Source organism: Mesoplodon densirostris, chromosome 16 (assembly GCF_025265405.1).
Source record: "Mesoplodon densirostris isolate mMesDen1 chromosome 16, mMesDen1 primary haplotype, whole genome shotgun sequence".
In the NCBI taxonomy this organism is placed as follows: domain Eukaryota; kingdom Metazoa; phylum Chordata; class Mammalia; order Artiodactyla; family Ziphiidae; genus Mesoplodon; species Mesoplodon densirostris.
Window position 1 is genome coordinate 4,553,688 of NC_082676.1, and position 136,339 is coordinate 4,690,026.

General features: G+C 45.1%; 5 protein-coding genes across 9 annotated transcripts; 3 read left to right on the plus strand and 2 right to left on the minus strand.

Moving 5' to 3' along the window:
- Positions 1-25,573: 25,573 nt before the first annotated feature.
- On the plus strand, positions 25,574-35,386 carry PRELID3B (PRELI domain containing 3B). 3 transcript variants are annotated; one of them, XM_060079011.1, is made up of 6 exons: positions 25,574-25,720; positions 29,598-29,766; positions 30,927-31,016; positions 31,462-31,532; positions 31,654-31,756; positions 33,306-35,386. In XM_060079011.1, the coding sequence occupies exons 1-6, from the start codon at positions 25,668-25,670 to the stop codon at positions 33,423-33,425; spliced, it is 606 nt and encodes a 201-aa protein (XP_059934994.1). In that variant the 5' UTR covers positions 25,574-25,667; the 3' UTR covers positions 33,426-35,386. The 3 variants fall into 3 exon arrangements, with proteins under 3 accessions (XP_059934994.1, XP_059934995.1, XP_059934996.1); XM_060079012.1 differs by having other exon boundaries at positions 25,574-25,699; XM_060079013.1 differs by lacking the exon at positions 25,574-25,720 and adding an exon at positions 26,261-26,414.
- A 609-nt stretch (positions 35,387-35,995) lies between these two features.
- On the plus strand, positions 35,996-40,182 carry ATP5F1E (ATP synthase F1 subunit epsilon). Its single transcript, XM_060078046.1, has 3 exons — positions 35,996-36,133; positions 38,226-38,352; positions 40,025-40,182. Exons 1-2 carry the CDS (start codon positions 36,102-36,104, stop codon positions 38,347-38,349), a joined length of 156 nt encoding a protein of 51 aa, XP_059934029.1. The 5' UTR covers positions 35,996-36,101; the 3' UTR covers positions 38,350-38,352; positions 40,025-40,182.
- A 3,852-nt stretch (positions 40,183-44,034) lies between these two features.
- On the minus strand, positions 44,035-45,311 carry TUBB1 (tubulin beta 1 class VI). The gene is made up of 2 exons (XM_060119967.1): positions 45,224-45,311; positions 44,035-45,113 (listed from the first exon to the last, which is right to left on the minus strand). Exons 1-2 carry the CDS (start codon positions 45,282-45,284, stop codon positions 44,035-44,037), a joined length of 1,140 nt encoding a protein of 379 aa, XP_059975950.1. The 5' UTR covers positions 45,285-45,311.
- Positions 45,312-58,780: 13,469 nt separating this feature from the next.
- On the plus strand, positions 58,781-67,756 carry CTSZ (cathepsin Z). Its single transcript, XM_060079319.1, has 6 exons — positions 58,781-59,066; positions 59,517-59,680; positions 63,148-63,327; positions 65,558-65,708; positions 66,105-66,267; positions 67,140-67,756. The coding sequence occupies exons 1-6, from the start codon at positions 58,924-58,926 to the stop codon at positions 67,248-67,250; spliced, it is 912 nt and encodes a 303-aa protein (XP_059935302.1). The 5' UTR covers positions 58,781-58,923; the 3' UTR covers positions 67,251-67,756.
- Position 67,757: 1 nt separating this feature from the next.
- On the minus strand, positions 67,758-79,333 carry NELFCD (negative elongation factor complex member C/D). 3 transcript variants are annotated; one of them, XM_060079316.1, is made up of 15 exons: positions 79,239-79,333; positions 75,115-75,227; positions 74,777-74,886; positions 73,826-73,935; positions 73,083-73,190; positions 72,416-72,595; positions 72,088-72,218; positions 71,272-71,437; positions 70,844-70,978; positions 70,296-70,435; positions 69,457-69,571; positions 69,029-69,124; positions 68,810-68,950; positions 68,378-68,507; positions 67,758-68,284 (listed from the first exon to the last, which is right to left on the minus strand). In XM_060079316.1, exons 1-15 carry the CDS (start codon positions 79,323-79,325, stop codon positions 68,250-68,252), a joined length of 1,797 nt encoding a protein of 598 aa, XP_059935299.1. In that variant the 5' UTR covers positions 79,326-79,333; the 3' UTR covers positions 67,758-68,249. The 3 variants fall into 3 exon arrangements, with proteins under 3 accessions (XP_059935299.1, XP_059935300.1, XP_059935298.1); XM_060079317.1 differs by having other exon boundaries at positions 72,443-72,595; positions 75,115-75,230; XM_060079315.1 differs by having other exon boundaries at positions 75,115-75,230.
- Between the last annotated feature and the right edge of the window lie 57,006 nt (positions 79,334-136,339).

Genomic DNA, 136,339 nt, shown 5'->3' on the forward strand with positions numbered 1-136,339 from the left:
GTCCCTGCCACAGCCTAGTACCTGCCCTCTGGTTTATTCGGAAACCACCCTGCCCCCAGGCAGTTCTTCTTGGGCGGTGGCACCGTGGCTGCCAGTCCATGGAAGTGGTTTCTCTTTCTTACGTGGTGGAGAGGGGGATTGTCTAGAAGCCCTGACAACACCTTCATCTTGGACTTCTAGACTCCACGACTGTGAGACAATACATTTCTGCAGTTGAAGCCACTCAGCATGTAGTACTTTTTCATGGCAGCCCTAGCAAATGGAAACGCTCACTCCCAATCTAAAAACAAAAATGTCATCCATAAAAGGTGCTCATGCCCTTTTCTGATCACTGGAAAAGTCCTTAAGAGTGTCTGATTTCCACAATGCCACAGATATGTCTTGCCTTCCCTCCCACTGGGAGTGACCTGGGCTCTGTCTTGGTCCTGAGGCTCCTTGGTAATGTCTGGCTCCCCTCTGTGCACCTGCAAACTCCCCACGTGTGACACGCACCTATTTTTCCCAATAACAAATGAATCAAGAACTGACAGTTAAACTCCCACCTGAACAAACTTCTCATAGCCTCCTATTCAAAAATTAAAATTTTTACAAAGAGGCTTTCTTTTAAAAGATAAAACAAGGATGACTGCATGTAATGTTCTTTCTACCAATATTTTTGAGAACATTCACCAGTGGAACTGCCCAGTAGAATTCCAGGACACAGGGAGACTTTCAGCTTTTCATTTTAATATCCCAAATAACAAAACGAGGAAATAAATGTTTTGGGCTTCTTTTAAAAACATTTTAAGGAACTAAACCTGCTTTCAAAATGGGTTTCAGTTGAAATATTTGATGAGAACAAAATTACCATTGAGAATAAACAATAAATTCTCCCCACCTGTGTTCTACAGTTAGTTACAGTTTTTTAAAATGTTTAAATCATTCGTGGAAGGCATTCCAATACAAATATAAGCTGTTAATGAACATCAAGATGTGAATGAAAGATAAGCTAAGGAGTGATTTATTCACTTTAACAACAGGGCTGGACTTCCCTGGTGGCGCAGTGGTTAAAAATCCGCCTGCCACTGCAGGGACACAGGTTCGAGCCCTGGTCCGGGAAGATCCCACATGCCGTGGAGCAACTAAACCCCTGCGCCACAACTACTGAGCCTGCGCTCTAGAGCCCACGAGGCACAACTACTGAAGCCTGTGCGCCTGGAGCCCGTGCTCCACAATAAGAGAAGCCACCGCAATGAGAAGCCCGCGCACTGCAAGAAGAGTAGTCCCCACTCGCCGCAACTAGAGAAAGCCCATGCACAGCAACAAAGACCCAACGCAGCCATAAATAACTAAATAACTGGGCTTTGGGATTCTTTTGTAAATGATTTCATTCATAAATTTCTTTTTACATTAGTTTAGAGCACATCTATTGAAAACAAACAAATCTCCAGTTCTTAATCAAACAAAAGATTTACTGAGAAGGTTCTAGATGCCCAGTTCTAAATTTGGTGCAATGGGGAAAAAAAATACTGAGACATAAAATCTGACCTCTGTAAATTTATGGAATTCATTTTTAGCCTGCTTGCAAAGATTACAGACTGAGGATTAGGACTTCAACATCTTTGGGGGTTGGTGGGCATAATTTAATCTGTAACAGTGGGCAATCTTTTCCTGTAAAGGGCCAAATAGTAAATATTTGAGGCTTTGCCAGCCTTAGGGTCTCTACAGCAATGACTCCAGTCTGTGGCTACACCATGAAATATCCGGTAGATGATATGCAAATGAATGGGTGGCTCCATTCCAATGAAACTTTATTATGGACAATAAAATTTGCATCTCATATCATTGTTATGTGTCACAACGTATTATTCTTTTAATTTTTTTCCCAACCATTTAAAAATATAACAACCGTCCTCAGCTCATGGACTGTACAGAAACGGGGCTAGCTGGATTTGCCCACTTGTGCTTGAGAGAATCAGTATACATTCTTCCCACAGGGTTTCCGTGCACAGAGGTATATTGACTGCAAAATGTGCCTGCAGCAAATCAGGAGGCAAGTATCTAATGCCTGTCTACTGTGTGAAAGTAAAACAATTTGCAGAGTCAGTGTCCTAGGCCTGCAGCAGCCCAGACAATCTTTTAAGAAGGGAGAATCAGTCAGTAGAAGCCTCTGAATGCTCAGAAAATCGAAACGCTGGAGACAGCATTGAAAACCGAGGAAATAAACACCCTGCTCGAATTAAAAGAATAGGCCATCATGTTTCCTGTCAGGTAGCTGAAGATGTTTGGGGGGAAATGTATATCTTCCATTTAAATGCTGCTCCACAGCAGTGTCTGGAAGGAACAGGAAATTGAAAAAAGTGATGTTGAAACAAGTGATGAAATGGCCATCTGAAATCTTTTCTGTGAAAAAATTTTTTGCAAGTTTGATATCCTGTGTTTGAGTCTCTAATGAAAAAGATAAATGAAGAATTTTGTTGCTTCTTGGGTTAGAGGGTTGAAAGATGAAGACGCCCCCCTGTCTGGATTTGAGGGTGTTTTGCTTCCTCTGGGTTCTGCTCTGAGCTGAGAAAGAGTGGCGATCAAGTCAGATCATCGCTGAATGACACCCCAAGCCCAGTTTCAATCACAGCAATTACTAAACTGTTTGCTGACATTTGTAGCAGCATGGACATGTAGCAGAGGTTTTAACATGTCTGTGTTAATTGAGCCCCACCCCTGCCCCCATAGCACCCTGAATATTTAACTTTTACCAGTCCTTGGCATCATGGTGAGACCGAGAAACCAACTGCCAAATTTTGAAACAATAACATTTCAGTTAAAATATTTTGATCAGAATAATTTTATATCAGTTTTGAGGTTTCCAAGCAACTGTTTCCTGTTTTATTTACAGCTGATGTCACTAATAACTTAGGAAGGCCATCAGTATCCTAAAACTGTAGTTCTCAGTAACTGAAAAGAGATTAGATTGAGCACTTTAGCGTTTTTAAAATAAAAGATAGAGATTAGACCCCTTTGGAACAGTTTAACACCCAAGTAAAAGTACCTCCTAGGATATTTATTTTCTTTTTCTTCTTTATTATGGTATAACCTACAGATAGTACATTGCCCAGATCTTAAGGGCACCGCTACTAAAAACCCTTTAGCCCTCATCATTCCTATGGTTGGGAGCAAGATATAGATGATTATTATGACCACAGCTAGTCAACATTGTGTTGGAGATCGTAGCCGGGACTATAAGCTTTTGGATATAATCTAATTCATTTTTAAATACTTCATCTTTTCATCCATCCACATTTGTCTCTATTTTTTAAATAAATTTATTCATTTATTTAATTTTTGGCTGCATTGGGTCTTTGCTGCTGCACGCAAGTTTTCTCTCGTTACTGAGAGCGGGGGCTACTCTTCGTTGTGGTGTGCGGGCTTCTCATTGCGGTGGCTTCTCTTGTTGCAGAGCACGGGCTCTAGGCGCGTGGGCTTCAGTAGTTGTGGCCTGAGGGCTCTAGAGAGCAGGCTCAGTAGTTGTGGCACATGGACTTAGTTGCTCCATGGCATGTGGGATCTTCCTGGACCAGGGCTCGTAACCATGTCCCTTGCATTGGCAGGTGGATTCTTAACCACTGTGCTATTTTTTTTAGCATACTAATCATAGTTATTTTGAAGTACTTTTTACTCACTCCGGTATATGGATAACCTCTGGGTCTGCTTCTACTGATTCTTTGAGCTTCTGGTTGAACAATCATATCTCTTGTCTATTCTCAAATCAGGTAATTTCTTACTATATGCCAGACATGTGGATAATACATTGCAGTTTCTGGATTACCTTCTTCTAAAACACGTCTTTTAAAATATTTCTGATTCATATTTTATAATCATGAAAGTAAAAGCATTACTCTGTCATAGGGAGAATATTTAACTTGTTATTTATTCTGAGCCAATATCCTTGTTATTTATCCTTTAACAATATTAAAGGCTGACAGTTTTCATCCAATCTATAGAATCAATTGTTCAGAATAGCTTGGAAAGGAATGCAAGAGTGTTATTAAACATATTTCATTTCTAAACCATTCTAAATCATTGCAGACTCCAAACTGTTTCAATATAATAGCTGCTTACTTATCATAAATGTGTTCTATGCCTCTGAATCCTTTCAGAAAAAAAAGGCAATGACTGTGTCTTCTGTAGTGTGACACAGAATGTACCTTCCCTCTGAGAAGTCATGAGACCTCTTCTGAAGAAACAATTATCTTTTTCATCCCATTGGACCATTATACATGATCTTGGTGGTAACTGGAGAATTAGAGTCATAATGTCCAGTTCTATAGTCAGAATCTTTACCTTTCTTGATATCCACATAATTTTCTTTGAAAAATATAATGCAGTGAAAGTTTTTTGTTTCATACTCTTTTCATTTTGTAATTCCTAACTCAGGTTTCCATGATGTATTTGTGCCTCTATAGATGTACCTAGATTTCCCTGCAACCATTTGTATTGGCCTCCACTGATATAAATTAGCAGAACTGTAATCAACAGCACAAATTGATACTGGTAGCTGTCCCTTATTTGTAACTCATTGATAGTACTAAGTGCAAGGGGGGGGTGGGGAATAAAAGGTGAAATAAAACATATTTATTTTCTGTATTTTTTTTGCTAGTATAATATTTAATTCTACATTGATGTTCTATCATGTGGATAAAATGTATGAGTACCTGAATGGAACCAGGAAAAATCAAGGGTGATTCATTAAAACCACCATTTTCCCCTCATCTCACAATTTATGGCCCCACCTTGATGGTATAGAAAGACTAACAACAGACACTAAAATTAACTTGTTTGTTTTGTCCCTAAGTTGCTTCATGTTATTCAAGGAAAAAGAAAGAAAGAAAGAAAGAAAGAAAAGGCCCTCTAGCCTCCTGTACTATTTATCACTTAAAATATTAGAGCTAATTTTATAAAAAGACTAAATTTTTTTTTTTTTTTTTTTTTCGGTACGCGGGCCTCTCACTGTTGTGGCCTCTCCCGTTGCGGAGCACAGGCTACGGACGCGCAGGCTCAGCGGCCATGGCTCACAGGCCCAGCCGCTCCGCGGCATGTGGGATCCTCCCAGACCAGGGCACGAACCCACGTTCCCTGCATCGGCAGGCGGACTCTCAACCACTGCGCCACCAGGGAAGCCCAAGACTAAAATTTTAAACTTTAAAGAACTACAGGGTTTAATTACTGGCCTTGCTTGGTTTTTATAAATAGAACATTTTTTATTCAGTAGGTAAATCCTATTTTTGTACTTATTGCCACAGGCTTGTGAATCACTAAAAGAAAACAAAAAACCTAATTCCCACAGGTGATTGTTTTTATTATTAATGTCACAGAATTGATTTTCAAATTTAGAACTACTGATGTGTTCTGACTAGTTATTTGGTATTTATTAAATGCCAGCTGTGTGTCAAAAATATTATTTTTGTGATTATATGCTTGTACAGAATCACTCACCGTAGAATTTAACCAACTCATCATACAGAATTCACAAAGACTTTCCAGGAGGGGGATAATTTGGAGCAGTTCCTAATGTATTTCTATTTTCCATCAAAAGGTGAAATTGATTAAACTAATTAAAGCTGGCCCTGATTCAGTCAGGTTGAATCTGGCATACTAGGCATATACAGGTAAACAACCTGGGCTATTCAAGTCTGGGCATGTTATGTAACCCTAAAACCTACCCAGGGCCTTTCCTTTTTGGGGTTAACTGCAGCAATGCAGGCTCTGTAATCCATACCCGTTGATACCCCATCCTGAATTCTTTCTCTTAAGGACCCACGAGAGACATATTATTCGTCCTAAAGCAGAAGCCAGGAATCCCACGCGCCCAGGTGACTGCAAGGGGGGAGGGAGCCAGGTATCTTAGTCTCCTCGATTCTCGAATCATCTTCAGTTATTGTACAGAACACAGTAAGTTCACTCCAACTCTTTTGGATAAGTTTCTGAATACTTCACTTCTGAGTCTGTTCTGATTTGTCACTTTTGCTTGTCTGGAGGTCGAGTATAAATTACTTTTTACGAAGCCATGTAACCTTCCGTCGTCCATTTAGTTTTTCCCCCATAGAATCATTTTGATTCACAGTGGAGTGTCACTATTTTTAAAGCCCAGCTCCGGGCCTGACGTCAGGATTCCTGACCTGCGTCCGTCTCCCGCGGTGCCAGAGCCCTTTTCATCGGCGCCCTCCTCCACACTCTCGCCCTAAATCTCGGTGACTCACTCTGTCATCATGTAGCATCATTTGGCACCCACGCGGACGCGGGGCCTTGCTCCGTCCGGCACAGAGCTGCGTGCCTGTCTCCCGTCTCCAGAGAGGTTAGGATCTGCTGAAGCAATTTCAGAGGCCGTGCAGGGAGAGGAAGATAAGGCAGCCAAGCAACACTTCAGATAAATTACCCACCGAAAAGAAAACGCTGTGAAGCTATAGGAGGCGTCAGTGTTTGCGGTTAGGGTGTTAGGATGGCTGTGAGAGGGACGGATAAATGTGTATTTGCATTCTGGAGGGACGCAGGGGGAGGGATGAAGGCAGAAGAAAAGGCCAGGCGTAGGCTTCCGGTTTCCAAATTGCTTCTTTGACGTCCCTGTCTTCTCCCAGTCCCAGACTAGGGGGATTGCATTTGAGGGTCGTATTTCCAGTTGGATTTTTCTGTGTTGCTTTTGTTTATCCTGCGGGAAGGAAAACCAAGGTTCTGCATCTTATTTTGGTGGTGTCAGATTTGTACTTATGCATACTATATGTAATCATTCTAATATGTACTCATCGAAAGGGAGGGATTTTCCTCCATTTGGGCCTTTTAATGTGAAAGGAAAGTCAGCTCACAATGTTTGCCTTGGAAAAACTGTCAACTTCTGAGCTCCCTCTGAAAATGGGCTCTAGATTTTCTGCTGATTTGACTCATTCTAACATTTCATCTTCTCATTAGGAACAGGGGTCCCTTTGCAGAAAAATACCATCCGTTAGTTTTCTGTCCACCTTCACAGTACACACAAAAAACGTCTTTTCCCTTTTAAAATCACCCATTTTTAATGTTCTGTAAGTGACCTGGGTGAAGGTTAAGCGGGTGTATACACATGTAAAAAAAATACACGTGTAAAAACACTTAAAAGCACTTTACTCTTTGTAAGTTATACCTCAACCAAAAATTAAGTAAAATCACCTATTTTTTCTCTCTGCACAGCAGCCATTTTCTTTCTCATTGTTATTATTATTCTATTGCTAAAATAATATTTTCAAATAATTAAAGGAATTTAAAAAATTCAACCAGTATCTCCCTACTGTAATCAAAATGTTTGTTTTTCAGTATCTGATCTCTCTTTGGACGTATAGTTGTGATTGGGAAATATATGCTGTTTTGTATTCTGCTTTTGTTCCACCTGTAATATTATATCAAATATTTTCCTGTCTTTCATGACCCTCATAATTTTCCATTTTAATGGCTGCAAACTCTTCTGCTAAGTGATTACAGCATCATTTGCTTATCCACTCCTCTTGTATTGGACATCTAGGTGACTTCAGATTATTCATTAAAACAAATCACCCTCCTATAAACATATGCATGCATGCATTCATCCATCCAATGGATGGAATATTAATTTAAGCCTTTGTTCTATGTGGAGGGCACAAAAATGGAATGCAAATATGAAAGCTCCTCTGAGGAGCACTGAGTGTGGTCTGTACTGTGCAGTAAGAAATGCTAATTAATTACAGTATGGTACTGTTTGTTGAGACCTGCAGTGTGATCGCCATGCGACAAACCCATCTCTGGACTCAGCTCCAGTTGGACACGGAATGGCTGATTGGGCTTGTCTGGTCCACCCCAGTGTGGCCAGCACTGGTCAGCACCCTATAACTACTCAAGCCTGGCCGCTGAATGAATGAATGCATTATCTGATCTCACTATACCAACAAGTTTGTGAGATAGACATTATTATCCCCGTGTTACAGATAAGGAAACTGAGGCTCGTGGACAAAGGTACAAAGTGTCACGGAAACACGGGGCTTATCAGCTGACGTGCACGATTGCATCTAACCCTCATTCAAACCCTCTGAGGTACAAATGAGAATCCCAACTTTGCTGATGAGGAAACTGAGGATCACTCAGCTTTCAAATATTAGAATCAGGATCCAAACCTAGAAGTTCCAACTCAAATTGCACATTCTCTTCAGGTACTACGCTTTTTCTCAGATGTGGGATTATGGAGTTAAAAGGCAGAAACATTTTTATTATTCTACTTTTAATATTGCCAATATTCCTTTCATTTCTGATCAAAAGAAAAGTACTACCTGTAACATACATAGTTAACTGTGTGTGACTACAGCTGTACTAGCAACAAGTATTATCTTTTTAAATATTTTTGCTAATGTGAACTGTTTTAATAGCACCTATTGTACATTATTTAACATTTCTTTAATCCACATGGAAGCCCAACACTTTTCACATGTCTGTTCTTCTGTACATTGTCTCCTTATGCACTTTGTCTCTTTGTTTATTGGACTCATAATTTTACTGATGTATATTGAAGTGGCTTCTTTAGATATTAACCCTTTGTCATATTGATTCCTACATCTTTTCCCCAAATAGTTGTTTCCTTTTTTATTTGGTTAATTTTCATTTTATAAAAGTGGTCTAGGGGGGCTTCCCTGGTGGTCCAGTGGTTGGGACTCCACGCTCCCACTGCAGGGGGCATGGGGTCGATCCCTGGTTGGGGAACTAAGATCCTACATGCCGCATGGCGCGGCAAAAAAAAAAGAGAGGTCTGCAGTCTAATAGTTAAAGGCTTGGTTTCTTCTATTGCTCTAGAAAGTTGTATCACTCTTCCGAATATCTGTTTAGCATCAAATATCTTATATTTAATATACTAATTCATCTGGAGTTCAATATAGTAGAGAATACGGATCTAAAGTGTATTTCCCAATTTCCTAATTTAAGCCAGGGCTACATTAAATTCACACCCACCTGTACTGTGGCACCTGGTAGACATACCCATTCCATAATGTTGTTAATATTTTGAACATCACCTGGTTTGTTACCCAGTGCCATATATTCAATTATTCATTCTTTCATCACATTTTTTGTGACGCTTTCTCGTATATTTACATTTTATATATCAATGGAATATTTCTAGCTTTTTTGCTATTCAAATGACTTAATTTTCTACACCACTTGAGTAACCAGTTAATTATTGTATATTTATAACATTATTTTATATCTGGCATGGTAGAGTCAAATATTGTGGCATCTGGAGCTTATACAATTTTGGGGACGGGGTCATGAAGAAAATATATTTAGTTTTTGTGAAATTAATAAAAACATATGACCATGAGAACACATTGCTAGAACACCTCCTGGGACATTGGGAAAGTCCGCACAGAAAGGGCACAGAAGCTTAAGCTTCATTAGCTTCATGGTAAATCCACCTCCGCCATTTGGGCTACACTCCACTTATTTAAATTATTTATATGTTCCTATGGCCATTCTTTCCTAATGATTTTATAATTATTTACTTCAGTTGTTTTCATCTGTTTGTTCTGTTTACCATCTTCTAGGGATTTTAGTTGGACTTGGGGAGAACTATCACTCTTAGAAAACTTATTCTCTTCCAGAACACACTGCTCTACATTCCATCATCTCCCTTTATACTTTCCAGTAAATTTTTCATTGTTTTCATACATCTATTCCTTGTTAAGTTTATTCCTAAGTAATAAACATAATTAATTTTCTTTATAATTTATTTCTTGTTATAATTAAAGAGATGTTAATACTGTCACACAAGAATATTATTGATTTTACACATTTCTTCTGTATCTGGCAACTTTTTGCAGGTTTGTTTACATTTTTAATCACCTGAAGTTGAATATGTTGTCTCTATGGGCCCAATATGTATTATTCTTATGTCATAATTTTGGCTCTTAACTTATTGAAGAGAATAAAACAATATTAAACTAAGGCAGCACCTTAATTTCATTCTGCTTTTAAAGAAATGTCTCTAAGATTGTTGATTGATTTAACATGGTCCCTTGATTTAAAAAAAAAAAAAGTTCATAATATGTTAAGTCCTTTTTATTTTATTTTTTTAACATCTTTATTGGAGTATAATTGCTTTACAATGGTGTGTTAGTTTCTGCTTTATAACAAAGTGAATCAGCTATACATATACATACATCCCCATATCTCTTCCCTCTTGCATCTCCCTCCCTCCCACCCTCCCTATCCCACCCCTGTTAACTCCTTTTTTTAAAAAAACGTAGTTGGAATGTGTGTTTCAAATTATTTTTTAGCATCTATGGAAATGACCATATGTAAATTTTCACTTAACTCATCTGTGTCTTATAAGGTTTTGCAATTGAACCATCCTTGAATTCCAGGGGGTACATTTTACTTTCGAATGCAATGCCCTTTTGAAGGGTTTTGTTTAAGATTTCCCCATCTATATTTATGACATTGACTATTTGTTTGGAGTGTTTATCCTTATCAGTAATGTATTAAGTGTTTCTAGTCAAAAACACACTTTGCAACATAGTGTTATCTATCTTTTAAATATTTTAAAAATTCACTCATATTCAGAGCCTTTTTAATGAAATTGTAATAGTTCTTTGATGACTTTTCTGATTTTCTCTTCTCTTATCAATCTGTAAAGATTGTCTTTGTCTTGCATCAACTTTAGAAATTTTTATTTTGTATGAAATTCCTTTGAGAATTACAAATACAGTAGCATACTTTAGATATTTATTTCTCATAGTTTTTATTTCCATAGAGTTTCTATTTCCTTTCTAATTTCTATTTTTAAGTGTTCTTTCATTTTTCTTAATTAGAATTATCAGAAGTTTTTTTCTATATTATTAAAGTTTCAAGAAATCAGCTCTTGTTTTCGTTGACTCTGTTTTTTGCTTTCCAACTTATGACTTTATCTTTTATTTCTTTCATTTTGTTTTTCTTCTCTGAGATATTAAGTTGAATAATTTATTTACTTTCTCTTTTTAATTTTAGCAAAAAAAAATTTAAAACTTTTATTGATGTTTTTCTAAGCACTGATCTTGGTATGCAGGATATTATCATTATTATTTTCTGAATTGTCTTTTAATTGAGTTCTTGATTTTCCCATTGTACCAGTTGTTCTTTAGGATATTATTTTAAAATATCAGAGTAAAATAAATAAATAAATAAATAAATATATCAGAGTAATTTGCAATTCTGTTTCTTTATTCTGGGGACTTCTAATTTTAAGTTTTAGTTGTATTTTGGTTAGAATGTAGCCTGTAAAACCATTGGTGAAGTTTATTCATTTAATTTTCTATAAACTAGCAAGAGATAAGATTGATAAATGTTCTTTGAGTAATTCTAAAATAAATTATATCTCATTTATAGAGTACAGAATTTTGCCTAATTTACTTGTTATAGCTTTGGTTATAAGGAATTTAATTCTCCCCTATAACTGAATTTTTGTTTGTTTCTACATGAAATTCTTACATTCTTTGCTTTTTGTGTTTTGTTGCTATGTTAGTTGGTGCATAGGAATTCACAATGATTATATCTTAAGTATGTACTATGTTTATCTTTGTATAACCACCCATTTATTTCACTTAATATGTTTTATCTTGAATTATTTGAAATTATTATTCCAACCTTTGCTTTCCTGTATTTATTATCATTGCTATATCATTATAGAAACTTTTAATTTTAGGTTGTCTGTGTGACTTTTTATATGTATGTTATTTGTGAGCAGCACAATGCTGAACTAGAATCCCCTTTGAGCATCTTTGCCTTTTAGTGGGAGTTCCACTTGGTGTTTTTCCTTTTCTTTTAGTTCCATTCTTTTTCCTTCTACAAAGGTTTTTAAACTTTTGTTTGAATTTGACTCACCTGAGTGATCATTTTCATAACTGTCATTTTCCTTTGTTTTAAGCCACTTTATAAACATTTTAAAGGAATTGAAGGAGAGAAGATCCCTGGTGTTCCCTATGTCATCATTCCAAAAGGGCACAGCATTGTTTAATGAAATGCAGCCATCTCCAAGTTTCCAAACTCCCCACCACCACAAATAGCTCTCTTTTCCTATTCAGGTTGTGCTTTCTTGAATTCTATAATTGTTCATTTGTCTTCCATCAAATGCTGATTCCTATTTCTTATGTTTTGATTTTGAGACTTATTATTCTGGTACAATATTTTTAGCTATTGACTTCAAATTTTAACTATGCCATTCAAGTCCTTTTTGTACCAAAAATACCGTATACAAACCTCATTTTACTTTTCTCTCAATTCTTCTACACAACTCCACAGTTTCCTTTTTTTGAAATTTCAATAAACCATAAAATTTTATTAATTCTGTTTCAAGAAGAACTTTGAGAAAATAATGTTTCAAAAGCCAATTCCTTCTTTTTTAATGAATGTTTTGCGAAATATTTTCTCTAAAGGTCACTATTATTCTTGTTCCAATTATAGTATTAGTGTTCACATGCACCATTAAAATATCACCTCCATTTTTTCTAGTACTTTCCCACCTATTCTGATGGAAAGTTTGTCCTGAGTAAATGATAAGCACAATTTAAACTCTTTTCCTTATAGCACTAATATTTTTAAATGCCACACTTACCTGTAACAACTATAATAAATAGCAATATTGAATTAACTCTTTTTAAAACCCAGTTTTGTAACTGGTGGTTCTGAGGCAATATTTATCTACTAGTAATATATGTATGTCATAGAAAAATTGTTGGGGTGGGGAGAGTGGGGAGAGGGGCACAGAGGAGATAAAGCGTAACCAGTATAAAGAACCATAAGATTAATAAGTGTTATTCTGTATTAATATTGGAATTTCCAGCATCAGTGCACCCCCTACTGACTGAAGTCCAAATAAATTTATTTTTAAATGTCATTTAATGCATGTCATAACACTGAATCAATAGAGTTACTTAGGAAGAGTCTTTATCAATTTTCTTCCTAAGAAACTTTGCTGGATCTTCACTGGTGAAAGAGTAACACCACAACTCAAAAATATGGAAATCAAAGCCACTCACCACCTGAAAGAAATCTATTCATTAACTAACTGACATTTATTAAGCACCTAATAGGAACTTGGGAGGATATAAAGATGACCAACACAGAATCCTCACATCTTAAACTTTCATGAGGGCGACAGATGACTGCATAAGTGCTTCTGAGCCTCACCCCTTCCTACTCCCCCACATGCCCCAAGTCAGCGATGACAGAGCACACGACAGTCTCCAAATTAGCCACGCACTGAACTCCCACGCACCCCTGACACCAGCCATGCTCTTCTTTCTCTCTAGAATTCCGTCCTTCCTCTTCCCTCCCCTTGAAGGACTTCTTTTCTTTCCCAATCCAACCAGGGAATAATTTTTTGAACTTTTAAGGTTTTTTTTCGAAATTTACATTATTACAAATAATTCTGTGATCTAGATCTTTGTCCAATCTCAGAATATTTTGTTACAGTAGTTTCCTGCATTAGGAATCACAAAAAACAAAGAGGAATGTTTAAGGCTCTGAAGAGATGTTGCCAAATTGCTCTCCACAAAGATTGTACCAATTATACATTCAACATAAGTGTATAAAAGTGCCTATTTCACTTCACACTCATCAATTCTGAATAAGAGCTATATTTTAATCATTGTTAATTTCATAGGCAAAAAAAAAATTGTATACTGTCTTAGTTTCTATTTCTTGGGTCACCAGTATGGTTGAGCATTTTTTCACATCTATTCACCATTTTCACTTTTTCTACCAATTGTCTGTTTGTGGTATTTTTATTTTCTAAAAGATTTTAGTGGGGTTTTCATAGTTTATATGAGTTTTTTTTATGTATTAAGAAAATTAACACTTAACCTGCCATATTAGTGGTAAATATTTTCCTTTCAATTTTGTTTTTGATTATTTCTATTTTTGTGTCAGTGCTATTGTGCAGTGGAATCCTTATGAATAATTAGATTTTTAACATTTATCTCTTTAGTTAATCTAGAACTTATTTAGGCATATAGCCTGAGATAATATAACTTAACTAATTTTTCTGAATACTTAACCCTCTGTCCCAGCACCATTTATTTACTAAGCTATCCTTTCCCCTTGGATTTGAAATGCTGAGTTAAATCAAATGCTAGGAATTCCCTGGTAGTCCAGTGGTTAGGAATCCATGCTTCCACTGCAGGGGGCACGGGTTCAATCCCTGGTAGGGGAATTAAGATCCCACATGCCACAGTGCGGCCGAGAAAAAAAAGAAAAAAGAAATCAATTGTTAAAATATCATATATACTGGGCTGCCCTGGTGGCGCAGTGGTTGAGAGTCTGCCTGCCGATGCAGGGAACGCGGGTTCGTGCCCTGGTCCGGAAGAATCCCACACGCCGTGGAGCGGCTGGGCCCGTGAGCCATGGTCGCTGAGCCTGTGCGTCCGGAGCCTGTGCTCCACAATGGGAGAGGCCACAACAGTGAGAGGCCCGTGTACCACAAAAAATATATATATCATATATACTAAGGTTAATTTTAAAGCTATCTATTCCTTTCCACCCATTTTTGCCCAGTATCACACTATTTTGACTACTATAACTAGATAGTATGTTGTAATACCTGGTACATCAAATTCTCCTGTTTGCATTTTCAAAATTTTCTTGGCAATTCTCAACTCTTTATTCTTCCAAATGAACATTGGAATCACTCTGTCAGGTTCCAAATGCATCCTGTGGGGCTTTTGATTGGAATTTCATTAAACTAATTTGGGGAGAATTGACAACATCAAAACATTCAATCTTCCTGTGCAGAAGCATGGTAGCTCTTCCTTTATTCAAGTTTCCTGTTATATCCTTCTGAAAAACTTTATGATTCTGTTTATATAGATCCTATACATCTCTTGTTAGGATTTCTTCCTAGGTATGTTGTATTTGGGGTTATTTTGAATGGAAAATTTTCATTATTGCTTATAAGGGATCATTGCTGGTATGAAAAAAAAGCTATTGATTTTTTGTATTTTTAAATTAATTTTAAATTAAATGTAAACAATGTTATATTAGCTTTTCAAATAAATGACAATCACCTAATTTTAGGAGATCTACAACCAATTCTATGTGCTGATTGATTCTGTTAAAAATGTAAATATCTGGGGCTTCCCTGGTGGAGCATTGGTTAAGGATCTGCCTGCCAATGCAGGGGACATGGGTTCAAGCCCTGGTCCGGGAAGATCCCACATGCCGCGGAGCAACTAAGCCCATGCACCACAACTACTGAGCCTGTGCTCTAGGGCCCATGTGCCACAACTACTGAGCCCACGTGCCACAGCTACTGAAGCCTGTGTGCCTAGAGCCTGTGCTCTGCAACAAGAGAAGCCACCGCAATGAGAAACCCGCACAACGCAACAAAGAGTAGCCCCCGTTTGCCGCAACTAGAGAAAGCCCACATGCAGCAACAAAGACCCAACACAGCCAAAATAAATAAATAGATAAATAAATAAAATAAATTTTAAAAAAATGTAAATATCTGAATGTATTTGTGCTAAGCACAAGTTGGCTGATGGAAATAACTAAAGCTATATGAGGATTTTGTCTTATTCAGAGCTATAGTCAATGGCATTTGAAGAAATAAGAAACCACTGAAATTACTTCTTACAGCAGGCTTTTTCTACATTATTATTTAGTGAACAGACAAGTCAGAAAAGGAAAAAGCCTGGACATGCCAATATGGTCTTTCTCCAGTGCATTCCAAAGATTCTCAACACATGGGTTCTGGTGCCTCTGTTTCCCCATCTGCTGGGTTTCTGAAGTGTTTGGAAGGAAGGTCTATGTAACTTTAAGATTCCATCGTGATATATCGGCCTGCAAGTACTCATAAGCACTTTCGTCTTGTTTCATGTAACACACAGTCCATAAAAGGCCGTGTTTTCTGTTGGGGCTGATGCTTCCCTTCTCCATCCGAGCCCTGGAGAAAAGTTCTTACTTTCCTCTCTTCCCCGGTGGTTACAGTACATGCATTTGTCAGATATTTCTTTGATGAAAAATGGAGGTAGACGGAGCTGGGTAGATTTTGGTACATTTTGACATGAAACTAAGTTGCAGCACACAAGTAAAACAATATGCAGGGACTGGCTGATGCTTCTCTAATCAATCATTGGGGCACTTCTTCTAATAGGGCTGCTCACTGATTTACTAAGGACAGCACTTTTTTTTCCCAACCTTAGGCCCAAGCAAACAGCTGTTCTCTTAAGTGAAGGCAGTTTGGGCCACAGGCACATCCTTCCCTCCAGGCCTGCTCTGAGCTACCAGCCAGAATGCTGCCCCTGCTTCTCTCTGCCTCCAAGACCAGTCTCCCTAGACTGACCCGTAGAGTGGCTGGGGGCACTGCTCAGACTCATGCACCTGCTGGTTCTCTCCCAGTTCCCTTGTGTTCTTTCTGGCTTTAGACCGTCATGCTGTGCCTTGCAATTTCCAAATTCTGGTAATTATCCAGCTTCATAAATTTGTCAACACTGTTATTGACCCGCATCAATCCATGAGGCATAATGTCGCCTCATGCTCGGGCTTGCTTTCCTTTCATTCTTTTATTCACTCAACAGTTGCTTTTTGAACAGCTACTATGTGCCTGGCACTGTGCTAGGTCATGGGTAGGCACTGGAGACACGGCTGTGAATGAGACAGACCATCTCTCTGGAGTATTCCCTCTGTCTGCATGGGTCCCCCAGAACTAAGAAGATCAAAACCCTGGTTTCCTACAGGCCTCCAAGCCCCTCCGAGCCTAAGTGCTGGGGCCTGGTTTGCCTCATAGTCCAGAATGGTACGAGTTTACTTTATCCTTCATGGAAAAATCTCTTGGCAAATTTCCCACATGATGTTGGAGCATCCAAATGTGAAGAGACCCCTTTTCTCAGTGGAGAAGCTCACATGAAGATAGAAAGGATACACTGTTTTGTTTGTTTGGGACGAGACACAAAGACACATGGTGGGAATGGAAGCTGACATCTCTGTGTTGTCTCTTCCTAAAGGTTTTCCACCCCGACGTCCAGGGTGAGCAAGCCTGAGCCCACGCGTTACCAATGAGGTTGGCCACCCAATGTTCTGGTTTTCATCTTGGCTGCCAATAATCTAGTTCAGTTTTTATTTCATGAGCTGACTGAGCCACCTAGTTTAGGCATCGTGGCAACATGAACAGCAACCACCTCCCTGGGAGGAGGTACCTGCAGACCCACAGGTACCTGTGGTCAGTATTACTGACTCCAGTGCCTTGGAAAAGAACCACTGAATACTCCTCCTGGATCCATATTCCAGAACCTTCTACCCACATGCTGTGAAGCTCCTCAGTGTGGTCCACAGTATCATGCGGTCCTTCTGTGATGGGCGCTGAGTCTCAGCGATGAAATCATGTATTTTTAAAAATGGTCCAGGTCAGTCATGATAAGATGTTTCATGGCAAACCACTGACTTTCCTTCCATTCTTCCATTTTTTGTGCTTGCTTTTCATACAATTTCTTGAATGTACATAAAATGTCACCCTTCTGCAGAATGGACCTCTCAGGAAGACCGTAAGAAAGCAAAGAGCTGACTCTACGCCCACTTCTGTGCATAGAATCCAGCAAATATTTAGTGGACTTCCCCTTATGTTCAGAACATTTTAACACACCCACCTTCTTACAGAATGAATAGGGGTAGCCAGGCGGGTCAGACTGCGATCTCACACATCCCAGCTCTGCTGTGGCTGACCTTTGCCACCTCCAACCCGGGGAACGAGGCAAATACATTACACGCGTTTTGTGTTGTTGTGTCTGTCACCCCTGTCCCCACGCCACAACCTAGTGATGAGAAAACAGTGCTGGCCAGTGGAAGGCACATGCAACCGAAGAGGCACAGCCATCTCTTTGCCTCCTTTTTCTGGCTGTAAAGCAGGAATAAAGTCCCTACTTCCTTTCTTTACAAGATGTCACACTGGCCGATGAGAGGATGTATGGGATGGGCCCTGAACTGCCTTGGAGAAAGACAAGATATTTTTTCATCCCAGATTTCTGCCCCGACACTTGTTACTGAATGGGTTGGAACCCTGGGGGTTGAAAGAGGTGCTGATTTGATCCTTTGAAACTGGAGTCAGCTGGACTGCTTTCAGGAAGTGGATCGTGGCTGTAATTGTTCTCTCCCTCGGTGTTCATGCTGTTGGCCACTGAAATGTTAGCTCCGAAAGGTCATCCAGATAAAGTCGAGTAAGAATAAGCCACACGAAAAGGAGCTGTCTGAATCTGTCCCAGGCCAGTAGGCGGCTGCATTTGTAATTCCCTGTTTCCAAGGTTCCCTGTGGATGAGGGTACTTGGAAGGGGAGCCCCAAACAAGGCCTAGTCTGCTTCTGGCTTGGTCCATTTGTCTCCAGCAAAATGGAGGAGACTGCCAAGCTCCACAGCTAGCCAGGAACCAGGCTCCAACGGTCCCCCCCCCCACAACACTTTTCTTAAATTGAACTATAGTTGATTCCTCTTTTGTAAACCTAGAGGGTGGGTCTCAGTGCAGCCTGTCACCCCTCCCTCTCGATGGCACAGAGCTGAGCTATGTTGGCCGTGGTCACCAAACAGCAGGTCACAGTCTGGGTGACTTCAAATAAGAAATGTCCTTTATAAGAGAAAAAAAAAGGGAAACACGGCTCCCACCTATGTGCAGGTGGATGCTGCTAAGAGCCTTCTCTGGTCTTCAGATGCTTGGAGCTTGGTTAGGGCACCTCCTTCCATCTTTTTGTCTCCTGATGTGGTCAGAGGAACCAAACAAAATACCTTACATGACCATGAAAGAAGGACTGCTAGAACTGTTCATCTCAGAGATGCATAGGATGATGACATTTTTATTATCCCAGGAAGGGTTTCTGGCCAGGTTTTATACCTCTGTGTGTGAGAGTGTTTGCAAAGCAGTCTTTTCAGGGTAAAAGCTTTCCGCATAGAAAGAGAGTGAAGCTAATTTCCACATGGACCACCTGGTTATGAGAAGATAGCTCATAAGACAAATTGGTTTAGCTCGAAGAAATTATCCTTAATTTCTCAGGATAAGGAATTACTGGAATAGTCAAAGTCCTCCCAGGAGAAGGGATTCATTTCTTATTATAGGAACTTAGGGATAACTTGGTTAGATGCTTAAGTAAACATAGAGGGGGGGTGGGGGTGGAAATCATATAGATAGGAAGCTCTGGACAGTCATCCAAATTCTGGGATCAGTAATGGGAACAAAATTGCATTTGCTTCAAGATACTTGTTGAATTAGAAGTAATGAAAGATTCCTGAGATAAGGAGGTGCCCTTTGTAGAGACAAGCAAGTGGGCTCCAGGGCCCGAGGTCCCTGCAGGCCTCTGAGTCCCTCCTGCTTTCTGGTCTCTTTCCAGGCCAGTGAAATCCCCAGGGAACAGAGGCCACGGGATGTTGAATTCCTGGGCTTGTTGTGCAGGTTGCTTCTTTCCCGCTCATCCCGAGGCCACGCAGATTCTGTCTCTCCATTTGTAAAGTCTGCTTAAGTCAAAGCAGAAAGGTGAGTGTGTGTGCAAGGTCCCTACCAGGAGGGCTTCCTAAAAATGCCTCAAGCCCCACCTCCCCTCCTTCCACCTCTGCCCTTGTTGTTTCTCACGCTGAGTGCCTGTGCATCTTCCTCCTAAACAACCACCCTGAGGAGTCCCAGCTCTTGAGGTTTAAGAAAGCCCTCATTCTTAATGTACAGTTGGTGCCCAGTCAACCCACCGAATCCACTTACAACCAACAGCAAAATTTCATAGTAAATACTGAAAACCAAAAATTGTAGCTAGCACTTTACTCTGGAAAATGAAATATCAAAAGACAGTAGTAAGTTTATGGACACACACAGGCACATATATACATACGCATAAATGTAGTGATACCTATATATTATAACATGTATTAATATATATTATGAGACACATACACACACAGTTTAGGTTAAAATTGTACCTCCATGCAAATTCTTATACATAGGATGAATCAAGTGCTGGGTTTTGCCATTATTTTCCCTACCAAACTGGAAAAAGCACTGCACAATATGTTTGAATTTCACAGCCCAATCACAGTGATGGAGATCTTTGCAGAAATATTCAAGGACTTGATTAGTTTTCCCATGGGTCCCTCCTACTCCTTAGCTATTCAAAGCATTGTCTTATGACATGCTTTGACTTTGGGAACCATCTCTTGTCAACTTTTTCTTCTCAGTTGTTAGCTGCCTTGATTCCACAAGAAGTCATCCACTGGTGGTTTCACATGTGATGTAAGAGGTCTTGGGGGTCACCTGCTCAACCTGATAAAATCCTGCATCCTCTCCCAGCATTGCCACTTCACTTTCCAACAGTTGGTGGTACATTTTCTGCCATGGACAAGCACTGAGAGACTAACCAGAAGACACCTGGGCTCAACAAGGTCTAGGCTAGTGTTTTCAGCAGGTGCTAAGTTTCCAAGTGTTTGGCTCAGGAATAAATATGTTCATGTTTTGATGATTCTTGCTTCCCAGTATGACCACAGGCCCTCTCATCCCTCTAACACAGAAGTTGCTGTTGTCTGAATGTTTGTGCCTCTCCCCCCGCCCCAAATTCATATTGAAATCCTAACGTCCAATGCAATGACATTAGAAGGTGGGGGCTTGGGACTTCCCTGGTGGCCCAGTGGTTAAGAATCCATCTTGCAATGCAGGGGACACAGGTTCGATCCCTGGTTGGGGAACTACGATCCCACATGCCTCCAGGCAACTTGAGTCCATGCCACCACTAGTGAGAAGCCTGTACGCTGCAACAGAGAGCCCACGTGCCGCAACTAAGACCCAACGCAGGCAATAAATAAATAAATAAATATTTTAATAAACAAAAATTTTTTTAAAAGAGGGTGGGGCCTTTGGGAGGTCCCCAAATGGATGAGATCGATGCTCTCACAAAAGAGGCCCGAGACAGCCCCCTTGCCCCTTCCACCAAGTGAGGCTGCAATGAGAAGTCAGCAACCCGACCCTGCTGGCATCCTGACCTTGGGCTTCCAGTTTCCAGGACTGAAAGAAATACATTTCCGTTGTTTATAAGCCACCCAGCCTGTGGTATTTTGTTACATAAGCCTGAACTGACTAAGACAGGAGTCACAACTTTGTGCTTTACATTGCAGTTGTGGACACACACACACAATACAATCACAAGATCTATACAAAGTGCCACCAGCACAGAAGCAGAAACAAAGCGTTGGGCTGAGCTGGGGAGAGGCACACCTGTGAGGTACTCGGGGTCAGGGGAGTATTTGCAGCCTCAAGACATGAGCAAGACTCTTTAGGGCAAATGAGGGGAAAGTGCCCTCTGGGCAGAGAACACCACGTGCAAAGTTGAAGGGTGTGGAACTTGTGGCCTGCTGAGGAACAGCTAGTAATCGCTGTAGCCGTAAAGGTCAGGTGAGTTGGCGACTGGAATGGAGTCCAGGCAGGTAGACCTGTCTGATCCTAAGTCCAGATTCTAAGAGCCTGTTAGTCAGAGCCCAGCGTTTCTACGATGCTTTTAGAAATGTCAGTAGCATTTCTACTGACGCTTAGGGCCGGCACTTTTGTTGTTGTTGTTGTTCAGTACGTGGGCCTCTCACTGCAGTGGCCTCTCCCGTTGCGGAGCACAGGCTCCGGACACGCAGGCTCAGTGGCCATGGCTCACGGGCCCAGCCGCTCCGCGGTGTGTGGGATCTTCCCAGACCAGGGCACGAACCTGTGTCCCCTGCATCGGCAGGCGGACTCTCAACCACTGAGCCACCAGGGAAGCCCGGGCCAGCACTTTTTTGATGTGAGGGACTGTCTCTGTCCTGTGTCCTGTAGAGTGTTTAGCAGCATCCCAGCCTCTGCCCACTGGATGCCAGGTGCACCCCCCTCCCTAGCTGTGACAACCATAAAGGTCTCCAGACATTGTCATGTGTTTCTCAGAGGAAGTCGCCCCTGATTGTGAGCTGCTGGTGTAGTGTCAGCTCCATGAGCGTAGGGAGGGCCTAGAATGGGTGATCTGTGGCTATTTGTTGAATAAATAAATGAAGGGAGCACAGGCAAAAAGGTTGGGAAGAATATGTTCTCTGAGTGCAGAGAAATACAGAGAGGATTAACGATGAAGAAGCTCACAGTAAGTTCAGAGACAAGGGTCATGGCTGAGAGGTTCAGAGGAAGAGGTGGGCTTGGAGCTTGAAGAGCACAGATGAGGGTTAAGAAGCTTTTAAGAAGCTTGGAAACTGACCCCAATATGAGACACACCCACTCCTGGAGTCTGTGAAAGATGATGGGGAGGCCACAGGCTTACTGTTTTGCTTTAATAGTTATGTGTTGAGTGAAAATCAGGAGAGGAAAAAAAACACCATTTTCAATTGATGGTAGTTACATAAAGTGTATTTGTTAAAAAGCTGATATAAGAAACTTAAGTAATAATGGAACAGATGGTGTGAAGACAGGGCAAACTGTGAAGATGGCATGAGAATGACTGACTTTGGGAATAAACGGCGCCGGCGCCCAGCTGAAGTTGAGGCACGTGACTTCCTCTGCTTCTGCTGCCAGGCCTGTCCCTGTGCCCCACGAACGTGGCCCTGCTGCTTCTTCCCTTCCCAGCCCCTAATCGAGGCCCTTCAGCCAAGCCCTGCTCTGCAGCCCGGGAAGAGGCTCCCCCACCATCTCCTGAGAAGGAGCTGCCCTCACAGCCACGGGCCTCTGCTCTGAACACCTAACCCCATCCCACCCCCGCTTTAAAAATCTTTTAGTTTTTTGTGTTTTTTTTAAATTGAAGTATAGTTGATTTACAATGTGGTGTTAGTTTCTGGCATACAGCAGCGATTCAGCTATCTATAGATTCTTTTTCAGAGTCTCGTCCATTATAGTCTATTACAAGGTATGGAACACAGTTCCCTGTGCTGCACGGAAGGACCTTGTTGTTCATCTTCTAATTATTGTTCGCCTTGTGTTTTGGCTCCTCAGCCAGTTTTGAAGTTTCTCAGTGGTAGGAATCCCATCTGCATTCTCCCCAACGCGCACCCCAGGCACAGGGAAGGGCGTGAGGCTCTGGGGATTGCGTGTCATCCTGGTAAGTAAGTGCCATAACAGCCAGTCACCAGCGCTTCCTTGATGGCGCAGTGGTTAAGAATCCACCTGCCGATGCAGGGGACACGGGTTCGAGCCCTGGTCTGGGAAGATACCACATGCCGCGGAGCAGCTAAGCCCGTGCGCCCACACACCACAACTACTGAAGCCTACGTGCCTAGAGCCCGGGCTCCGCAGCAAGAGAAGTCACGACAATGAGAAGCCCGCGCACCGCAACGAAGAGTAGCCCTCGCTCTCTGCAAATAGAGAAAGCCCATGCGCAGCAACCAAGACCCAACACAGCCAAAAATAAGAACAAATAAATAAATAATAAAAAAAAAGACCCAGTCACCTACTTAATTTCAAGTCAGTTTAATGACCTGCTAATGACTTGCCTATTTCTGTGAGAGGCACAGTCAGAGACACAAGGCTTAGGTATCTAAAAACCATTCATTTGTTTCCTCTGTGTGTTCCTGAGTGAGTCTCCAGGAGATAATCTATGTAAAGTCCTGCTCTCCAAACCCAAGTACAAGGTCGGTGGTTTGACTTCCACACAGAAGAGATAGTTGGGCCTAGATCTCCAGGCTTCCACGCCCCCATCCCCACCACTCAAGGTGTAGTGAGCAAAATCGACAGATTGATATAGGATGGGGGTGGGGGGAGTTGTCATTTTCACAACTTTAAAAAACAGAAATATTGAACTAGGGGGCAGAATAACATTCTCTAAAATAAACAGAATAGGAATCCTGGATGGTGAACAGCTTCACGGAGCTCCAGGAATAGCGGAGACAGGCTCTTCTGTGCTGACGGGTCCTGAACCAGTTTTTTTAACACCCAGCGACATTAACTTCTCAATTGAAGTTAATGACATTAACTTCTCAGTAATTGAGGCTGAGGCTCTCTCAGCAGCCCGTAAAGCATTACCTCCCTAAGAATCCCCTCTAAGTACTGTAGGTTTTGTTTTTAAAGTCCTAGGTACCACAAACTGCACTTAGCAACTACCCAACCATATTATTTCCTTCCTGTCCAATGTAATTTTTCTGTTTCTTTATATAAAGAACCTCAGCTATTTAAAAAAAATTATCCTCCCTCCTAAATTAACCTGGCTTTTATTTGTTTTTAACAATCAAATGAGCTAAGAACAAGAATGAGGCAGTGCTTCGAACTAGCTTCTAGGTAACTAGATGTAAAAATTTTCCTCCACAGCCATCATTTAAAACGGCAAATTGTTCTGTTAGGGGGTACAGGTTGTGGAGTGTGGCGGGTACCAGAGAGAGAGGGCTTGTCCTGAAAGCGAGGCCAGTTTGTCCACTGGACGAGGTTCATCTCGTGATGTGGATGAAACCGCATACCGCGCCATCCTGCCCCCCCACGTCCTTCGCATTCATTCATTTACGCAACAACCGGGGATTTTGTAGGTGCAGGGGGATTACTGGACAAGTCTGGCAAGACCCTCCCTGTCAGGCGCTTACAGTCTAGTGGCTGTATGATTCCAGTAATTCATTCATTCCACGAAGAATTATTATTTCATTTTTCAATAAACCATTTCAATAACCATTGAGCCCTTACTGAGAATCATTACTGAGCAAGGCAGGCAAGATCCTTGCCCTCAAGGGCTTACATTTGAGTGGAAGTTAAATGGACAGGATGATCTCAAAGAGTGAAAAGTGCTAAGAAAAATGCGACAGGATGTGTGTCGGAGGAACTAAGGTTTAGAGGAGCTGCTAAGGAAGGGTGATAAAGGAAGGGCGGGGGGCGCTGACAGCTGAGAGCCATCCTGTAAACCCTGGGCCAGCTGGCTTTCCACCTGTTCCATTGAGCACTAGTGCTTCCTAACTACACCCTCCACTGGGCACTAAGCACACTGTCTGATGTTAGCTTCTCCGGTGTACTCTGTGTCTCTTCTCCCCGCCGAGGGGCAAAAACCTCTGGGAGGGCAGGTGGCACGAGCACAGGGCTGACTGCCTGCTTGGCTGGTTGCCTGCTTGGTTGATCGCTTAGCTGGTTGACTATGGACCCTCCACAGCCTGGGTTCAGACAGCAGGTAGGAGGAAGTTTCTAATGGGGCACCATGAACATTTGCGCAAGGGAACCCCGAACACACAGGAGATGTCGGTGTAAGAGGGCCGACTGGATCCCTCAACAGTCGTCGTAACGCCAGGCGAGCTCGGGCCCGGCGGGAGCTGGGAGGCGAGGAGGCGAGGAGGCAAGGAGGCGAAGCGGGCGGGCGGGCGGCGCGCCCAGGAACCAGCTGGGCCCGGCCCAACTCTGCCCAGAGGTCGGCGTTCCCGCCGACGCCCGCGAGGGGGCGGACCGCAGGTCGCGTGCCGCGCCTGCGCAGCACAGCGCCCGCGCCGGCGGCCTCGAGCGCCGCCCTCGGAACTGCGCCGGCGCGGTGCGCCTGGCGCTAAGGGGCGGGGCTCCGTTGCGCCGCGCGCAAGGCTGGGGCAAAACCCAGGCCGGGATAGGGCGTGGGGCAGCGCGTCGGGACGTCCCTGGCGTCGGGCCCGATGGCGCGTGCGCATTGGGCAGCCGCCGGGGAGGCTGAGGGGCGGGGCGGGGGCAAGAGTGGCTTCTTTGCCTCGCTGTGCCCTAGCGCCGCCCGGACACCGCGCGGGCCGCCGGCATCATGAAGATCTGGACTTCGGAGCACGTCTTTGAGTACGTTTGGGGCGGAGGCAGGTCGGCAGTGGGCATGGGGTAACCGCGGGGTGGGAGGGCAGGCCGGGCCCGGAGTCGCGGCGAGGCCGGGGCGGCCCTCAGGAAGCTTCCAGGCGTCGGGCCTGGTGGGGGGAGCTGGGCCCGAGCTCCTCGGAGCCCTGGGGGCGGGGACGAAGGTCACGACCCCGGGGACGCCCCAGGAGTGGGTTCCCAGGAGAGACGACCCGTCCGGGACGGGGCTGGGGAAGGGGCCCTGGCGGCCTGCCTCCCGGGGACGCCCCCTTGGGGGGCGGGGGCGTCGCCGAGCACGAGGTCCCTGACGGCACTGGGGGTGGGAGAGGCGCCCCGTTGCCACATGGGGCCTTGCAGAGCCCTGTGGGTCGTGGCCCCGAGGATCGTGGGCTGTCGAGAGGCTGGTCGCTCCAATATCTTCGGGTGGAGTTCCTTGCTTCGGAATGTGGACTTAGGGCGAGCTCAGGCGACCACGCAGCGAACCTTTTCCGGCAGCCCGTTGACCTGAGGAGTTAGAATTTACGGCCTTGAAATTGGAGTCCAAGGTCCAGCTCTGGCTCCAACAAGCTGTGTGACCTTGGGGTTACGCATTTTCGTCTGAGACATGGAAGACGACGACGGACGGTGTCGTCAGGGCCTGACAGCGCTGAGATGTCTTTGAGGACACGTTCATTAACATCTGTTGGTTAGGGAGAAATGTTTGGTAAGGAAAATAGGCCTTACACCAGTTGGATGTTGGGAATTAAATTCCCTTCTGGTTCCATGATTCATTGTACAAAAGAACCACGCGTTTATTCGCCTGTATCATTTTTGCCTGAACAAATTGTTGATCGTTTGACTCATCACTCTTTATTGACTAATCTTTTTTCCTCTCACCCATTTGAAATGCCACCTTCCTCCTAAGACACTTGTGACTTATATTTTAATCCATTTCTGTGCTATCTGTTCTATCCCAGTGGTCTGGCTGTTGTTGCCACACTGTTTTAATTTTTTTAGCTTGGCAGTATGTTTTAGTTTATTTCCAGGGCAATGTTTAAAACAGGTTGTAGACTTTTCACACACTCAGTGGATCAGACACATGCAGGAGTCCACTGGATCCTGGAAGGTAGAGAATGTTAGAATCAGGGGGCAGATTTCTTTTCTCCCTAATGTTTACAATCTTTCTGGGGGAAAGAGCCTAAGTTTGTAGTCTTTCCAGTGTTCTTTAACCAGGTCACATTCTTCACTACTCTTTCAGCCGTTGGGATCATGGATGGTTTCTTTGCAGTTCTCTTCTGGGTTTAAATGCTTGAGAAGTTCTTGGCACTCCTTAGAATTTTCTTCCTTAACACTCTTCTCCCTAGCTTATTTCCTACCCCTCCTCCCCACTCATTCGGCCCTTTTCTTTAATGTTTTCCTCTCTTCTTACCCTTCAGTGTAAATGTTCAGTGAAATTCTGTTGTTGGCCTTCTTGCATCTCATCGGGGACTATTAGTCTTTCTCTTTTTGTTGCACGCTTCTCTGAAATTTGATGAAAGCTCTGGGACTCTCCTCGCAGAAAGTAGACATATTCACCTAAATGCTCTGCGTGTCCTGGGAGAAGAAGCCCTGATCCTGATTCTCCCCAGATAATGTGGACTTTTTGATCAAGGTCCCAGCTGATACACACATTTCTGGCCCCCAAATCTGTACCTTGGGCTCCAGTCTTTCTTGAACTTAAAATCCTTATTTTCAGGTCTTAGCAGGGTATCTCTACTCACATGTCCTGCAGGCTCTTCAGACTCAGCATCCCTGAAAATGAAGTCATTTATCTCCCCTCTCAAATGTTATGCTTTCCCTGTGTTTTCCATCTTAAGGATGTTACTAACTAACAACATCTAAGTCATCATTCTGAGTCTTTCCCATCTGTGATTTTCCAGTGCTTCCTTCTGAGGCCTAGTATGTAGTTGGCATCAGTTGAAGTCATTCATTGATTCCTTCAACAAATAGGAAGGCCCACTAAGTGCCAGGCACTGTTCTTTGGATTGGTTCCACTTTGGTAAATAAATCAAGACACCGTTGCTGCCTCGGTGGAGTTAACAGTGTTCCCCACCTCGTTTTATAGGTGAAAAAATCGGACAGCTCACCAGGCACCACCAGGTTCTACGGACTGACTGTCCTTTGGGGCCATCTTTGAATGTCTTACAGTGTGAAGTCTTTTCACAGGATTTCATTAATTCAGTTGAAGTGAATGACTGGAAGATTGTTAATTGTAGTATGCATCCTTTGTGATTTTTGAGCTAGTCGTGTTTTATAAAGCAGTCTTCATCCAAGCTAAGTCAACGTCAGTGTTTTCAAGTTGGCTCAGAGAGGAGAGAATGACTGACTTAGAAATAATGCATAACCACCCCGAAGCCTTGCAATTATTAATTTTTTCAAGGAGGTGGGGGAAGAGATAAGTGTGTGGAAGCCACCTCCCCATGGTATATGACCAGATGGAGGCAGGGAAGGGTTCATCCGATTCTCATTTTAGATAGTTTCCTTGGTAACAATCAGAGTGCTTGGCCCCTGTCACTTCTATTTGTGGGGACTGTTTAGCTTTATGAAGTAGCTCCGCTTATATACCTGCACTGTTTGCTGAATAAGGCTGGAGATTAAAAACAGAATGGGGTTCATTTCTGTATAATATTAGAGCAAAAGTGAAGGCATTAAGAGTAATGTTACTGGTTGTCCAGGGTTTTGCAAAATGAGTGAGGCTGAGATTTTCCCTTTGTCCACGAAAAGTTGTCAGGCTTAGTCCTCTGAAAAGTTGAAATAGATTACTGCCTACTTGTTTTGCTTTTATTTTTTTTTAACATCTTTATGGGAGTATAATTGCTTTACAATGGTGGTGTTTTGCTTTTCGAAAAATAAAAAGTCATGCTGTGTGGTTTATTGGTAAGTGTAGTTTGAAACACCATCTCCAGATCTTGTCTTTCCTTTCAGTGAAGACGCGTGAAATCAGTCACTTTTAAGGCTCATTGTAGTTAATAAGAAGCTCATTTGAAATGGATATCTTTGGTACAAGCATGTTGTTCAGATAAGTTGTGAAGAGAACAAATGTACATCACATTTTGAATCACCCAAGTACATGTGCTTTTTGAAGGATATAAAGATGCTGCAAGTTCCATGATATTATTACCATCTCGATCCTAGGTGACAAGCAAATGCTTATTAAGAGAGAATATTAGAAAGTGGCACATTAGGAGCACCTTAAAAAAACATTTTATTGTATTGAGTGACCTTTTCAAAACAGAAATCAGAATCACTCTAGAGGAAAGTAATGGATAAAGATTGACTGGAGGGGCCACTATTATTTATTACCTTATTAGAGAAGAATACATGTTTAATATTATGATCTTTAAATCAGTAATGCTTTGGATCTTTCTGTTATCCCTATGAGAATTTGTAGTGCCTATAAGTTCTTTTGCTCTTGTTACTTCTTTATGGCTTCACAGAAGTGGGGTCAGAAAAAAGAATAAATGGTATAATAATAATATTTTTGCTGTTTGTTTCTGTAGAACATAATTGTAAAACACATTTTTATGGATCAGTAATTCTTAGAAACAAAATTTAAATGTGATAGTGGACACTGATAAGTAGAAAAGATGACTTAAGAAACGGTACTGTAGTGCTCCATAGGTTATTTTAACCTTTTAGGCATCAGCTATGCCACATAACCTGTGTGCTGAAAAAATACTGAAATCTGCACATGTTCAAAATGTAGACTGAGCCTCCCAAAATCATCTTTCAGTCAACGTTTCAGAAAATAACCTTCCCTAGGTAAATTAAGTAAAGTTTAATTGTAAAGACTAATTTGATGGGTTATAAAAATGGTTTAATTTATATGCGTATTTTTTAATGTTTGATTTTTTATTCCTGTCGGCAGCCACCCATGGGAAACTGTTACAACAGCTGCAATGCAGAAATACCCAAACCCTATGAACCCAAGTGTGGTTGGAGTTGATGTATTGGACAGACACGTAGATCTCTCTGGAAAGTTGCACAGCCATAGACTTCTCAGCACAGAGTGGGGACTGCCTTCCATTGTGAAATCTGTAAGTGTGTCTTTATTCCTGAAGCAATGTGACTGCTGTAGAGAAGTTTTCTAAACCACATTATAATTTCAAATAGGTTGTGGGAGCCGATTCTGAATGTCACTTTTGCATCAGTTCAAATTGTATTATAATAAACTTGAGTTACGAGTGTATAATGAATTGGAAATATTATTACAGTCTTCATGAAGGCACCCGATAAAACCCCCTGAAGGAAACCAGCTAATGCTCTGTAATCTAAAAGTTTTATTCTGCTTTTCCTACTTTGCCAGCAACTTAAGATGTGGAAGCAGTAGTCTGGTGCTGGTTGTTAGCTGACAGTTGCTGTGGTCAGTGGTGGCCGCGCCTGTTAAGTGAGGAGCATGGTCTCACTTTGCTGCTGCCGCGTTTGTTTCAAGATCTGGTGCTTCTACCTGTACATTTAAAAGCAATTCTATGCCCTTTCAAGGGAGCAGGCTTTAGTGAGCCAGTTTAACCAGCAAGAAAGTGGGGTGCCAGTTTATTGTGATGGGAGAGAACCCTGGTATAAGTGGACCCAGTTGTCTGTAGAGATTCTTTTTCTAGAAAGTGGGCCCCCTCAGAAAAGTAAAGTACACATTTTCCAACAATTTGCTTCCATTGCACACACCACTGCACTAGATGGTGCGGACGCAGAAATGAGCAGGGCTGGGATTGGCTTGGGGTCGGAGCACAGGGAGTGACCCTGGATGTGCTGTGTTATCTTCGTCGTGAGCTGGCTGGTTTTCTGTCTGGAGACCGGAGCCACTGCGTCCTCTCCCTTGGGGTGCACTAGGAGGAAAACACTGACCGACACTCCAAACCTCTCCTTTCTCTAGATGCCCTGTTTCCCGAATATTCAGGCTCACTGCTCCACCCTCAACCTTGGCAGTTCCCGAGTCCTGCCTTGTACTCCGTACGCTCTCAGCGGACTAGTTGCTAATCACCTCTGCTTGTGTCTTGGGCGTCTCATCTCCTTCGTGGTGTATGAAGTCCTTTTCCCCTAAACGGGCCTCCTTTCTGACCTTTGTTGCTTTCTCATGTTTTTTATGAAAACAGATTTTTGGTTCAAAATATTAACACATTTTTACCTTCAAATAAAATGTTGATACACTTGTTAAGAAATCCTTCTTCCTCTGATTACGAATTCTGAATGTTTTACTTAGCTTATTGGTGCAGCAAGAACCAAAACATATGTGCAAGAACATTCTGTAGTGGATCCCGTAGAGAAAACAATGGAACTTAAATCTACTAATGTAAGTCTGGACTCCCTTCTGTTTTAATTTTAAACTATTTGGCTTAGTTTTTTTCTCTCTTTTGTAGTTGGTACACAAATGAATGTATGCTCTTCAGCCTGGTTTAGGAAATCAGTACTGAGATGCTGCATTGTCTGCCTGTTTGCAGCTTAGCCTCAGTGCTCTAATGAGCCTGCCTGTTATTTCTAGGAGAGAGCACTCAATAAAGTGAATTTGGCATCATGTGCATGTTATTACTATTATGATGCTTTTGTCAAATTTATTATTTTTTAAATAAAAAGGAAGCAATGAATAGTGAAAACTTCTTTTTACACAGTAATATCAGAGTGGTTTATTTGCTGCTGTTTTGTATATTTAGCTAGCAAGGTTTTGGTTTGTGAATTAATTTTGGAAATATTTTTAATCTTGGTTTCCAAAATGATTTGACTTTTTTTTAATTCTATAGATTTCATTTACAAATATGGTTTCAGTAGATGAGAGACTTATATACAAACCACATCCTCAAGACCCAGAAAAGTAAGTGAAAAATATTTTAACAAACCTATTTTACAGTGTGTTTAAATTTTTTAAATCAAATATTCCTTTGAAAAATGAAAATTAGGTCATCCAGAAGCTGTGTAAATGTGTTTTGTTCCAGAACTGTTTTGACTCAAGAAGCCATAATTACCGTGAAAGGGGTCAGTCTCGGCAGTTACCTCGAAGGACTCATGGCAAGCACGATATCGTCAAACGCCAATAAGGCAAGTGAGGCTGCTCCCCGCCTGCTTGTGGTTTTGTGTTTTGTTTCTCCTTTGGGGGGTGCAGTGCAGGCTTGCAGGATCTTAGTTCCCCACGCCCCCTGCGGTGGAAGCGTGGAGTCTTAATCACTGGACCACCAGGGAAGTCCCTCCCTGCTTGCTCTTATTCCTGGGTCTTGTTTCTTGGAAGCACTGTCCTTGTGAGCTGACTCTGAGCCACTGCAGTGCGAGGTGATGTGGGCAGTTGCTGGCACGGGCTCTGGGGTCCAGCCTACCTGCATTCACGTGCCAGCTGTGACTCTGACCAGCCTTTCACCTTGGGCAGTTAATTAAGTGAACCTCTCTCTGCTTCAGTTTCCTGTCTGCGAAGTGGAGATTAATCACCCACCTTACAGGGTTGGGTGCAAAGAGTGAATGAGATAATATGGGAAGCCTGTAGCCCTGGGCCCAGCATGGGGGGGCGGGGAGCCGTGTAGCAGTGCGTCACTGTTGAAAGCATAGGTTCCCAACCTTTTTTTATTATCGTCTCCATTCACGCCCAGGTCCACTGTAGATATTTTTCCCCTAATTACCCACACCTCATGAAATTGTTTAATACTACAGATTATATCTATAGATATAGATAAATGGATATATGCCTGTGCTTTATACGTGAAAAAAGTGAGATTTTTCTCCACTTCCCCCCAACTAATTTTTGCCTGATTGAGAATGAATGATTTAAAATAAAGTAAGTTCAGAGAAAGAGATGCCTAATGTACTGTTTTATAACACATGTTTAATACAATCATTCAGCAGTCAGAAGATATTCATAGATGCCTTCTCTGTGTCAGGCAGAGTGCTAGGCTAGACTGGTGGTACAGCGGGGAGCAAAACAAACGTGGTCCCTGCCCTCGTGGAACTAAGAGGAAGGCAACATTAATCATACAAAACGTCATTAGGAAAGGAAAAGTACAGAAAGGTATGACAGTGTTTAATGAGTGTTCAGTAAGTGATGTTTCTGCTGAGTTCTGAATGAGGGGTGGGTAGGCTGTGAGGGGCCTGCTAGGAAGCATTCCAGGTAGAGGAGCTGCGTGTGCAAGGGAGGCCCTGAGACCGGAAGCAGGAAGTGCTCCTGTTATGTCCCTCAAGGAACTGCGTAGGGTCCAGGAGAGTGGTTGAAGTGGAAGTCAGGGACCAGAGCCTTCAGAGCCTCATGCAGGATTTTGGTTTAAAATATGGACATAAAAAGAAAAAAAAAGGAGTTTGACCTCACCCCGAAAGGGGAACCATTCTAATCATAAATAAGTAAAACATCACTGTCGTTTAATTGTAGATTCTTTTGAGAACATCTTTTGCAAAAATTAAAATCAGTATATAGATCAAGCCAGTTTCTCAAGGCATTTGATATTTGGTAAATAACATGAGGGAAAACAAAGCAAAGGTAAAAACAACCCATCCTGGTGAGGTTTAGTTATGCTTGTACCGCTTCTTGTTACTTCCTGATGTGCCGTTTATTTGACAGGTGCCTTTGCTCTCACTTGGTAAGAATAAACATGTTGGATTTTCTTTTAAGGGCCGAGAAGCAATGGAGTGGGTAATACATAAATTAAATGCTGAAATCGAGGAATTGACGGCTTCGGCAAGAGGGAGCCTAAGGACACCAATGGCGGCAGCAGCATTTGTGGAGAAATGATCGTGGAAGTTGATAACACCCAGTGCCCCAGGTCTCTACAAGCTGGCAGTATATTTATTTGTTATTTAAAAAATACAACTATATTTTCGGTAGAATTGTTTTTTTAATAAGCTGAAGGACTATGTGACTTGATCAAAACAAAGAGGTGCAGGGTTTCCAAATAAAAGGGATTGGCTCAAATTAGTGTTGTCTGAAATGACTGTCTGATTTTGAGGATTCCAGTATTTATGTAAAAATTTAACAATTTTTGAAAAGTACTTGAAAATTGGTATTGGCTGATTAAACCTCCTTAAGGTAGAGTTTTAAAGCTTTTCACGCATTGGAACTCTACCTGTCTTTGGACCAACCCCAGAACCAAGCAGAGCCACCTCTTACATACCCACCACTGCCCTGCAATAAACTTGGAGAACTTGCATGAGGGAACTCACTTTTAAAGGAGAAACTGTATAGTTTTAAAAAGACATTAATTGTATAAAATAAATTGCTCTGCTATAAACCACCATTAAAAATCACAATGTTTTAATTTGGTACTCAACATTTTTGGAGTAAAAATTATCACGAAAGTAATAAATGACTCCAACAAAAATATATTTTATTGTGTTAAAGAGTACTGTATTGATTTGCCAAAGTTTTGTAACTTAGTAAATGTATTACCTTCCTTGGATCTGTACTTTATGACTTAGTATGCTGTGTCGTGGGCTGGTTATGTTAACTGAAAAAATAAAGTCACTACCAGAATTTTGCAGCACTCTAAACTTAAACAGAAGAACAGCTGTTCACATCTTTTAGCATTTCACATTTGCCTAACTTATAAATTGCCATGTGTCAAAATTGTGGTTCTGTAATTGCTAAAGCATGATATGTCGGGTTATTTGAATATAATTCCTTTTTGAAGTAATTGTGACCACAAAACATCTTTTTTACGTGAAGAGCTGTACATCATGTGAAATTACTCGAATGATGTCTTGATCTGAAGCATAAATCCCAGGGACTTAATGTTTTTAATAATACTGTGTCACTGCGGGGGATGGGAGCGGTGGAAAAGAAAAAAGAATAATAGGGCGGAAAAAAAAAAGCATTGACCTAAACTAACCAGTATGTGAATCGCTTTGCAGCCTTTATTTATGGGAAATCCTTGCTTTGGATGCCAGTGGGCAGCTGCAATCTGAAAAACAATCCAGTAAATGTTGTTTTGTTTTGTATTTTGTAGCAGGCAATTAACTATCAACCACTAAATAAGAATATCTTTGATACTGGGAATTGTTGCATACAGAACATTTTTGTTAAAAGGTGATGAGCTCTTGCCTTTATTTCACAGTACTTAAAGTGATAAACTTCTAGTCAGGTTTCCTATAAAAGAAACCAATTAATATATGTACCTAAACCACAAAAATAGTATACCAAACTATTTGAAAATTATTGTTTTTCTATTTAAAATATCGTTTAGCTTGCGACTTCTTAGGACATTTGTAAAAGCAAGTTAAAGCCAATAAGGCTTTTGATTATTTTTTGTAACCGGAGATGGTTTTTACAATTAAAATAACATTTCAACTAAACAAACCATTGCTAAACAATGATATTTAATAATAAGTTGCCTTGTATAATTTCTGAAAATTATACTTGTTCTGAAAAGTATAAGAATACCCTAATGATAAAAAGATTTCTAAACAAAATTTTATCCTGTTTGATTTTTTTTACTCTTATCTAATGACAAAATTCTATAGATTTTCATCTTCCAGTGTAGTTACTTTTCGTTAAGTAGCTCGTAGGTAATGGCTTTTACCTGTTATTTATATTTTAATAACATAGCAGGCATTCGAGAGGACTAAACTGGAGTAGAGTGTTCATGGGTTAGAATTAGACTCTCGGACTATGGAGCATATTATCCTGTTTAATGTTAAAGATGGATCTTATATGAGCTAAGAAAAACCTTCCTGTTAATAAAAATTTCCTTTTAACTACGATGTTTTTCCTGATTATAATTTCTTTTTAATAACTAAGGAGCAAAAGAAATGTTTTTCCTTGTAAGAATTCACCTAATTGCCGCGCGCTCGAGCCGGCTCTGCGCCGCGAGGTTGAGTCTCTTAAGTTGAACGCGCTGCGCCTCCTCCCCTCCTCCCTCCGATGTCCAGTCCATTCTTCCCGGCCAGGTTCTGGTGCCCCGGGCCGGCCTGAAACCCTAGGGATTGTCGGGGGGCGGCTCGTTTTAACTGTTAACTCTGGGCGGACATGCTTGAGTGTTGTCAACATCAAGGTCTGGACGCGGCCGTCGGGTCCGGGGTCGGGGGGGTGCGCCCCGACACCGACCTCGACGCGGCCCCGAGTCGTGCGTTCCCTCCCCAACTCCCCTCTCGCCCCGCCGCCCCGCCCCCGCCAGGACCACTACGGAAGCCCGCGGAGCCAATAGGAACGCGCGGCCGGCCGGCCCGCCCGAGGATTGGCACCTGCGGCCCGGGCCGCGCGCCCCCATTGGCTCGCGGCGCCTAGGTGATTCTACGGCGAGACGGCAGAGGCCGTTCGGGAGGGCGGGGCGGGGCAAGAGGTGGTGGGATTGGCAGGTGCGGAGCTCCGCCCCTTCCGCTTCTCAGGCCTGACCTTCCGGCAGCCGGCCCGCGCGCAGAGCCGACCTTGACGGGTCCTCGCGATTCAGCCCGACGCGCCCCCTCTCGCGACATCATGGTGGCGTACTGGCGACAAGCTGGACTCAGGTAGGGCCGGGCATCGGGAGGGGCGGACAGCTGGGGCGCGGGGAGGTCCGGGGCGAACCGGGGTCGGAGGTCACGCCGGGCGCGTGAGTGCGGCCCCAAGATGGCGGCCTGCGGACGGGGAGGCCGGGCTCACGGCCGTGGGATGCGGGCTCACGGCCGTGGGATACCTGCGCGCCGGGGCCGAGCACCTGCCCGCACCTGCCGGGGGCGCCGCCGAGCACCTGTGCGCCGCCGTGAAGGCGTCGACAAGTGCCGTGTCTTCCCGAGGACGGCGCTTCTCACCCGCGGGGCCTTTGTCCTTTGAATTACACTCGGTTGACGTTCTAGAAGTAACAGAGCCACATAAAACTTGAGAACTCGAAGGAGCGGAGAGAGGTCTCTGGAGGTAACCACGGTCACCATACCTGGCCGTTCTAGCATTAAGGTGGGGCCTTTTAAAATGGCATATCCCTCTTTTATTTAAATTAGCTCCTGTTGCTCTCAGGTTTCCTTATTGGTAAAACGGCTGAAAGCCCTCGGTAAGGTGTACAAAGCTCTGCCACAAGGTGAGTGGTGGCTCTTGGGAAGCCAAACTATGGAACCCACTGGAGGACATGGCTTCTGGTGAAATGGAGACACCATGGATCTAGGTGTCACACCTGGTTTCTTTGCCTGTGCACCCAGTTGAGCCGCTCACCTGGCTCAGGTTAGCACACCTTGTTACTTGACTAGATTAAGTAGCACCTCCTAGTAGTGACCTTCTGTGGGTATGTGACTGTGGGCAACCCAAGTGTGTCCTGACTTTCAAGGTCAAGCAGAGTTTTGTACAGTTGGAAAGATGATGGTCCCAGTCAGAGGGACCATGTATTAAGCACCTACTACGAGACAGGGGGGGCATTCTTGCTCTCCACACTTTGTCTTTCCTCCTCCCTACCACCAGTGGGGCAAATACTGTTATCCTTCTGCTTTGCTCTGTTGTTTTTACAGAATAAATTAGCCCAAAAGATGGAACAGCTTAAAATTCACCAATTAGTAGGAGTGGAAGCAAGAATTGGAACTCCTACCTCTGGCCCAAAAAAACAAACCTGAAACATGAGAAAATAGTCAGCAGCTCCCTCCCCTCTGTCCTTCCTGTTTTCAAAAAGTGTAAAAAGTGAGCTGACATCTTTTGGAAAATAAGATGTTAATGGGAGTCCATCTACCAAACAGGAAGCAGGCTGTTGGATATTTTGCTAGAATTGATGGTGTTCTCGAAGGACATCTCAGTTTAATTTAGAAACCTTGGTTGGGAAGTATTTTCAATGGCAGACCTGACAAGCAGAATCCAGTATTCTCAGGAAAACCTTTAATCAGAAGTAGAGCTGTTTTAATTCAAAATAGTTTTTTTTTCTCTTTTAATTATGTATACTTTACCTTGTAAGAATAATAAAAGAAAAAATTTTAAATAGAGAAATGGAAAAAAACCACTCATATTATACCCTCTGTTAACATTTAGGACTGTTTACTGTGATGTGGGATTTTTTTCTCTAATATATGCATCTTTTATTTCAAATTAATATGTATTAAAGAGAAAACACTGCAAAGAAGAAAAACCAAAAATCACCTAACCCCATTTAAGACTTTGATACATTTCTTTCTGCTCTTCTTTTTCTTTGTATAGATTCCTTTTGCATTAGTCATTTTTTTTTAAATTAGTTAACTTGTTTTTTTTTTTTTGGCTGTGTTGGGTCTTTGTTTCTGCGCACAGGCTTTTCATTGCGGTGGCTTCTCGTTGTGGAGCGCGGGCTCTAGGGCGCGCGGGCCTCAGTAGTTGTGGCTCATGGGCTCTAGAGCGCAGGCTCAGTAGTTGGAGCACACGGGCTTAATTGCTCCGCGGAATGTGGGATCTTCCCGGACCAGGGTTCAAACCCAAGTCCCCTGCATTGGCAGGCGGATTCTTAACCACTGCACCACCAGGGAAGCCCTGCATTAGTCATTTTTAAGTTCAGTTCTACAATGATGTAGAATCCAACCAAAATGAAAAGTATAGGAAGAAAAACAAAAGCACAGTCACACAGCAAGTCTGGCTGGATCATTGATAATTAGCTTTATATTGTCTCTCGTGTTCCTCCAGCTACATCCGATACTCCCAGATCTGTGCAAAAGCAGTGAGGGATGCACTGAAGACGGAATTCAAAGCAAACATCGAGAAGACTTCTGGCAGCAGCATAAAAATTGTGAAAGTGAAAAAGGAATAATCTGTAAGTTGCTGGTGGATTTAGAGAAAGAGTTGCATCTTAAGTTTTTAGAGAGCTTTTTTTTTTTTTTTTTTGCACTACGCGGGCCTCTCACTGTTGTGGCCTCTCCCGTTGCGGAGCACAGGCTCCGGACGCGCAGGCTCAGCGGCCATGGCTCACGGGCCCAGCCGCTCCACGGCATGTGGGATCTTCCCGGACCGGGGCACGAACCCGTGTCCCCTGCATCGGCAGACGGACTCTCAACCACTGCGCCACCAGGGAAGCCCTTTAGAGAGCTTTTAAAAATCAAAATAATTTTAGTTCTGCTTTCTGTCCACAATTTGGTCCATCAGCACATCTAGAAGTTAGTTAGTGGGATGATCATGTCAGGCATACAGGTTGTGGAAGCCCCGTAGCATCATCAAAGAATGTCATTTCGAGGCCCTGAGAAGCAGAAGTAACGGCCACGTTGATTTTCAGTTCATTGAGCAATGCTAGGTAGAAAGCCATCTTATGTTAATTAAACGTGTTTCGTGTGTCTGCACAAAATCAAATACTTCGGACGATAAACTCCCCACTTTTATAATTGTTATTGGAGTTATGTAACAGTTCAAGAGCATGAGAAATTACAGTTCTTTGAGTTTTTATTTCCCCCGCATCTGCTAATGTTCTCACAAATCACTACTTCCCAAACATAGGGCTACAAGTACAGGCAAGGGTCCTGCTATTTTATCAAGCAATAAAATCAGCAAGACCGTGCAGTGAATACTGTTTTGCTAAATTTATGTTTTCAGAGTTTGGTTCATTTTACTTCTCATGTTGGCAATGCAGAGTAAGACAGTTTCGTACAGTTGATAAGTTCAGACTTTTGTGTTCCAAACTATTAAAGTGATTTGATCTCTAAACTGCTTTCTTGACATTATTATTTCAAAGATCAAGCAAGGCAAATTACCAGAAGGATGTTTTTCAGATTTAATTTTCTTGTTAAGCTTTAAAAAAGCTTCAGACCCGCAGTTGCAGGGAAATGTGATAAATAGTAATCCTTTGGCAGCTTGTGGTTATGAGCGATTTTACTTATTGGAACTGTCTCCCCTAAGCACTTTTCATTTTCATTCTGAATTAGTAAATATTTTATTACAAGTCTGGAGATGCGGTGTTGAGCCATTTTTCTGGGGCTCTCTGTCTGATCTCATGATTCTGAGGAATGAAACCTGGTTTTAGGTTGGGTTGTTTTGTTTTAACAACGAGCTAACTGAGAAAAATCACCCAGCCTGTGCCTGCAGCGTGGCCGAGCCAGACTCTGCATCGAACTCCCTCCACCTTGTAATGTCCTTTGCGCCAGGAAGTAGTGTCCAGCTCCGGTAAGCAGAACAGTGACTGTTCTCTATCCATCGTGCTGGGGACGCAGCCCCACCGCCTCAGCATAGGGGATTTAGTGTCTTTTAAAGGCAGAGTGTTTCTTTATTGCAGGGAGAGTGTTTGGTTTTACTTAGCAGGGAAGTGCCTCTTCGGCTAAGGCAGTGCACGTGAACCTGCACTTTTTACAGCTGAGAGCCAGGCTTTATCACCAACTGAGAGAACTGGATCTGCAGTCATATTATACTGCTCATTATAAGGAAGTTACTTTCCCTATTCGTGCTGGATTTTTAAGAAAACATGAAGGGCTGGCAACTTGCTGTTTCTCTTTTCCTCGTAGACCCTGACTACAGCTTGAAATGCTGCATGTTCATGGTGAAGATGTGTGGGCACGTGGTATGGCAGATTGAGAACGATCCCCCTTTGTGGAAAAAAAAAAAAAAACCTGTCTTGTTCATAGATTGACAATGCCAATAAATTAAAGTACAGTTCACTCTTGCTGTTGGTTTTTGGTTTCTCTCGGACTTTTTCTGTTTGGGAACTACCACACAACTGCAGGATTATGATCATACGAACCAGGGCTTTTTAAAGGAGAACAGTGAATTCCCTGGTGGTCCAGTGGTTAGGACTCTGAGCTTCCACTGCACGGGGCACGGGTTCGATCCCTGGTTGGCGAACTAAGATCCTGTAAGACGCGCAGCTGAAAAAAAAGTTAAAGGGAGAACAGATATCATGTCTAGTGACCAGAGGGATCCCGGAGACATTTTGAAAATGTCTCAAAAGAGAAGGTTCTCTTTTTCGTGACATAATTGACAGAATTGGGCTCCGTCATCGAGGCTGTCCTGCCCCTTATCTTTGAATTGCAGACGTCATGTCAGAGCACTGGGTTGGGGTCGGGGGTGGGCCGGGTTGTCTGCTGGCCTCATCCTAATGCACCGGCAGCCGTATCCAGGTGGTGCCACTAAGCAGGCTGAGTGCGAATAATTATGGAAAGTGTAGATGAGGAGAAGAAATGCTAAATTGTATTCATTTTCTATCGTGCACTTCAAAGCTATAGAGAAGTACTATTGTTGAAATTCACTTAAGCACAAGATACTTTTCACATTGTCTTATAAGTGAATCTTTATATTCTGGGAGCATTTCTCATAGGAAATGAGGCAAAGCTGCTTAGCAACATGCTTACTGAGCTGATGGCCGAGCTGACGTGAAAATCTAAGCTTCTGGACTGCAGGTCTAGGGCATGATCATGACAGCGGGCCCATGATGCTTTCACGGTGATTCATTTACCTATTAAATATTTAGGGTTGAAGGCACTCAGCCAAGTAAAACCCCAAAGTTTACAAAATTGCAAAGTTAACTGCTTGATTTTTACCCACTTCTGGAGATGGAGAGATGCACTTGGACAGGAAATGTTGAAACACCGTTTAGCTTCTGCCCCAGGACAGGTTCTCAGCTTGGTACTTAAGCTAACAATAATTTATCACGGCCACTCCACCATGCCAAGGATGAGGGCAAGAACACGCCTTTGTTGTTGGCTTCTGGAGAGGACTTCCTGCCCTGGACACTTGACCTGCAGGCTTTATCTCATTCTTGGCATGGGGCACACGAGGAGGAGCTGCAGGGCTGGACAGAAGCAGTCTACGAGCCCCTTGTGCCCTGTGCCTCAGGCTGTTGTCCTGCTCTTTTGAAGTCAAGGCCCCTCAGTTGGCATGCTTCCGGTCCCCACAGTTAAGGTACCAGGAGGCATCTTTCATTACAGGGACAGGAATAAATGGATCACAAGGCCGTGGGGCCTTTTTGGTACCAGGCAAATAAAGTAACTGATAGGCAAAGGGCTAAATTCTTTCCAGCCAATTCAATTAGAGATAAGTCATTTATTCAGGAGGCAAATGGGATAATTAGAGACGAGACTTAGGGACAGGGCTTGTGGTATGGAAAGGATTAAAAGTCAACTGAGTAAAGGACAGATTCACTGCTCAGTAAAGATTCTTTGAGGCTCCTCTGTGATTAAAAAATCCTGAACCGATACCGTGATGCCCTGCCGGGAGCTGGCAGGACCACTGTGTCCAGATTACCAGGGGGCCCTGATCAGATCTTGTTGTGGGTATTTCACTAACCACCTGAGTGATTTGTGAGGGATTCAGTCTCCACTCACGCAGTGTTCTTGTGTGTGAAGTGAAGGAATCGGACAAGCTCTAAAATTCTGATTCTACCGTCTTGGTCTCTGAGAGACCAATGTCGCTGTAGCAACCATACAGCTAAAGGAATAGGCTCTTCAGAATCAAAGGGGACGGCTTTCTTTTGGTTTCTAGTGGGGTTTTTTGGTGGTTGTTTTTTTTAATCTATTTCTACCATACGAAAGAGTAGGGTGGTGAGATGCATTCTGAAAATAGTTTTAACGTTTACTCACGTTAATCAGGCTGGACGGTTAGAATTCCAAGAAAAGGAATTTATTTAGTCTGAAATAAAGCAATTTAGCCATTTAAAATTGTATTTCTTTTATTTTAATGATTACTGTTGAGCAAACAAAAGTCTTTATAGTAATATAAATCAGCAGGGTTTTTTTTAATTTAGATCTTTGTCCTTTCTTGCATCTATTTAATTGCCTTTTTAGATTTGAGAAAGTGAAAAAAAGTGCTAGAGGAATTGTGTGTGTAAATTTTTATGTAATCGCAGGTTATAAGTCTTTAGCATCTAAGGAAGTTATGAACTTCAAACTAGGAGTAGTTTAGGTGCAGTTCCTTAAATCTACTTTTAAATCTACTTTTGTTTTTAGTGCATTTTGAGCCACAAGTAGAAAGTATTTAAATTTTTTTTTTTTTTTTTTTTTTTTTTTTTGTAATTCTGGAAATAGAAGACTTGTCATGATACCAGCAGGGAGACTTCATTTTCTCTTGGTACATGTTTTAGCTATTTCCTCAGGAGACTACATGAACAGAGTGACGTTTCTCAAAGTGAGCTGCTGTCACCCGCTCCCCGGCTACCTCAGGACTGCAGGTGACAGAGCCAATCCAGCTGCCTGCAAGTAAACATTCCCTCCTGTCACCAGCTACTCATGGATCAAATAGGACAGCTCCGTGGTAATTCTAGAAGGCCGTTAAAACCCGTACAGCGCTGCAAGGGATGGCAGTGCTGCATGTCAGGAATAGGTAAACCGTAATTAAGAAGTTATGGATGATCTGATGACGCTTTTGTGTATCTGGTCCTCTTGTAACGTGAGCAGATTAAAATCATGTAATGCTTAAAGCTGCATCATCATGCACACATCTATGGCAACTTCTACTAATTAATTGGAACTGTAAAAGTTCCCTAATGAGACGATGTCCTAAGTAACCGCGAAGGACACTGCAGCCACCGCTGCTTAATTCCTCCGTTTGAATGGTTGCCGAGCGCTCCTGTGCCCTTTTAAAGAACAGAGCGGCTACAGAGAGCTTTCAGGAGGTGATCGCCGCATGAAAGTGAAAAGGGCATTTCGAAATAGCCTTTACAAGGAAAACCAAAGATGATGATGAATGAATTCCCAGAATCAAACACTAATAAACTTAAAAGTATGTAAATACACGTATGTTAAAAGCTAGCTCTTCAGACATAAAGATCAGAGGATTGGAGTTCTCGAGTTTTGCTTGTCGTTTTTTGGTTTTTATTTTTTTGCCCGGGTATTTGTGGGAAGGAATGCCACTCTCCTATCTTCCCTTTTGCCCTTTGCCGTTGGTACGTTGAAACGTACACACGGTCTCCACAGTTTACTAGTGGACGCTGAAGCCCATTTACCTCTGCGAACCTCCCGCACACCAAGCAGTCACCTGGCTTTTCTGGAGGCCGGCAGGTGTGAGCAGGTGGGCTGCGGGCAGAGAGTTAAGAGAGAACCCGCAGGAAGAGCCTTAGCAGCCCGGGATGCCAAGTACAGATTCCGGGACACTTACCAGCGTAGCTAAAGCGTTTACAATGTAACCTCAACTGCAGTGGCTCCCCACGCGTCCACGTGTGGACCCCTGATGCCTGGCGCGGTGCTAGGCATACAGCAAATAGCCAATCCAGATCTTTGAACAGAGGGAGCGCTTTACCATAAATTCCACCTGGCTATTAGAAAGAAGCGGCTAGAGTGGGCAGGGAATATGAAGCTCTATCAAGGCTAGTCGGTGCCAGCAGAAGACCCTACTGCCCATCAGTACTCCCCCCACCCCACCCCCGCGCAGTCCTGTGTTGAAGCTAATACTGGGTGGCTGCGTGTGGGTTGTGGTGCTGTGGTGCGGAACCGGCCGGGAACGGCCGTGGGGACTCCCTCATCCTAGGTGAGAACACTGGACGTGACTCCACGCCGCGGCCAGCCGCGCACAGCTTCTCGCGTGGTTAATGTCTCTTATCTCCTGGTTCCGTTTCTGCCTCCCCCCCGACCTCCTCCTTCTCCTCCGGAACTGCTTCGGCATCTTGAAGCTGTTGGTACTCGGACACCAAATCCTGGATATTACTCTCGGCTTCGGCAAACTCATTGATGTCCATGCCCTCGCCTGTGTACCAGTGCACGAAGGCCTTCCTCTTGAACATGGCTGAGAAGTGCTCAGAAATCCTGCTGAAGAGCTCCTGGATGGCCGTGCTGTTGCCGATGAAGGTGGCCGCCATGCTCAGCCCCCGGGGCGGGATGTCGCACACGGCCACCTTGACGTTGTTGGGGATCCACTCCACGAAGCAGCCGCTGCTCCTGGTCTGCACGGCGAGCAGCTGCGCGTCCACCTCCTTGGTGGACATCCTCCCCCGGAAGATGCAGGCCACGGTCAGGTAGCGGCCGCGGCGGGGGTCACAGGCGGCCATGGTGTTGCGGGCGTCGAACATCTGCTGGGTGAGCTCGGCCACTGAGAGCGCGCGGTACTGCTGGCTGCCCTGGGCCGTGAGCGGCGCGAAGCCGGGCATGAAGAAGTGCAGGCGCGGGAAGGGCACCATGTTCACGGCCAGCTTGCGCAGGTCGGCGTTGAGCTGGCCCGGGAAGCGCAGCGACGTGGTGACGCCGCTCATGGTCAGGGACACCAGGTGGTTGAGGTCGCCGTAGGTGGGCGTGGCCAGCCGGAGGGTGCGGAAGCAGATGTCGTAGAGGGCCTCGTTGTCGATGCAGAAGCAGGCGTCCGAGTTCTGCAGGAGCTGGTGCACGGACAGCACGGCGTTGTAGGGCTCCACCACCGTGTCCGACACCTTGGGCGAGGGCATCACGCTGAAGGAGTTGAGGATGCGGTCGGGGTACTCCTCGCGGATCTTGCCCAGGAGCAGCGTGCCCATCCCCGAGCCCGTGCCCCCGCCCAGCGAGTGCACGAGCTGGAAGCCCTGCAGGCAGTCGCAGCCCTCGGCCTCGGCGCGCACCGCGTCCAGCACGCTCTCCACCAGCTCGGCCCCCTCCGTGTAGTGGCCCTTGGCCCAGTTGTTGCCGGCCCCAGAGTTACCTGCGGCACAAGGGACTCGGTTAGCCCGCTGGGGTCGGGGGAAGGGTGTCGGCAGCAACACACCAGGAGGCGCTCCTCTCTTCCCGCTGGAACCTTCCAGGAAAACCTACCGTGGACAAAGCTGTCCGGCTGGAAGAGGGCCCCCAGTCGGCTGGATCGGATGCTGTCCATGGTCCCAGGTTCCAGGTCCACCAAGACTGCTCGGGGCACGTATTTCTTACCTGCGTGGAAAAATAGGAAGAAGTCAGCCAACTGCTGTTTTTCTAAAGGTTAATGTTTCATCAGAGTAGAACCTTGTGACATGGGTCCAGAAGAAAAAAACCCTCCTAGAAGGTGTCTTTGATAGAAGGACTGGAAATCATATCTTGGACTGCAACAGCAATCACACAGATCTGTAGGATGCTGCAGAAATAACTTCTTCCATCGTTGTCCGTTTTGTTTGTTGTCTTGCCAGTGACAGGGATTTTGTTCCTATTGGAAATGCTTCTACTTTTTATTTAAAAACCAAAAAGGGAGAATTCCCCAGTGACCCAGTGGTTAGGACTACCGTGCTCTCCCTGCCGAGGGCACGCATTCAATCCCTGGTCGGGGGACTAAGATCCCACAAGCTGTGCAACACAGCTGAAATAAAATTTTTTAAAAATTAAAAAATAAATTAATTCATTAAATAAAATAAAACCCAGAAAGGCAGGTCGGGGCCTAAACTGCTTGTGTTGAGAGTGTGCCCCCCTCCAGTGACCAGAGACCAGTGACCCTCCAGTGGCCAGTCCTGCCCTCAGTCACTCGGGACATCCCCCATCTGGCGTTCTGGTCTCATGGGACCTCCTCTCTCTGCCGTGTCCCTGGGGCTGGTGAGGGGGGCCGACAGTGAGGTCCTACCGTGGGCCTCGTTGTAGTACACGCTGACCCTCTCCAGCTGCAGAGCGCTGTCCCCGTGGTAGCTTCCGGCCCAGTCGATCCCATGCTCCTCGCCAATCACCTCCCAGAACTGAAAGCAGAAGGAGGGGAGGTCAGTGTCCAGAGGGACCCGAACAAGCACCAGGTCGGCGACAGCACATTGAGCAGAAAGACAGGAAGTGAGGGCTCCTGGGCCTGCTTCCCTCCCCAACATGATCTTGGGGGCCCTTTTCCTAACTGCCCACCCCATGGCGTAATGTACTCTTTACCTCTGCGCACCATGAAGTGAAGATTGAGTTTTATGTCAACCTGAACTGCTTCAATAAAATGTCAACACATAAAATATTACATTGGATTTCGTTCCTATTAAATTCAGGCCCTTGTGTACATTAATACTGTTCTTTTAGAATTTCACATCAGAAGTGTATCTCTAGTTTGGCCTTACAGTGCTTCCAGCTAGTAAAGTGTAGATCCCAGCACGTGAAAATAAACTGAATTCTTATCTGATTTCACAATAATATCTCATTTCACTTTGCGGATTTATTTTCATGCAGTTTTTCCCAAAAGCCCATCACTAAGACACCTGTGCACACTTTTAAACTGTGTGCATTTGGGTGATCAGGTATGCACTCGATTCAAAATTATGCATAGCTCTTCTCTTGTAACTATCTGAAACATACTACACTTTCAGTCACATCACAGTATTTATTAATATAGTAGGTGCCAAGCTCTTTATATGGAATGGAAACAGTTACTGAGATAACCCCTCTTCATGACGCTGAAGGAGTACATAGTAAAGTGCAATGAAAATACATTCATTTATGTTAAAATCCCCAAGGGTGTTTTCCCAGCCACATCTTGTAAAGGATGGCTCTGATGTGGCCTTGGTCTTATGAACAAGATTACTTTATAGTAAATTATCAGCACTCTTCAGGGTGTGGGAAAAGAAAGAAATTTAAGTTCTGTCACACCACAAATTAAATGTGTCTTAAAGTTCTTATGGCCCCAAATAAGTAGTTGCTGGGACTCTAACCACTAGACAACACAGTTCTGGATTCAGAGCTGAGACCCTGTCTAGACCCTCCACTCCCTCCTGGGGTCCTTTCTCCATCTTATCTTCCAACTTCAGGCAGTTGGGGCCCATGCCTCCCACTTCTCTGTGTGTCTTCGTTTTAAACGTCTTATCACTCGGCAAGGAAGGATGACTCCTTTGCAAGCGGTCATTTTCTTTGCCCCAGGTTTTAAACACCTGTATTAAAAGACTTTCATTTTTTCATAGCTGCACTAGTTCCAATAGCCAAAAGTTGGAAACAATCCACGTATCCATTGACAGATGACTGGATAAACAGAATGCAGTCTCTCTATAGGATGGACTATTATTCAGCCTTAAAAAGGAAGGAAATTCTGACACAGGCTACAACAGGGATGGACACTGAGGACACTATGCTGAGTGAAATAAGCCACTCACAAAAGGACAACTACTGTTATATGAGCCACCAAGAGCTGTCAAATTCATAGAGACAGAAAGTAGAATAGCGGTTGCCAGGGGCAGGGGAAGGGGAAATGGGGAGTTAGTGTTTCATGGTACCAACTTTCAGTTTTGCAAGAAGAAAAGCATTTTGGAGATTGGAGGCACGACAGTGTGAATATACTTAACATTACTGAGCTGTACACTTAAACGTGGTTACGATGGTAACTTTTATACCATTTTATCACATTTAAATTTTTTTAAGTTTTAATGCAATTAAATTTGTAATGTGATTCGTACTAGTAAAAGTAATTTCAAAATAGCAAAGAGACAGTTGTTATATAGTAGAACTGATCATCTTAAAATGAGGGTTGGAGACCTTGGGCTCTGGCATCTGTTTTTTAGCATTGGCCAACAGTACCAGGTATTTTTTAGAAAAATTTAAGGGGAAGGAGAAAAACTTTTATATTCCAGAGGATATATTTTAATTATTTCTGCTGCTGGACCCAAAAAACTTTTAGGTCTACCTCTTTCATTTTCTGTTGCATTCGAAATAAAATAGTAGTTGATCTTTTTTAACTTTATAACATAAACATGGGAGGGAGGGAAAGATATCTTAGTATAATACGGTGTAAAAATTTTCCCAAGAAACTTTGGAAAACTGTTTTGAGACAAATTCCTGGTTTTAGATACGAAAAGTTCATTGCTAAGGTGATCAAAGTAAAAATGGTTGACAGGTGTATTATACACATGTAACTGTCAACAAAATTAACATGAATTAAATTAACCCTTTAAGCCTTTACTATTTCCTGGGTCTCTTGAACTACAGGTGTCGTTTAATAAGTCAGATACCCGGCAAGCGCCTCCATCTGCTGGGCTCCCGGTCCGCCCTGCTAACTTAGGGGATTTTCTGAGTTGGCTGCACTGTGGACCGTGGAAAGGCCAGCACTAGTCATCGAACTTTCCTTACCTTGGCTCCGATCTGGTTGCCGCACTGGCCGATCTGAATGTGTACGATCTCACGCATCCTTGCTTTGTGCCCAGGGGCAAGATCTTCACAGGGTCCCCAGTCTCTGGGAGAGCCGCCCGTCACCGCTGTGAGCCCCACACAGCTCTGGTCATCGCAGCGATGGGACCAGCTGACCAGGCTACCTCCCAGTGTGACCCGAGGGTGTGTCCAGCCCAGAGGCCCAGCCCCCGCCCAACCCCTATCATCCTTGTGGAGGGGGAGGTTTTTCCTCTCCCAACACGGAATATCGCCTGGTCACTTCCTAGAGTTCAAGACCACAGGCTGCCGTTGTTCAAGGTGCGTGGAAGTCTGGCACCAGGCCTAGGCCTTCCATGGTGGACTCTGAGCACCAGCGCTGGCTCCGGGCCCCAAGTTGGTGAGGCTCCTAGATTACTGGGTGACCAGGACCACCTCCAGAGAACTTTCCCATCCAAGCCAGTTGTATTATTAGAAATCCTGTTGTCTAAACGCATCGCTTGACAGATGAGGCCACGAATCCCAGAGCATGAAGTGGCTTCACTACGGGCATACATACAACCACTAAGACGTCTCCCCACCCTCCCTCAAGAACCTGCCATGGCTCCCTTGCCTGCAGCCGTGCTTCGTCTGAAAGCCACTGGTGGCGCTGAGGTGACCGTCAGGGGAACACGGGTGGACGGTTTTTATGTTGTATACTTGGATGTTAGTAGAAAAAAATAACTAGTATGTGTAGTAGTAAAATGATAATAAGAGAAAGTTTGCTTCTTGAAGTTTGGCCAAATTTGTCTGGGTGACATGGGATTCTTGGGAGTTTGGGAAACCCCAGTCAAGACGTAGAATCTAAACTCCCTAGCTTGGGACTTCCCTGGCAGTCCGGTGGTTAAGACTCCACACTTCCAAAGCAGAGGATGTGGGTCTGATCATGGTGGGGGAACCAAGATCCCACATGCCACGAGGGGTGGCCAAAAAAGTAAAAAAAAAAAAACAAAAAAAAAACAAAAAAAACCTTCTAAAAAGTAAATAAAATAGACTCCCCTGCTTGCCATGAAAGCCTTTGCTAACCTGGCCCCAAGCTTCCTTCCCAGCACAGCCTCCAAACTCTGGTCCTGAGAAAGCCTGTATGGTGAGGGCTCTGGAAGACGCCTTCCTGGACGCTGGGCCGTCGGGTTCTCAGCCCACGACTGCTCTCGCCCAGCCCAGTGTTCACACTGGCGTTCACTAGCCTCTCCCTGACATGCCAAGGCCACTCTTCATGCAGAGGCTGCAGCTGCTCTGTCGAGCCTTCTGCCCAGACCCGGGCCTGGCTGCCCCCTCGCCCCCCCAGCTCTATGCTTTGTTGCCCCTTTGCTCTTGTCACGGGGTGGGGGGGGCTCACTGTTTGCTGTTGGGTCCTTTACCAGACGACGAGGTCCCCTAGACCCAAACGGACTCCCAGCCACACAGGAGGTGCTCAGCCCAGCGCTCCCAGCAAACCATGCCCACCAGCAGCCCCCGGCCCATCACCTCTCACCCCGCACGCCCCAGCCGGATTGTCAACTCCTAAACCCCGTGCCTTTCTAGAGGCCTCTGGGGGCCCACGACGTGAGGTCAGTGACATGGGCAGGGAAGTTACTGCCAAAGGACTTTCTGGGGAAGATAGCCTCTAGTACTCCCAGGGGTTCAACCGCAGAGCAAAGACCTGAGCTGAACACTGGGAAGGAAACCCACAGGCGGGGAAGAAGGACTTTGTCCCGCGGAGTCAGCAGCAGGACCTCTCCTGTCTGTTGTCTGGTGACCTCACCGGCCACGTGCTGACCAAGAGCCCCGTGTGACTCTGGGTCAGGTCCTGGACCAGAGGAGGAGTTGCTGTAAGGGACACGACTGGGACAATTGTGGACATTTGAATACAGACTGTGTAGATTGGATAATAACAGTGTAGCCACGTTAGAATCTCTGAATTCCATCTTAGCCCAGGGGCTATGCAAATGCAAATCCTTGTTTTCAGGAGATATTGCCAGGTATTCAAGGTCACCGTGCAACTTTCTGTGAAACAGCTGGGCAACAATAACAACGTGATACATGGAGAGAGAGGTTAAGCAAACGTGGGGAGATGTTAACACCGGGTGAATCTTTCCAAACTTAGAACAAGGTGAGGACTCTGGCAACATTTCTTAGTTTGGAAATTTCTTTCTACGCAAAGCTGAATGACCGCATGATCCACACCTGCTTCTGATCCAACTTGGCCGCTCCCCAAGGTAAAGAGACGAGGAGACTGTGTAAATCCAAGAGGAAGAAATCTACATGTGCTTAGCAGTATTTTTCACAAATTAAAAAATATGCAGGGCTTCCCTGGTGGCGCAGTGGTTGATAGTCCGCCTGCCGATGCAGGGGATGCGGGTTCGTGCCCTGGTCCGGGAGGATCCCACATGCCGCAGAGCGGCTGGGCCCGTGAGCCATGGCCGCTGAGCCTGCGCGTCCGGAGCCTGTGCTCCGCAACGGGAGAGGCCACAACAGTGAGAGGCCCGCGTACCGCAAAAAAAAAAAGGGAAGGGGAGGAATAAATTCGGAGGTTAGGGTTAACAGATACACACTACTATATATAAAATAGATAACCAACAAGGACCTCCTGTAGAGCACAGGGAACCATACTCAATATTTCATAATAACCTATGAGGGAAAAGAATCTGAAAAAGAAAAGTATATATATATACACTATATACTATATATATATATATATAGTATATATGTGTAGTGCTGTACACCTGAAACTAACACAATATTGTAAATCAACTATACTTTAATTAAAATATATACATATACATACACAGAATGAACCTTTCGGTTTCCAAGGAAGTCACCCCACTCTCCCTACCCCGGTGCCTTCGCCCCTTCCTCTTCCCTCTGTGTCCCCACCTGACCAGCCCGCCCTCCCCTGCCCAGCAGACTCCGAGGCTGGAGCAGGAGCTCAGACCCTGGGGGGTCAGGGACACCCCCCTTTTGGTGGCCCCAGAGCTTTAGTGGCAGTTTCCACATTCGGTCGTGTTTGCTCATTACTTATACCCCTGCCTTATCTCCTCACCAGCGTGGGAGCTGCTGTGTCATTTCACCTTTTGAGTCCCCGAAGTGCCTGATACATAACAGGGCCTCAGTCAATGTTTGCTGAGGGCAGACCAACAGCTGGGCGAGTTTGAGCGGCCCTGCTCAGAAGGGCAAGTTTTCTTAGCGCCAAGAACGTATTTACTCTCGAGTGTGCCCTAATGGGTGGGGCTCGGTGCCGAGGGCTCTTTCCTCCGTCCCCTAAGAGGTGGTCCAGGCTGAAAGCGTAAACTGTTCCAAAGAACAAGGATGTCAGGATCGAACATGGAGTCAGCACACGAGCTATTTTGGGACACTGCAGGACACGGTGGGGGGCAGAGCTGCTGGGAGGGCCCAGGGGCCAGCCTGAGGGACACCCTTGATCTGCGTGTGTTCCCTGCATGCCAGAGGAGCAGGGTGCAGCGGGCTGGGCACGCCAGCCTCCACCCTGGAGCACACCTCTCTTGGTCCCCTCAGTTTGCCAGGTTTCCAGATGAGCGCTTAAAAGGTTTTTCTGTTAATGGGGCAGCTGGCAAAAAGGCGGAAGAAGAGAAACCCTGTTTGCTTTGATTCCAGCGCGGCCAGCATTGTTTACTCAGCCTGGGCGGCATGTGCTGAGCTTGGGATGCTGCCAGGGGCGGGGGTTGGGGGTAGGGGGCGGATGCCAGGCATGGAGGCTGCGGCTCAGCAGGGCCCACCTCTCCCCAGACCTGAGCCGTCTCAGCTGGAAAGCGGGGTGACAGTCCCGAGGCCCAGGTCTGCGTTGAGGACTGAGCAGCCCTCAACACCCCGGGCAGGCAGTGTTTTCCAAGTCAGCGTCCCAGGATGGAAGGTGGTGATGCAGCTGACTGCGTAGACGCACCAGCGCCCTGGGTACCGAGCACCTACCATGTATCTGGCCTAAGCTAGCTGTGGGCACACAGAGCTCTCCATCTGGACTTAACACGTCCGGGTAGCACAGAGTGGCCGGACACGCAGCACGTCTGACCCCAGCCTGTCTCTGCTCGTCTGTCCTTATTCATGAAGATACCTGCTCCCTGGGGAACGTGCGCCCCTCTGGCTGCCAGGTTAGCGAGAGCCAGTGAGGAGGTGAAGACACAGTGCCTTTTTCAGTCCCCGAGAAGTGGCCCCTTCCCGCCACACAGGTGAACGTGTGACAGTTCACACGGGGGGAGACCCAAGGTCTGCTCTCCTGTCAGGCTGAAGGTGACCCCTTGCCCTGAAGCACGGCACGTGATTAAAAGTGGCCATCTGTGATGAATGACAAAATCATCTTCTCCCCTGAGAAGGGCTGTGACAGAGGCAGGTGATGGTGACAGACCCTGAGCGGAGCTTCAGCGGGGCAGAGGGCAGGAGCGAAACTGCCCTGTGCACCGGGGGTGACCCTGCTCGCCCAAGGACACTGAAATGATTAAGTACCAGCGGCCAGCCCTTCGTCCCGAGGAGCAGTCCTCAAGAAGATGGGTGGCAGCAAGCCCCTTCCTGGATGACACTCAGGTCTATTATGGGAACAGGACCAAGACGATAAGGAAAACCTAGTGTCATCCAGAAACGCCACATCGGCTGCTGCCAGACTTCCCCCGGAGATGACCCCAGTGGTCAGATGGGGCTCCCCCAGCCCTGCATTCGGCAAATGAATGATTAGGAGGAAAACAAAGTTCCCAGAGAATTCATTGATTTCATCCGCCCCTGATCTTCCACTTCTTAGGGCATCATACTTCCTTGCATAACTTAGAGAAGACTGGTGAATTATAGTGTTTGCTTGTGATTCAGAGGTAGAAATTTTTCCAAATGTCTTAGCAAGAAAATGACATCTGAGGAGCCATTAGGAGTGACTCAGCCGGGTGTGGGCAGCTCATCAGATGAACTGAGTTCCACTTGCTTGTACTCTGCGTCGTCGTGCGTTCTCTTACTGTAAAAGCAAGTTCGGGGAGGATGAATAAGTGACTGCAAGAAGAAAGGCACTAACTAAAAACTAGTCGCTGTTTCTCACTGAGCCAGGCTGCCCAGGTCCACTGAGGAGTCTGAGACCTTCTCCCCGTCGGGTGGTCCATGCCAACGGCTCCCCATCCCTCCCCAGCTTCCAAGCCCAGGGTGGGAACAAGGTGCCATCTCTCTGGGTACATTGAGAATCAGCGTCCTGGGCTGTGGCATCTCTGACTTGCAGGAGGAAACACACACACAGAAACACACACACACACACACACACTTCCCGTGAGTTGCCGTGATTCTGAGGGTGTATGGAGACGTTAACCTTCTCGGTTGTATCTCTCCCGTCTCCCATGGTGTGCAGCTCCGGATTCACAATGCTCAGTGGCAGAAAGACAGAGAAGCATAACATGTGAAATCAAACACGAATATATACTTCTTTCAGCCCCGTGTTTGTCCAAGAAATCTCCATTTTGTCTGTCTCAGAAATCCACTCATTTATCCAACAAATATCGGCTGAGTCCTCTTTGGGGGCTCGAGGGACCTCGGCGAAGTAGGAAATCCCCTCCAGGAATGAGACACACCTTCCGAGTTCCCTCTCTCTGGCCGCTACCAAGTTCTCTGCCACCCATCTCTCTTGATACCTCTTTTAGCCCACCTCTGGGCAAGGGGATGGTTCCTCTCCATCTGGGAGAAGAGACTAAGGCTTGGAGACGGACCCGACGGCTCAAGTCCCAGGATGGCGCGGCAGAACCAGAGGTGGGTCGCAGGTCTGTGGATCTCTACATCTAGGGATGATTCCAGGTGTCAAGAGGCGGACCGGCCAGACAGCCTCCAGCTGGGCCTTCCTCCTCACCTCTGGCCCATAACTGGGTCCTGCCAGCCCTGCTGCCCAGACAGACGTGCCCGTGCTCGCCATCTCTCAGCAGAATCCCCAACCTATCACCGCCAGCTCTCCTGTCCACGACCGCAACGGCCTCTACCTGACCTTCCATCCGTCCTCCCAGAGCGAGCTCACAGAACACAAAAGGTCGCGCCCACTGCTCTCCAGGGAAACCAGCGGCCACCAGGGTAACACCGCCGCTCTTACCACAGCTGATATGTTGTTCAGATTGATGGGAAAAGCCCACGGTCGGAAGCGGGGTGGGGAACCAAAGGAGGCCGAGAGGGAGGGAGGGTCGGGGAGGGCTGGGTGAGAACCAGTGCATGACGAGGAGCCCTGCACCTCGAGGGCAGCGGCCTTCGGGCAGCGGGCAGCACGGTCTTCGATCCCAGAGCGCGCCAGCAGCTGAGAGGCGCGTTTACAGCCCGGGGACCTCACCCTGCCGCCCTCTTCTCCAGCCACCTCTGTTGCCACTTGGTCGCACCCACCACGGGTGCTGTCCTTCCAAGGCCTTTGCACACACCCTCCTTTCTGCTTGAAAGGTCCAGCACTTTCCATGGCTACGTCCTCAGCAGTCAATCCCAACTCACTGGGTGGCTAAGAGGACGGCCCAGAGCAGACTCCCGAGGCCCTGTCTCTGCCAGGCCCGTTCGCTCTGTATCCAGCATGTTCTTCTTCGAGCCTCTTTCTGTTTCCACGTGTCCCCTTACCAGAATATTCGCCCTGGGCAGGTGGGGACTGACCTTCCTGTGCCCCCAGGGCTGGGTCAGTGGCGTGGCGCATCCTAGGTGCTCAGCAATGTTTGCCGACTGTCCTTTAGAGCGCCAGCAGACTGGACCGGGTGAAAGGCCCAGGCCGCTCTGCAAGGGCTCCTGGGCCAGCACCTGGGTGGGCTGGATATGACCTGCCCGGTGGGCGGTGGCTGGCGCGTTCTGAGGTGATACTCAGGGATGGACCCCCAGGAGCCGAGTTCCCTCCCAAGTGAGCCTGTGCGGCCAGCAGAGGGTGTGGTGGTGATGGCATTTGGGGACCACGAACTTGACCCACATTCGCTGCAGAGGGTCAGTGTGAGCGTCTGACCCAGTGGCCGCGTGGATGGAGACGAGCCTGCAGCTGGCGAGGGGACCACGGTGCCCCGCGAGCCAGACTTGCCTTCTGTCACCGCCAGCGTCTTTCATGACAGATGCGGTATCCAGGATGTGGCTCAACTCAGGAATGTGGAACCATAGGAAATGTCTGCAGCCTGCCGGGTGCGGGCAGGCAACACGGCACGAAGGAAGGAGAGGAGAGGACTTTGAGGCAATTCCACGGTAAACAAAAACTCACCTTTGTTCTTCTGCTGCAGGTTGGGAGACTGGGCCGGCCCTGGCCTACCTGTAAAGTGTCTGATTTCTTTACTGGGACGAGGGGACAAGTCAAAAATAAAAATAAGTTTTAGAAGCAAATAGGCTTTTGCGTCGTGGCCTTGGATCACATGTTCGCCAGGAGACCTTACGGGGCGTTAAAAAAGAAAAAAGGGACTAGACTCAAACCCACCCACCGTGAGCCTTGGGCTGAGTACCGGTCTCTCAACCTCTCTGGAGCCTGTCTTCCCACCTATAAAATAGGTGACAGCACCTGATTCCCACCTCACAGGGTTGTGCCGAGGGTCAAATGAGAAAAGACTTTCCCAGGTGGGAGAGTCTTCTAGACTGTCATCTGTATCTGCCTGTAGACACAGCCCAGGGGGCGGGAGTGCAGGGATGACTCAGTTCCATGCGGGCTCCCGGCGGGGCTCCCAGGGAGAGGCCTTTGTCCTGGTTTCAGGGAAGGGTCTGAGTCTCAAGTATGCGTTAGATGTGCTCCACATGGGGACACACAGGGGAGGATGGCCTGAGGGGAGCCGACCTTGGGGTCCTGCCCGAGCCTCCTCTGTTCCAGGCAGATAAAACAGTCATGATCCGCAAAATGCCCTCACAAGCATGCAGAGCGGTGCAGGGACCACGCAACCTGCGCTCAGGTGCACCTGCTTCGGGGAGAGACAGGCGGCCAGTCCAGCAGGTTCTCCTCTCCCTCCATCCCAGCGGCCTTTGAATTTCACCTGTGCGCCTTCAGAGACCTCCTAGGGCCAAATGCCCTTGGCTAACAGAGGCGGTCAGGGCCGTGGTCCCCTCCCTCAACAGAACACAGCTCTAAGGGACCCACTGCGGTTTCAGTGACCCCTAAGGTGATGTGGCTAGCTCACCCCTCAGAGCCGTGGGCCAGGTGGACGTGCATCGGCGGACCACAGCCAAGTTCAGAGGGGAAGGAAGGGTCCAGGGGCTTGGCTCCGCGTGTCGGACCCGTCACAGGTGCTGAAGAAGCAGAGTGGGTCACAGAAGAACTCAGTTACTTCTTCTTGCCTTGAAAGTTGTGGTTTCAAATGGCTGGCCTCCCTCCCCCTCCTCCTGCCCGATTTTCCTGTCACTCTCTGAGTTTGAGTTGCTTCTAGGGTAGGAAAACCCTGGTGTATCACCACCTGTCAACGCTGGATGTCCTATTCGTTTCCAGCCTGAAAATGTCACCGTCCCTCCCTTTAACCTGCATTCTCCAGGGCTGAATGCTCCCTGACCCCCAAGCCCCACTCTGACCCTTACTGCAGGCCCTGGCCTACGGAAGCTGAGTCATCTGGCAGGCCCAGCTCTGCAATCTGAGGCTCAAAACGAAAACAGGGCGCCTTGGGCAACCCGGCATCACACCAAGTGCTCCGGGCCCTGTTGACGGCAGGGGTCACAAGCCCACGAGGCCGGCCCTGCCTGTTATAACACTGACGCGCGTGGACCTCCTTGGAGAATCCCAGGGCGCCTTCAGAACATCCATATCTCCCAAGACGGCAGGTACCGCAGAGCTTGTAACCCGGTGCATCATTTTCACCCAACATCAGGGATGCAGCCCCAGACCTCACAGCAGTCATCAGAGGCTGGGCCTAGGGACCGTCTGTGTCCCATGTTATAAAACTTGTGGTTGGACTTTGCACCTCTTGGGCCCTGACCGCTTATGGGGACTTGGGGGTCCCCAAAATATTTGTCACCCTGCAATATTGGGACCATTCTGGTCATTCTTCAGCAACTAGGAGGTTTTAGCTTGTTCTTTGGAGGAGACCAAACACCCACCTCTTAGGAAGACCCCACCTGGATGACGGATGTCACGGGGGTCACGGGGACGACCATGCCGGCTTGTTTCCTCACGTGGATGAAGGACAGATTGGCTGACTCACCTTGGCCATGGAGGAAAGAGGGGTAGGAAGGGGAAGTCCCTGCTGGAAGCTCCCTTCCCACACCTGCTACACCCGAGGGAAGGGAAAGGCTTTGGCGCCAGGGCCAGGACACCTGTTCGGGCAAATCAGCCTCTGCAGATGTGGTTTCTGTGCCCCATCCCCACTGCTCAAACCTGGATGTTTTCTCACGGGATCGGCGTGGAGGATGGGCAGCCCCATCTCACCTCCTAACCAGGAACTGACTCACACTAAGGGTTCAGAGGAGCCCACTTTCCAGGAAGATAAAAGACACCTCAACACATAGACCTCAACTGGCAGAGGCCGTGTCTATACGTTGCCTCAGCGATAGCGTCTCAGGAGCAGGGACTAAGCCCTGCTGGGATTCCGTGGGTGCCCCAGGGCTTCCAAGGGTGGTCACAGAAATGGCTGGAAGTCCATGGGGCAGACACCATGGTTTCTGATTGCGGGTTTGGTGCCGGCAGAGGGAAAGAGGGGGTGGGCGTGTGGGGATGCCCATGTAGTCCAGGGAAGAGCAGGGTCCCCGCATCTGAGGACCCTATAGCCAAGGCTGTGGGCCCTAGAGCAAAAAGCCTGGACCCTCTTCTCCCAGGACCAGGGAGGCCATTCTGTGGTCAGCTCAGGTGACCGCCACTCAGGAGGAGCAGGGGGAGGGGAAATTCTTGAGTTACGAAACCAAGGCCCCCAGGGTCCCACTTCTGCTTTTGTTTCTCTGTTTGAAGATGAAACGCTTTGTTAGCAGAAACCTCAACCAGCAGCTTTGGAAGTTGGAATGTAGAATTAATGATTCAGGCCCAAGTGAAACTTTCTTCGAGGGGCATTTTCTGGAAGGATCCTGTCTTCCTTCACTATGTAGGGAAAATGTCTCTCCAAAAAGGGCCTGGGCCTTCGGGAAGTGGCCTTCAGAAAGCTAGACCAGGGCACGGTCCTGCGGGGAGACCCCCTGCCCATCCCCGGAGGCCGGGGCCCACGTGGGATGCGGGGAGAGGGGCACCTCTCCGGGGCCAAGGGTCCCAAGAATCCAAGGCTGGGGATGCCCGAGAGTGAATGAGGTCTGACTGATGGGAGGCTCGTGGCTGGTGGCCGGGTAGGGTCTTGGGTCAGCTGAGGCCTGGCGCGTGACCCGAGTCCTGGCGGCGGGCCGTGCGGGGCGGGGCCGGGTCACCGGGGGCAGCCGCGCGCCCCGCCCCGGGGGAGTGTCCCGCCCGCGCGCAGCCACCTTAAGGGCCGGGCGGGGCGGCCGGGGCGGAGGCTGGTGGAGGAGCTATCGGCGCGGGATCCGAGTTAGGACCCGAGTCGGGATTCGAGTCGGGGTCCGATCGCACCGGCGAGGGAGCCATGGCGTCGTCCGGGCCGGCGCAGCTGGTGCTGCTGCTGCTCGTGCTGCCGGCGAGCGCGGCGCGGGCCGGCCTCCACTTCCGCCCGGGCCGCGGCTGCTACCGGCCCCTGCGGGGGGACCAGCTCACCCAGCTGGGGCGCAGGTCGGGGCGGCTGGGGGAGGGGGCTGCCCATCTCCCGGGGCTTTGCGCCCTCTCCCGCCTGGAGGACCCTGCCGCCTCCTTGGGGTGCCAGGAACCAGGACGCCCAGCCTCCCTTGACCTCTGAGGGTCAGGGCCAGCCCCGTTGCTTTGGGGGCGCGCTCTTTCCCATTTGCGGGGTTGGACGAGGCGCACCGGTGCAGGAGGCAGGCCAGCCTCGCCGCCCTGGCATTTGGAGCATGGCTGGCGGAGCGGTCTGGTTCCTGCACTGCGGGGGGCGCGTGTGTGCCCTGCCCACTTCAGATTCTGAGCGGGCTGGGGCGTCTCCTGGCTGAGACGGCCCGCTCCCTCTCGCTCGCAGTTTGGGGAGGGGAGAGGGCGCTGGGGAAGGTGCCTGCGCGCCCGACCCCCGGGGCCCCAGTGCTGATTCCAGTGGTGGTGGTCTGTTCCCAGGACATACCCCCGGCCTCACGAGTACCTGTCCCTATCGGATCTGCCCAAGAGCTGGGACTGGCGCAACGTGAATGGGGTCAACTACGCCAGTGTCACCAGGAACCAGCACATCCCCCAGTACTGTGGCTCCTGCTGGGCCCACGGCAGCACCAGTGCCATGGCGGGTAGGTCGGGGACTGCGGCCCTTCTTCACTGTGGGCCAGGAGGGCCCGTCCGGCTGCCTTCGTTGTCAGTACGGGCAGCTGCAGCCCAGGGTCCCGGGGGCCTGCAGTTCTGTGCCAGGACTCTCAGCCTGGCATGGGGCGGTGTCTGCGTCAGGCCTAGGGGAGCGGACCCGGGGCCTGTGGATGCCCGGCAGTCACAGGACTGGAGACCTGTGACAAACGGCTCCCAGGAGCCTTATCTGTCCCGAAGCTTGTGACCTGGGCTCTTGGGGATCAAACCACAAACTCACCGAACCCCCTGCTGGTGTTTGGGTATGCGGAAGTGAAGCTGCTTTTCAGCGTAGTTAATATTTGAAATGAATGCCTGCCCTGGGTTTGGAACATTGAGCAAGGCTGGCCGTTTTCTCATCTGGGCCTTAGCCGCCTGGCTGCAGCGAGGGCGGGAAACCTCGAGGCCGGGGTTGGGGGGCGGGGGGGATCCGAAGTCAGCGCCGCTCTAGAAGGCTGCTGGGCCTGCCTTGGTAGGGGAGGGAGGGGGACTTCACACCAGCCTGGCTCTTCATTCATCTCGGAGTTCCGGAATCTTTCCAACTCCTGCCCTGTGGCATTGTGTTAAGCCAATGTGTGGCTACCGCCCTTGGCCTAGCTCGATGTCTCATCCCATTTAAGCCTCCTGGCTGCCCTGTGATTGCTCCCACTTTGCAGATGAGGAAACAGGCTCTGGCAGGGAGGTCAGGAGACTAGGCCTTTGTGGGAGTGACAGCCGGGAGCAGAGAGCCCGGAAGCTGGGGTGGCGTCTGGACCCCAGGGCCAGCCGGCTGTACTGGGGGCATCTGGCAGGGTCTCGTGGTGGCCCTGCCCCGTCTCTCCTGGGGGCTGGGCTGTACTTCCAACCCTTCAGGAAGGAGGAGGGTGGGGGCGGGTAGGCTGAGCCCCTTTTTATTTTATTAAAAAATTTTGTTTTGGCTGCACCCCGAGGCTTGCAGGATCTTAGTTCCCCAACCAGGGGTTGAACCCCGGCCCACAGCAGTGAACACGCCGAGTCCTAACCACTGGGCCACCAGGGAACTCCCTGAGCCCCATTTTAAGGTGTAGGAGCTCTTCTGGGCAGCTGGGGAGGCCCCTGACCGGGATGGAGATGGACAGGGCCCCTGGAGAATGCGGAGCGAGGCTTAACCACTGGAGCCGCTGGGAGACTTCAGGGCCCCGCAGGCCAGGCGGGCAGGCAGGCAGGCAGGCAGGGTGTGGGCGGGCCTCGAGCGAGAGGCTCCGGGCAAAGGCTTGGCAGGAATGGCGCACTCCCTGGCCTGGAGGAACTGAGTGGGCCTTTGTGGCAGGGGCCTAAGGGTGGGTGGGGGAAGCTGAGAAGGTCACCAGGGGCCCTACCCCCAGGGGAGGGGCCAGGCAGAAGCCCGAGGGATCTTAGGGTGGGAGTCACATGCCAAGATTTGCATCTGTAGAGGAGTGCGGGGGCCTGGAGGGGATGGCCTGTCCCTGTTCAGCGGTCAGCCCTCCACTTGCTGGAGTGGAGTCTCCTGGGCAGATGACTGCTTCTCCCCTCTTGCTCTCCAACCCCTAACGGCCTCCCTAGCAGCAGGCATCCTCTTCCTCTTTCGCTGAGAAAACAGAAGCCCCCAGAAGGGGACTTCCACGGTGCCCGGCCCAGCCGCCACCTACTGCAGCTAGTCATAGCCCGCCTTCCCTCCTGTCCCCGGCCGTCCAGCGTCTGAGCCCCTGGACAAGGCCATCCCTGCCGATGCTCAGACCTGGCCATCTCTGAACCCCACCCCGTCTCCAGCCGCCAGCCCACTTCTGGGCTCCTGGAGGGGCCTGCAGTCCCCACCTTCTCCCTGCCAACCCGACTCCCTCCCGTCGCCTGCCAGCTCCTCGCCGAGGTCACCGGCACGGGGCCGCCAGGGGCAGGTCTGGTGGTTGCCCCTGGGCCTCACCCTGCCCGGTTGTGCTCGATCAGACCCTCCCCGAAATGTTTTCCTCGCCTTTAGCCACAGGCCCCCCCGCCCCGGTCTCTGCCTCACTGGCCCCTCCTTCATCCGCCCGCTTCACTTCTGGACATGGGGCTCCCCGGGACCCTGCACCTGGACTCGGCCGTCACGCCCACCCGCGGGACACCTCAGACCTCACGTGCTCCTCTTTTCTGCCACCACCCTCACCCCCAAACCGGTTCTCCCCCGGCCTCCCTGATCGCTCCGGGAGAAAGCCACCCCTGCCTCACTCAGGCCCAGGCCCAGAGGCGGCTGGCCTCCTGCTTTTCACCCGCAGAACATCGGGCCGCAGGGCTGGACTCCACCTTCCAAGCACCGCGGCGGAGCTGCCCGCCCGCCCTGTCCGCCTGCTGCTCCCCTGGTGGAGCAGCTCAGACCCAGGCCGGGTCCCTTTTCTGTTCCGCTTGAAACCCTCCAAGGTTTCAGGCAGATAGAACAAAACCCTGGTTTGCCCGCAGAGCCTGTGTAAGCTGGCTCCCCGTTCCGTGTTGGGACCCAGTCGACGCCAAGAGCTGAAGAACGGGGCGGGTCCCCGCAGGTGGGAGGGGTTATTGGGTGAAGCGGTGTCAGCTGCAGGGTCAGCAAGGCCGGGGAGGAGGCTTGAGCGCCCAGGGCGGGCGCGGCGGGAGGCTGCTGAGGAGCTTGGGGAGACCAGCTTGGCTGGAGGGCGGGGCTCACCCGCACAGGGGGGTCCGCAGAGGGCTGTCCGCGGAAGAGCACTGGGCGGTGCGTCCAGGGGCGCTGGGGGAAGGGCCGGGGCACGTGCTGGTGACCGGCCGTGGGTTCCACAAGCCCGGGGCTGGTCACAGGGCCGGATGTACAGTCCTGTGGGCCCAAGGGCCTAGGAGGTGACCCCAGGGGTGTAGGGGACCCGGGGCTGCAGGAGGGAAGGAAGGGGGCGCCTGGAGGGGCTGCTGGTGGGTGAAGGGCCCGGCCGCTGGCTCGCCGTCATCAGGGAAGGAACAGGCGCAGCTGCGGTGAGTTCTGAGCTGGAGGTGGGAACTCGGGATGCGGCCACGAGGTGGGCGCCTGCCGAATGGTTGAAAACAAGATGGCGGGCCCTTGGTGGGGTTGGCTGCGGGGCCCCGCAGGATGCCGTCTGTGCAGGGAAAGGGGGGCAAGGAGCGGGGGGCCGTGGCTGCCCTCAGCCGTCCCCAGCCGCCCCGTGGGGTGTGTGGGCCCAGGCGCGTGGGGAATGAGAGTGGGGTCGCCGACCGGCCCCTAGTCTGGCTCCCCAGTGCCCTCGGGGATCTACCAGCCTTCAGGCAGGACACGCCCGGCCCTGCCCGGATGGCACTTGTAGTGGGGGGAGGGTGGGCATCGGTGCCAGGAAGGGCCCAGGAGGCCTCTCTGGAGAGCAGGGACCCCAGGGAGGAGGGGAGGGCCCTCCAGAGAGGGATGCGTGGCCCCCGGAGCGGCAGGCAGTGGGGTGGGTGCTGACCAGCATGGGTGCTGCCCCCGCAGACCGGATCAACATCAAGAGAAAGGGAGCGTGGCCCTCCATCCTGCTGTCCGTGCAGCACGTGATCGACTGCGGCAACGCCGGCTCCTGCGAGGGGGGCAACGACCTGCCGGTGTGGGAGTACGCCCACTGGCACGGCATCCCCGACGAGACCTGTAACAACTACCAGGCCAAGGACCAAGGTAGGGCCTGCTCATCCCCCAGACGCGCACGCACACGCACACACACACACACACACACACACACTCTCTCTCTCTCTCTCTCTCTCTCTCTCTCTCTCTCTCTCTCTCTCTCTCTTTCACACTCTGCCCTCTTCCCAGCGCACGTGTGGCCCGGAACCCAGGCCGGCACACTTCTCAGGGCCTGTGGCCGGGGCCCTGGGGGAGCGCAGGACGGAGCTGGGAGCGCCCTGCCGCCGTGTGTCTCCTGGGGTGGGGGGACGGGAAAGGTGGGGCCTGGCATCCTTGGTGGGAAGACCAACAAAAAAGGACTTGGGATGGGGGTCTCCAGCCTGCGTGCCCTGCGGCCAGGCCGGGCCCTGGTGTTTCGGTTTTGACGTGTTGGCATTTTGGTGGTTTCATGGCCCTTTGTAAGGGGAACGCTCATCAAGGGAAGAGTGTTTTTCAGGAGCCGGGTATGGCGAGCAGGCAGGAAGCAGGCGGGCCCGGCCTGGTTTGAGACCCTGGTCCCGGCCGCCTGCATCTGGGTGGATTTGGAGCCAAGGGCGCTGCACAGACCAGCGGATGCAAGCTGGCCTGGGGCCCTGGAGGCGGCACGGTCCTTTCAGGCTGCTCCCCTTGGAAACCCAAGGAAAGAAAAGTCCAAACCCTAACCCCACAGTGGGCAGTTTTAAGTCACCTGTCTGAGCTCCCTCGTAACCAGAGCAGAGAGCTGAGACCAACTCAAAAGGCCTTTTGAGACAGGAGCGGGGAGGACGGCGGTGTGGGGGGGGGAGCCCGGGGGGCTTTTCTGCCCCCCCCCTCCATCTGTAAAATGTGTGCTCAGGCCCCTGTACCTTCTGAAGGCGCCATCCCACGCCCACAGGCTGCCCCCGCCTTGCCTCCCAGGCCGTATTGCCCAGCCAGGAAGCATCTTCCCAAACTGGTCCAGTGAGTTGTTGAAGTGATAGATGCAGCAGGGGTCAGAGAACCAAGGAGAGGTGTCCAGGATGAAGGGGAGAAGGGAGGGCCCCCGAGGGCTCAGAATCGGGAACCAGGCGGTCCTTGTAGCCCTGATCCGCCCAGAACTGGTCTTGTCTGTCCTCGGCCAGGCCCCTCCTCCCACCTAGTACAACAGGGCCAGATGGAACTCATGGGCACCTGATTGTTTGCAATAAGTAGTCCTGGCTTTTTTTTTGGCTGTGTTGGGTCTTCGTTGCTGCATGCGGGCTTTCTCTAGTTGCAGCGAGCGGGGGCTGCTCTTCATTGCGGTGCGCAGGCTTCTCATTGCGGTGGCTTCTCTTGTTACGGAGCACAGGCTCTAGGCGCGCGGGCTTCAGTAGTTGTGACACGCAGTCTCAGTAGTTGTGGCTCGTGGGCTCTAGAGCACAGGCTCAGTAGTTGTGGTGCACGGGCTTAGTTGCTCCATGGCATGCGGGATCTTCCCCGACCAGGGACCGAACCCGTGTCCCCTGCATTGGCAGGCGGATTTTAACCACTGCGCCACCAGGCAAGTTCCAGTAGTCCTGTCTTTGTATTAGCAAATGTGGCCACAGATCCACCTTTTTTCAGGTTGTCCTGGGCATTTGGTGTCCAAGGGACAAATTAAACCAACAGTTTAATCCTCAAGGAGTTTAATGTCTTCGGGGAGGAGTCTGGATAGATACAAAACTATAACAGAAATAGGTAACGTGAAAGCAGTAGAAAGTGGTGCCACGGGCCGAGGCAGGATGGACGAGGTGAGAAGTAATACTGTCTAGGGCCCAGGAAGGATGCAGGAGACGGTGTGGAGTCTTCCAGATCTAATAGCTGCACTGTTTTTTGAGGCCTAATTATTGATACCTCCTCAGACCGAAATAATAAGAAAATGCTTATTTTTTCCCCAAACGTGTCAGCCTATTCACTAGCCAACAATACAGTCTTATTAAAAGTGAATAATCTAATTACACTCTATTCTCAGCTGTAGAGTATTGTGCAAAGGCCTTTCCCCTGGCCTTAAAGGAAAAGTGGAGCTTTTGAGCACCTACTATGTGCTAATTAACATTTCTATCCACTGAGGTCTGGGGAAAGGCTTTTTATAACTCCTGCCGCTGAAGGAAGAGGGTAATTAAACACCCGAGGGCAAGAAGATTTCCATTATTAGCTGATGGATGGAGCGTTCAGTTAGAAAAGTGGAGATTGGGTCTGGGTGTGCTACTTTGTTCAGGGGTTAACGAGGAAATGGCTTCACGCTGACTTTCCGTGCTGTCCCCAGAGTGTGACAAGTTTAACCAGTGTGGAACGTGCACTGAATTTAGCGAGTGCCATGTCATCAAGAACTACACCCTCTGGAAAGTTGGCGACTACGGCTCCCTCTCCGGGAGGGAGAAGATGATGGCAGAAATCTATGCGAAGGGCCCCATCAGGTGAGGAGCTTTGAGACCCCTGCCTGCAGGGGGCGTGCACGCTTCCAGTAAAAGGGACCCGGGTGATTTTCACCCCTTTCCTTCTGGCCAACTTTACCCACAAGGCTGGAGACACAGCTGCCACGTGAGTTTTCTCAAAAGTAAAGCTCAGTAGCCCACGTGCCCCTCGTAGGATTATTGTGAGGGAAGGACACATCCATGGACAGCTCCCAGAGTGTAGCCAGTGCTCTGGGGCGGCTGGGGCGGCTTCGGTAGGGAGGACGCCAAGTGAGTAACAACAGAAGTTTGGGCAGAATCATCAGGAGTGCGTTATCTGAGCTGGATCCACGCGGCTCTTCCTAACGATGGTCAACTATGGCCACTGAAAGCGCTCATTCTTTCCCTGCTTGCTCTCAGCTGCGGTATAATGGCAACGGATAAGATGTCTAACTACACCGGTGGCATCTATGCTGAATACCACAACAGGGCCTACATAAACCACATAGTCTCCGTGGCCGGCTGGGGTGTCAGCCATGGGACGGAGTACTGGATCGTCCGGAATTCGTGGGGCGAACCATGGGTAAGACATTTCCACTGCGACTCCTCTCACTTGGATGGTTCTGGGGGTTTTGTAGCTGAGAACTGCGGCCCTGAGCAGAGGGGCTTCAGGCTCCAGACACGTGGGGTGAGGGCCTTCTGCGCTGCACGGGGGCTGTCCCCGGCCTGTGCGTCGCAGCATGTTTAGCAGCATCCTGGCCCCTACCCAGTAGATGCCGGATGCTCCTGCCCGCTCCCCAGCTGTGACAACCAAAAGATGTCTGCAGACATTGACAGATGTCTCCCGAGGGGGATGGGGGCTGAGAAGTGCTGCTTTAGAAGTTGCCGTTTAGCTAGCTTCTATCCTTCTACAACTATCTCATTCTTTTTCTTGCCATACTTTCGGCTCTCCTAAGTAATACTGTGGAGTTTCTTCAAAAATACTTTTTGAGTTGAGTCAAAAACCCAGGGGAATTAAATTAACTGCCAGAATTTTCATTTCTAAGACCTAGTATTAACCATTAACAGCTGAAGACACAAATTCATTGTTATGAAATCAGGGAAGGTGATTTATGTCGAAGTGATGAAATGTCAATGTTTTTTATTAAACGACTATAAATGGGGATATTAATAGGTAGTCGAGTCATCTGGTCTAAAGAGTCGATCAACATTTTAGTTACATTAATTAGCTCTCGGCATAAGGGCCACGTACCCCTCGTGTTGAATATTAACCAAGTTAGATATTTCACGAAAGCTATTTCCGAACAGGGGTCCCAGGAAAGGGAAGGGGCCGCCGAGCGGGTGGCTGGGACGCTGCAGGCCCCCCGAGCCTGAGGCTGAGTGAGGAGGGGAGGGAGTCAGTCTGCGCAGAGCGCAGACAGGATCTGAGCTGACGCACGGTCCCACTCCTCACAGGGTGAGCGAGGCTGGATGCGCATAGTGACCAGCGCCTACCAAGGTGGCAAGGGTGCCGACTACAACCTTGCCATCGAGGAGAACTGCACATTTGGGGACCCCATCGTTTAAGGCAGACGTCTCCAGAGGAGCGGCTCTTGAAGAAATGATCGCATGAGCCGTAACCAGAGGGGATCCCACCTTCACGGGCACTGGGGTGGTACTGCCGTGGTTTGAAGGAACTGGGGGTTGGCGGTCACACACGTGACGGCCGGTGACTGCCCTGGGCGCCGAGGAGGGACGGCCGCCGCGATGCCGCACGGGCTAAAAGCGTTCCTGGGGCGGGGGAGTCGCGGAGGAGACGACCCAGCACCCGCACAGGACAGCTTCCTGCCGGGAGGACGGCAGCGCACCATCTGCCTGGAGAAGCGTGATCCATCAGGTGGTGAATGATGTGACCTCTGTTTTCTTCAATAAATGATTTGACGACTGTGGTCTGTGTTGTATTTAAGAGGTGGACCATTTCAGACTTGTCATCACCAGTTCCTCTGTCACCCTGAAATCAACGGTAGGGCCGCAGGGGGATGGCGATCTCAAGTGGCCAAAGGGATGAATAAAATGCACACTTCACACCAGAACTGAATCTGAGTGCTTTATTTACACACGAAAACAACATTAACACCGAGACCTACACCTTCCAACCGCAGAAGGGCTTTTTATTTGTTCTCGGAAAATGAAAGCAATTGCAATAATATGAACTAACCGACGGAGCCTTGTGAAACTTAAATCAACTCTGAAAATAGTGCATCTAAGTGTCTCTCAGTTTCTGAATTTCCACCACCCCCGGGGCTGACAGTTGGCTACATCCCAAGAGGTAACGGGAACCTAGTTCCGCCACTGGGGGAAATGAATACTGTAAACAGGACTTGGGGGCAGCCCTGGACTCACGAGGAGAGGGGACTGTTCCTAGTAGCCATTACATCTTCCTTCTTAAAAAAGTTATCCACCTCCTCCCACCAGAGCCCATTTCCAAGATGCTGACTGGGCCTCTTCAACAATAGCTTCTGGAAAGGGTTTTTCCACAGCGGGTCTCCTGGAATGTTCTGCTCCAGCTCTGGAGGATGCTCTCAATCAGTTCACCAAGATGAAGTTAGACTTGCAGTGAGCTTTAACAGAAGGAAAACAAGCACTGGGTTAGAAACAGGAGGGAAACAATGACATTGAGAACTGCAGCCCAGAGACGCTCGCGCCAGCCCTACCTATAAACTCTGTCACAGGGTCGTGTTCACCTTCTGTTTTAATGGTGCCGGCGATGCTGTCGTTCTCCAGGATAGGAAGGAAAAGCTGCACGAAGTCAGAGGTGTAGGGGGGCGCAATGACGTCGAGCACCTACGGGGAGCACAGCCTGTGAGCGGCTCCGACCACCAGTCAGACGGCAACAGTGCGGCAAGCCCCCTCCCCCAGCCCCGGCCATTCTGCTTCCTGCCGACAATCTCCGACATTAAGACGCCCAGGGGTCAGGTAGGTAAGACACTGTTCCTGCAGGTAGGAGGTGCCTGGTAGACTGGTGTCCGTGTCACTGTCATCACTGTGACTATGCGAAGGCACGGCTCCCGGAGTTCGGTGCAAGATGACTACACCAAGCCCAGAAAGGGCGCTGCCAGGGGAAGCGGTAACCGGCGTGCGCTGACCTCAGTCACAAAGTGGCGAATGAGGGAGATGTCGGTGTCCAGCTTCTCCAGACACTTGCGGATGTAACTGACCACAGGGAGCACGTAGCCCCGGCTCAGCAGGTGCACCATCCTGTCCAGGAGGGTCTTCTTCAACTCGAGCTGCACGGGCGGGGTGACAAGGCTGAGAAAGGGGCCGCCTTCCCACTGTGCGGCCCAGCCCGAGGGCCGCCCGCTCACCTGTTCCATCACGTCCAGCTGGGAGTGCTCCGTCTCGAAGAGCTTCACCAGCAGCTGCAGGACCTGCGGGTGGAGGAGCTGGTGGCAGGTGCTGATCTACAAAGAAGCCAAAGGCAGCTGCCCTGAGCGCTATGGCTGGGCCTCTGGGCTCCCCGTCGGCCCCAGAGAACCGCCACCAAAGACAGCCTGCGGCTGACGACGGCGGTCCCAGCACTCGGCCCGGGGCCGGTCAGCCTCTGCCCCGTTCCTCATCCTTTCAGGGACGCTTAAGAAACACTGAGATCTGTGGAGTCGACGAAACCAGCTCCTTAAAAGGAAACTCCTCATTTAGAACAGAAAGAACCAGCTCTGGAAGGACTGCCTTCTGAAGGCGTGGAACAGACGTGCGGGAGCCTCGGACCCGGAGCTGGGGGATCCGCAGCCCCTACCTCGTCCAGCAGCGCCAGGTGCACCGGGGTGTGGTCCGTCTGCAGCTGGAAGTACCTTGGCTCTGACACAGTCCAGTCGACCCACTTCAGCACACCCATGGCCACCACTGGAAACCTTCAGGTGAACAAGGCAGAATGCTTCCTTTAAACAAAGTTTTCTAAAGGGAAAACTAAACACCACCAACTCAAGCCAGCCCATCAAGTCACTCTTCAACGTGCTCTGCCAGGGAGACACGATGAGCTGAGATCAGGCTGACGAGACCAGCATCCTCAAAAACGTGCAGCTCGAGAACCCGAATCCCACACTCAGCTGACTCTGGACCAACTTTGCTGGTTTGAAAGGAAAAGGCCATTCATGCAACACTCCATGAGCCTGGTGGACTGGGCTGAAGCTTACTTTTATTTAGCAAACCCTTTCTTTGTCACTAGTACAAATTAAGGGAGGAAGATCCAAATGCCTAAGAGGACACCCTGTGTGTAAGCTTTTCTAGTGAGTGCTTCTTTATATAACTGGCATGACACCCACCGTCTCTATCCAGGCGATACTTTGTTGGTCTAACTTTTCCTGTAAATAGAGCCTCTTCTTCAAATCAATTTTTGTAATTCTGGTTGGTCTTCCTTTTTCTTAGTCTAATTTGCAAACAGACTTCTGGCAAGTAAACACCTGAAAATTACTCATGCTGCTAGAACAGTTTAACGTGCTCTCTCTCTATTTACGAAAGAGAAAATAAATACGATGAATAAGTATCTCTGAATCTGTTATATTTTTTGAGCTTTTAATACGGAAGCTCAAACCCCTCGTCCCCAGGGAATCAGGGTGAGCGCCTCCTCGTGCTCACCTGATACACTGGTACAGGGTGCTCAGCTCGGCCACAAGCTCCGACGCCCCTTTGTTCTCGTTGCAACACAAGTTGTGAACAGTCTCAACAGCTTTCGATGTTGACTTCAGCTCGTCTTTATTGATGCTGACTCGCTTGTTCTGAAAACACACGAAGTCGGTGAATCCCGACGGTGCCCGCGTCCTTGCAGTTGGGGTAACCTGGCCTCGGCCCTTCTCTCTGCAAACCCCCGTCCCTGTCTCTGAAGTGTCCCCGTCACACAGCGAGACCATCCGCCAGGGAGACCGGCGTCTGTCGGTGGCTTAGGGAATCGGTTTCGTTTCTTTAGCCACACTTCAAATTACAGTTTAAATTAGTACCGTAGATGCTGTGCACCTTTCCTTGAGACATTTAGCACTTTGACTTATTTTATGCAGAAACACTAGAAAAGACATTTCTGACACTAGTTGGGCCCGTGATTCCCTGCAGCCAAAATTCCCAAATAACACCAAAGAGAGGAGGTTTCTGGCTCCCTAAAAAAGTCCATGAGTTCTAAGAACTGACAGTACCTTCTTCCAGGTCTCCACCACGCTCGCTGCATATGCTAAGATGTGGATGTACTTGTGCTTGTGGTCCTGGTTGATCCTGGCCCCTGGTTTAAAGAGTGACTGCATGAACAGGTCCAGGAAGGCCGGCACCCGGATCTGAAGAGAAACACACAAACACACTGAAAAGGAACACAGGAGTGAGATGGCAGGTAAGTCCACACGCACCCATGGCAGGAGGGCCCGCTCACGTCCACTGCTGCATGTGCTTCAGGGTGTGTGAGGGCCGAGGATGTGATGAGGAAGGACCAGGGGGAGGACAGAAACATTTCAAGAGGAACGTGCGCTTGCTGACTTCAGAGAGTTCAAAGGAACAACAACTTCCCAAAAGAAACACTTCTGATCGGCACTGAGCGTGTCCCATCTTGGGGTTAAAATGAAAAGCAACTCACGAGTTCAACAGGAGGCGGGTCCATGCTTGTAAACATCTTGAACAGGACTGTGATGTCCGCCGGATTCAGGGCTCCCTTGGACAACATAGCCCCAAGGGCCTGACACGCCCGGGGGTAGGAGGCAGCCGTGCCCAGTGCGAGCGTGATCTGACTGGCGTCATGGCCTCTTGATGAAAAAAAATCGTTTATGCCCCATCACTGATGAGGTGGCTCCCTGTCCTGCCCTCTCCTTTTCCTTCCTTCCTTCTTTCAGATTTATGCTTTGAACTGTTGGGGTCCCTTTGTTTTTTCATATTTCTCTCATCCGCTGGTATGCTTACTAACTGACCCATGAAAACATTTAGAGCTAACTGGGAAAGAGTGGTTCAGTACAGCTCGCAGGGTTCCTAAAAGGAACCACGCACTTTTTAAGTATCTTAAGACTCCATTAGTAGACAATAAAGCTAATAAGGGCTAGTTTTGTTCTGTAAGATATGGACCACGATCTAACAATCAGACTACTGAAGAACTGTTTCAGGACTGTTGCCATGTGCCATTGATGAATCCCAATATATTGGGAATTTAGGTTCATAAATACTGTTAGGTTCATAAGTACAGTGAATTCAACGATAAGCGAATCGTTTACCAAATATTCATCGAAGCAAAACTTTACGAAGCAAGCTCTCTTCACGTATTTAAAATTAGCCCGACTTTTTCAGCTCTACTGGATAAAAGCAAGTTTACCTATCTGTCAAAAACAGGAGGACCTAGAGTCTTCGGTTGTGGACACAGGGCAGTGTGGTAGGGGCGAGAGCAAGCTGACAGGCAGCCTCTCACCTCTCCTGGGCGAAGCGCTGGACCTCCTGTGCGGCCCTGCGCACGGCCGAGCCCCCCTGCTCCTCCTGGGCCAGCACGGACATCAGGGCCTGGGCGAACAGATACGTGTGCTCCCCGTGACACACCATCTTCTGGAAGACGGCAGGGAGACAGCGTGTGGGGTTTCAGGACCACAGCAATGACAAAGGCAGACAGAAGAGTCGGACTCCGACAATTCTGCACGTAAGTCCCCACCTGGGAAGGTGCCCTGCGACCCAGACCTTCTCCACAGTAAAGAGCATTTCCCGTTAGAAGATGCACGACCCCGTGCAAACGGCCTCCTCCTAACCTGAGCCACATCAAGTAAAGCGCTTACAGCAAACTCAGGGAGATTTTTTTCGAGGTTTTCTTCACCTCCGTCCAAAATTGTAGCTAGAGAGGTACGAAGCACTCTAGAAAACACCTCCAACTGCTGGCAGGCCGTGGACACGCTGGTGATCTCCCCTTGGTATCCTGCATCGGAAATAAGCTGCGACACGGAAGTAAGCCAAACACAGCGCTGACGAGCCGTGGCCCCGCACCCACAGGAAGGTGGCCGCTGGCCAAGCCTGGGGTGAGAAGGGACGGGCACTGGTCGCGGGTCTCAAACTTCTGCTCGGGTCCCCGCTTCACCACTAACTAGGCTGGTGGTCCCAGTCAAACCCCCCACCCTTGACTCTTCATGTGTGTGACGGAGGAGATGGGCCAGGCGCTCTCAGAGGCTTCTCTCCGAACACAAGGCTCTGTGCCCTGTTCCTGCCCAATCCTAAAACACAGTCCACGTCGATCCCAAAACATACAAAGTCTATGCTTTTCTTTCTCGAAGTTTATGACTTACTAAAGTGAAACGACGAAAACCTTTACAAATAAAGCACGTAGGATCTTTTCAAAGGACACAGACCAACAACCAACCAAGTCAAAATCACCCTCATTCATAAATACTTTCATCTTTTCTCGGACTCTAGGACTCTTCCTACCTTAACAGTGAAGTTCAGCATCAAGCAGTCTGGGTGGGCTTCAGCCAGTTTGTAGAAAAGGTCTCTCCACGTGGTATGTGCAATCATTTGTTCAAGCCAAGCGGGGGTCTGACAACAAACAAACAAACAGCAAGGTAAGAGGCCTAGCTTTTGCCTAAGTGAAGGTTACCTCGTGTCCGCAGGCACAGCAAGAGCCCCCGGGCTGCTGCTCTGGCCGCGGTCCCTACAAAGGAAGAAGCAGACCCTGGGCTGCTGAGACCGCTTGGTGGCCGGGCGGCCGAGCCTGAGCCCCGAACGCCCCCGCAGCGTGTGGAAGCTCCAGCCCCTCACGAGAGGGCACCGAAAGGCGCTTCCTGGGGCGTCTGGGGCTAGGGGCCGCCTCACACGCACCGAGTCGTGGTGCGCTGGCTGCACGCCCTCAGCAGAGAGAGGCAGGCGGTCTCGTCCGTCACCACATGCAGCGGCCACGAAAATGTGTCCCCTGCTCTCTGGCTGTGCGACTGAAAGAGCCGGGGCGGCCCCGAGTCCACCTCACACCCAGCACCTGGCGCTCTGAGCGCGAGATCTCCCTGCCCCGAGGAGAGCATTTCACAGGACATTCGGACTCTATGCAAGCTGGGTCTCACCCTGATTTCAGCCCCCGACTCTTATATGACTGACACAACGCGCCACACTCCACCGCGAGGTGGTATCAGCAAAAGACTCTAGGAGCTGGAATTAAAAGAGGGCAAAAGGTTCCTCACCTCTCCTTCTTCAGTAAAGATAGAATCTGCTTTGCGGGGGTCGAAATGTTTGATCAATAAACTCTTCAGATGATTTTCCACAGTTTCCTGAACCTGAACTGGTTCAACACCTGAAAGAAAATGAAAGCCACGAGATGGAAAATGGCAATCTCTCAATTCACTGTGTAATTTTAGAAAAAGTAGACAGATCAAAAGTTTACATGCACATCAAATATCACAGAACTGCTTCTGACCACTTAGGACCTGGGGCCTCTTATAAAAATTAGTATTACTCATATTTGATGGTAAGACCCAAAAAGGAGTCCAGGGCAAAACACACAACGATGCTTGTTTACGTGGAAAGGACAGTGACATCTTCGAAGCCTCGCTAGGAACAAGGACAAATTGCCCAAATGGAAGAACATCCCCCCCTCCCCCATGGAAGAACGGAGCAGATGCCAGCCAAGGGGCACGCTCATGTGTGATGACGTGACAGCAGGGAGTCACCTCGTTTACGGGCAGCACCCCCTCCACGATGCCATCTGTACTCAGCACAGAGGGTTTACAGTAAGGCTCTACTTGGATCGTATTAGCTAAAAGCCATAATCATGCCCAGTCCTAAATTAGCCATCATTTCTGTTTGCTATAATAGACCTCTTGAAAATGACACACTGAACATACACTGTATAATCCGCTACTTCTACAACATGGTAGGGAAAACAGCTCAATGAGAATCACATTTGCAGGTTATCTGTAAACCTCAATCATTGAATCAAAGATAAAAATCAAGCCGATGAAACTGGGTAAGAAGTTCAGTTCTTACTGACAGAGGTGTTAAAAACCAGGAAAACAAACCAACAAACAGAAAGAACCAGGAAAACAAAGAAGACCTTTCCAATTTATCAGCATGATAATGACCCAGCGGCTAAAGGTCTGGCCGGGGAAGAGCCAGAACCAGCCCCCACAAAGCACCTGTCTGAATGAGCCACTCGGCCAGCAGGTTGACGGTCTGGGCCACAGCAGTGTAGTTCTCTGACAAGAGCTGGATAACGTTCTCTGGAGACCCTCCCGCCTGAAAATACCTAGAAAAGAGTAACAGACAAGCTCTGACACTCAAGTGGACGTAGATGCGCACGGGGATGGACAGCCATGGCGGGGTGAGGAGGAAGACAGGCTATTCAGGCTTTTAAAGTGGGGGGACCCCTAGAGGCCTTCCATTCCCGGACCGCATTCTTCTGAATTTCACGCATCATCTTTTGGGTCTATTACACAACTTTCTCCTCCCAGTGCAAACCACCTTTCTCACATACCTCTTCAGAGTGTTAAAGATGGAGGGTTCCATTATATAATCCCGGGTAGAAAATTTATGTAGGCATTCTTGCTGGACCTCGGCATCATCTTCTCCCTCTCCATAATCATCCTCCTGCTGTTGGGCAAAAAGAGCCAGGCTATTCTTCATTACTACAAATATCCTGCAATCTCACCTTAAACCCGTATAACGCTGTCCATGTCAAAAGTGTTCCACGGACTTCCCTGGTGGCACAGTGGTTAAGAATCCGCCTGCCAATGCAGGGGACATGGGTTTGAGCCCTGGTCCGGGAGGATCCCACATGCCGCGGAGCAACTAAGCCCGCAAGCCACAACTACTGAGCCTGTGCTCTAGAGCCCGCAGGCCACAACTACTGAAGCCCACGCTCCACAAGAGAAGCCACCACAACGAGAAACCCACGCACCGCAACGAAGAGTAGCCCCCACTCGCTGCAACTAGAGAAAGCCCACATGCAGCAACAAAGACCTAATGCAGCCAAAAATTAGTTAATTAATTTTAAAAAAAGTTCAACGTACGTCATTTCATTTGACTTTCACGACAATCTCATGAAGTACGCTGGACAAGTAATGAGTGGCTAAGAAAACGGAATCCAGAATCATACCAAGTGAGATTGTATCGCGACTCCACGCTGGCAAACTTGTGTACGCGGTCATACAAGTTACTGCATCTCATACAAGACACCTCACCTGGGCATCCGTTTCTCTTCTAGTGAACAAAGACAACAATAGGACCTACTCCCATTTGGCTGCTGTGAGGATTCCAGGAGCTAATTTTGGAAGAGCCAAGCACAGCACCTGACACTTCGTATGAGTTCAGTGGGTGTTGGCTACTGTTACTGTCTTCACTATTACTATTCCATATGTGCCATGCATGGAAGGCTTTCCAACAAAGACTGATGAAGCGATTCTTGAAGGCATAAGCCATCCATTTGCTGTCAGAAAGTGAAGCTCACTGGCTTGCCTCAAGTCAGCAGGCCTGCCTGGATACTAGTCCCTGTTCTACACGGCAGCGACCTTAGGCAAGTCGCTGAATCTAAGGGCACAACAGGATGATGATGTGATGACAAGGGACTGAATGACCCCAAGGTCTGTCCAGCTTTAACGCTGTTACCAACAAGCAGATGCTTTTTGAACACTCGCTATACTGAGCACTATACTTCTCACCAGGAAACCTAAGAAACTGTAAGACAAGAGATGGCTTTTTCTGCTGAAGGAGTTTACAAACTAGTAACTGCCCCTAACATAATGGGGTAAGAGCTAGGCCAGAGATCAGCAAACTATGGCCCAGGGCCAAATCCATCCTCCTTTTGTCTTTGTAAATAAAGCTTTATTGGAACAAAGCCACACAGCCCCCTTTTAAAAAACATATTGTCTATGCCTGCTTCCCCCCTATAAAATGGGCAGAGTGGAGCTGTGACAGAGACCTGCAAAGCCAACAGTATTTACTATTTGGCTCTTTCCAGAAAAGCTTGCCCACCCCTGATCCAGACTTACATCCTGAAAGCAGTGCTCTGGGAGCAGAAGGAACATGATTCCTTCACTATGGAGACTGGGGAGTCTTCTCTCAGACCTTATTTGAGTGGGAGCCTCGAGCAGGAACTTGTGAAGGAAGGCCGGCCTTTGCCCCAAGAGGCATCCTTGGGTGTCTGCGTTCTCGGGCTTCTACCCTGGGCACTCATCTTTTCCACTGCATCTTCTCCTGGGTCATGCCACGTCCCTGCTCATACATCTGGAATTTAGCCTAGATCTCTCTCTCTCTCAAGCTCTGGACTCAAGTATTCAACTGCCTATTCTCACTTCCATTCGCATGTCCCACGAGTACGGCAAACTCATGAGATTCCAAACTGACCTCCTCTTTTCCTTTGAAACAGATCTGCTTCCTACAACCCATGTTTTTGTAAAGGACTCCATCATCTCTACCTGTTTCCTTAAACTCACAAACCCAGAAGAGGTCTTCGATTTCTGCTCCCACATCCTGTCCAAAGACCCATCAATTCTCTCTCCCACGTGTCTAACCAGCTTGGCCCTCCCTTCCCTCTTTCCCTCTGCCTTTCCTTATTTTGGGCACGCTTGCAGTTGCAATGGTCCCCCAGTGGCATGGTCCCATTCCTTCCTTTCGGTCACCTTTCACACTGATGCCACCATGACCTTAATAAGCCACAAATCTGATGCCTCTTTCTTGCTTAAAGTTTCCTATCTCCCTCAGAAAAGACATCCAGGCTCCAGCAGGACTTCAACCTTCCGCCCGCGTGCCTCCGCAGTGTGGTCCCTCGGCACTCCCCACTGGCAAGCCGCAGCCGGACTAAGCTATCTGCGTCGCAGTGCCCCTTAGCTTCTGTCGTCTGGACTCAATGTCACATCAGCCTCCTGACACATCTTCCTGGTCCCGCAACTCCACCCACCATGGGGTTAAGTGAACAGAATCTGGGTCACAGAAATGGATCTTCCACTGTCTCAAAATCCAGCTCGTGCCACCCTTCCTGTCACCTTTCTTGACTTTCTCTCTATCCTCCATGAAGTCAGAGTTAGAATGAACATGAAATGAACATCGAGTCCACCCCTCTCATCAGTGAGAGCCTATCAGACTCAGTGGGCCAAGTCGGGATCATGCTTAAAGTTCCCCAAACGTGAGACTCCCCAGCCTCCTGTCTGTGGGCGTCTAGGCCTGGCTCTGCCATCCCTAGCTGCTTAAGCAAAGGCGAACAACTGGAGTGCTCAGTTTATAAAGTGAAGGCACTGGACTAGACGGCCCTTAGATATGCCCTAGTTGTAACGCGCTGTGACCGGAAGGCTTTGGTGGTCCGGCGGTTTGCTGGAGCGGAGATGGAGACAAAGGACCTAAGTGGGATCCCCATTCCTTCATGTATGAGTTTCATGACCTTGGGCAGGTCACTAGGTCCTCCCGTCTCACTTTCTTCATTTAGAAAATGAGCAGAGCTAACACCCAACTCAGTATCTTGAGCATGGAATGAGATAATGCATGAAAGCACCTAACCAGCACAGATTTTCAATTAGCTATATCTGACTCTATCTCTCCACTCTATAAGCCTCCAACACCCTGGAATGATCCAACACGTGAAGCTTAGAGTGTCACTCCCTGCCCCCAACTCTTGAACAAGTCATGCTTTTCAGCAGCTCTCAAAGGCCCTTCAGAACCCACTGCTCCCACCAGGCAACTAACCCCACAGGCCTCCTTTCAGCTCCTGGAACACGGCGCCCACCTTTGCATCCCTGTACCCCAGCTTCAATACACTCAGTGCCCGGCCAGCCCCTTTCAACGGGGCACGCCCCACTCCAGGCTTTCTTCCTTCAAAATATCACTTCAGTATGTCCCCCAAACACCTAACCTTGACTCTTGTTACAAGGCAGGTTCCTAGGCGCCCCTCCAGACCAACTCCTCCCAGGCCCCAGGGGAGGGGCCTGGGAAGCTGGGTTTCAAACGTCACTGCGGGTGGGTCTTCAGATGAGAATCAGGTTGGGGCCCCCTGGCCGAGCGACAGCGCCCAGTTCCGACTGTGCAACCCCTGGCTTCGGGGGAGAAGGTTCTGAGCCTCCCTCAGCTTCCACAGCAAACCCTTGAAGGTCAAGGATGGACGATCCTTTCCTCCTTACTCAGGCCAAGGACTGATTACATCAGCCAGAGCGCCCAAGAGTATGGTTTACAAACAGTAAAGCACATGTGGGAAAGTCCAAGTTCCACTTTTCCCCCTCATGATGCTGAGTTGGATTGTTTTAAAGATTATGACTACTTTTCACACTGTGTGTCTGGGCCCAATCTTCCACCTTCGAGGTGGTGTCTGACCCTCCCGGCGGGGCTAGGAAGTCCCAGGACCCGGCCCCGAGGCCGCCCCAGGGTGGTCGGAAGGTCAGCTCGGGTCACGACTGGGGGGCGGTGCCCCTGCGGCCGGAGCCCGTCACTGGGGGGAACCGGATCCTCACCACGCATCCCCGTCCAGTACCCGCCGAGAGGCCGCGCGCCCGGGGGGTGGTCGCGCGGCGGGAGGGGGCGGGGCGGGCTGTGCTTGGACCACGCGGCGGGGGCGGGGCCGGCCGCCGGCGACGGAGACCAACAGTCCTCGTCGGGGGCGCCCGGTGCCCCCCTCACCTGGCCGCCGTCCGCCTCGTCGCCCCACTCGGCCGCGCTCCCGAAGTAGTCCTCATCCATGATGGCGCCCGGCGCGGCCCCCGCCATCCTCTCCCGCGAGCGCGCGCGCGAGCACGGCGCATGCGCACGGCGGACGGGCGAGCGCACGCGCGGCCCCGCGGCCCCGCCCCCTGCGGACGCGCGCCTCATCCCAGGCGGGAAGCGCAGGGCCGGGGCGGAGGGGCGGGGCCGGCGCGGAGGGGTGGGGCGCAGAGGGCAGCCTACACGCGGCAGAGGGAACCACCCATATCGATCCAGGAGCGCAACCTGTTTGGGCCCCAGGGATATTGGATCGGGATAGAAGTTTGGAACTAGACTCACACGTGGCCTGGCTTCCGGTGCCAGCTCCGGGTCTTTTTCACTGGGAATTTTGGTCCTCTGAGCATCAGTTTCCTCATCTGACACCTGGGCACAAGGGCAGGGCCAACTTATTGGGCACGGGGTTTATGATATCACTTACATGTGGAATGTAAAATAATGATACAAATGAACTTATTTACAAAAAGAAATAGACTCACAGACATGGAAAACAAACTTATGGTTACCAAAAGGGAAGGGAGAGGAATAAATCAGGAGTTGGGATTAACAGATACACACCACTGTATATAAAATAGATAACCAACAAGGACCTACTACTGTACAGCACAGAGAACTATATTCAATACCTTGTAATAACCTATAATGGAAAAGAATCTGAAAAAGTATATATATATATTCTGGATCTGAAAAAGAATATGTATGTATATACAGGTATAGATATATAGATCACGGCCACCACTTACAGAGGGCTCATCAGCACTGTGCTTTCATGCATCCCTTCTTTCCTCATCTGACTACTGCTTATTGTGTGTCCCTAAGTGCCTGGCACTATGCTACTCCTGGAGCTCATTGGTGCACAAATCGGACATCACCCTCGCCCTGGGGGAGCCTGTATTCACCTGAGGGAACAAACAAATGAGACAATAACGGAGCGTGACAAGTGCTGTTTGGTATTCTGTGATAATAGGAGAGCCCAACTTTGGCAATCTCTAAGAAACTTACATTTGAGCTGAGAGTCATATGGCAAAAGGAGCGAAGCAAGCTGGACCAAGGAGAGAACACTAGGAGAGCAGAACTGCCGGACAGAGGCTGGTCGTGTGTCCTTGGAACCCAAAGGCCACTGAGACTGGCACCTGGCAGGCCAGCGAGAAGGCTGGATGAAGTGGGAGAGGTAGGCTCGGGGAGATGGTGGTGGGGAATTGGGTTTTTCACTGAGGACTCTTTGGAAAGAGGTACTGCATTAACGTCTGAAGAGCACCAAGCGTGGAGCTTGCACACAGTAGGTGCTCAGTAAGTACTGGTCATTATGATGAGGATGAGGGAACTTGGAGTTGGGAATGCAAGTTAAGAGACCTCAGTCAGAGTTAGCGGGGGCTAAGAAGGGGCCGGGGCGGCTGCTGCGAGACTGAGTTTAAGTCCTGAGGATGCAGCAGACTTGGGGATGGCTAAGGAGACAGCCCGGGAAGATGTTCCTGAGACTTGCAGCCTGTGTGCCAGGGGTGGAGCACCATGGAGATAGGGAGCCCAGGGGGCGGGCTGGTTTCTGCATGCTGGTTTCTGCACGGGACCCTAATGAGTTCGATAATGAGTTCAGATTGGGTCGTGCTGATTGGAGGTGCCGTGGGAACACCCATGCCTGGATGTCTTGCAAGGTGTCCAGAGGTGGGAGTCCGCGGCTCTGGATTAAGTGACTCGGCTCCAGCTTCTATTCACGAGATTAAAGTGTATCAAGTTAATGAGTGTCCCTGCTGTTGGCTTGTTTCAGGGTTCATTTTCATTTGTTTTCTGAAAATGTTGCAAAGAATGGATGGCTGTTAAACTCCCACTAGTTTTCCTCTTGGAATTTTTTTTTAACAGTACCTGAATTGAAAGCAGGCAAATTAATGTATGTATAACTAATTGCTTCTATGGAATCGGGGACTATTTAACTCACCTCTCTCTCAACCAAAAAGTTACTTATTATTAAATGGATTAACAAACAACCCCTAGTGAAAGCATTACATTCTGTCTGTAAGTAGCAATGATTGAGAATAATTGAGTCTATAGGTCTTGCCTCCTGAGATATTTTTGACCTGTTGTTTTTGAAAAGCCTCATCTAAAATGTCCAAATTAGCTTGCATTACTGAAAATAAGGACTCTAAAGTCTTTTAAGATATTTTCCTATTTCAGAAAAATTCTGGTGGAGAATTTCCTTGGAAATGAGAAGTTGGTTTCACTTAATCCATTCAAGAAATATTTACTGGGTGCCTACTCGGGGTTATGGGCTGTAAACCATAGACGTTGTTTATCTAGTCCTAATGGCAGAAAAGAGAAAAGGAATGTCTCGATGATAGGGAAAGTGCGGAGAGGAGAGGGCTTGACCTCAAAGAGAGAGGTCAAGGGAAGCCTTTCTAGGGAAATGATGTTTAATCTGAGACTTCAGACTTGAACCTGGAGGACAACGACAATACAAAGAGGGCACAGTAGAAAAAATCCAAGATGACAATGAAAGAAAATGACTGGAGAGCAAAGACGAAATGGGGAGGGAGAGACAGAGAGACAGAGATCCAAGCAGGAACCATATGGCCTAGAAACTTACAAGTGGTTTGGACTTTATCCCCGGGGTAATGGGTAGCCATTGAAAGCTTCTAAACACAGGAGTGACATGTCAGATGTAGGGTCTTCGGAAGGTCATTCTGGCCGCCATAGTGAAAGGGTTTGAAGGGTGCAAAGTAGAGGTTGGGAGACCAGTTAGGATGCTTTGGATGAGACATCCAGGCGAGACTTGATGGTAACTGAGATTGAGGCAGGTGTGAGGATGAAGTGAGTACATTTGGGAGAGGCTTAGGAGGCTGGACAGATAGAGTCTGAAGGGTCTTATCCGGTGAGTGTATAATAAACACCCCAGTATTGAAATTCCTCATCTTCTAGTCATGCTGCAGCCCACTCCTCTCTGTCTTCCGTCTCCTTCATGCCACTGAACTACACTTGCCAATGTCAACCTTTCTTTTGTACCCAAAGAACACCGCTGGGTCTTCAGTCTGTATGATCTGTCGAGAGTCAATGCACAGGCAGCTCTGGCCTTCTTTGTTTTGTTTTGTTTTTTGCGGTACGCGGGCCTCTCACTGTTGCGGCCTCTCCCGCTGCGGAGCACAGGCTTTGGACGCGCAGGCTCAGCGGCCATGGCTCACGGGCCCAGCCGCGCCACGGCATATGGGATCTTCCTGGACCGGGGCACGAACCCGTGTCCCCTGCAGCGACAGCCGGACTCCCAACCACTGCGCCACCAGGGAAGCCCTAAAAAATAGTTTTAAATTGAAGTATAGTTAATTTACAATGTTGTGTTAGTTTCAAGCATACAGCAACGGGATGTATATATTTATACATATATATGTGTAAAGAATATACATATATAGATAGATAGATCTATATTTATTTTCAGGTTCTTTTCCATTATAGGTTATTACAAGATATTGAATATAGTTCCCTGTGCAAACTGTAGGTCCTTGTCGTATATCTATTTTATATATAATAGTGTGTATCCGTTAATCCCAAACTCCTAATTTATCTCCCCCCACCAGAAATTTTGTTCTTTTTTATGGCTGAGTAGTATTCCATTATATATACACACACACACACACATATATACATATATATACCATGTCATCTTTATCCATTCGTCTGTTGATGGACACTTAGGTTGCTTCCATATCTTGGCTATGGTAAATAATGCTGCTGTGAACACTGAGGTGCATGTATCAATATCTTTCTGAATTAGTGTTTTTGGTTTTTTTTGGATCTCTACCCAGGAGTGGAATTGCTGGGTCACATGGCAGTTCTATTTCTAGTTTTCTGAGGAACCTCCCTACTGCTCTCCACAGAGGCTGCCCCAGTATACACTCCCACCAGCAGCCCCAGCACTCATCTCTGTCTCCACCTCCCTTTCCTCCCCAGCGACGTCTACACTGGCTCACCACCCCTTCATTCCTCAGTCGCCTCCAGTGTGGCTTTTACTCTCATCACTCACGGAAAAGCTCTTGCTGAGGTCACCCAGGCCTCCAAGGTCACTGGCCAGGGGTCCTTTCTCAGTCTTTTGCCTCTTCTCTGATGTCGGCAGCCTTTGATATTGTGGACCATGCCTTCCTCCATAGGACACACGCTTCCCCACGCCCGGCCGGCTGCCCTGCTGTCTTACGCCTTGGTCTCTGGTCTCTCTCGCCCATGCTGGCTCCTCCTCTTGGCCATTAACTGTTGGAGATGTTAGGGCTGGGTTCTAGGCCTTCTCTCTCACTCTATATTTGCACCCACAGATTTAGTGATCATTTTGCCCTGATGACTCCCAAGTATATCTCCCCCAGCCCTGATTTCTCCTCTGGGCTCCAGGTCTTTATAGCCACCTCCCAATCAACAAGTCCCCTTGTCTGTCTTGCAGGCATTTCAGATACAACCTGTGCAAGGTTGATATCATTGGCTCCCTCACCCATCCTTACCCATCCCTGGTCCTTTTTCGATGCTCTTGACCTTGGTGGATGGTACCACCATTTCTGCCCAAGTCAGGAACCTAAAAGTCACATCCGAAACGTATCCCTTTTACCTCGTTTCCAATCCATCACCTAATGCCTCTAATAGTGCATCTTTTTACTTTTCTCTGTCTTCATTCTTCTAAACTGGTCCAGCACCTCTCACCAAGTCTGTAGCTACAGCCTCCCAAATATCTTCTCTGGCTCTCTTCGGTTCCACTGCCGCAAGTGTTTTGTTTTTTTGTTGCTTTCAGCTCTCTCGTTTGGTTTGTTTTAGCTATCTTACTGTCACTGCTCTGCTAAAACCTCTCAGTGGCTTCACAACACTCCAAACTACACATGCTCGGGTCCACTCTTGTGACCCTTCTTTGAATTCCTCAGCATGCCGGATGCTCTCTCCAGCCACAGACGCCTTTGCATTTGCTGTTGTCTCGTTTGGTTTGTGATTCTCTCCTCTCCTTGGTTTAGGTGACTTTTATTCACGCTTCAGACCTCAACTCATACATCATTCCCCTGGAGTAGCCTTCCTGATTCGCCAAAAGAAGGCAGGTTGCCCTACCGCATTTCCTTGTAGACCACTGGTTCTCTACCAGGAGCAATTATGCCCTTCTGAGGGGACTGAGGGGACATTTGGTAGTGTCTTGAGATACTTTTAGTTGTCACAACTGAAGGGTAGGGTGGGGTTTGATCCTGGCATCTAGTGGATATAGTCCAAGGTGCTACTTGACATCCTACAAGGCACAGGACAGCCCCCAAAACAAAGAAGTATCCAGCCCCAAATGTCAATAGTGCTGAGGTTGAGAAACCCTGATGTCAACCTATGTTCTCTCCTTTGGAGTGTGTGTCTCAGTTATTACTGTACACTCACGGTATACATCTTTGATTGGTGTACATCTTAGTTTGACTGTGAGCCTCATGAGAGCTGCAACTATGGTGGTTCTCACTCTTATGGGGTCCTCCGTGCCTGGCACATCCCTACACTCATTCGCTGATCCAGATACTAGGATACTGGGAAGTATCTTCCCCTCTCTTTTTGGTAGGGGCATCTTGATTTTCCTGTGGGCAACAACTGCTTCAGCATTTCATCTGGTCTTGGTGGGTGCCCCTATCACAGTACTGTGGGCATATGGCTTGCAGTAGACTAATCAGACCGTTTCCTGTTTTTAAAAATCAAGTTGGAAAATGTTGTTAATAAACATGGAATAAATATTGGAAAACAGCCATACTCATTCATGTACATCCTCTCTATGGCTGCTTTCACAAACAACAGCAGAGTTGAGGAGCTGCAACAGAGACTGTAGAGCCTGCAAAGCTGAACATATGAACATAGACCATGGTCATTCATAGAAAATAACACTTGCCAATGCCTGATCTAAAACATAATTCATGAATTCTCACTGATGAGATCCTTGGTGCTGCCCTGGGCCTCTCTAAGGCCAGTTTGTTCACTTTTCTTCAATTTTGTGACCTTCCCAGTAATATTCCAGTAACCCTCTTTCCCCTACCCCCTTTCTTTGCTTGGTTTAGCCAGAGGAGGTTTCAAACATCACTTAAAGAGTCTTAACTAACTCAGCAACCCTATGGATGTGTGTTACATAGTTTAATATCGCAGTAGGTTGAATGGTGGCCCCCAAAATGCTATGTCCATGTTCTAATCCCCGGAATCTGTGAATGTGACCCTATTTGCAAAAGAGGTCTTTGCAGATATAACTAGGTTAAGGATCTTAACTAAATATCCGGGAGATCATCCTGGATTAGCTGGGTGGGCCCTAAATCCAATGACAAGTCTCCTTATGCACAGAGAAGAAGACCATGTGAAGATGGAAGTAACGATTGGAGGGATTCCTTGGCAGACACAGCCAAGGAACATTGGAGCCAGGTGAAGACAGAAGAGGAAAAAAAAAAAATCCCCTAGAGCTTTCAAAGGAAGCAGGGGACTGCTGACACCTTGATTTTGGACTTTTATTTTTTTATTTTTTAAAAAATTAATTAATTTATTTATTTTGGCTGCACCGTGTCTTAGTTGCTGCGCTCAGGAAATTCGTTGCGGCATGTGGGATCTTTAGTTGCGGCATGCATGCGGGATCTAGTTCCCCAACCAGGGATCAAACCTGGGCCCCTGCATTGGGAACGTGGAGTCTTACCCACTGGACCACCAGGGAAGTCCCGATTTTGGACTTTTAGCCTCTAGAACTATGAGAGGATAAATTCCTCTTGTTTTAAGTCCCCAGTTTGTGATAATTTGTTACAGAAGTTATAGGAAACTAATACAACATTCACCAGCCATTTCCTAATGCTCTTAGGATAAGATCCAGTCTCCTTAAAGGTTTATAAGGCTTTTCATGGTCTGGTCACTGACAACATTTTTTTTTTTTAATCACTACCTTTTTTTTTCCCAGAATTTTTAAAAAATTAATTAATTAGGCTACACCAGGTCTTAGTTGCAGCACACGGGATATTTTTAGTTGCAGCATGCGGTATCTTTAGTTGCAACATGCAAACTCTTAGTTGCAGCATGTGAGATCTAGTTCCCTGACCAGGGATCAAACCCAGGCCCCTTCCACTGGGAGCATGGAGTCTTAGCCACTGAACCATCAGGAAAGTCCCTAAAAGCACTACCTTTTGTAGACTCCCCCAATATCAACATTCCCCATTAAAGTGGTGCTTTGTTAAAACTAATGATCCTACGTTGACACATCATTATCACCAAAGTCCATAATTTACCTTAGGTTGACTTTTAGTGTTGTATACTCTATAGGTTTGGACAAATTATAATTACATATCCACCTTTTCAGTATCATACACAGTAGTTTCACTGCCCTAAAAGTCATCCGTACTTCACTTATTCATCTCTCCATCTTCCCTAACCCCTGATAGTACTGATCTTTTTACTGTATCCATAGTTTTATCCTTTCAAGAATGTCATATATTTGGAACCATACAATATGTAGCCTTTTCAGACTGGCTTCTTATACTTAGTAATACACACTTAAGTCTCCTCCATGTTTTTTCATGGCTAGATAGCTCATTTCTTGTTACCACTGAATATATTCAATTGTTGGAATCTACCCCAGATTATTTATACATTTACCTAATGAAGGACATCTTGGTTGCTTACAAGTTTTGGTAATTATTGATAAAGCTGCTATAAACATCTGTGTGCAGATTTTTGTGTGGACATAAGTTTTCAACTTCTTTTGGTAAATAACAAGTAGTGTGATTGCTGAATTGTATGGTAAGGGTGTGTTTAGTCTTATAAGAGACCACCAAACTGTCTTCCAAAGTGACTGCACCATTTCACATCCCCACCAGCAGTGAATGAGAGTTCCTGTTGCTCCACATCCTCACCAGCATTTGATGTCAGTGTTTGGAATTTTGGCCTTTCTAACAGGTGTGTAGTGGTAGCTCATTTTTGTCTTCATTTACATTTCTCTGATGACATACGATGTGGAGCACCTTTTCATATGTTTGTTTGCTGTTTATATTTCCTTTAGTGAGGTGTCCATTAAAACCATTGGCCCAATTTATAACTGGGTTGTTTGTTTGTTTGTTTTCTTATCATTGAGTTTTAAGAGTTCCTTCTATATTTTGAATAAGAGTCCTTATCAGATATGTCTTTTGCAAATGTTTTCTTGCAGTCTGTGGCATGTCCTTTTATTCTCATGACATTGTCTATTGCAGAGCAGAAATTTTTAATTTTAATGAAGTCCAGCTTATCAGTGATTTCTTTCATGAATTGTGCCTTTGGTATTGTATCTGAAAGGTCTTCACCAAACTCAAGGTCATCTGGACTTTATCTTTTTTTTTTTTTTTTTTTTTTTTTGCGGTACGCGGGCCTCTCACTGTTGTGGCCTCTCCCGTTGCAGAGCACAGGCTCCGGACGCGCAGGCTCAGAGGCCATGGCTCACGGGCCCAGCCGCTCCGTGGCATGTGGGATCCTCCCAGACCGGGGCATGAAACCGTGTCCCCTGCATCGGCAGGTGGACTCTCAACCACTGCGACACCAGGGAAGCCCTGGACTTTCTCTTATGTTATCTTCTAGGAGTTTTATAGTTTTGTGTTTTACATTGAGGTCTATGATCCATTTTGAGTTAATTTTTGTGAAGGGTATAAGTTCTGTGTCTAGATTAATTTTTTTTCTGCATGTCGATGTCCAGTTGTTTCAGCACCAGTTGTTAAAAACACTATCTTTTTTCCATTATATTGCCTTTGATCCTTTGTCAAAAATCAGGTGATGTATTTATGTGAGTCTATTTCTGAGTTGTCTATTCTTTTCCATCACCCTATTTATTTGTCTGTTCTTTTGCCAATACCACACTGTCATGATTAGTGTAGCCTTATACTAAGTCTTGAAGTCAGGTAATGTTAGTCTTCTGACTTATTTATCTCCTTCAATATTGAATTGGCTATACTGGGTCTTTCCTCTCTTCTCATGAACTTTGGAGTCAGCTTGAAAATATCCACAAAGTAAATTGCTGGGATTTTGATTGGGATTGCAATGAATCTTTCAGTCAAGTTGGAAAGAATTGATAATTTGACCATATTCAGTAATCCAATCCATAAAAACGGAATAGCTCTCCATATATAGTTCTTTGATTTTTTTTTTTTTTTTTTTTTTTTTTTTTTGCCATGCCAGGCAGCTTCTGGGATCTCAGTTCCCCAACCAGGGATTGAACCTGGGCCAGTGACAGTGAAAGAACTCCCTGTTCTTTGATTTTTGATCCTCAGAGTTTTTAGTTTTCCTCATATAGATCTTGTACATATTTTGTTATTTTTATACCAAAGCACTTCTTTTTTTTTTTTTTTTGGTGCTAATGCAAATGGTATTGTGTTTTTAATTTCAAAACCTACTTGTTCATTGCTGGTATATAGGAAAGCAATTGACTTTTGTACATTAACCTTGTATTCTGCAATCTTGCTATAATCACTTTTTAGTTCCAGGAGTTTTTTGTTGATTCTTTCTATGTAGACAATTATGTCGTCTGCAAACAATGACAGTTTTATGTTTTCCTTCACCATCTGTATACCTTTTTATTTTATATTCTTGTGCTCTTACATTAGCTAGGACTTGCAGTACAATGCTGAAAAGCAGTGGTGAGAGGGGTTATCTTTGGTTAGAATCTGATCTTAGTGAGAAAGCCAAGTATGATCACCATGAAGTATGATGTTAGCCGTAGGGTTTTTAAAAAAAAAAATTTTGGAATATAGTTGATTTACAATGTTGTGTTAATTTCAGGTGTACAGCAAAGTGCATCAGTTATACATATATCTACTCTTTTTAAGATTCTTTTCCCATATAGGCCATTCCAGAGTATTGAGTAGACTTCCCTGTGCTATACAATAGGTCCTTGTTAGTTATCTATTTTATATACAGTAGAGTGTATATGTCAATCCCAATCTTCCAATTTATCCCTCTCCCCCTTACCCCCTGGTAACCATAAGTTTATTTTCTACATCTGTAACTCTATTTCTGTTGTGTAGATAAGTTCATTTGTAGGCTTTTTTTAGATTCCACATGTAAGTGATATCATATGATATTTGTCTTTGTCTGACTTCACAGCTGTAGGGGTTTCTTTTGTAGATATTCTTTGTCAAACTGAGGAAGTTCCCTCTATTCTTAATTTACTGAAAGTTTTTATCATGAATGGGTATTGGATTTTGTCAGATGCTTATTCTGCATCTGTTGATATGATCATGTGATTTTTCTTTTTTAGCTTGTTGATGTGATGGATTATGTTAATTTTTGAATGTTGAACCTCCTTGTATACCTGGGATAATCTCACTTGGTCATGATTTATAATTCTTTTTTTTTTTTTTTTTGCGGTACGCGGGCCTCTCACTGTTGTGGCCTCTCCCGTTGCAGAGCACAGGCTCCGGACGCGCAGGCTCAGTGGCCATGGCTCACGGGCCCAGCCGCTCCGTGGCATGTGGGATCCTCCCGGACCGGGGCATGAACCCGTGTCCCCTGCATTGGCAGGTGGACTCTCAACCACTGTGCCACCAGGGAAGCCCCTTAGCATATGTTTTTTAATTTTAATTTATTTATTGAAGTATAGTTGATTTACAATGTGGTGTTGTAAATCAATTACACAAAGTGATTCAGTTATAGATACATTCTTTTTTATAATATTCTTTTTCATCATGGTTTATCATAGGATATTGAATATATTCCCCCGTGCTATACAGTAGGACCTTGCTGTTTACCCATCCTGTTTGTAATAGTTTGCATCTGCTAGTCCCAACCTCCCAATCCATCCTTCCCCCACCCCCCTCCCCCTTGGCAACCACAGGTCTGCTCTCTATGTCCGTGAGTCTGTTTCATACGTAGGTAGGCTCATTTCTGTCATATTTTAGATTCCACATATAAGTGATATCATATGGTATTTGTCTTTCTCTTTCTAACTTAGTATGATAATCTCTAGGTGCATCCACGTTGCTGCAAATGGCATTATTTCATTCTTTTTTATGAACGCCCTTAGCATATTAATCAGATTAAAAAAACAAAAACAAACAAAACTCCTGGTCTGATCATTCCAACCTCCCTGCCATCTCTAACTCTGGTCTGATGTCTGCTCCGTCTCCTTATATTGTATATTTTGCCGTTTAGTGTGTCTTTTCATTTTTTGTTGAAAGCCACCTTTCAACGTGCTGTCCTGGGTAAAAGGAACTGCGGTTCCTTCAGTAAGGCCGAGGTAAGATGTGGGCGTAAAAGAAGGGTTCTCTGGCCCTAGACCTGGTCTTAGTCTTTTGGTGAGCCAGTGCCCGGTGGACTGTGAAAGTTACTATTGCCTCTGGCTTTTTCTTGCCCCTCTTAGGTGGGCTGGGATGGCTGGAGGGGCTGGAGTTGTGTATTTCCCTTCCCCAGATAGGTTATGCCTGATGAAAACCTAGTAGGCTGGGCTCTGCTAAAGTAGTTTCACCTGAGGGCACGCCTTGTTAAGAACGGAATGCTCTGGGGTATTTAAACGTGACTAGTTCCCTCTCCCCCTGCTTGGAAGGAGGAAGAAACTTTTCTCTGATGGTCGGTCGCTGTGAGGACCCAGTAAAGGCCCCGGAGGCAAAACCACAAAAGCTTGGGGTTCTCCTACCACTGGTCCCCCTAAGTTTTTAACTCTCAGAATTGTCTACACCGAGCCTCCAGCAATTCGTCAAGTAAAGCTCAGTTTTTCCGACCTCGACTTTACCTACCCCAGTGCCGGTTCCCACGGAGGGTTCTGCTCCAGTAAGTTGTGATTCTATCAACCTGTGTGTCTTTCTAACCTGGGAGCTAGCAACTTGCCCTGTGCTCTCACTTCTCGGATGGATCTAAGACTTGTTGCTTTTTCAGTGTGTGCAGTTTTTTACTTGTTAGGATGGAGTGGTGACGTCTAAGCTCCTTACATGCCAGACCAGAAACCAGGAGTCCCATGTTTTTCTTTAAAAACTTATTTTGGCATTTATAGTTCCTTTGCCTTTACACGTAAATTTTTAGAATCAGCTTATATATTTCTACAAAAATCTTTCTAGGATTTTGATTGGTATTTTACTGAATTTATAGATCAATTTTGGTGGAAATTACATCTTAATAATATCAAGCCTGCCAATCCATGAATGCAAAATCTCTCTCCATTTACTTAGGTCTTATTTCATTTCTTTCAACAGTGTTTGGTGTTTTTCAGGATGCAGGTCTTTCACATATTTTGTTAGATTTTAGCCTATGCATTTCAGGATTTTTTGTGCCCTTGTAAATGGTACTTTAAAAATTTCCATTTTGTAATTGTTCTTTGCTAGTGTATAGAAATTTAATTGACTGAACTGACCTTGTAATACTGTGACCTTGGTAAGTGCATTTATTAGTTCTAGAAGCTTTTTAAAAGTAGAATCTTTTATATTTTCTACATAAACAGTCATGTCATCTGTGACTCAAGAGTTTTATTTCTTATCGTCAATCTAATGACTTTTATTTCTGTTCTTGCCTTATTCCTCTGGCTGGGGCCTCCAGCATGATGTTGAATAGAGGTGATGACAGTAAATATCTTTGCTTGTTGATTTTAGGAGAAAAGCTTCAGTCTTTCACTGTTAGATATGATGTTAGTTGGTTTTCTGTAATTGCCTTTGATTGGGTTGATGAAGTTCATGCTATTCCTAGTTTGTGGAAAGTTTCTGTCATAAATTAATGTGGATTCTGTCAAACACTTAAATTTTTTCTTTCTTTTTCTTTTGCTTGCGTTGAGATGTTCATATGGATTTTCTTCTTTGCTTTAGTGAATTACATTAATTGATTTTTAAAAATTTTTTAAAGAAATTTATTTATTTATTTTTGGCTGTGTTGGGTCTTCGTTGCTGCACGCGGGCTTTCTCTAGATGCGGCGAGCGGGGGCTACTCTTTGTTGCGGTGCGCGGGCTTCTCATTACGGTGGCTTCTCTTGTTGCAGAGCACGGGCTCTAGGCACGCTGGCTTCAGTTGTGGCACATGGGCTCAGTAGTTGTGACTCATGGGCTCTAGAGCTCAGGCTCAGTAGTTGTGGCACATGGGCTTAGTTGCTTCAAGGCATGTGGGATCTTCCCCGGGGCCAGGGCTTGAACGCGTGTCCCCTGCATTGGCAGGGGGATTCTTAACCACTGCACCACCAGGGAAGTCCCATTAATTGATTCTTGAATATTGAACCAGTTTTGCATTCCCAGTGTAATCTCCTCCACTTTTTCATGATGCATTATTCTTTTTATGTGTTGATGAATTCAATTTGCTAATATTTTGTTTACAGTTTTTGTATCCAAGTTCATGAGGGATATTGGTCTGAAGGTTACTTTTTCTTGTAATATTTATTCCAGGTTCTGATACTGGGTAATGGCCTCAAAAATTAGTTGGGGAGCAATTTTTTCTCTTCCACTTTCTGGAAGATTTTGTGAAAATTTGTATTATTTCTCCCTTAAATGTTTGGTAGAATTCGCCACCAAAGCCATGTAGGCCTGGACATTTGGTTTGGTTTGATTTGGGTTTTGTTTTTTTGGATATTTTAAACAACAATTCAATTTCTGTATTACATATAGGAATATCTAGGTCACCTGTCTCCTCTTTGTGAGCTTAGGAAGTTCATATCTTTCAGAGAATTTGTCCATTTTATCTAATTTCTCAAATTTATAGATATAATGTTTAAAATATTACCTTATCCTTTTAATATCATGTAAGATCTTTCATTCTTCTTTTATGTTGGTAATCTATATCTTCTCTTTCTCTCTTTTTTTTTTTTTTTCTTAATCCGGCTAGACGTTTATAAATTTTATTGATCTGAGGAACCACTTTCTGATTGAATTGATTTTTCTCTATAATTTTTCTGTTTTCAGTTTCATTGGTTTCTATGCTACTTTCATCTTTATTATTTGCTTCTTTCTGCTTACTTTTTCTAGCTTCTTAAGGTGATAGCTCAGATCACTGATTTGATACCTTTCTCCTTTCTTGATATAAGTATTTAAGGCTATCATTTTTTTTTCTAGGCACTGCATTAGCTTCATCCTGCTTTTGATTAGTTGTGTGTTCATTTTCATTTAATTCAAAATATTTTTAATTGCCCTTGAGACTTTTCCGTGACCCATGGGTTATTTAGAAGTGTGTTGTTTAATTTCCAAATATTTGAGGGTATTTCAGGTACCCTTTGTTCTTGGTTTCTAGTTTAATTCCTTTGTGGTCAGAGAATACACTTTGTGTGATTCCAGTTCTTTCAAATTTGTTGAGGTTTTCTTTATTTCCCACAATATGGTCTAGCCTGGTGAATGTTCCATGTGTACTTGAAAACATGTGTGTTCTGCTCTTGTTGGGTGCAGTGTTCTATCAATGCCCCTTAGGTTTTTTTCATTCAAAAGACATTTTAGTTGGGTTTTCTGTGTCTTGCCACTTAAAATGTTCCTGCCAATAAAGAATTGTGATTGGCCTGAGTCATTTGCCCAGTCCTGTGGCTATAGGACCAGGTTCTCTGATTGGCACCCCATTCACATCACTGGACTGGAGTTGAGGACAGCAGTTCCCTAAAGGCATTGGGGTGCTGGCCAGGCCAAACCAATAAATGCTGACTGCGTCCACTCCTTAGCTTTCACCTGTGCATGCACACACGTATGTTTGCACAGACACTTGCTCATAATCCCAATAAGTATAACGTTTAAAATTCCTCTGTAGGCATCTCTTAAATAACTCCAGAATCTCACTTATTTTCCAAATGAAGATAATGCAAAGTCACCACCAAGTAAAACACAGCTGCAAGCCCAGATTCTCTGGATGAGATACATATATGGCTTTTGATCATGTCTGAATAATACTCCTCCTGCTGCAGTAACCTGTGTGCTAGATGATGAATGAACACACTTCTACCCCTCCAAGGATCTCTTGGTGCAGAAAAGCCATAAAAAAAAAAAAATCCTCAAGGCAGCTGTTACTTCTTACCTTCTTACATGCCTGTCAAACATGACACTTTCAATATAACTGACCAGGCAAATGTGAGGTGTTCAGTGGGGCCAATTTAAACCCCAGGGTGAGAGAGGACTTTGAGGAAGGACAGTAAAGGAATAACGAAAACATCTAATGCATTCACTGAATCAAAGTGAGCACCAATTTCCAGATGCTGTGTTGGTTTTGTCCATAAGGAGAGGCCACCTGATTTTAAGGGTGTGTTAATTCACTGACATCTTTTTATTTTATTTTATTTTATTATTATTATTATTTTTTTTCTTTTGCGGTACGTGGGCCTCTCACTGTTGTGGCCTCTCCCGTTGTGGAGCACAGGCTCCGGACGCGCAGGCTCAGTGGCCATGGCTCACGGGCCCAGCTGCTCCGTGGCATGTGGGATCTTCCCGGACCGGGGCACGAACCCGTGTACCCTGCATCGGCAGGCGGACTCTCAACCACTGCGCCACCAGGGAAGCCCTTCACTGACATCTTATGCAGTGGACTGTGGATTCAGTGCAGATGTCATAAAAACCACCAAGCATACTCCTTCCAATTATTTGATGGTTGCAACAATCTATATTTTTCTTACGTGGTATTGCTTTTGATTGCTATGTTGGAGGAAAGGAGAAGTTCCAGTGTTTTCTTTTTGGTCCTGCCTACCATGGTGGCAACTTACTCCATGCCTTAGGAAGCCAGTCAAGGGATTCTGCCTGATGCTGAGAATCCATCCCAGCTGTTTACACTTGAACAGAAAATAGCCCTGGGATGAGCCTGCCATAGGTGCACCTGATCCTCTTATCTCTGGATCCACATGGTCCTCACGCCAAGCGGCAGGCAGTAGTGATGATCAGCGTTGACAGCATCCCAATACTTAGCATCAACTTGGAATAAGTATCCAGTAGCCCAAAGATTTGAGTATGTCCATTCCTCTGGGGGCACATTTCTCTCTGGGGAATGTGAGGAAGAAGACTTATAATTTGCCTTGATACTTGGGTAGGTCTCAAGGCTACCTGACATCTACTTTAGTCTAAACTAGAGACTCTGAATCAATGAAGTGAACCAGCATTAAGAATTACATAAAAGGCCTTTACTTGGTTGATTTTCTTCAGTTGGGCCTATTCTCATTAGACCTGCACTTATTTTATGGGAAAAAAAATGGGTCATCTGTCACTTTAATTCTTGAGAATTTATACTTAATTAACCACAGCTAAGATCACTGGGCACCACACCATTTCATGAAGTTAAATAAACATGCCTGTCCTGTTGCCTGTTATGATAACTCGGTCCACCTTGCTTCTGGCAGGTAACAGTGGCCACCTGGACAAGCCACCCTTGACTCCTCCCATCCCCACTGCAATTGATCAGTGAGGCCCATTGCAACCCTCCCCTCCTTGCTCTCCCAGCCTTGCCCATCTAGGAGAACAGTCAATTAAAGCCCATTTTAAAAGACTGACATCTTTCTCACCAATGCCTTCTCATTCCTCAAGGCAAAGGTATACATAATCTTTACAGGCATAATGAGAGGCATGGCAGGGGCAGGAGGTGGGGGGACTGGGTGAGTAGGAAGCATAAGACGGTTCCAGTTTACCATTCCTGTCTCCTGAGGTTTTGGAATTCTTTCTTCTATTTGATGCCAAAGTGTTACTGGCCTTCCCATTGTCATTTTGCACAGAGCAGAGTTCAGAACATGAGCCCAAACAGCAAACTGCAAAAGCAGCTGTCATGCCTCCTGAAAGAATGCACTCAAATCCATAACTTCATTCCAATGGAAAAGTGAACCCCACCTTCCCTGCTCAAGTTCCCCAAGTCCATTCTCACCAGTACATCCAAGACGTGTGCCTATACACATTAGCAAGTTCCTGCCCTTCCTCCACAGTGTAATTCTTTTTCCTACCCTGGTTCTGCATGTCTCTCCCAGACCACGTTGGGTTTGGATGCTGGTTCCCAGCCAAGTAGAGGTTTGAGGTAGGGAAACGGGATCTTTCCTGGGAGGGGGAGGGTTTTTCCTTAGGGAGAGGAAGCACAGTGAGGGGTGTTTCAGAACGATGGGGTCTGGGGGTATCACAGACTATTCCTGGGTATTTTCATTTCATTTCCAACTTGTCGGCCTTTCTTTCTCAACCATTGCTGTAACTTTCAGTTAAACGTACTGTAGACGGTGAACTTGACTGTGTATATTCTGCAAGCATAGGATCCATCTGAGATGGTTTGGTTTCCGGTAGTCTTAGGCCTACTTATAACCAGTACATAGTAGAAAGACTCTGAGATTCTATTCCCTTCCTCGAGGCAAGTGTTTTGAGATTTGGGCTACTGGTACTTTAAAGTTTGCTGACGCTGACAGATGCAACTACTCTATTTCCCAGCGTCTGCATTTCTCATACCTTTTAAATTGGCCTCTGGATAAAGTGAAGGGAAAAAGGCACGGTGTATGTATAGGATGCTACCTTATTTTATGCAGACATAATTCTCACACCATATAATTCACCTTTTCAAAGTGTACAATTCAGTGGTTTTTAGTATATTCACAGCATCGTACCACCGTCACTGCTATTTAGTTCCATAACATTCTCATCAGCCCAAGAAGAAACCCTGTTCCCATTCGCGGTCACTTCCCATCCCTCCCTGTTCCCAGCCCCCGAAACCACTAATTTACTTTCTGTCTCTGTGGATTTACCTATTATGAACTTTTCATATAAATGGAATCATATAACATGTGGCCTCTTGTGACTGACTTCTTTCACTTAGCATCATATTTTCAAGGTTCAGCCATGTGTTATATATCAGTAATTTTTCATGACTAAATAATATTCTATATATGAATATACCACATTTTGTATATCCATTCACCGGTTGATGGATATTTGCATTGTTTCCACTTTGGGGCTATTATGAGTAATGCTGGTAAGAACATTTGTATATAAATTTTTGTGTGAACATGTTTTTATTTCTCTTGGGTCTATATCTAGGAGCAGAATTGCTGGGTTGTATAGTAACTCTATGTTTAACTTTTTGAGGAACTGGCAATCTGTCTTCCAAAGCAGCTGCACTATTTGACATTCCCACGAGCAATGTGTGAGGGTTTCAATTTCTCTGCATCCTTGTCAACACTTGTTACTGTCCATCTTTGATTGTAGCCATATTAGTGTGAAGTGGAATATGTTACCTTTTTTTTTTTTTTTTTTTTGCTTTATAACAAATTTAATCAGTTATACATATACATATGTTTCCATATCCCCTCCCTTTTGCGTCTCCCTCCCACCCTCCCTATCCCACCCTTCCAGGCGGTCACAAAGCACCGAGCTGATCACCCTGTGCTATGCGGCTGCTTCCCACTAGCTATCTACCTTACGTTTGGTAGTGTATATATGTCCATGCCACTCTTTCACTTTGTCACAGCTTACCCTTCCCCCTCCCCATATCCTCAAGTCCATTCTCTAGTAGGTCTGTGTCTTTATTCCTGTCTTACCCCTATGTTCTTCATGACATTTTTTTTTCTTAAATTCCATATATATATGTTAGCATACAGTATTTGTCTTTCTCTTTCTGACTTACTTCACTCTGTATGACAGACTCTAGGTCTATCCACCTCATTACAAATAGCTCAATTTCATTTCTTTTTATGGCTGAGTAATATTCCATTGTATATATGTGCCACATCTTCTTTATCCATTCATCCGATGATGGACACTTAGGTTGTTTCCATCTCCGGGCTATTGTAAATAGGGCTGCTATGAACATTTTGGTACATGTCTCTTTTTGAATTATGGTTTTCTCAGGGTATATGCCCAGTAGTGGGATTGCTGGGTCATATGGTAGTTCTATTTGTAGTTTTTTAAGGAACCTCCATACCGTTCTCCATAGTGGCTGTACCAATTCACATTCCCACCAGCAGTGCAAGAGTGTTCCCTTTTTTCCGCACCCTCTCCAGCATTTATTGTTTCTAGATTTTTTGATGATGGCCATTCTGACTGGTGTGAGATGATATCTCATTGTAGTTTTGATTTGCATTTCTCTAATGAGTAAAGATGTTGAGCATTCTTTCATGTGTTTGTTGGCAGTCTGTAGAATATGTTACCTTTTATGTAAACATGAAGAGGAAAGAAGAATATATCTGTATGTAATTGCTTATTATTTTACAGAATAGCTCTGGGACATTATATGAGAAACTAGGAATACTGATCGCTTCCAGGGAGGGAAACCAGGAGCTGGTGGCCAAGGTGGGAGGGAGATTTTATACTCTCTACTCTTCTCAAAGTTATTCCATTTTAGATCATATGGAAATAATTACCTATACAAATAATTAAATTAATTTGAAGTTTAAAAATAAAAATTACATTTATTGATGTATAGCAGGGCTTGGCAACTATGGCCTGTGGACCAAATCTGACCTGCCTCCTATTTTTCTGTGGCCCGTGAGCTAAATAGTTTTTACATTTTTAAAAATTGAAGTATAGTTGATTTACAATACTGTGTTACTCTCTCTTGTACAGCAGAGTGATTCAGTTCTACATATATATATATATATATATATATATATATATATATATATATACTCTTTTTTATATTCTTTTCCATTATGGTTTACCCCAAGATACTGAATATAGTTCCCTGTGCTATACAGTAGGACCTTGTTATTTATCCATCCTATTTATAATAGTTTGCATCTGCTAATCCCAGCCTCCCAATCCATCCCTCCCACACTCCTCTCCCCGTTAGCAACCACAAGTCTGTTCTCTGTCAGTTTCTGTTTTGTAGGTAGGTTCATTTGTGTCATATTTTAGATTCCACATATAAGTTATATCGTGTGGTATTTGTCTTTGTCTGATTTACTTCACTTAGTATGATAATCTCTAGGTGCATCCATGTTGCTGCAAATGGCATTATTTCATTCTGAATAGTTTTTACATTTTTAAATGGTTGAAAACAATAAAAGAAGACTCTTTTGCAGCACATGAAAATTACTTGAAACTCAATGTCCGTAAACTTTTATGGGTACACAGCCGTACTCATTTGTTTATGTACTTTCTGTTGGTATTTTCCTGCTACTGAACCAAAGGTGAGTAACTGCAGCAGAGACTTTGTGGTGCTTTCGTGGTTTTTATGCCACTGGTTGGAACAATGCCAGTTGCAGTTCCACAGTTGGCACTCAGTGGCATTTGGAGTGTCATACGTATTGCCATACTGTGACTTAAACACAAAGTTTCCAGTGCATATCCTTTAAGTCAAAACAAGAAAAAAAAGACAAAAGGGGACTGACTGTCTTGCTGGTAAGGCATAATGGAGTGTGGATTCTGTTGTTATCACGTTACAAGGCAAGATGTTGTGTTTATTGTGCAATGACACTAAAGCTGTGTTTAAAGAGTACAATATACATCAACAGGACGAGACTGAGCATTCATCAGAATATTCCCAAATCAGAGGGAAGTGTGGTCAGAAAGATTAGAAAATTTAAAATGATATCTCACCATGACAGAATTTTTCTTCACACAAATAAAAAATGAAAAAGAATCCACTACCAAAATTAGTTGTCAAGGGGCTCATTTGTTAGCCAAGAAAGAAGCCATTCGTAAATGGTAAGATAATTAAATGGTGTTTGATTGCAACAGCTGAATAAATGGGTCTGGAAAAAATGTTTTTAAGAATATTAGCCTCATATTGAGAGTAGTAGCTTGAAGAATTTAGGACATTGGGAACAAGAACAACTTAAAATCAGGGCAGATGTTACTACTCAGTTGGTGTTTGTTTAAGGAGTCAATACTAAGTTAAAAGTGACTAAAGAATTAGCCTCTCTGAATAGTCTGATTGAAAATATTCTCACTGTAGTTCAAAGACATTGATAAAACGCAAATTCAGTACAGCCTGAAGTAGAATTAACTAAGATGTGTTACACCCAGAGGTGTTAAAATATGTGTGCATTAAACGGTACAGACTTCCAGTTATAAGATAAATAAGTGCTGGAGATGTAATGTACAACAAGATGACTAGAGCTAGTACTGATATATGACCCATAAGAAAGGTAGGAGCGTAAAGCCTAAGAGTTCTCATCACAAGGAAATTTTTCCCCCTTTTCCTTCTTCTTTTATTTTTTTCTTTTTATTGTATCTATATGAGAAGATGGCTGTTAGCTGAACTCCTGTGGTTATCATTTCACAATATCTGTAAATCAAACCATCATGCTGTACATGCCTGAATCTTGTACAGTTTGTATACCAATTATTTCTCAGTAAAACTGGAAAAAATATGTGTGGAGCAGCCATTGGCTTGGTTGGACAAACATGCAAAGATTGTGAAAAAGTAAAGTATTTAGGGCTTCACTGGTGGCGCAGTGGTTGAGAGTCCGCCTGCCAATGCAGGGGACACGGGTTCGTGCCCTGGTCCGGGAAGATCCCACATGCGCTGGGCCCGTGAGCCATGGCCGCTGAGACTGCGCGTCTGGAGCCTGTGCTCTGCAACCGGAGAGGCCACAACAGTGAGAGGCCCGCGTACGGCTAAATAAATAGTGTTTAAATCTATGGTAATTCACTGTATTATTCATCAGCAGGCACTTAGAGGAAAATATCTGAATCTATCACGTATTATTGAATCAGTAGTATCAATAGTGAACTTCATTTCTTCTTGTGGACATAAACATCAGTTCTGTGAAATTTTGTCAGAAATTCAAGAGGGATATCCTCACTTGTCCTAACACAGAAATTTGCAGGCTTATCAGTGGCCAAGTTTTACTGAGATATTTTGAGCTCTGAGTCAAATTGAAATTTTTCTGAACAAGAAGGACCTCTTTCCTTCAACCACTATTAAAAATATTAAATGGCTTTGGAAATTGGATTTTCCTGTGGACTGGAAAATGTTTTTTAAATGAATTCAAACTAATATTAAAAGTCAAGGGACTTCCCTGGTGGTCCAGTGGTAAAGAATCCGCCTTACAGTGCAGGGGACGAGGGTTCGCTCCCTGGTCAGCAAACTAAGATTCCACGTGCCGTGAGGCAACTAAGCTTGCGTGCCACAGCTACTGAGCTTGCGCGCCTCAACTAGAGAGCCTGTGAGCCACAACTGCAGAGCCCACGTGCCCTGGAGCCCATGTGCCACAACTAGAGGAGAGAAAAACCACCGCTACAACTAGAGAGAAGCCCGTGCGCCACAACGAAGAGCCTACATGCTGCAACTAAGACCTGACACAGCCAAAAAAAAAAAAAAAAAAAACCGTCAATACAGAGCTTATGTGTAAAGCACATTGTTGTTAAGTCATTTCAACTTTACTGTTTGAATCACAAGTAATGTCAAGCTGCTTTATATACTTCCCGTGCTTTAAAAGTTGAAACAAGAGGGAAGATCTCAATTCCCAAACAAACTTTCTGTGCATTTAGTTTTTGAGTTCAAACTGCAGTTCAAGTTGTGCTTTTTAGACTTTGATGCAGGCTCAAAGGAAATCTGAATATTTAAAAGTCCATTTAACTGTGTAACTGAGCAGCTTCCACCCAACCTTCAACTGGAAGTGATCAACCTGTAATGGAATGATGTGCTAAAAGGAAATATCAAGAGAAGAACCTAATAGAATTCTGTAATCTCCTTGTATGTGATGAAGATGCTCAATTAAAATCACAGGCTTGTACACTGTCACCGGTTTCGGCAGTACCTGTCTGTGTGAAAAAGCATTTTCAAAGATGGAAAACAAAATCTCATCACAGATCAGCATTTATAGATGAATATTTGCATTTGATTTTGATTATAGGGGACACTAACTTTGATCACCAATTAAGCAAATATTATCCCCCCCCGAAGTATTCCATTCTTCTCATTAGTAGAACTATATAACAAAAATTATAGTTATTATATTTTGAATTTCATCAATTAAAAAATTTTCAAGTTTGTCTCCTCTCTTGTTATGTAAGTGTGTACATTATTGAGTTTGCCCTTCACCCACAGAGCCTACAATATTTATTATCAGGTGCTTTCTTTAAAAGTTTACATGTTAGAGCAGTTGAACCTAACAGATGTATACAGAACACTCCACCCAACAACAGCATACATACTCTTAAGTGCACATGGGGCATTTTCCAAGAGAGACCATATATTAGGCCACAGGTTAAACCTCAGTAGATTTCAATAGATATTATACAAAGTATCTTCAACCACAACAGGACAAAGCTAGAAATAATAACAGAAGGGAAACTGGGAAATTCATACATTTGTGCAAATTAACACTCAACCAATGGATCAAAGAAGAAATCACAAAGAAAATACTTAGTGATGAATGAAAACAAAAAGCACCACAAACCAAAACTTACAGGGTGCAGTGAAAGCAGTACTAGTGGGGGAATTTAGAGCTATAAACACTTACATTAAAAACAAGAAAGATTTCAAATTAACAACCTAAATTTACAACTTAAGGAACTAAAAAAGAAGAACAAACTAAACCCAAAGCTAGCAGAAAGAAGGAAATAATAAAGATTAGAGCAGAGAGAAACAAAATAGAGAATAGGAAAACAACAGAGAAAATGAATGAAACCAAATGTTGGTCTTTGAAAAACATCAACAAAATGGACAAACATTCAGCTACGTGGACTAAGAAAAAAATAGAGAAGACTCAAATTACTAAAATCAGAAATGAAAGTGGGGACACTACTACCAATTCTACAGGAAAAAAATAGATAAGAAATTACTATGAAAAGTTATAGTCCAAAAAATTGGATAACCTAAATGAAATGGACAAATTCCTAGAGACGCCAACCTAAATCATGAAGAAATAGAACATCTGAATAGACTTATAACTAGGAAGGAGACTGAATCAGTAATCACAAATCTCCCAACAAAGAAAAGCCCTAGACCCAATGGCTTCATTGGTGAATTCTACCAAACATTTAAAGGAGAACCAATACCAATCCTTCTCAAACTTCTGCCAAAAATTGAATAATGGGGAACACTTTCTAACTCATTTTGTGAGGAAAGCATTATACTGATGCCAAAGCCAGATAAAGACACTACCAAAAAGAAAACTACATACCAATGTAATACACCACATTAAGGGAGTGAAAGGGAAAAAAACAAAACAAACCACATACACATGACAATTGATGCAGAAAACGTATTTGACAAAATTCAACACACTTTTATGATAGAGTGCTCAACAAACTAGGAATAGAAGGAAACTAGCTCAATATAATAAAAGCCAAATATGTCTTTTACCACTGAGTATGTTAATCCAAAGTTAATATACTCAGTGGTAAAAGACAAAGATTTTCCTCTAAGATTAGGAACAAGGCAAGGTGCCCTACTTTCACCACTTCTGTTCAACATAGTACTATATATTTTAGCCAGAGCAGTTAGGCAAGAAAAAGAAATAAAAGGCATCCAAATTGGATGCCATCTGTTCCCAGATGATATGATCTTACATGCAGAAAACGCTAAAGATTATACACACACAAAAAAACTGTTAGAATTAATAAATAAATTCAGCAAAGTAGCAGGACACAAAGTCAACACACAAAAATCATTTGTATGGACAATCTGTAAAGGAAATTACAAAACCAGTTCCATTTACAGTAGCCTCAAAAAATATAGAAATTAACATATCAAGGAACTTGTACAATGAAAACTAAAACATTGCTGAAAGAGATTAAAGAAGGTATCAGTAAATGGAAATGAATTCCATCTTCATGAATTGGAAGAGTTAATATTGTTAAGAGGTCAATACTACCCAAAGCAAACTACAGACTCAATGTAATCTCTATTGAAATGAAATTAAAATTTTTCTATTTTTTACAGAAATAAAAAAACCCATCCTAAAATTCATATGGAATCTCAAGGAACCCTGAATAGCCAAAACAGTCTTGTTAAAGAAGGACAAAGCTGGAGGCCTTAACACTACTTGATTTCAAAACTTACTACAAAGCTACAGTAATCAGAACAGTGTTTGCTAACATTGTATTAGCATATAGACAGACATATATATCGATGAAATAGACTAGAAAGACCTGAAATAACACATAAATACATCATCAAATGATTTTTGACAAGAGTGTTAAGACCATTCAATGGGGAAAAGGACAGTGTTTTTAAAATGGTGCAGTCAGAACTAAATGTCCACGTGCAAAAAAAATGAAATTGGACCCTTACCTAACACCATACAAAAAATTAACTCAAGGGCTTCCCTGGTGGCGCGGTGGTTGAGAGTCTGCCTGCCGATGCAGGGGACACGGGTTCATGCCCCGGTTCTGGAGGATCCCACATGCCGTGGGGCGGCTGGGCCTGTGAGCAGTGTCTGCTGGACCTGCACGTCCGGGGCCTGTGCTCTGCAACGGGAGAGGCCACAACAGTGAGAGGCCCGTGTACTGCAAAAAAAAAAAAAAAAAAAATTAACTCAAAATGGATCAAAGATCTAATGTATGTAAGATGTAAGACCCAAAGCTGTAAAAATCTTAGAAGAAAACATAGGGACAAAGCTTCACAATGCTGGATTTGGCAATGTTTTCTTGGATATGAACCAAAGGCACAGGCAATGAAAGAAAAAAACAAAAAAATTGGACTTCCTAAAAAATTTTAAATCTTGTGCATCAGAAGACAATATTAACAGAGCAAAAAGGTAATCTACAAAATAGGAGAAAATATTTGCAAGTTAATAAGGGATGAGTATCCAGGATATAGCAAGAAAACTAAAACTCAACATCAACCAAAAAACCTCATTAAAAAACAAAGGACTTGGGAATTCCCTGGCCGTCCAGTGGTTAGGACTCCGTGCTTCCACTGCTAGGGGCCCAGGTTCAATCCCTGGTCCAAGAACTAAGATCCCAGCAAGCCATGAGGCACGGCTGGGGGAAAAAAAAAAAAGGCTTGAATAAACATTTCTCCAAAGAAAATATAAGAATGGCCAATAAGCTCATGAAAAGATGCTTAACATCACTATTCATTCTGGAAAATGCAAATCAAAACCACAATGAGATACCACCTTACACCCATTAGGATAGCAACTATCAAAAAAACAAAACAACCAAACCCCTAAATAAACAGAAAATAACAAGTATTGGCAAGGAAATGGAGAATTGGAATCTTTGTGCACTGTTGTTAGAAATTAAAATGGTACATCCACTGTGGAAAACAGTATGGCAGTCCCTCAAAAAATGTATTTATTTGGCCGCACTGTGTGGCTTGCTGGATCTTAGTTCCCCCAACCTGGGCCCCGGCAGTGAAAGTGCCAAGTCCTAACCACTGGACCTCCAGGGAATTCCCCCCTAAAAAATTTAAAATAAAATTACCATATTATTCATAGTTCCGCTTCTGGGTATATGCTCAAAGAATTGAAAGCAAGATATTAAGAGAGAGTTTTTACACCCATGTTTATAGCAGCATTATTCACAACCGCTGAAATGTATTAATAGAAGCAACCCAAGTATCCCTCCATGGGTTAACTGATAAGTAGCATGTGGTCTATACTACGTACAATTGACTAGTATTCAGTCTTTAAGAAAAGGAAATTCTGACACATGCTACAAAATGGATGAGCCTTGAGGACATATGTTAACTGAAATAAGCCAGTCACAAAAAGAAATACACTGTAAGATTCCATTGAGGGGCTTCCCTGGTGGCGCAGTGGTTGAGAGTCCACCTGACGATGCAGGGGATGCGGGTTCGTGCCCCAGTCCGGGAAGATTCCACATGCCGCAGAGCGGCTGGGCCCGTGAGCCATGGCTGCTGAGCCTGCGCATCCGGAGCCTGTGCTCCACAACGGGAGAGGCCACAACAGTGAGAGACCTGCGTACTGCAAAATAAATAAATAAATAAATAAACAAATAAATAAATAAATAAAATAAAAAGGCATCAACATACCCAAGTTCATCTTGGTTTTCTCCTAGGAGTTTTGTAGTTTTGTGTTTTACATTTAGTTCTATGATCTGTTTTGAGTTAAATTTGTGAAGGGTTTAAGGTTTGTGTCTAGATTCATTTTTTACATATGGACGTCCACTTGTTCCAGCACCATTTGTTGAACAGGCTATCTTTTCTTTACTGTATTGCCTTTGCTCCTTTGTCAAAGATCAGTTGACTATATATATGCGGGTCTGTTTCTGAGCTATGTTGTCCCATGGATCTATTAGTCTGTATTTTCGCCAACTCCACCCTATCTTGATGACTGTAGCTTTATACTAAGGCTTAAAGTAGGATAGCATCAGTCCTCCAACTTTGCTCTTGTCCTTCAACATCATGTTGTCTATTCTGGGTCTTTTGCCTCTCCAAATACCTTATAGATTCACTTTGCTGATATCCACAAAATAGTAAGTTTTGATTGAGATTGCAATGAATCTGTCGATCAAGTTGAGAGAAACTGACAACCTGAGAATATATATATATTTTTTAACATCTTTATTGGAGTATAATTGCTTTACAATGGTGTGTTAGTTCCTGCTTTATAACAAAGTGACTCAGTTATACATATACATATGTTCCCATATCTCTTCCCTCTTGCGTCTCCCTCCCTCCCACCCTCCCTATCCCACCCCTTTAGGTGGTCATCAACCACCTAGCTGATCTCCCTGTGCTATGCGACTGCTTCCCACTAGCTATCTATTTTACGTTTGGTAGTGTATATATGTCCATGCCACTCTCTCACTTTGTCACAGCTTACCCTTCCCCCTCCCCATATCCTCAAGTCCATGCTCTAGTAGGTCTGTGTCTTTATTCCTGTAACCTGACAATATTGAATCTTCCTATCCGTGAATGTGAAATATCTCTCCATTTATTTAGTTCATTGATTTCAATCATCAGAGTTTTATAGTTTCCTCATATAGATTTTCTGTGTATTTGATTAGATTTACACCTAAGTATTTCATGTAAATGGTATTTTTAAAATCAGATTCCACTTGTTCATTGCTGGTATATAGGAAAGCAATTGACTTTTGCATTTTAAACCTGTATCCTGCAAACTTGCCCTAATCACTTATTAGCTCTAGGAGTTTTTTTTGGTCAGTTCTTTTGGATTTCCTACGTAGATGATCATGTCATCTTCAAACAAAGACAATTTTATGTCTTCCTTCCCAATCTGTACACTTTTTGGTTTGTTTTCTGGTCTTATTGCATTGTCTAGAAATTCCAGTACAAGGTTGAAAAGCAGTGGTGAGAGACGACATCCTTCCCCTGTATCTGATCTTTGAGTTTCTCACTATTAAGTGTGGGGTTTTTAAGATATTCTTTATAAGGTTGAGGAAATTTCCCTCTGTTCCTAGCTTACTAAGTTTTTTATCATGAATGGATATTGGATTTTGACAAATGCTTTTTCTGCATCTGATCATGTGATTTTTCTTTTTTAGCCTGCTGATGTGGTGGATCACACTAGTTGATTTTTGAATGATGATCGGCCTTCCTTGCATAACTATGGTAAATCCCACTGGGTCATGGTGTATAATTTTTTTTATACGTCATTGGATTTGATGTGCTAATATTTTATTACGCACAGAGTCCTAACCACTGGACAGCCAGGGAATTCGATTGTTGAAGATTTTTGTATCTATGTTCATGAGAGATTCTGGTCTATAGTTTTCTCAGAATATCTTCATCTGGTTTTGGTATTAGGGTAATGCTGGCCTCATAGAATGAGTTAGGAAGAGTCCCCCTGCTTCTATCCTCTGAAAGAGATTGTAGAGAATCAGTGTAATTTCTTCCTTAGAGGTTTAGTAGAATTTATCGGTGAACCCCTCTCAGGCTCTTATTTTCTGTTTTGGAAGGTTATTAATTATTGATTCCATTTCTTTAATATAGATAGGCTCATTCAGATCATCTATTCTTGTGTGAGTTTTAGTAGATTGTATCTTTCAAGGAATTGGTCCATTTCATCGTTATCAAATAGCTAATACTATTCCTTTATTATCATTTTAATGTCTATAGAATCTCTAGTGAAGTCCTTGTCGACTTAATGGATCTTTTCATAGAACCAGCATTGGTGTCATGATTTTCTCTGTTGATTTCCTGTTTTCAATTTCATTTATTTCTGCTCAAATTCTTAATTATTTTCTTCTGCTCACTTTAATTTCCTTTTCTTTTTCTATTTTCCTAATGTGGAAACTAAGATGATTGATTTTGGATCTTTCCTCTTTTCTAATATATTCATTCAATGCTGCAAACTTCCCTCTGAGCTCTGTTTTGTTACATCCCACAAACTTTGACAAATTGTGTTTTCATTTTCACGTGTTTAAAAATATTTCAAATTTTCTATTGAGATTTCTTCTTAGTCCCATGTGTTATTTAAGTGTGTTGTTTAATCCCTGAGATTTTCCAGTTGGCTTTCTGTTATTGATTTCTAGTTTAATTCCATTGGGTTCTGAATGTCTTATTGTATGATTTCTATTCTCTTCAATTTGTGAAGGTGTTTTTTATGGCCCAGAATGTGGTCTGTATTAGTGAATGTTCCATGTGAAATTGAGAAGAATCTACTGTTGTTGGATGCTGTAGTCTATGGATGTCAATTATATCCAGTTGATTGATGGTGTTGTTAAGTTTAACTGTGTCCTTTCTGATTTTCTGCTGGCTGGATCTGTCTATTTCTGATAAAGGGGTGTTGAAGTCTCTTACTACGATAGTGGACTTATCTGTTTCTCTTTGCAATTCTATTCGTTTTTTCTTCACATTGTTTGATGTTCTGTTGTTAGGTGCATGTATTGATACATTGAGGAAGTTATGTCTTCTTGGAGAATTGGCCCCTTTGTCATTATGTAATACCCTTTATCCCTGGTAACCTTCCTTACTTTAAGTCTGCTCCGTCTGAAATTAATATAGCTACTCCTGCTTTCTTTTGATTAGTGTTAGCATGGTATATTTTCCTCCATCCATTTACAGTTGACCCTTGAACAACTTGGGGGTAGGGAGCTGACCCTCTGTGCAGTCAAAATCCACATACAACTTTATAGCTGGCTCTCCATGTCCATGAATTCAACCAGCCCTGGATCATGTAGTACTGTAGTACATACTTAGTGAAAGAAATCTGCATATAAGGGGACCCATGCAGCTCAAACCCATGTTGTTTAAGGGTCAACTGTACTCTTAATCTATATGTGTCTTTATATTTAAAGAGGGTCTCTTGTAGACAACATATACCTTGGTCTTTTTTTTTTAATCCACTCTGACAGTCTGTTTTTTAATTATACATTTAGACTATTGATATTCAAAGTGATTATTGATATAGCTGGATTAATACCTACCAAATTCCTTAATGTATTCTATTTGTTACCCTTCTTCTTTGTTCCTATTTTTGTCTCTCTCTCTGTTCTTTGTTAATTCAGTCAAGTATTTAAATAATTCCATTTTCTCTTTTTTCTTAGCATATCAATTGTACTTTTTTTTTCACTGTTTTTTGTAGTTGTCCTAGAGTTTGCAGTATACAGTTACAACCAGTCCAAATTCATTTTCAAATAACATTATACCATTTCACAGGTAGTGTGAATACCTTATAATAAGAAACTATTCATAATTTCTTCCTCCTATCCCTTGTATTACTGCTATCATTCATTTCATTTATACATAATCACACATAAGCATATTTATATACATATACATTAGCATACATAATCAAACATATTGTTGCTATTATTATTTTGAACAAAGTATTATCTGTTAGATAATTAAGAACATGAAAAATAGGTTTTATTTTCTCTTTACTATTTCTACGTCAATGCTCTTCCTTACTTTAATCTGTTTCTGACCTACTTTATTTTCCTTCTCTCTAAAGAGCTTAACTTTTAACATTTCTTGCAAGGCTGGTCTACAGGCAACAAATTTCCTTACTTTTTGTTTTTCTGAGAAGATCTTTATTTCTCCTTAATTTGTGAAGGATAACTTCCCAGGATAAAGAATTGTTGGTTGGTGGGTTTTTTTTCTCTTAACACTTTAAATATTTCATTTCACTCTCTTCTTGCTTGCATGCTTTCTGAGAAGAAGTCAAGTATAATTCTTACCTTTGTTCCTCTATAAGTAAGGTGGGGCTTTTTCTCCTTCTGGCTTTTTTCAGGATTTTTAAATTCATCTTTGATTTTCTGTAGTTTGAAAATGATATACCTTGGTGTAGGGTTTTTTTTTGAGGGGGGGGGGTTGGCATTTATCCTAATTGGTGTTCTGACCTTCCTGGATGAGTGGTTTGCATCTGACATTAATTTGGGAAAATTCTTGTTTCAAGTATTTCTCTGTTCTTTTCTATCTTCTCCTCATGGTCTTCCCATTACATGTGTTACACCTTTTGTAGTTGTCCCACAACCCTTGGATATTCTGGATTTGTTTGTTTGTTTGTTTGTTTAGTCTTTGTCCTCTTTGCTTTTCAGTTTTTAAGGATTCTATTGGTATATCCCACAGCTCAGAGATTCTTTCCTCAACCATGTCCAGTCTTCCAAGAAGTCCATCATCAAAGGCATTCTTCATTTCTGTTACAGCTTTTTTTTTTTTCCTGCAATCTCTAGCCTTTCTTTTTGGTTCTTAGTATTTCCATCTTTCTGCTTACATTGCCCATCTGTTCTTGAATGCCGTCAACTTTATCCATTAGCACTCTGAGTGTATTTTCTTGTTTTTTTTTTTTTCTTAATTGTTTTACATTCCCGGTCTGATAATTCCAGCATCCCTGCCATGTCCGGTTCTGACCCTTGCTCCGTCTCTTCCAATTGTTGTTTTTGCCGTTTGGTCTGACTCGTAGTTTTTTTCTTGATAGGCAGACATGGTGTACTGGGTAAAAAGAACAGCTGTAAATAGCCCTTTGGTAATGTGGTGGTGAAGGGTGTGGGGAGGGGAGGGTCCTATAGCCTGTGATTAAGTCTCCGTCTTTTGTGAGCCTATGTCTCTAGACCGAGAACTTCATCAGTGTTTCTCCGTTTTTCTTCTCTACACTTAGGTGAGACAGAATGGTTGAATGGGCTACAGTTGGGTGTTTCCCTTCCCCATGTGTTGGTTACTTGTTTTCCCTGAGAGCAGGCCTTGCTAAGGAGAACGGATTGCCCTGAGTATTTAAAATGGTTCCAGTGGTTCCTTTCCCCCTCTCCTTCTTGGAAGCCTGAGGGGACTTTTCTCAGATATTTACTAGGAGAACCTGGCTGACCACCTGCTGGTAAATCTCACGATATCTGGGGCCCCTCTACCACTGTGGTCTTAGGTATTAAGCTCAGAGTTGTCCACACCGAGCTTCCAGCAGTCTGTCAGTTACAGTTCAGGTTTTCCTACCTGGCGCTGGTCCCCAGGGGCTGGTAAATAGTGAGTCCCTGCATCTGCTGGTTGGTCTCTCCAGTCTTGAGGCAGCGGTTTGCCCTGTGTCCTCCTCTGTCTTAGGGGTCCAAGAAGAGTTGTTGATTTTTTTTCAATCTGTTCGGCTTTTTACTGGTTAGGATGGAGTGATTACTTCTAAGTTCCTTACATAGGGACTCAGAAACTGGAAGTGGTCTGCACAATGCTCTCTTTCACGTAAATTCTTAGAAGTGGAGATGCTGAGTCAAAATTCATGCCTCAGTTGCCCCAACCCACCACGATTTCCCTCCTTCTCTAGCTTAACTTTCATGCTCCATCACATGTAATCATTCTTTTGCTAAAGCCCTGATTCCATTGCCCTGTTATCTTTTTATCATGTGTGCTTTCAGAACCCCAATCCTGGGTGAATCTAACTCTGTATCATGCCTACACCTGGGTAGCTAAGTCTTGCAGAGAAAAAAAGCACACGACAGGGTAACCCAATTTCCTAGAAATTACTAATCGCCAGCATCAACCGAACCATCTGTCCTCACATTCCACTGCTTCCTCTGGGTCAAAACATCCTCCCCTTTTCTGCCAAGATGTTTCAGACTTTCTGTTCTCTCCCCAAACCTCTGACTTCACCCCTCCCCACTCACCTCCCCCTACAGAAAAATAGAGTGGCTGTCACGCAAGTGTCCCATCACGTTCCCACCACTAAGGGTATATCCTTGTGAGCACCTGGTCCCTCCCCTAAGCATCCCCTTCCTACACCTGATAACAAAGAAGTGGTCCCTCCTCACAGGTGGGCTAACCCTCCACCTGTGCTTAGAACCTTCTCTCCTCTGCAGCATCAGGAGCCTTACCCTATGGACCTGTCCTTTTTTTTTTTTTTTTTTAACATCTTTATTGGAGTATAATTGCTTTACAATGGTGTGTTAGTTTATGCTGTATAACAAAGTGAATCAGCTATATGTGTACATATATCCCCATATCTCTTCCCTCTTGCGTCTCCCTCCCACCCTTCCTATCCCACCCCTCTAGGTGGACACAAAGCACCAAGCTGATCTCCCTGTGCTATGTGGCTGCTTCCCACTAGCTATCTATTTTGTGTGTGTGTGTGTGTGGTATGCGGGCCTCTCACTGTTGTGGCCTCTCCCGCTGCGGAGCACAGGCTCCGGACGCGCCCGCTCAGCGGCCATGGCTCACAGGCCCAGCCGCTCCGCGGCGTGTGGGATCCTCCCAGACCGGGGCACGAACCCGTGTCCCCTGCATCGGCAGGCGGGCTCCCAACCACTGCGCCACCAGGGAAGCCCAACTAGCTATCTATTTTACATTTGGTTGTGTATATATGTCCATGCCACTCTCTCAGTTCGTCCCAGCTTACCCTTCCCCCTCCCCGTGTCCTCAAGTCCATTCTCTATGTCTGTGTCTTTATTCCTGTCCTGCCCCTAGGTTCTTCAGAACCTTTTTTTCCTTTTTAGATCCTATATATATGAGTTAGCATACTGTATTTGTTTTTCTCTTTCTGACTTACTTCACTCTGTATGACGGTCTCTACAGACCTGTCCTCTTTCATCTGAATATTCAAGTCTCCTTCTCACATGGATATTTCTTTCCCCTCAATGCTTAAACACACTCAGATTGCTTCCATCTTAAAGAAGCAAAAGAAAGACCAACTTTCCTTGACCTACCTTCCTTGGGTCACCCTCCCACCCACCAATTTCCTTCTCTCCTTCACAGACAAACATTTTGTAAGGATTACCAACTGTCTCAGTTACTATGGCTATATAACAAATGACCCCCAAACTTAGTGACATTTATTATTGGTTTCTTTGGGTCAGGTCTTCAGATAGAGCACAGTGGGGATAGCTTGTTTCTGTTCCACAATGTCTGAGCTTTGGCTGGTTATCCCAAAGCCTGGGGCTGGCGTCACCTGAAGGCTTGTTTACTCACGTGAGGAGGTGGGTGATTGCTATCAGCTGGCATCAAAGTGGTCTCTTCGTGGACTACTTTGGGCTTCTTCCAGCATGGCAGCTGGATTCCAAGGATGAACGTACTGAACAGAACCAGAGGTTGTTAAATTCACAGAGACAGAAAGTAGAATGGTGGTTGCCAGGGGCTAGGGAGGGGGGACCGTCGGGGCTTAGTGTTTAATGTGGACAGAGTTTCAGTTTTGCAAGTTGAAAACAGTTCTGGACATGGGTTGCGCCATGATGTGAACGGACTTAACCCTACTGAACTGTACATTTTAAAACGCTTTAACTGGTACATTTTATATTACACAACTCGAGAGAGAGAGAGAGAGAAAGAGAGAGAATAAATATGAACCAGGGAAGCTGTATCCTTCCGTATCCTTTTTATGACGCAGCCTCACAAACCACATGGCATCAAACCCCCTGTTCTCTGTTGGTGAAAGAAGTCACAGGTGCCCCCAGATTCCCGGGTTTGGGGATAGAGTCCACATCTGGATGAGCAGAGGCGAGGTGAGGCGAGGTTCTAGAAGAACGTGTGGAGCCAGCAATCACTGCTGTGGGCGTTTGTGGGAAGCTCCGCCCTCTGTGTTAACCATCACAGCCTCCACGACCTCAGCGTGCACAAATCCCTCTTCTCTCTCGTCTGGGTTCTGCTTTTTAACCACTCTTGTGAAAGTCCCCAGTGACTTCCATGTCAATACATCAAATAGGTTTTTTGCTTTATTTTCTTGTGATGTATGGAAATGTTCAAATATATTCAAAAGTAGAGAGAAGAGTGTCATGAACTGCCATCCTCCAACTTCAATTATCAGTATTTACGAATCAGTCATTTGGAAGAAAATCTCATCTCACTATCCCTCCCCCGCAGCAGCGCTGGACAGAGGTGACGTCTCCCTTCCCTTGAGACATTGGCTCCCTTGGCTTCCTGGCACAAACACCTCCTGGTGCCCCTTCCCTTTCCAGACCTTTCTTCCTCAGTCTATGTCTTGATTATCATCCTCTCCGAAACTCCAAAGGTGAGGGCACGCCAGCACCTGCTCTTGGCTTTCTTCTCCATCACCTGGTCTCCCTCATGCCCTTAGCGTCAGTCACCACCCACGTGCAGGTGACTCCTGGGGCAGAGACCACCAGTTGACACCAACGTCCATCCTCTCTTTCTTAGGAGCCCTGGCTTCTACCTGGGCACCAGGCTGCCGAGCTAAAGCCACATTTCCCGGCCTCTCTCTCTACTTTTAATTTTTAAAAAATTTTATTGAAGTATAGTTGATTTTCAATGTTGTGTTAATTTCTGCTGTACAGAAAAGTGATTTAGTTATACATGAACTTTTCTCTTTTTTTTAATAAATGTATTTATTTTTGGCTGCGTTGGGTCTTCGTTGCTGTGTTTGGGCTTCCTCTAGTTGCAGCGAGCGGGGGCTACTCTTCGTGGCGGTGCACGGACTTCTCATTGCGGTGGCTTCTCTTGCTGTGGAGCACGGGCTTTAGGTGCGCGGGCTTCAGTAGTTGTGGCATACAGGCTCTAGAGTGTAGGGTCAGCAGTTGTGGCGCACGGGCTCAGTTGCTCCGCAGCATGTGGGATCTTCCCGGACCAGGGCTTGAACCTGTGTCCCCTGCATTGGCAGGCGGATTCTTAACCACTTTACCACCAGGGAAGTCCCTATATTCTTTTTCATATTCTTTTCCATTATGGTTTATCACAAGATATTGAATATAGTTCCCCGTGCTATACAGTAAGACCTTGTTGTTAATCCATTCTATATTTACTAGTTTGTATCCACTCATCCCAAACTCCCAATCCTTCCCTCCCCTACACCCCTCCCCCTTGGTAACCACAAGTCTGTTCTCTATGTCTACGAGTCTGTTTCTGTTTCACAGACAAGTTCATTTGTGTCATATTTTACATTCCACATATAAATGTTATCATATGGTATTTGTCTTTCTCTTTCTGACTTACTTCACTTAGTATGATAATCTCTAGGGGCATCCATGTTGCTGCAAATGGCATTCTTTCATTCTTTTTTACGGCTGAGTAATATTCCATTGTATATATGTACCACATCTTCTTTATCCATTCATCTGTCAATGGACTTTTAGGTTGTTTCCATGTCTTGGCTATTATAAATAATTCCCAGCCTCTCTTGCAGCTGGGAGCGCTATGTGACAAAGTTCTGGCCAATGGGTAGTGAGAGGAAGTGACACATACCCACTCTGGTGCCTTCATAGAGAGGGCCCTGGCCTCTCCCTCCCCAGGGCCCCTTCTGATGCTGGAATGCTGTTGTCGTGATGAGCCAGGCTGCCCCTGCAAACAAGAGCAGCACCCCACACAGGTAGAAGCAACCTAGGCCCTGGGACACCTCGTGGAGTGGGGCTACCCTACCTTCTCAGTCTTCTCCATGTCCTAGAAGTGACCTTCTATCCTACTGTGCCCCTGTTACTTCAGTTCATCAAAAGAAGCCAAACTTGTACCCTAACAATCAATTTCATCAATTCTGTGATGCATTTTTTCACATTTTATCTGAAATCAGAACTATTCAGTCAGGGGCATGTCATGGTTGAATCTCAGTGCTTTTTTTTTTACTTTTTTTTTTTTTTTTTTTTTTTTTGCGGTACGCGGGCCTCTCACTGTTGGGGCCTCTCACTGGTGTGGCCTCTCCCGTTGCGGAGCACAGCCTCTGGGTGCGCAGGCTCAGCGGCCATGGCTCACGGGCCCAGCCGCTCCGCGGCATGTGGGATCTTCCCGGACTGGGGCACGAACCCACGCCCCCTGCGTCAGCAGGCAGACTCAACCACCGCGCCACCAGGGAAGCCCTTTTTTTTCTTTCTTAGCGGCATCTAAAATAATGGTGCAGCTTCCAGTCGGTGGCATCTTAGGTGACATGAAATCCAGTCTCAATGCCACATGTGTCTCCTCAACCCAGACTGTCCTCAGAACTCGGACCTTAATCATCCAATTGCCTACTTGGCATCCCTGCTTGGGCATCTCAAAGGCAATGAACTCAGTGTGTCCGTGACCTCCTCTCCCCCCTCCCCACCCTCCACCAAAGCTGATCCTTTGTCCAGCTCCCTGTCTCAGTAGACAGCACCACTGCCCACCAGTAACATGCGCCAGAAGCCTAAAACGTGACCCTTGAGAACTTCCTCTCTCCGACCCCATATCCTATCCATCACCGTGTTTGGTTTTCCTCCTCACTTTTTTCCACTTTTTCAATATAAATTGTCATCATCTCTGTGTTGAATTATGGCCTCACCCTCCCAACCCTTCCCCCTTCTTCCTATCTAACTCACCCCCAGTCCATTCACCCCATGGTAGCCAGAGGGATCTTCTAAAAACCCGGATTTACTCATTTCATTCTCTTTACCAAGAATCCTTCAGCAGGCCTGCCATTGCCCTTAGGATAACGTCCCTAATCCTTAAGCTGGCTCTAAAAAGCTTTGAATTATCCACCCCTTGAGCATCAGAGGGGCCTGAAGCACGGGTACAAATAGACGTTCCTGGGTCTCCACCCTCCTCTTTCTTCCTTGCCTTGGTCCCACCTTCAAGGGACTAGACATGCATGTGTGTTGATACCCATGCCACACATCCAAGCTCTATCCACACCCTCAACCACAAACCACTGCCCCTTGGTCACTCCTCAGGCCCAGAGTGTACACACCAGGGCTCCATCTGCCCTTGGAGGGTGGCCCTGGAGGAGAAGCCTGAGCATGTTCATTTTTCTACCCAGAGTTGGCAATCTTTTAAAACTTTTATCATTTTCCCTATCTTTCAGACATGTATTCCATTTCCCTCATCATTTTCTGAGATGTTAATTCATGTCATTTTCTCATACTTCCATGGGAGTGTCCACTTTGTCTGGAATCTCTAAGAACTCTTTGGCACACATGGGATTCCAATACTTTGATGTGTGGGTTACAAATGTTTCCCTCCAATTTGTCATTAGTCTCTTAATCTTGCTTATGGAGATTCTGGTTGTTTGGTTGGTTTTGTGCTATGGAAATTTAGAAGGCATCAGTCTTTGTCGTCATGGTGTCTGATTTTACTGTCATTGTTGGAAAGGCATTTGCTGAGCCCCTAATTCTTTCAATCACCAATATTGTATTCTTTTTTTTTTTTTTTTTTTTTTTTTGCGGTATGCAGGCCTCTCACTGTTGTGGCCTCTCCCATTGCGGAGCACAGGCTCCGGATGCACAGGCTCAGCGGCCATGGCTCACAGGCCCAGCCGCTCCGCAGCATGTGGGATCTTCCCGGACCGGGGCACGAACCCGTGTCCCCCGCATCGGCAGGCGGACTCTCAACCACTGCGCCACCAGGGAAGCCCACAAATATTGTATTCTTGTTCTCCTGTGATTTCTTCCCCCACCATCCCATATCCTTGTCCATATGGAATACATATTGATGTAAGGAATGAGGCAGGGATGTGGCCTAGATCTGGTATTTCTGGATTCTGCTTGTCCAGCATGTCTTCTCTCTCCCTCTGGCAAGAACCCCTCTTTCCTGTGGGGCACCCTCTCATTGAGTCTAAAGGGGCCCCTCCACCACCCATCCTTGACCCGTGTCTGACCAATCAGATGACTCCATCCCTCTGGCCACAGTGATTGGTTCAGAAAAGAGCATGTCTTGTAGGTTGGACCAATCAGAATTCTTCCCTAGGACTTTTTTCTACCATAAAGATTAGGAAAGGGCCTCCCTGGTGGCGCAGTGGTTGAGAGTCCGCCTGCCGATGCAGGGGATGCGGGTTCGTGCCCCGGTCTGGGAGGATCCCATATGCCGCGGAGCGGCTGGGCCCGTGAGCCATGGCCGCTGGGCCTGCGCATCCGGAGCCTGTGCTCCGCAACGGGAGAGGCCACAACAGTGAGAGGCCCGCATACCACAAAAAAAAAAAAAAAAAAAAAAAAAAAAAAAAAAAGATTAGCAAAGAACCAGGTTTTTTAGGCTTCAGTTGTTAAGGTACTATGTGAGTTTGGCTATTGGTGGCCACCATGCCCACCTTAGAGAGAGCTTATTGGAGAAATAGAGACAAAGATGGAGACCTGTTGATATTATTGGGCACCTAGATCCAGCTCTCCTATCCAGTGGACTTTTGAGGTACATTGGACTTTTGAGGTACTTGAATGTATTTTAAATTTATTTATTTATTTATTTATAATACATTCCTTTTTTAAAACTTAGTTTCAATTGAGTTTCTGTCTCTTGCAAACAAAAGAATCCTGATGGATACATGACCTTATTTTTTACATCAAATGCTAAGCCAGGGATCATCTATTGCTTTGTCTGCCCAGAAGAGCATCCCTCTCTCCCTCCCTCCCCCCCGCAAACTCCCCATTTATACTGGGAAAGTTTTTCTCTTGTTCCAGCTTTGTGGTTTAAATAGAAGCTGTCAATGTGTACGCCCACCTTCCCACCCACCCTTGATTGACCCAGGAATGGCTTCTGATTCAAGCCTAGTCTATCTTCCTTTCTTTAATTTTTTTTCCCCCAAAGAGTTAGGAGATGAGATGCAATCCATTAAAATAATATATAACTTTCTGGGAGATCAGGAGTATATTCACATTCATATTGTTTAACATCCAAAAGATATTAAAGACTGTAGAGTAAAAATTTCTACCATAAACTCATAAAAATCAACAAGAAAACTATAGTAACCCTAATAGGAAAAAATATAAGAAGATATGACCAGGCACTTTACGGAAGAAGAAATGTAAAAGGCTGATAAGTATTTGAAGAGATACTTAAACTCATTAGAAATCATAGACTACAATTTAGAACAATAACAGCTATCACTTTATACCTACTGGACTGGCAAAATTTTAAAAGGTGGTTATTCCACAACGAAGACCTGGCACTGCCTAAATAAAAAAATAAATAAATAAATAAATATTTAAAAATAAATAAATAAAATGTGGTTATTGCCAAGCATTGGAAGGATGTGAGGATATACACACCTTTGTGCTTGCTTATAGCTCAGACTGGCACAGGCACTCCTTAGTGAAATGAAATATATGCTCTACTGCCCAGAAATCCCACTCCTGGGTGTATGTCCCAAGCAGTGGCCACATGGGCCTGTAGGGGATGCATATAGGTATGTTCATCACACCATCGTTTGTGGGAACATGGAGTTGAAGGCAGCCTGGGTATCCATGGTGGTCACTAAGACTGTCTGCAAATAGTCCAGCTTTCTCTTTCCACAGCCACGTGGTGGGAGTGAACTTCCCTGCCATGTAAGGTAGGTGGGACCATGTGAAGTACTTTTGCCATCAGAATGTGGGCAGGGGGGATGTGTGTCACTTGCAGATGGAAATCAAGAGTCAGTGCGTGCTTTGCTACATTCTTTTATCTACAATGGACATGCAGCCTCTATGAGAAATAAGCCTTAGTGATTTTAAACCATTATACAGACATACCTCAGATGCTGCAGTTTTGGTTCCAAGCCGTGGCAATATCGCAAGCCACATGAATTTTTTTCATTTCCCAGAGCATATAAAAGTATGTTTATACTACACTGTAGTCTATTAAGTGTGCAATATCATTATGTTTTAAAAAACAATGTATGTACCTTAATTTTAAAATACATTATTGCTAAAAAATGCTAATATCATCTGACAAGGCAGGATTGCCACAAACCTTCAATTTGTTAAAAAAAAATGCAGTATCTGCAAAGTGCAATAAAGCAAAATGCAATAAAACAAGGTATGTCTGTAATCTGGGAAGTATTTGTTACTGCAGTGTAACCCACTCTGTCTGACTGATACAGAGGCCACAAGTAGACATTGGAAACCATGGAGGAGGCACATACACAGCATTGTGGATAGATATTAAAAACAGTGCTGGATGACTATTCACAATAGCCAAGACATGGAAACAACCTAAATGTCCATCAACAGATGAATGGATAAAGAAGATGTGGTGTATATATATATATATATATACAATGGACTACTACTCAGCCATTAAAAAGAATGAAATAATGCAATTTAATGAAAAAAATAATGAAATTTGCAGCAACATGGATGGACCTAGAGATTATCATGCTAAATGAAGTAAGTCAGAAAGAGAAAGACAAATACCATATGATATCACTTATATGTGGAATCTAAAGTATGACACAAAGGAACCTACCTACGAAACAGAAACAGACTCACAGACATAGAGAACAGACTTGTGGTTGCCAAGGGGGAGGGAGGGGCTGGGAGTTTGGGATTAGCAGATGCAAACTATTATATATAGAATGCATAAACAACAAGGTCCTACTGTATAGCACAGGGAACTGTATGTAATATCCTGAGATAAACCATAATGGAAAAGAATATGAAAGAGAATGTATATATATATATATATATATATATATATATGTATAACTGGATCACTTTGGTGTACAGCAGAAATTCACACAACATTGTAAATCAACTATACTTCAGTAAAATAAATTTTAAAAATTGCTGGATGGGAAAAAAAACTGAAAGAGATCTATACCATCACAGCATTTATATCAATTAAAAATAATGTACCCCATGTTGCTGAGTGGGGTCAGAAGCAGGAATGATTGTCACATCCTTATATCAATATGTCAAGGGCAGGGACTTCCCTGGTGGTCCAATGGTTAAGAATCTGCCTTCCAATGCAGGGGATGCGAGTTCGATCCCTGGTCAGGGAACTAAGATCCCACATGCTGAGGGGCAACTAAGCCCGTGTGCCGCAACTACTGAGCCTGTGCACCACAACTAAAGAGAAGCCTGCGCTGCAGCTACTGAGCCCACGCACCACTAGACAGCCCACGCGCTCTGGTGCCCACGTGCCACAACTAGAGAGAAGCCCACATGCCGCATCAAAGATCCCCCACGCTGCAACGAAAGACACTGTGTGCTGCAACTAAGACCCAATGCAGCCATAAATAAATAAATAAATAAATAAATATTTTAAAAAATATGTCAAGGACAGCTGTGGATAAAGGAGAATTCAGAGAGGGCAGTTCTGAAAAGCCCTTGCTGCAAAAATATTTGATAAACTATTCTTGGTTTGATGTGGTGAAAGTTCTGTTGAAGATTCCTGGAGATAAATATGAAAAATGGAATTTGAATATTGTAACTGCTGCTTCTCAGCAGAGCAACCAACTTGCTTCTCTGATGAACAAAATTGAATGACTGAAGGGAATGATACTCGATATTTTGTACTAACCTATAAGGGAGAAGAATCTGAAAAATTATATATATATATATATATATATATATATATATACATATATAACTGAATCACTTTTTTGTACATCTGAAACTAACACAACATTGTGTATTAACTGTACTTCAAAAAAATCCTAAAAATTAAAAATCTGTCCAAATCTATTTTTAAAAATTGAATGCCTGGGGCTTCCCTGGTGGCGCAGTTGTTAAGGGTCCGCCTGCCAATGCAGGAGACACGGGTTCGTGCCCCGGTCCGGGAAGATCCGACATGCCGCGGAGCAGCTGGGCCTGTAAGCCATGGCCGCTGAGCCTGTGCGTGCAGAGCCTGTGCTCCGCAGCGGGAGAGGCCACAACAGTGAGAGGCCTGCGTACCGCAAAAAAATCAAAACAAAACAAAACAAAATTAAATGCCTGAAGGTAAGCAAGCAGAGCTCACTGGGATTATTGGAAACTGGTGCACAGTATACTGTAATCCCCGAAGGAGGATAAAAGAGCAATAAGAGAGGGTTGAAAGTAAAATTTGAAGGTCTAATGAGTGGTGGGTGAAGTCTGGTATGTATATGTGTTTAGTTTGCTGGTTAACCTGAATCCAAGTTTGTTGGTGCTTGTTGATCATCTAATTATTTAGGGACTAATGAGATACCATAAAAGTACCCAGCACAGTAACTAACACATATTTAATCCTAAATACATCATTTCGTTTCGTACATACATTTTTTTCACTTATTCTTAGAGTTATCACATTTGTCAAATCCAAAGTTATAAACTCACTGGACAAATACAAATACTGATTAAATGCATGTGGTCTCTTCAAAATATTGAAATCATATCTGTATGTTAAGAAGAAATATGTTCAGGGTTTCCCTCTTCCCTCGTGGTGCAGTGGTTGAGAATCCGCCTGCCAGTGCAGGAGACACGGGTTCGATCCCTAGTCTGGGAAGATCCCGCATGCCGCGGAGCAACTAAGCCCATGAGCCACAACTACTGAGCCCACGTGCCACAACTACTGAAGCCTGCGTGCCTAGAGCCCATGCTCCACAACAAGAGAAGCCACCAGAATGAGAAGCCCGCAAACCGCAACAAAGAGCCCCCGCTCACCGCAACCAGAGAAAAGCCCACGTGCAGCAACGAAGACCCAACGCAGCCAGAAATGATAAATAAATAAAATAAAATAATAAAATAAATAAATTTATTTAAGAGAAAAAAGAAATGTGTTCAATATTAAATTCACATGCAAATTCAAAATAGGTAATGACATCTGATATGTCTTTTTCTGTGATTGTACTGTTTTAATATATAAACTTGTCTTAATTTTTTTTAAGTGTGCCCCAGGGACTTCCTGGCAGTCCAAAGGTTAAGACTCTGCGCTTCCACTGCAGGGGGTGTAGGTTGGACCCCTGGTTGGGGAACTGAGATCCTGCATGCTGTGAGGTGCAGCCAAAAAGAAAAAAGAATAGGTAAAAATGTGCCCAGAACAATCTACACATTTTCCCAAGGACACATAACACGCAAAAGGATACACATCAAACATACTGGAATTGCTGTCAATGGTGGGAAGGGAAATGCAGCTAAAAGGGAAAAAGTAGGTCAATAAAACAAGAGGCACCTTTTTGCACAGACCAGTGATGGCCTGGCTGCAACCTGGGGACCAGCGTTAGCTCTTTTCCTGAGGTCCAATAAGGGGAAAAAGATTCTCGCCTTGTACCTCCTCCCTAGAGGCATCCAATAATACCTGTTTACTATGTATCCTGCTGGGGTGGGTTAAACATATGCAAACAAATATATGTGCTCCCCCCAACACCACACACGCATGCAGCCTTTCTATACAAACGGAAGCACGCCAAAGGGTACACTGTTTGACCTGTTGCTTGTGTCTCAGTCCATTTTTGATGGTGAAGTTGGAAGAGCTGGGGCATGGGACAGGGTTGTCACTATATGAGAAAAAAAACCCTGGGAGAATAAATCCATGATGCAGATATCCACCCTTGATCTTTCTAGAGTGTTATGAATCTCCATTCAACCCCCCTTTTGCTTAAGCTATTTCACACTGAGTGTCTGTTACATGTAACCAAATGAATCCTGATCAATACAATCAAATGCCACTTGGATCATATATTAGATTTCCATACTCTTGGGCCTCTTTTCTGGATTTCCCGTTTTGTTCCGATGCTCTGTTTATAACATGTTTATAATATTTAGAATGAGTTTTATAGCTATTGTTCCAATGCTCTGTTTATAACATGTTTATAATATTTAGAATGTGTTTTATAGCTAGTCGAGCAAGTCTGTCCACAACCTCCATTTTCAGAATTTCATCTGCTTTTCTTTTATATGATTCATTCTTCCAGATGAACTATAGCATAATTTTGCAGCTTTCAAAAAATCAGGGTAGGGAATTCCCTGGTGGCCCAGTGGTTAGGACTCTGCCCTTCCACTGCAGGGGGCATGGGTTCGATCCCTGGTTGGGGAACTAAGATCCCACAAGCTGCCTGGTGCGGCCAAAATAAATAAATAAATAAATAACCGGTACTCTGAGGTTGCATTACATTTAGAGATTGGTTTAGAGAGAATTGTCATTTTTTTTTTTTTTTTTTTTGCTGTACGCGGGCCTCTCACTGCTGTGGCCTCTCCCGTTGCGGAGCACAGGCTCCGGACACACAGGCTCCGCGGCCATGGCTCGCGGGCCCAGCCGCTCCGCGGCATGTGGGATCTTCCGGGATCGGGGCACGAACCCGTGTCCCCTGCATCGGCAGGCGGACTCTCAACCACTGCGCCACCAGGGAAGCCCGAGAATTGTCATCTTTAAATGTGGAGTCCTCCTAGCCAAGGAGGGATTTTTTTTTTCTATTTATTCCAATTTTCCTTTCTGTATTTCAGTAAACTTAGTTTGTTTTTTTTTTTTTACTTTATTTATTTAATTTATTTATTTTTGGCTGCGTTGGGTCTTCATTGCTGCACATGGGCTTTCTCTAGTTGCAGTGAGCCGGGGCTACTCTTCGTTGCGGTGCGTGGGCTTCTCATTGCGGTGGCTTCTCTTGTTGTGGAGCACGGGCTGTAGGCGTGCGGGCTTCAGTAGTTGTGGCACACAGGCTCAGTAGTTGTGGCTCGGCGGCTCCAGAGGGCAGTCTCAGTAGTTGTGGCACACAGGCTTAGTTGCTCCGTGGCATGTGGGATCTTCCCGGACCAGGGCTCGAACCTGTGTCCCCTTCCTTGGCAGGAGGATTCTTAGCCACTGCGCCACCAGGGATGTCCCAACTTAGTTTTTATCTAATAAAATCCTGCACTTGTTACGTTTATTCTTAAGTATTTTGTAATTTTTCTTGCTGTTGTGACTGGTGTCTTTTTCCAGTTTTACTTTGTAAGAGGTTTTTGTTAGTATATATGCTGTAGGCTCTGAGTGTATTTATTCTGTACCTAGTCCATCAAGTGGTTTTAGGGTGGGTCTAATTGTTGCAAGAAATGGAGACTCCCTCAAAGTGTGTGTGTGTGTGTGTGTCGGGCGTCGGGGAAATTGAGTGGTGGCCGAGGGGAATCCAGGTAAGGAGACGAGGCCGACCGCAGAGGCACGGGACCTGGGAGGCGGGTGAGAACCCAGAAGCTGCTCGCTCGCCCTTTCTGCTGGAGGTTCTCTGCTCTCTCCTCATCCTCTGCTTACCTGCTTATCAGCTCCGTTCTCCCAGCTCGGCCGTCTGGCTCCTCCAATGTGCTCCTGGTTACGATTTCAGCTCCAAAGTGGTCCAGCTGCCCCAACCTGGGTCCCCTGTAATGCTTCCTCTGCAGCATCCATCACCCGGTGGCTGCTTCAGTGTGGTTCTTTCCTCACATCCCTGAGGGAAGAAATCTGATGGCATCACCTCCCCTTTCTGTGCCCGCAGGTGCCCTGCGTCCCCACGTGCTCCTCCCTCCCTCAGTCCCCTGTAGCTGGGAGAATGGGGCCATTTGGAATTTTAAAATCACACACAGACACACACGGACACGCTCATGGAGCTTTTGGCCGTCAGCAGAACCATTTCTGTTTCTTTCAAGGCGCGGAGCGGGCAGAGCAGGCAAAGCTTCCCACAGCCACCGGAGAGCTCAGCCGGTTCCAGAGAGGGTGGAGAGGCGAGGTTAAGAGCAGGGATTCTGGGGGCCTCCCGGGTGGCCCTGTGGTTAGGACTGGGAGCTTCCTCTGCAGGGGGCACGGGTTTGATCCCTGGTCGGGGAACTAAGATCCTGCACGCCGTGCAGCGGGGCCAGAAATAAAAGAGCAGGGATTCTGGAACCAGAGTGGGATGGGAGCTCCAGGAGCCTCATAAGCTCAGCCAAGCAACACCTTCCTGTGCCTGTTTCATTCTCCATAGATGGTGGGATTAAAACACAATGTAATGTAGTATAATGTAATTTAGTTCATGTAATTTTTTTTTTTTTTTTTTGCGGTATGCGGGCCTCTCACTGTTGTGGCCTCCCCCGTTGCGGAGCACAGGCTCCGGACGCGCAGGCTCCGGACGCGCAGGCTCAGCGGCCATGGCTCACGGGCCCAGCCGCTCCGCGGCATATGGGATCCTCCCAGACCGGGGCACGAACCCGTATCCCCTGCATCGGCAGGCGGACTCTCAACCACTTGCGCCACCAGGGAGGCCCTAGTTCATGTAATTTAATGTGTGATTTTATACCCCATTATACACATGTAATTATGATATAAAACATATAGATATGTAGTAATGTAACATATCAATAGATATTAATCTATATCATAAAATATAGTGTGGTATAATAAATTATATATAACTGGTAATATATCACCTTATACATGTGTAATTAGAATGTGAAAAGTTATATCAGTATGTAGTAATATAAAAATATAACCATTACTAATAATCTGTAATAAAATTTATAATGTACAATATAAATTATATATAATTTAATATATAATAATATCTAATATGTAAAATTCACCTATAAGTGTGATTATAATGTAAACTATATTATATAAATATATCTAGTAATATATTGTTAATAATCTAAGTATCTTATGACACAAATAGGATTTAAAGCCTCTTATAATTGTTAAAAGTATTGAAGTATGTTGACAAGGCCTAGCCCATAATCAGCACTCGGTAAGCATAAAATTTTATGGTTATAGTTGTATAGTTTATGAGTAGCAAAGTACTAAACAGTGCCTAGCCCATGGTGACTACTCCATTGATGTTAACTTTTACTGGTATATAGTAGGTGAGTATTAAATCAGTGCCCAGTGCTCGTGTTAATTTTATATTATACTACACTTAGTAAGTTTTCTTTGAGATTTTCTTAAGCTATACAATCATGTCATCCACACATAATGACAATATTACCTTCTACTTTCTTGTGTTTTTAGTTCCAGTTATTATTATTTTGTCTAATTGTACTAGAAGTGCAACCTTTCAGAGCAAAATTAAATAACAGTGATAAGAGTAGATTGTTCTGTTGTTCCTGGCTTCAAGAATGTTAAGACTATTGCTAGCTGTTGGATCCATTCTCACAAACAATGATATTAAGGAAGTGTCCTTTTATTACTAGTCTGCCAAAGCCTTAAACAACAAACAAACAAAGCAACCAGGAAGGGACCCAATGCTCTCAAATGCCTTTTCAGTCCCCAATGAGCTACTGAAGGTGTCTTCTCTTTTGACCTGTTAAATGGGAATCATATTGACCGGTTTTGTGATACTCATCTTTGCATCCTGTCCCTAAACCCATCTTGCTATGGTCTGAATCCTGTTTGCTATGATTCAGTTCATCTCTCACTTTGTAAAGTACATCAAGCATCAGGGTCAGGAGGCAAAGGATCAATATCATTTTGGGGAAGAACCAAATGAGCCAGAACCAAGCCCAACATGACAACATTCCTCTAAATCCTATCAACTGGTGGAACCAGCTTTGACAAACCCAAAGCAAAATCTGTCATAATTGCTTATTTTGAGGACAAGGGCAGAGACTAACTCTCAAGACTGATTTGAATTTAGACTCTTACAGTGAAGGTTAGAGTTTCAGAAGACACACTAAATTGTACCTGGAAAAGCTCTTGATCAGATGTGAGTATGAGTTAATTCTATGTCTGAATTTAAAACTCCTAATTGAAAAAAAAAAGTGACATCAGTTAAATTTTTATTTGCGGTACATAAGTGTAAAACAAATCCTTTTTTATAGAGAAAGAAATAGAAGACAGTTTTACTTTGTTTCGTTTTTTTTGTTTAATTTTATTGGAGTATAGTTGATTTACAATGTTGTGTTAGTTTCAAGTGTACAGCAAAGTGATTCAGTTATACATAGACATATATTCATTCTTTTTCAGATTCTTTACCCATATAGGTTATTGCAGAATATTGAGTAGAGTTCCCTGTGCTATACAGTAGGCCCTTGTTGGTTATCTATTTTATATATAATAGTGTGTGTACGTTAATCCCAAGCTCCTAATTTATGTCTCCTCACCCGCCGCCCACGTTTCCCCTTTGGTAAGCACAGGTAAGACAGTTTTACTTTGAGCACACAACAGGTTTCATCGAGGGTTGAACCTTCATTGATTGAACTTGTTGCAGGCACACAGGAGGGACCTCATGGTGTCTCAGCTACTGTTACTACTTAATAAAAGTAAAAGCCTTAAGACAAATGATAAGCTACTATTATGACTTCAATTAATTGCTGAAACTGTTATAAGAATATTTGAACCTCTATATGATGATAATGGAAATGTTTATAGTTGTGGATAGAAGCAATTATGGAATTCTTTATGGGGTAATTTGTCAACTGATTGTACGATGAGCTATAATTTTATGGGTAGAGGTTTAATGCTTTGCTATCATGTACTGTCGCTTTGAATTTAACCTGGATTACCTGCTGATTTTTAGATTTTCCAGTTGCTAATTAAGGAAAGGCCTCTTCACTTTTATGAAATGTATTCATTTCTTCATTGGATTCTGGTTCCTAGAGACGAATAAGAATTATTCTAGCTGTTTCCGTGACAATAATTCTGTTTTTCTGAGAAGGCAAGAAAATTTGAATTTTTCCTTAAAACCAGTCTGATTTCTCCCTCACCTTTTTACCGTTTTTTCTTTAGGAGCCCCTATTTTTCTGATCTACAGCTTTTTAGTGGCCATTCGATTTGTGATCTGATACTAAAAAAGGTTTTGGTTTGAAATCAAGAGAAAAAATGTAGTATCAAATCACATGAATGAAACTACATAAAGGGTTCATCAAACCTAAGGAATCTAAGACATTACAATCTTGAGAGCCATCAGAAAAATTTTTTCATTGTGGACTCTGCCACCAAAGGCTACTTGATAATTGGGAAAGAAAGAAAGAGGGAGAAATATTGAATAACTAAAGATTTACAAAATGCAATGGGATTTAAAATGGGTCTTCAGATGTTTGCTAAACACTAATAAATCATAAAACCCCAAGAACATAATTTAGAATGCCCCCACTGATCAGTTACTATGATATCCCCAGTTTGCCAATCTATAAAATTCTAAAGCAAACGCCAGATGATCAGGGAGTAAATGATGAGCATACACAAAAGCATTCTTAACCTTTGCTTCGGGGGCTGTTCAGTAATCCCAACCCTATGTGTGGTTTTCCACTCCTCAAAGACCTTGTTCCCTGAAACCCAACTCAATAGAGACTGTCTTTCCTTCTACGTACCCCGACCTTGGGGAACAGGGTCACAGTACATTTTTTCGTTAGCTATTTCTCTCCTCTTGGAAGAAGAGCAGAACTAGTTCTTGTTACTGGTCCATGGATCCTCATTTTTAGCAGCTGATCTCAATTATTCTTAAAAGAATATTTATTTATTTATATATTTGGCTGTATCGGGTTTTAGTTGTGGCATCCGATCTTTCATTGTGGCGTGGGCTTAGTTGTTCCACGGGCATGTGGGATCTTAGTTCCCGGACCAGGGATTGAACCTGTATGCCCTGCATTGGAAGGCAGATTCTTAACCACTGGACCACCAGGAAAGTCCCTACATGTAATTCTTGTTCATCATTATTTGCAATGGCCACTCATAACACTGGAAGTTTTTAAAAATTTAGTCTTGAGATTTAGGATTTCTTTTTTCCTTGTTCTAAAATTTTTGTTACAAAATTAGCATATTCAAAATTAGATGGGTGTCATGTACAGCATGGTGACTATAGTTAATAAGACAGTATTGTCTATTTGAAAGCTGCTAAGAGAGCAGATCTTAAAATTTCTCATTGCAAGAAAAAAAAATTTTGTAACTGTGTGGCAATGGATGTTAACTTATTGTGGTAATCATTTTGTAATATATACATGAATCAAATCATTATGTTGTACACCTAAAGCAATACAATGTTATATGTCAATTACATCTCAATTTAAAAAATCAGGATAAGGCTTCCCTGGTGGCGCAGTGCTTGAGAGTCCGCCTGCCGATGCAGGGGACGCGGGTTCATGCCCCGGTCCGGGAGGATCCCACATGCCGCGGAGCGGCTGGGCTCGTGAGCCATGGCCGCTGAGCCTGCGCGTCCAGAGCCTGTGCTCCGCAACGGGAGAGGGCACAACAGTGAGAGGCCCGCGTACCTCAAAAAAAAAAAAAAATTAGGATAGTATAATGAACCCCCATGGACTCATCCTCCATGTTCAACCAGTATCAACTCACAGCCAATCTTGTTTCGCTTCTGCCCCCTATCAATGATGTCCTGGATCTGGCTCTGCCTGCCAAGACCTGATTTTCTTCCCAATTCCATGTTCAGTGACACACTGCTGGGAGTTTGCAACCAACTGCGATGGGAGTATTTACATCATGGAAATTGGCAAATACTACAAATCAAGCCTTCCTTCTCTCTGCCACCTCCGGGCTGGAGAGCCTGTTGTTAAGGAATTACCAGGCCATCCACTGCTCCCACTCCCACCCACCCCAATGGATTCTTTTGGAACCTCATATTACTTTGTTTCAGTGGGTACACCTAAAATACTAGAATTCCTTAAAAATTATCACTATAATTCCCCTGTCACATACTAAAAAATTAACACCAAATTTTAAAATATTGTCAAATACCCATTGTTCAGATTTTCCTGATAATTGCATTTTTTTTATTTTTTCATAATTTAAAAAAGTAGTTGGTTTGTTCAAATAAGAATTCCAAATAGGTCTATACTATGGGATGCAATCAGCAAAATCTAAACTATGGAAAACTGTAGAGGACAATAACCCTTTTCCTTTAACAACTAAATTGTAATATGTTGTAAGAGAAAAAAAAGGAAGAGAGGGAGAAACCTACAAATTAAACAAGATTTAAGAGTCATATAGGGGCTTCCCTGGTGGTGCAGTGGTTAAGAATCCGCCTGCCAATGCAGGGGACATGGGTTAGAGCCCTGGTCTGGGAAGATCCCACATGCCACAGAGCAGCTGAGCCCAAGTGCCACAACTGCTGAGCCTGCGCTCTAGAGCCTGAGAGCCACAGCTACTGAAGCCTGTGTGCCTGGAGCCTGTGCTTCACAACAGGAGAGGCCACCGCAATGAGAAGCCGCGCACCACAACAAAGAGTAGCCCCTGCTCACCACAATTAAAGAAAGCCCACATGCAGTAATAAAGACCCAACGCGGCCAAAAATAAATAAATAAATATTTTTTAAAAAAGTCATATAAACCAAATACAAGGGACTTCCCTAGTGGTCCAGTGGCTAGGATTCTGTACTCCCAATGCAGGGGGCCCAGGTTCGATCCTTGGACAGAGAACTAGATCCCACATGCCGCAACTGAGACGCAGTGCAGCCAAATTTAATTAATTAATTAACTAAAAAAACAAAACAAAACACAAATACAACATGTGGGCCATATCCAAGCAGTAGTTGTCTATGCTTTCTCCTAAAAACTTTATTTTTCTACCTTTCACATGCTAACTGATTTTCCCCCATCTTTATTGAGGTATAATTGACAGTGGAAAATGTATACCTTTAAGTTGTACAGCTTGATGTTTTGATATATCACCACATTATGCTCATTAACATATCCATCACTTCACATAGATAGCATTTTCTTTTTTTTTTCTTTGTAGTGAGAACACTTAAGATCTACTCTCCTAGCAAATTTCAAGCATACAGTACAGTATTAACAAAAGTCACATTGTGTACATCAGATCCCCAGAACTTATTCATTTGTGTAACTGAAACTTTACCTCCTGAACAATATCCCCTCACCCTCACCCTCCCCAGCCCCCCATCACCCCAGCCCTTGGTAACCACCATCCTAACTCTCTGCTTCTATGAGTTTGACTCTGTTAGATTCCACATATAAGGGACATCACACAATACTTGTCTTTCTGTGTCTGGCTTATTTCACTTAGCATGATGTCATCCAGGTTCATTCATATTATTGTAAACGACAGGATTTACTTCTTTTTTAAGGCTGAATAATATTCCATTGTATATACAGTACTTTCTTTATGCATCTGTCCATAGACAGATTTAGGCAGTTTGCATATCTTGGCATTTGTGACTAATGCTGCAATGAACAGGAGAGGAGGGATACTCGAGATACTGATTGCATTTCATTTGTCAGATACCCAGAAGTAGGATTGCTGGATCATATGGTATCTCTATATTTAATTTTTTGAAGAACCTCCATACTGTTTTCCATAATGGCTACACTAACTTACATCCCACCAATAATGTACAAGTGTTCCCTATTCTCCATATCCTCACCAACACTTATATTTTGCCTTTTTGATAATAGCCATTATAACAGGTGTGAGGCAATATCTCATTGTAGTTTTGATTTGCATTTCCCTGATGATTAATGATAGAGTGCCTTTTTATATACCTGTTGGCCATTTGTATGTCTTTTGAGAAATATCTATTCATGTCCTTTGCCTATCTTATAATCAGGTTATTTACATTTTTTGCCCTTGAGTTGTGTGAGTTCCTTACATATTTTGGATATTAACCCCTTATCAGATATATGGTTTGCACATATATTCTCTTATTCCATACATTGTCTTTTCACTCTGTTGATTGTTTCCGTTGCTGTGCTGAAGCTTTTTGGTTTAATGCAATCCTACTTGTCTATTTTTACTTTTGTTGCCTGTGCTTTCAGTGTCATATCCAAAAAATCATCACCCAGACCAATGTCCAAAAGCTTTTTTCCTATGTTTTCTTATTTTAGTTTTATGACTTCAGGTCTTTATTTAATCCTTTTTTTTTTTTTTTTTTTTTTTTGCGGTACGTGAGCCTCTCAGAGTTGTGGCCTCTCCTGTTGTGGAGCACAGGCTCCGGATACGCAGGCTCAGCGACCATGGCTCACGGGCCTAGCTGCTCCGCGGCATGTGGGATCTTCCCGGACTGGGGCATGAACCCGCGTCCCCTGCATCGGCAGGTGGACTAGCAGCCACTGTGCCACCAGGGAAGCCCAATTTAATCCATTTTGAGTTGATTTTTTTAGCCATTCTTTAAAAATTGAAGTATAGGGGGCTTCCCTATAGGGGGCACCACAACTACTGAGCCTGTGCTCTAGAGCCCATGAGCCACAACTACTGGAGCCTGTGTGCATAGAGCCAGTGCTCCACAGCAAGAGAAGCCACCACAATGAGAAGTCCACACACCACAACGAAGAGTAGACCCTGCTTGCCGCAACTAGAGAAAGCCCGCGCACAGCAACGGAGACCCAACGCAGCCAAAAATAAATAAATAAAATAAATTTATTTTAAAAAAATTGAAGTGTAGTTAATTTGCAATGTGTTTGTTTCAGGTGTACAGTGAAGTGATTCATCCTTCTGCTTGTGGATACCCAGTTTTCCGTATACCATTTAATCAAGAGACTATCCTTTCCTCATTGGTAATCTTGTCAAAAGTCAGTTGGCCATAGGTGTGTGGATTTATTTCTGGGCTCTCTATTCTGTTCCATTTTTCCTTATGTCCATTTTAATGCCAGTACCATACTGTTTTGATTACTGTAGCTTTTTAATGTATTTTTAAATAAGGACGTGTGTTGCCCCCAGCTTTGTTGTTCTTGTTCAAGATTGTTTTGGCTATTTGGGATCTTTTGTTGTTCTGTGCCAATTTTAGGATTTTTTTTCTATTTCTGTAAACAGTGCCTTTGGGATTTTGATAGAGATTGCATGGAATCTATCGATCATTTTAACAATATTCTTCCAATCCATGAACATAGGATGTCTTTCCATTCACCTATGTTTTCTTTAATTTCCTTCATCAGTGTTTTATCATTTTTAGTGTACCAGTCTTTCACCTCTTTGGTTAAGTTTATTTCTAAGTACTTTATTCTTTTTCTTATTTTTGTGATGGAACTGTTTTCTCAACTTCCTTTTAGGATAATTTGTTTTCTGTATAGAATGGTGACTCATTTTTGTATGTTGATTTTTTTATCCTGCAACTTTACTGAATTCATTTACTAGTTTTAACAGTTTTTTTGATTGTTGTTGAGTCTTGAGAGTTCTCTACATATATGATCATGTCGTCTGCAAAGAGAGCTAATTTTACTACTTCCTTTCCAATTTAGATGCCTTTTATTTCTTTTTCTTGTCTAATTGCTCTAGCTGCAACTTCTAGTACTATGCTGAACAACAGATGAGAGTGGGCATGTTTGCTTTGTACTGAATCTTAGAGGAAAAGCTTTCAGTTTTTCCCCATTGATTATTGTGTTAGAAGTAGGCTTTTCATATGTGGCCTTATTGTGTTAAGTTTCTTCTACACTGATTTTGTTGAGAGTTTTTATCATGAATGGATGTTAAACTTTGTCAAATGTTTTTCTGCATTGATTGAGATAATCATGTGATTTTAACCCTTCATTCTGTTAATATGGTGTATCACATTGATTGATTTGCACATGTAGAACTATCTTTGCATCCCAGGGATAAATCCCACTGGTTCATGGTATATGAACTTTTTAATGTGTTATTAAATTTGGTTTGTTAGTATTTTATTGAGGATTTTTGCATCTATGTTCATGAGGGATATTGGCCTATAGCTTTCTTTTCTTATCTTTGTCTGGCTTTGGTATTAGGGTGATGCCTACCTCATAAAATGAGTTTGGAAGCACTCCCTCTTCTATTATTTTGGAAGAGTTTAAGAAGAAATTGTATAAATTCTTCTATGAATGTTTGGTAGAATTCACCCAAGAAGCCATCTGGTCCTGGGCTTTTCTTTGTTGGGAAGGATTTGCTTACTAATTCAGTCTCCTTATTTGTTATTAGTCTGTTCAGGATTTCTGTTTCTTCTTAAGTTTTGGCAGGTTGTATGTTTCTAGGAATTTATCTATTTTATCTAAGTTATCCAGTTTGTTGGCATATAATTGTTCATAATAATCCCTTATGATCTTTTTTATTTCTGAGGCATCTGTCATAATGGCTCCCTTTCATTTCTGATTTGTAAAATTTGAGTCTTCTCTCTTTTTTTCTGCCAGTCTAGCTAAGGGTTTGTTGGTTTTGTTTATATTTTCATAAAACCAACTCCTGGTTTTTTTCCTATTGTTTTTCTATTCTCTATTTGATTTACTTCTGCTTTAATCTTTATTATCTCCTTCCTTTCACTAGCTTTTGGCTTAGTTTGTTCTTCTTTTTCTAGTTTTTTGAGTTGTAAAATTATGTTGTTTATTTGAGGTCTTTCCTCTTTTTTAATGTAGTAGTTTATCACTGTAAACATCCCTCTTAGTGCTGCTTTTGCTGCATCCCATAAGTTTTGGCATGTTATAGTTTCAATTTTGTTTATCTCAAAATACTTTTTTAAAATAAAATTATTTATTTATTTTTGTCTGAGTTTGGGTCTTTGTTGCTGCGTGCGGGCTTTCTCTAGTTGCAGCAAGTGGGGCTACTCTTCGTTGTGGTGTGCGGGTTTCTCATTGCGGTAGCTTCTCTTGTTGCGGAGCATGGACTCTAGGCATGCAGGCTTCAGTAGTTGTGGCTCGTGGACTCTAGAGCGCAGGCTCAGTAGTTGTGGCGCACAGGATTAGTTACTCTGCAGCATGTGGGATCTTCCCAGACTAGGGCTCGAACCCGTGTCCCCTGCATTGGCAGCTGGATTCTTAACCACTGTGCCACGAGGGTAGCCCTCAAAATACTTTTAAAATTTCCTTTTTAAAAAATTTCCTCTTTGACCTAATAATCGTTCAAAAATGTGTTATTTACTTTACACATGTTTGTGAATTTTCTCATTTTCTTAGTGTTTTGATTTCTAGTTTCATTCCACGTTAGATGGGAAAGATACTTGGAATGATTTTGATCTTCTTAAATTTGTTAAGATTTGTTATGTGACCTAACACATGATTTATCCTAGAGAATATTTCATGTGCATTTGAGAATAAGGTTTATTCAGTAGTATATATCTGTTAGGTCTTTGTGTCTATGTCGTCTATTGTGTTGTTCAAGTCAGCTGTTGGATAGAACATCCAGAAAGAAAATCAGTTATTAAAAGGCTATGGATTTTTGTATGTTGATCTTATACACCTATTCTTTTCTAAATTCTCATTTTTTAGTAATTGTTTTTCTGTGAAATTTTTTTTTGGGGGGGACTTATGGTATTTAATTATATTATTTGCAATAAAGAATAGTTTTACTTCTTTCTTTCCAACTCTCAGACCTCTGATTGCTTTCTTTTGTCTAATTGAATTGGCTTATATTTTCGATAAAATGATAAATATAGTATGGCAACGTGAGGCATCCTTGTCTTTTTTGATTCTTGTTCCTGACATTGGTGGAAAAGCTTTTAGATATTCCTCATTAAGTAAAATGTTGTGTTTTGTAGAAAAATATATTTTATATATGTATCATACATATATAATTTATATACATAACATTTA

Excerpts from the sequence above, each read along its gene's own strand:
- PRELID3B (XM_060079011.1), top strand. The coding sequence starts at position 25,668 with ATGAAGATCTGGACTTCGGAGCACGTCTTTGAGTACGTTTGGGGCGGA. Across the intron at positions 25,721-29,597 it reads TACGTTTGGGGCGGAGGCAG|CCACCCATGGGAAACTGTTA; the intron begins GTCGGCAGTGGG and ends TCCTGTCGGCAG. Across the intron at positions 31,017-31,461 it reads TGGAACTTAAATCTACTAAT|ATTTCATTTACAAATATGGT; the intron begins GTAAGTCTGGAC and ends TTAATTCTATAG.
- ATP5F1E (XM_060078046.1), top strand. The coding sequence starts at position 36,102 with ATGGTGGCGTACTGGCGACAAGCTGGACTCAG. Across the intron at positions 36,134-38,225 it reads TGGCGACAAGCTGGACTCAG|CTACATCCGATACTCCCAGA; the intron begins GTAGGGCCGGGC and ends GTGTTCCTCCAG.
- TUBB1 (XM_060119967.1), bottom strand. The coding sequence starts at position 45,284 with ATGGACAGCATCCGATCCAGCCGACTGGGGGCCCTCTTCCAGCCGGAC. Across the intron at positions 45,114-45,223 it reads GCCGGACAGCTTTGTCCACG|GTAACTCTGGGGCCGGCAAC; the intron begins GTAGGTTTTCCT and ends CTTGTGCCGCAG.
- CTSZ (XM_060079319.1), top strand. The coding sequence starts at position 58,924 with ATGGCGTCGTCCGGGCCGGCGCAGCTGGTGCTGCTGCTGCTCGTGCTG. Across the intron at positions 59,067-59,516 it reads CTCACCCAGCTGGGGCGCAG|GACATACCCCCGGCCTCACG; the intron begins GTCGGGGCGGCT and ends GTCTGTTCCCAG. Across the intron at positions 66,268-67,139 it reads ATTCGTGGGGCGAACCATGG|GGTGAGCGAGGCTGGATGCG; the intron begins GTAAGACATTTC and ends CACTCCTCACAG.
- NELFCD (XM_060079315.1), bottom strand. The coding sequence starts at position 79,325 with ATGGCGGGGGCCGCGCCGGGCGCCATCATGGATGAGGACTACTTCGGG. Across the intron at positions 69,572-70,295 it reads ACCCTGTACCAGTGTATCAG|GTTTCCAGTGGTGGCCATGG; the intron begins GTGAGCACGAGG and ends GTTCACCTGAAG. Across the intron at positions 68,285-68,377 it reads CCCTGTGACAGAGTTTATAG|CTCACTGCAAGTCTAACTTC; the intron begins GTAGGGCTGGCG and ends CTTCTGTTAAAG.